This window comes from Microtus pennsylvanicus, chromosome 12 (genome assembly GCF_037038515.1).
Source record: "Microtus pennsylvanicus isolate mMicPen1 chromosome 12, mMicPen1.hap1, whole genome shotgun sequence".
NCBI classification, from domain to species: Eukaryota; Metazoa; Chordata; class Mammalia; order Rodentia; family Cricetidae; genus Microtus; species Microtus pennsylvanicus.
The window spans coordinates 2,237,347-2,381,525 of record NC_134590.1 but is presented as its reverse complement, the minus strand read 5'-3'; the positions used below and the strand labels follow the sequence as shown (position 1 = coordinate 2,381,525).

Genomic DNA, 144,179 nt, shown 5'->3' with positions numbered 1-144,179 from the left:
CTAACATATGGAAAAGCTGTTTACTCTAGCCAATCACAATAAAGTGAAGAAAACCCCATTTTATGGAAAGGTATATATCACTAGTCTGTTGATCATTAAAGATATGATTACCCGTGGAAACCCTCAGAAGGTGGCACATTTATGCTCCCAGGAACAGATGGGGACACGCATTTTCCTTGCAAATACTTTTGAAATTGCTCTACTGGTAGCAGTATAAAAATGATATACAGATGCCAGGGCCGGCATGGCGAGGACGCGTGCACCAGATTTACACAGTAAAGCCTTCACACGAAGGCTGTCAGTTCTGATTGATCTCTACTATACCTTAGGAACTTGTTGACTAGGTAGGGAAACAGTGCGAATAATTCACGGCAGCCAGTCAGATAATTCACACAGCCAATCGGTCTGCCTCCCTTCCTGGCTGTGACATATGAGCCTTCCCTGCAAAGATGTATCATTTTCCAGCTTGAGCAATATTCAATGTCAGAGAGGAAAGGCATTAAAACCACACAAAAGGAGTCAGGCTGCTGCAGGACCACAAGTTGTTTTGGTAATGGGGCCAGATCCTGCTCTCTGATGGCTCCTGCCAGAGTGTTCGGGCCCAATTGTCATTATCATATTGATTAAAAAAAAAGTTCATCATAGTGCAATTTTAGGTTTAATGCCAACAGATCTGGAAAGAGCAAAGAATTATCCCTCAAAAGCACAACATTCTTACCACAGGGACGTTTCCCTGTTCCAGTTCATTGATGGAGTTGATTAAGTTTAAATGAAGCAGACACTGGATGAAAGTAAGGGTATTGACCACTGGGCACCACGATCTGGGCTTGAAAGGACCTGATACATGCAGAAAAGCAAGATTTGCTAAATGCTCTAATCTTCAATCAAATCTTACATCAATACAGACAAAGTTTGGTAATGAGAGATTCAATGAAGCATGCGGGAGAAAGAATTAATCCTCTTGGTCTAAACTGGCTTCAACTTTGAAGCTTGCTCCGAAGGAAAGACAGTTATCTAAATGCTAAATAAGAAACTTATTGTACTTTTCATGGCATGCTAATCTTTTGTCTATTTCATCTCTATTATGTGTATGCTCATGGATTGCAGTTGTCATGGTGATTATATCTAGCCACACTCGAGGGATGGTGGTGAGAAGCCAGGCACTGAGGTGTAAAGGACCCCCACGCAATCCACACTACAAAAGAGAGAGACAGAGAAGGGAGAAGTAGGCAGACACAAGACCTTTTCCAGGCCTTTCTTCCAGGACTAAGAAGACTGGGGTCTGGAACAGCAAGCAGGTGCCACTACGTGGCCAGAAGAATGTGGCAGGGAATGTCAGGCATCTTTCCTACCTTAGTCTGGTGCCCTTTACAGGCTCCTCACTTGTAATTCAGAGCTTGCCTTCCCCCCTTCACAGATTCCCCTCACTACAGCACCTGGGAGGAAAGGGTAACTGGGAACGAGACCAGAGAAACAGGACAGCCACCAGTGGCTCTTCGCTAGTGGCTGTGGAGATGGGGTGGTAGAGGATTAAGTCATCTGAGCCTGACCATCAGGGGAGTGGCCCATGGAGCCCACAGTTCTGGCAGGAGGTGGAAGCTACAGGGTCCCAGGGCCTTAGTGACCAAAGGTGACCCTGAGCCCTTTATGTGTTTTACAAAAGTTGCCAAATTAAGACAGGATTATAACTGCTCGAGTCATTGTCAGGGCTGAAAGGTTGGGAGCCTCAAATATGCCCCAGCAGTATTGATGAAAAGCTTAAAAAGTAATATAAGGGAGAAAGGAGCTCGGAAAGTAACATGTATAACTCTTATTAAAGAGGAGCGCCACGGCGAGGTTGTGAACTTGAATCACTGTTTGAACTTTAATTTGTTCATTAACAGGATTTGCCCCTCACTGCGAATGTTATTACTTCCCTTTGCCGCCCAGCAACAACTCTGGGTATAATGAAAGAGTCTGGCAAAAAGTTAAACGCCTGGTAATTAATTCATTTAATTGAAAGGGGGGCAGGGAGAGAAAAGGGTCCCCCTCAGAAGCAGACGGCAGGGCTGTAGGAAGGAGCAAGGCTGCCTTCTGATGAGGCATGCAGCCAGATGAACTCCACAAGCCCCTGAGGTCCCTCTCCCAGTGCACACGGACTCTTCTGGAGACAGGGTTCTACCCACGGACTCTTCTGGAGACAGGCTTCTACCCACGGACTCTTCTGGAGGGTCTGCTATGGTGGCATGGATGTCAGAAATCCAAAAATCAATGCGGCCTCATAAAATCTTCCATTAAAAAGTAGGGAATTTTTGCTTTTCCCCACTTCCTCCCTCGAGTCAGGCCCCTGATAGCTTTATGTTTCTAGATGAGTGGATGGGGACCGTGAGGACCTAGACACAAGTGTCCTGTTTGCACCTTCCTCTGCCCTGCACCATGTGCCTTCTTTCTTCCTTCCCCTCCTGCAGATGACCTCAGTGAACTCAGAAGATGGGTCCCAAGTCCACCCCATTGCCCTCGCTCAGCAACAGCCGGACCGAACCAGCTTGGTTTGCCTGTGACCTCACAGCCTACGTTTTCTTTGTCACCTGCCTCCTTCCTGCACTTGTCAACCGCGGCACAAAATGCCCTTCTCACACATCTCCCACAGCACAATCAGGCACCTCGGGGCACGACGCTGCCCTGGCGGGTAAACGAGAGGCTAGTAAAGGCCAGGTGATCAGCAGTAGGTCAGGCTATTCTTTCCTATTAACCGCAGTTAGGATTTCCTAATACCTTAAAAACTGGTCTATATAACCAGCACAATTTTTTTTAGAAGTATAATTATCCAACCTTGTATTCTCTCACCACAAAACTAGTATGAACCCAAAACAAAACAGCAGGGAGAGAATACAAAACAATAAACACAAAGTACATTAGAACCCCTATTTCCTCAGCTTGTGTTTTCAAATAATTCATTTCTTAACTCCTGAGAGAAATGGGATTTTATCATCCAATTAAATTAACACCAAATAAAAACATCAAAGTTGCTGGGGTGGGTCCTCTCCCGTTTATCCCAATGTATCTTTTATAACAACACTAACCTTCAACTTCTGACTATTATAGTTGATTTTTCTCATGTCTTCCTTGAAGCTGAGATGTACAGACTCTCAGTCTGAACAGCAGAAAGGGGGAAGGGGCTTATTACATGCTTTTTTAAAAGGTGAAAACTACAGGGTTTATTTAGAATCTATAGCTTTCTACCTGTTGTAGTGCCTAAATACTAAGTAAGCTCAATTTCCCACAGTTACAGAGATATTCTAGTTTTATTCTGAACTGACACTAAATGTAAACAGATCGACCCTACTACCCTACAACACACTGCTGGCCCCTGAACAGCACAGCAGTTTAAGGTGTGGTAACCCTGACCCTAGCCTATCTAGACCCAGACAACACGTGTGCGCAGGAAGAGCTCCTTCCGACTACCGAGGTGAACTGTTCCCAACTTTCTTTATTTGAAAGCACTGACAGTTCTATCTGCAGCTGCTCCCAGCCCTCTCCCACCCCGTAGGCAGCCACTGCTCTGTCTGGTTGATCTTCCACTACATTCCTACAGGAGGCGGTGCAGCTTTTTAAGAGCTGCTCTCCTTGTCCCTTGGGAGCATCACATAGACTAGTTTACTGAAGGTACCGGGCACCATGTCACTATGTCCAAACACTCTCCCCTATAATCCCTTCAGTTCAATGGGACTGGCACAACTATATCCCTAAGGCTACAGGACCTGAATCTCAGGAGTAGGTCTCAGCACTGAGCTAGGCCCCTTTGGATGATGAGCCTGGCTTAAGAGCTGGTACTCTCCACTCTGGCTCTACAGAATACTGTGCTGTGTTCTGGTCACTCCTTCAGGTTGCTAGCTACAGTGCCCCTCACTTCCACGCTGTAAGGCTGAGCTCAAACCTTACACAAACTCAGACAGTCCCGTATCTGCCTTGATACCCTGGACTATCACACAAACTCAGACAGTCCCGTGTCTGCCTTGATACCCTGGACTATCACACAAACTCAGACAGTCCCGTATCTGCCTTGATACCCTGGACTATCACACAAACTCAGACAGTCCCGTATCTGCCTTGATACCCTGGACTATCACACAAACTCAGACAGTCCCGTATCTGCCTTGATACCCTGGACTATCCCTCTGCTCCTTGGCCAACTACTGACCTCTTCGATATCTACAAGGCATCATGTGGCACCACACTTTGCTGCCTGTGTTGTTGATTTTCTTTTAAAGATTCCTCCAACCACAGCATAACCTTTCTGAGGAGGAGACTTGTTTATCTGTGAGATAGCGCCCCACTGTCCAAAGATTATAACAGTTCTTCTGTCAACCATTCACTTGGTGCACACACTTGAAGTACACTCTGTCATTGTTACCAGTTTGTACACAAAATGAGGCTCAAAGAGATTAAGGAATTCACCAAAGGGCTGGAGCGACAGTTCACTGTTAGAAGCACTGGCTCAGTTCCCAGCACCTGCATGCCAGCTCCTCATCTCTCACACCTCCAGCTCCAGGGGACCCCACACCATCTTCTGGCCTCATGGGCTGCAGGCACAGACAGCAAGCAAAGCATCCATACACACAAAACAGGATCCTCTGAAGCCATTCAGCTAGAGAGCAGAACATTTCACATCCAAACAGGAAGCGTCTGATGCTCCCCTGCTGGCTCAAACACACCACAGTGTGAGCTGCTGGAATGTTACTGTCGCAGGGCACTGGCCAACTTTAGAAAATACGCTGCTGGGCAGGACCTCCTACTGACAATGGTGCTGCTCTTATTGTGCAGTGCATCCAATCCTGAAGCTCACGGAGGGTAGGTGTAGACCTGGACATTCCAGGACATTCTGTCCTCTTCGCTTTTCTAGGATCCTCCCCGCATCTGTACTGTGCTTCTATGGGACACTAGAAAGGGACTATTCCCATTGCATCATCGGTGTCTTCTCAGTACCAGGAGGAAAAGAAGAGAAAATGAAAGCAGAAGATAGGACGTTGTGGGGTGGTTGGCTTTGCTTCATTATGGTGTTTGTTTTCTTTTTTGGTTTTTCGAGATGGTTTCTCTGTCGCTTTGGAGCCTGTCCTGGAACTAACTCTGTAGACCAGGCTGTCCTTGAACTCACAGAGATCCACCTGCCTCTGCCTCCCAGAGGCCTCCCAAGTGCTGGGATAAAAGGAATGTGCCACCACCACCTGGTTCATTTTGTTTTTGAGACAAAGTCTCATGTAGCCCCAGGCTTGACTTCAACTTGGCATTTAGCTGTTGTGAAATATTTACTAATACTGTGTGAAGACATGTCACTGTGATTGGTTTAATAAAAAACTGAATGGCCAATAGCTAGGCAGGAGAGATGGTCGGGCTTCCCAGGGAGAGAGAGGAAGAGGAGGTGGAATCTAGGCACACGAATTACACCAAGGAGGCATAGTGAGACTCCTAAGAAGTCAGACAAGGGCACAAAGTGGAGGTAACCGAGCCACATGGCAGAACATACATGAATAGAAACAGGTTAATTAGAGGAGTAAGAGCTAGTTTGGGACACGCCTAAGCTAAAGGCTAAGCTTTCACAATTTAGAGTCTCTGGTAAGTATTTTCAGACCTGCGGTCCAAAGACAGTCCAACAAGAAAGCTTGCTATGTGTAGCCAAGGCTAGCCTTGAACTCCTGATCCTCCTCCTAGATACTAGGATTAGCACTCCAGTCTTGCTAGTCTGTTTGTAAACGGAACTCTCATCTCTGCAGTGGAAACCGAGTGTTGTAGAAAGAATGACAATAAATGTTCACAGGAGTCACCTGAGGCAACCTGTGGGGCGCAAGCCGGCTTCTCTTTCTCTACCTCAGGATGTGGCAGCAGGTCTTAAAAGACTTGCTGAGGAGAATAACCTTCAACAAGAAAAGAACAAGATCTAGACATCTCAACAGCTCTCTCTAGGAGATGGTTCCTTTACTACTGCTACAGATCTGGACTTTAGGTATTAAGGAAGCTATTTGTTTTCCTTTTATGTAGCAGGTCTTTAGAAAATGTGTAAAAAAAAACAAAACAAAACAAACCACCCTCTCAATATGACAAGCTATTGTGAGCCTGAGAAAGGAAGTACAATGACTGTCTTGTGTTAGTCACTTGGCTCTAGAGTCCTTGATAAAATTAGTCTATTCTCCTAAGTTCCTAAGGATGGTTCATCTTCTATATTTTCTTTTGAACACCTGGGTAAACAAACCTTATCTCGACCTACAGTGACTGTGTTTCAGCACACAATTCTGCTGGTCCACAGCACTTAATAAACTAAGTAGTTCTGTTCGCTTCCTCTCACAGGAGGAACAGACGGTGGATATTACTACTATATACATTTTGTCTTTCAGGACAATCAGAATATGCCTCTGGTATTAGAACCGGGACATGATAAGGCCAGTCTTCACTGCTGAACCAGGACTTTCTTACACCTGGGATTTTGCATTTCTTAGGGCTCACTTATTTAGGATCTACATGTGAATTTTGTAAACTTAAAGTCAGTAACTCCTCCATGAGAAAGAGATGGATTTCAAGCTATTCCTACTGAGTTTATTACCTTACCTATAAGTAATAAAAAGTACAACATTTAATATTTAAAAGCATTTGGCTGACTCTTAAATCTTAAAAAAAAAGGCAGACATAATTCTCAGGGTATCTGAGAAGACTAAGGTCTCACACCTCCCAAATGAGGTGCGGATACCAGTTCTTCCCCTTTACTGCTAACAAAGGCTGTTTTGTTTTCTTAGCAGGTAAACAACACACGGAAGTCCCACAGAGAGGAATTGAGAATTGGCCTCTCAGGTACACATTCCTCCTATGTGGACCGGGGTGGTCCATTTCCTAGCAGATACAGAGAAAAGTTCTGACTTTCACATGGAGATGAAATAAGGATATTTCTTTTGTCTAAATCATGTTTGGAGAATCCTCAGCTCCATCTGACTTTGGGCACTTACTTGTCCTTTTTCTGTTGACCAGTCTTCCCAGGGATAGGGCGCCAGCATTTGCAACACTCTGTTTAAGCAGAGAAGTTCCTTCATCTTTGTCCAGTGCCCTCCACCTTCCCTGGTCACTGGATGTGGTAGTTTGAAAAAGAATGACCCCTCATAGGCTCATAGTTTGAATGCTTAGTCCTCAGTTAGTGGAACTGTTTGGAAAGGATTAGGAGGTATGGCTTTGTTGAAGATGTTTCACTGGAGGTGGGCTTTGAGGTTCCAAAAGTCCATACCAGGCCTAATCTCTCTCCCTCCTTCTCTCCCTCAGCCCCACCTGCAACTTGCTGATCATGATCAGATGCAAGCTCTCAGTTACTGCTCCAGTACCACACCTGCTTGCCTGCCTGCCTGCCTGCCTGCCTGCCTGCCTGCCTGCCTGCCTGCCTGCCTGCCTGCCTGCCTGTCTGTCCTGCCTGCCTGCCTGCCTGCCTGCCTGCCTGCCTGCCTGTCTGTCCTGCCTGCCCTGCCTGCCCTGCCTGCCTGCCTGTCTGCCCTGTCTGTCTGCCCTGCCTGTCTGTCTGTCTGCCCTGCCTGCCTGTCTGTCTGCCCTGCCTGCCTGTCTGTCTGCCCTGCCTGCCTGTCTGTCTGCCCTGCCTGCCTGTCTGTCTGCCCTGCCTGTCTGTCTGTCTGCCCTGCCTGCCTGCCTACCATGCTCTTCACCAAGATGATCATGGACAAAACTTCTAAAGCTGCAAGGGAGCCCTGAGTTTGATGTTTCCTTTAATAAGTTGCATTGGTCATGGTATTTCATCACAGCAAAAGAAAAGTAATTAAGGCATTGATATTGGCACTAATCACTCATAAGCTCATAGCCCTCTCTATAATACTAAATAAAAGTACTGGACCTGAACTCATAAATATTCTTACTCAGCTAATTATATTTCTTTCTTCTAATTATATTTGTATGCTTTTTTTGATTTCCCAGTCTCAGCCGGAGTTGAATATGACTTATTTATACAACTTCTAAATTTATCCCTGGGGTTTGGAAGAGCAATTCTAAGCCCTTCCTTCAAAAGAACTAAACTACTTCAAAGCCCTGACCACACACCTCTTTCCCTTTCCCTGATTCTCTTTTCCTGTGCTTCCTCTACCCCATCATCCACACTCTGGTCTTGAAGATCCTCAGGGTTTAAAGTTGCATGCTTCTGTGTTTTTTGTAGTAGGATGCTATTAGTTACAGCAATATATAGTTATTACTACATACATACTTTATGGTTTATATTATTCATAACAAACTTAAAAATTACAAATGGTTTAGTTCACAGTTTAGATCTACTTACAGTCTAAGGATGGCTGGGGATTTTTTTTACTCTTCTTCTTTTATAGTTCAAGGAATGTATAATACCAATTTAATGTGACGTTACAGTGCAACCTTATTTTAGCTAGGAGATCATGATTTAAAAAAAACTCAACCACATATTATAAATAGTTTAAAAAATCATGCCAGAATTATGAACTCTTATAAAAATACAAAATCAATTAACCAGTCTTTTTTTATTTATTTTCTACTTTTTGAAGATAGGTTCTCACTGCATAACCAGGAACTCACTGTGTAGACCAGGCTAGCCCCAAACTCACACAGATCCGCTGTTCTGCTTCCAAAGTGCTAGGGTTAAAGGTGTGTGTCACTGCGTCTGGCCCAACCAAAGTCTTCACAGTAGAGCTGTCTGATGTAATCTGTCTCCACAGTGTATGGCAATGCACTGCTCTACATGTGCGTGACTCATAAATGAACACTTCACTGACACTGAAGACAACTTATATTCCAGGTGAGAGCTTCCCTTCACACTGCCCCTTGGTAATTACTCCCATGCCAAGGATGGCGCCGTTCTTCAAACTGTATTGGTAAACTAACCATAGAGCTAAGTTAAAAGGCACCCAAGACAGCAATCCAATTCTTTCAGTTTGTTTTGGACTCAGATGACCCTACTCTGGTTTGGTTGTACACTTTCTCCTTCAGGCGCTACAGGAAGAAATAAGTGACTTCTCAAAGTCTTTTAAAACAAGATGTGTTCGTGGGTGCCAGTGGAGAGCTGCAGAAGATGTCTGAGTGACAGAAGCATCGTTCTAACAAACACGGTGGCTTCCGGCGCAGTTAGCTGAACAAGAGCACACTAAACTATGCATGCACATTGTAAAAATACAGACAGTTTGCAGTCATACCTTAGTTACAGACTTTCAGCACTGTAGCACAGGATTGGGATAAAATCATCCCTAACTTCTTTCATTATTGAACTTAACAAGATTTTACATTAAGCACATCTTTCCGATTTCACACAAAATGTTTTGATAATCTAGGGTGATGTTACTGCTGAGAATGATTTCGAGCATTATCTAAGGAAAATTATAACTAAAGATCAAAGGAGCAAATATCCTGAGAATGTTTCCTATTTCTGCTAAACCAGTTAATTTTAACCAGGTGTGTGCATGACTAGCTAGGATGTGTTTTGTTTGCGTGACTTAATTGTATACAATTCTTATTTGGAGTTGGGCTTAGAAAACAAAGCTAAGTGGCTTCAATTTTAACTAAAAATTTAGAGCTTTCATTTACATATAGCTAAGCAGTCTAGCATACCATAGAAGAAAACTGCATTCTAAAATAGCTAAAGGAATATTATAAGCCCATAAGTCAGGTACATCTATTAAACTTTGTTTACAAAGTTTGAGAAAACAAAAACCATGATGCTGTGACGAGGACACAGTTGGAGAGAATTTTCTGACTCCTAGTAAGTTTTATTCCCTTAGTGAGCATAAATTTCCCATCGGTATAAATGAGAGATCACAGGGTTTAGTTCTTTAATAATAATGTTCCTTGTTTTTTTGTAACCAGGAAATAATGTTACATTTTAACAACTATTAAACGCTTATAGTGACCCTGCTCTTCTTTGTAAGGACACTTAAAGAATAGCGTAGGGGAGTGTTTGTGGAGTTCACTGCAACAGTAACCCCACCATTGCATTCCCCAGGATTTGGTCCATGGAAATACCACTCTGACATCTTAAATCTGAGTTTAAATGTTCCGGCTTTTCCAGTTTTAGAAAGCATTTGGTATCCTAGAACTCTCTTAACTTCCTGTGGACTGTTCAAGAGGCCACATGACGTTATACCCGCCTGCTCCTTACTTGATATGAATGGAAGAAAGGCTCCTTCCTATGCGGCTGCAGTGAGTACAAACACCTACAAAATGCTAAGTGTTCCTACTTCCTTCAACAACTGGGAAGATGTCAACCAAGCACAAAATATTTTTAGTGTGTGAACTAAAATCTCCTCTGACTGATAGCCTCAGATGTTTCCTTATGAGATTCTGTGTCGAAACTGGTTTATATATTATCGGTCTTTCCAGAACACATTGATATCACATTTCATAATAGCTTGGTATGATGACATCTCTGTCCTAGAGTGACGTATTGTATTAGCATGTCGGTATCTAAAACAACAGAACAAAACCGAGCACCTGGTGAGAGGGCCGATTTGGGGCGCAGGGGTAGACTGAGGGACAGCTAGGGGAGCCTAAGGGACTCCTTGTTTCTTGCAGAGCGCCTCCTGGGAGGTGCCGGGAACCGTCGAGGGTTCGCTACCGGAGGAGGACAGCAGGTTTCCACATTTCCAGCCCCATCCAGCAGTTCTACTCCACCGTCACCACGTAACGGTCCACGTGCGAGCTGGGGTGGTTCAGCGGGCGACCCCGCGGTGGCCGGGGTCAAGCGCCCGAGGCGCAGGGACCGTGGTTCCGGCTGGGCCGACCCGGGTGGGTCCGGAGGCGGCTGAGGGCCCGGCATCCCCGAGGCAGCGCTCGCACCCACGCGCTTTCCCGCCCGCGAGCCCGCGTCCGCGACGCCCTGCTCCCCCGACCGCACGCGGGGCTCAGGGTGGGCGAGCCCCGCGTGCGAGCACCCGCCCCAAGCAGGGCCCCGGGGGCCACGCTCACCTCCGACACCCGGCGCCGCCGCCGCCTGCAGCGGGAGACAGCGGCCGGGGAGCGCCGCGCCCGGCCGGCGGGCCGTGCGGGGACCTCGCCGGGCAGCCGAGCTCAGCCGGCGCCGACTCCCCGGAAGGGAGGCCTCTGCTGTCGAGCCGCGGAGCTGCAGCGGGCGAGCAACGACGCCGTCCAGGCCCCGCCCTCTCGGAGGGCCCGCCCCGGCCCCGCCCCCTCGCTGCCCAGACTCCGCCCACCAGCCGCCTCCACGCGGGTACCGCCCCCTCCCCTCTTCTCAGCCCGCCCGGTGTAATCGGCCCTCTTCCGGAGATGAACGCGAAGCGACGTGGAAAGCCTTCCACCAAAATGAGCTGTGATATCCTTTTGATGGCTATAATTTATTCCAAATCGTCCCTGGACTGAAACGATCAATTAGCAGCCCGAAACGCACTGTGAAGTAAATTGTCACACTCTCTATTACAGGGTGGTTATCATATATTTATAAGGTGTGTTTTCTGCAATCAGAACCAACAAGGTGTTGAGCGATCAGTCATAAACTCACTTCTTAAAAAAAAAAAAGGAGAGAGAGCGAGCGAGAGAGAGGCATTGTGTGGCAGGGGAGAAAAATCCTTATGACAGTTATCCCTCCCTCCCCTCCTGACGCTTCTCTTGGCAACTGGAAAGAGCAGCAAGCACTCTGCACTGACTTCTCTGAGACCCACGCCACCCGGGGAGCAGTGGGGGCTGTGGGCTAGGAGGATGGTATCCCGGACCAGAGGTTTCCGTACTGCGGACACCGAAGGCCAGGCATAAGCATTATTCTTCCCATTCCCTCCCATCCCTAGCCTCTTTCCAAGCGAAGGGCAGAATGGTTGCGTTCCAACCACAAGCCTTCCTTCTTCCTCAGGCCTCCAGGTCCTTTAGGGGTGGTCAGGGCGACGTGGAGTACCCACTATGGGAAACATGATATCCTGAATTGAAGTCATCATCAGCCATGACCAACCATGGCAAACAGTTCTAGGAAAATCATAAGAAATGCTGGTTCCGTCTGGTGGGCTGTTGGCACTGGCCCAAACCATGGAGGCATTGCTATTTTCCTCATCGTCATTCTGACTTGTTAGAACTATACACCCACACATTCTGAATGTCCTTTAGCAAGCTTTCCAGCAGGGGTTCAGGAGCCAACTATAATCCTTTTTGGAAGGATTCTGGTTTGCATCTAAATAATATTCTTTTTTTCTTAAAAAACAACTCTAGGCATTCCTGTTGACAAGGTCCCCATCCCAACACTCTATTCAGTTATGAGACAAACGGCGGCCTCCAACCCTCAGGAGCCAGTCACCTGCTACCATGACTGCAGGGCCCAGCCTTTCAGATAATGCTTTGGGGGTGTCCAAGCCCCGACAGTCTTTTCACCCCAACAACAGACCAAAAACTTAAAATGATAATGATCATTGATTGGTCTTTTCTTTTTTCTTGAGTTCATGTCATCTTCCTGCCTCACCCTTTCCAGTACTGAAATTAAAGGTATGTACTGCCTAGAAAAAAAATTAAAATTTTAATTTAGTGGGGTTTTTTTGTCTGTTTGGTTTTTGTTTTTTACCAAAACTGTTTTAGTGGGCTATGATAAAGAAAGAAAGCTGGGCATGGTAGCTCATACTTATAATCCCAGCACCTTGGGACAGGTAGAGTTAGTAGCCAGTCTGGACAATGTAGTGAGTTCCAGGATAGCCTGAGACGCCTCCCCTTTTTTTTGGAAGGGGGGTGATTTGCAAGAAAAAGCCCCAGTGGGAATTCCCTGATCTGGGAATGTCATCTCCTCTTTCTTCCCAAATCCAGAATCATCTCTTCTTCCTTCCCAAATCCAGAATCTCTTTTTCAGGGTTAGTGCCTAAGGTTCACCCACACTGCTTTAACCAAGGTCAGTGGTGGAGGAGAGATGAGTGGGGAGGGGAAGGGGGTAGTGGTGGGGGAGAAAGAGTAGTGGGGGGAGGGGGTAGTGATAGGGGAGGGAGGATAGTGGGGAGGGAGGAGCAGTGGGAGGAGGGAGTAGTGGAGGGGTAGTGGGGGTGAGGGAGAGTAGTGGGGGAAGGGGGTAGTGTTGAAGAAGGAGGGTAGTGGGAAGGGGGAGCAATGGGAGGAGGGGAATAGTGGGGGGAGGGGAGTAGTGGCAGGGGAGGGGATGTGGTGGTGGTGGGGAATAGTGGGGGGAGGGAAGTAGTGGGGGAGGAGAGTAGTGATGGGGGAGGGAAGAGTAGTGGGGGGAGGGGAAGTAGTGGTGGGGGAGGGGGGAGTAGTGGGGAAAAGGGAGTAATAGGGAAGAGAGGGCAGGAATAGAGAAAAGAGGGAGGAATGGAGGGGGGATGGGGCGGAGAGGGAGAAGAGGGAGGAATGGGGAAGAGAGGGAGGCATGGGAAAGAGTTGGTGTGAATGGGGAGGAAAGGGGAGAGCCTATAAAACTCCAGAACTGCCTTCTTGGGAGAAGCCTTAAGTGGAAGGCAGAGGCCAGAGGCCCTTGTCCCAGACACCCAGCTCTGAGAGTGAAACGTAGCTTCCTAATGAACTTTAAATTACCAACATCGCTAAACTCTCCCTTAATAGACTTGTAAAGATCTGCTTGCTACCTTCCCCCTTCATGTAGAATTTGTAATCAAGAGCCCAATTTTGTCATTTGGAAATACTAATTATCTAATCACGGCATGCCGCATAACGTACTTGTCTGCCCAATTAGCTAGGACAATTATTAAAATTCAGAGGCCTAATTATGTCTCAATTTAATGCTGGCAAACTTGCATACAGAGCAGTAATTAAAATCCTCTCTCTGCCTCTGCCTTTAGGGCACGGGATGATTAGGCCCTGTCAGGGGGTGGACTGAACCAAACCAGTGAAGCGTATTGTGCCGCGTGACCCTGCATTGTTAAGTGTGTCAACATATTAACCTGAATTCCCTTCAGCCCCCACATAATCACATTTGGTGCAGGAAGAAAGGAGCTAAAACATGAAGCATTTTATTAAAAAAACATAAATTCTTTTTAATTAATGCAATGAGGGTTCTAGTGAATTCCATGCTTCCAAGTGCTGGAAGACATAAGACTGGCTCATCTAATTACTGGCAAATTTGCTCTTGTTAAAACTCCTTTTTAAAAAAAAGAAAGAAAAAGAGAAACCTCATTTAATGAAAATGATTTTGGGGTAGAATATATTGGGAGGGGGAACCCAGCTAGTCGGCTTTCAGTAACACAGTTGAATACTAGCTTTGATGGGCGAACACAAGTAAATGTTGACTTCCAAATGGTTCAGCCCAAGACTGCAGGCATCGAGGGGCTATACTTTAATGGTTGAAAGACGTTAATAAGAGTGGAAAATTAAAAATCATAATATTGAAACAAATTCAAAATATTTATCTTTGGGATTCCTAAAGTTTGATATCTGAAAGCCAACCAGCACGAGGGGCCTTCACGCCGAAAATGTCTACGATGCTTTGGAAGCCCCTCAGTGTCTGAATCCCGGACGGCACAGCCTATCCCCTCTGCTGTCTTTATATACCCTCCTCTACAAATTAAGGAGACATGCAAAGCCCACTGAGACTTCTGAGCTGCCTCCTGAATTCTGGGTTTCATTCATGGTGGCTTTTTTTTTTTTAAAGCTCATTTATATATTAAACAAATGAAGGTCAATGATCAATCTAGCCCCAAAATAGCTAATTTACAACAAGGATTTTTTTCCAGTTGCTTCCAAACTTTTCAACACAAGAAAGATAGTTTCTAGAGAATAAGACAGAGAGACAGACAGACTGATACGCACATGCCCCATGGCGGATTGACTGAGAGGTGCCCTCAGTCTTTGGCATTTGAACACTTGGTCCAGAGTTGGTGGCACCATTTGGGAAGTTTAGACGGCGCAGCCTTGATGAAGGAAGCGCCATTGGGAGCAGGCTTTGAGATCACTCCTGATTCGTGCCTGTTAGGATGTGAGCTCTCAGCTTCCTGATCCTTGCTGTCATTCTCCCTTGATTAATGAGATCTTATCCCTCTAGAACTGGAAGCCCAAATAAACCCTTCTTCGTTCTATAGTAGCTGTTGATCATGGTATTTTATCACAGCAACAGAAATGTAAGGAACAGGCAGCCTGACCTAGCCAGAGCTCTCTAACTCGGCCTTACTCTGCATCTTACAACCGTGTGATGCAGGAGGCTTGGCAGGGAAGCCTCTATTTGACTGCATAAGGCAGCTAAGAGACTTGTCCCATGCTTACCACCCTATGTCCCACTTCTGAATTACAGCAAGGCAAGACTAACCTAGCCATCCTGCCTCCTACTGCTTCAGACAGAGGGGTAGAGATTCAGACACCGGGCAGGCCTGTTAGTTTGGTTAACTATCTCCTGTTGAGACTAGAGTATGGATGATGTGAGAGTATCCAATAGATAGAGCAGATGCAGCAGGCTTGAGGCCCCTCTGTCCTCAGTCAATACCCCTTTGCAACATGCTTACTCAGGTTGGCTAAACTGGTCTGTTTTCTCCCTTTTACCTAGTAAAAGCACTTTGTGTACATGTGGATGCATGTGTGCAGATTCGTGTGTGCACGTGTGTGTGCGAGTGTGTGTGCATGTGTGTGCGTGCATACGTGCATGTGTATGTGTGCGAGTGTATGTGAATGTGTGTGCATGTGAGTGTGTGTGCATGTGCGTGTGTGTATGTGTGCATGTGTGTGTGTGTGTGTGTGAGTGTCTTCTATCACTCCCCACCCTACTTTTTGAAACAAGGTTTCCTACTGAACCTGGCATTTATGGAGTCATTAAGAATGGTGTGGGCTGCAGAGATGGCTCAGCAGTTAAGAGCACTGACTGCTCTTGCAGAGGACCCAAGTTCAGTTCCCAGCACCCACGTGACAGCTCACAGCCATCTGAAACTCCAGTTCCAGGGGACTTACCACCATTTTCTGAGCACCTTGGGTATGACACACACATAATATAGTTACATACATGTAGGCAAAACACTCAGGCACATACAAAATTAAACCAGACTTTAACAAGACATACAGACAAAAAAGCTGGCCCATGAGTTTCCATGATCCTCCTGTTTCTGCCACTCCAGCGCTAGGATTTCAGGTGTTCACACCCACACCGGGCTTTTAGCGCCTCATGCTAGCAAGGTAAGCGCCCCCCCCCTTACCCACTGAACATCTCTCCAGCCGTCTTCTTTCAATTTTTGTATTCTGCAACTATGCGCAGCTTCATCAGACTCAGCAACAGAAGGTGCCTTCCCCGGTCTTGCTCTGGATGCTGTGTGGTCTGTCCCGAGACAGTTCTGGATGGTTCCTTCACCTTCTAACAAAGGTACTGACTACAGAGAAGTCATTACAGAAGCCGCATGTCCAGAGCCAGGGCAGGCCCTTAGGTGCTTGTGCTAGCAAACCAGGGGGCTTAGGCTGGCCCCAGACCTCCCAAGGAGTGTGCCCTATGTCTTGACAATGGCCTTGCTCTGAATCTCCTCGGATAGCAGGCTGAAGTGCAAATCTGTGTTCTGACTTGTCCCCGTGCCTGTCAGCATGTTTTCCTCCTGTCAGCAGCAATTGACTGGTCAGGCTCACCCCTGTACAGCAATTGTAGCAGCTCATTGACAGACCAGTGACCCAGCTGGACCTGATAATGGAAAACTATTGATTTTCGTGGGTTCCACGAATCTCAAATGAACGACCGATGTAATGTCATCAATTGTCTCAGACTCTTGATAACCCAGGGGGAAAAGTTTCAGGGCTGCCTGGATTTCCTGACAACAGTGCATTGGGAAGAAGCAGCAGCATCCTGGGTGGTTTCCCTGGATGATCCCCCATTAGTCCATAGGAGCATTGGCCCCAAGGCTTAGACATGTATTGTCAAAAGGGGGGTAGCGGAGAAATAGTGGAACTGAAACCTTACATCTCACCCAGTAGACACCTGTCGAGAGACCAAGGGAGGACTGTGTTTAAAACAGGTGTTTGTTTGGCAGGGCCTCCCAAAGGTAAGCGTCTTACTGATGAACCACCCCACCAGCCCCGCCCACTTGTTACAAACCTGACTGGGCTGTGGTGGGGAGGAGAAGCTGAGGGAAACGGAAACTATATTGCCTCTCCATGGTCCTGATGCCTCCGCTTGCCTTTGCTGATGTGCTTGGGGTAGAAAGGACATCTCGGCAATTGCGCAGCTGTGCATTTACATGCCTTGTGTGGGTGATGGGAAACCATTGTTTCGATTTTCAAAACTTCCTTCTTTTATCATTGTAAACCCATCCAATGGGCTGGAGAGCTGCCTGAGCCATCAAGAGCACCTGTTGTTGTTGCAGAGGATCCCTGTTCAATTCCCAGCATGGTGGCGGCTCACAGCTATCTGTAACTCCAGATCCAGGGAGTCCCACACCCTACTCTGGCCCCTCGGGCACCAGGTGTGCACACAACACACAGACATACATGCAAGCAAAACACACATAAAATAAATCAATTTTTTAAAAAAAGCAAAAATAAAAACTATCAAACATTGCCTTACGCATTTCAAAGAGTTATTTCTTTTAAAGCCAAATTAGCAATTTTTTCCCAGTAGAAAAACGGTGGCAACTCTGTGTTGTATGCTGAGTTCTGATGGACAGAATGTCCATTAGTGGCCTCTGTCAACAGGAACCTCCTTTGAAAAGAAGAAAAGCGGGGAAGCCATTGAAGCCACTGAGCCTCCGCGTTGACCCAATGCACTTATCGTGAGGACATAACCATCTCATGGTCCTGATCAAACTGAGACACCGTAAGAAGCCGGTTCTAGGGGAGCTAGAGGAGCAGATCAGAGGGTGCGGAGATCACAGGCTCGCCTCCCTGGCTGTGGCTCAAAGCCCGTTGGAGAGAGAGACCACAGCAGGGAGGCGGAAGAGACAGACCTCAGGGTGATGAGCCCACGCCTGGCAGGGTCTTGTTCACACTCTGCTGTAACGGTCTCTCTGGTGATTAGCTTCACCCCTAAAACGCCACACCTACCTGGTCTTCCAGCGCCACCGAAGCCAACACTGCTCACTGTCTGTCACTCTGTGAAGGCCTACAGGAGGAGGCCTGGGAAGAAACGAAGGCAGACAAAACAAACTGGCGGCTCTCAGCCACACAGTCACCTGGCCCAAGTGACAGGAGGTCAGAGGTCGAGGCTAGGTGATCCAGGCTCTGGGGCTCTTTAGGGCAGCACCAAGGGTGGACAGTAGGATCAGGAGCCAGAGAGACCTTGCTTTTAAATTGTTTGACTTCTATGCAGTTTGTTCTTTGGCAATTTCATACACAGACAAAATGCATTCAGGGGAATTCTTAGAATGGGCCTTTTTTTTTCTTTTTTAAACATGTCCTGGCAAGTTGTTCTGATTTTACTCCCAGCTTTATCTGGGGCTTGCCCCAAGCCTATTCCTAAAACAGTTGCAGGCAAGAGGAAAAGACTGTATAACTCTGACTTGGTTATTGGATCTCTGCGCATCCTCTGAGAGTAGGAGACACAGGGGCCTTTCCCAGACTACACCACACCTAAAGATCAACCACGGGTCCCCATGTGACAGCGGTTAGAAGCGATGATGAGCACCACACAGGGAAGCATCGATGCGCCAACCACTGCCTTGAGACCTGATTGGACCTTCCATCTCTGCTACAGATGGCAAAGGCCACACCAATGGCCACAATAAAAGACCAGAACTGTTCATCCAAGCCCTGACAACATTTTTTAACCAAAGATTCTTAAGAGATAGTGCTGGGCACAGTGGCTCACAATGCTAATCTCAGCACTTGGGAGGCAGAGGCAGGCAAATCTCTGAATTTGAGAACAATTCCAGGACAGCCAGGGCTATGCAGAGAGACCCCCCCCCATCTCAAAAAAACAAAGAAATACCAACAAAAAGATCTTAAGAGATTGATGGTTGTTTTAAGGTTCTGAGATTTGGAGTAGCTTAGTTATTACAATACCAATATGATGTTGAATTCCCCTCTGAGGGTGTGAATATGCTGTATTACAGTTGGTTAATAAAGAAGCTGATTTGAGTCTATGGCAGGGCAGAATATAGCCAGGCAGGAAATCAGAACCGAGATATATATAGAGAGTAGATGAAGTCAAAGAGACACCATGTAGCTGCCAAAGGACACAGCCGTTGGAACTTTACCAGGTAAGCCAAAGCCTTGTGGCGATACACAGAATAATAGAAATGGGCTAATTTAAGATGTAAGAGTTAGTTAATAAGAATCCTAAGCTAATAGGCCAAGCAATGTTCTAATTAATACAGTTTCTGTGTGATTATTTCGGGCCTGAGTGGCCGGGAAACAAATGTGCAGTCTCTGCCTACACCACAAGCATCCTAAATATACCAAGATGTGGGTCTAGATCAGGACAGTTTCTATATAGAGGCACTACTGGGTTTGGTGTCCAAGCCTTCCTGATGCTGAGACCCTCAATACCTTTTCCTCATATTGTGGTGACCTCTCAACCATAAAACTATTTCTGTTGCTACTTCATAACCACAACTTTGCTACTGTATAAATCATAATGTAAACATCTATGCTTTTGATGATCTTAGGTGACCCCAGTGAAACTGTCATTTGACCCCCCACAGGTTGGGACCCACAGGTTGAGAACTGCTGGTTTGGACGAAAAGGCAGGGGAAGGGAGGTTATACAAGCAGCAAGCATGTGACAAGTAAAATTGGTAGCTTAATATCAGATAGAAATAAATGTTTAGACCAACACCTTAGAAATGTGTCCATAATAATAAAAGGGGTAAATCCAAGAGAGATTTTACAGCTGTGTATCAAAATTAGAGTTTCAAAACACTCCATGCAGTAAGTGCTACAACGGAAGAGAAACAGAACATTTAGATTTTAATGAGAGACTTAGTAACCTCTTACAAGTAGGCCCTGCCCACGTCGTTAAGAATGCGGGAGAAATAGATGGCACCATCAAGCCGTCCAGCCGTGATTGACATCCACACAACACCACGCACAGCAGCAGAGTCTGCGCTGTTTCCAAGGACCATAATGCTCACCGTGAAAGACCATAAAACATATCTCAATAAATGTGAATAGACTGGAGTCATACAAAGTAAGTTTCTTGAGTAAAATTAGAAATCTAAGATCTTTTTCAAAGGTCGCAATATTTGGAAATTAAACGGCCAACAGCTGATCCTTTGTATTAGGGTGTGTGTGTCTCGGAGTCAACCTGCCGAGGTTTAAAAACATTTCAAGGACTTTGCACGTGTGCCGAACACACACCGAGAGAGACTGGGGTGTAGTTCAGCCGCTAGAGTCCTTGCCTAGCATTCATGAAGCCATGGGTTCTGTCCTTAGCACTCCATACACTGGGCGGTGGCATCACAGTACCACACCTGGAGATCTGAGACAGGAGGATCAGAGTCTGAGGCATCTTCGCCTACAGAGCGAGGAAGATGGGTGATGTGCAAATACCACAGCATTCCATATTTTGAGCAAATGATGTAATATGGCTTCCTTTTTTAAGATTTATTTTTGCTTTTATTTATATGTGTGTTTGTATTGTGCCACATCAGTGCAGTATCCTTAGAGGTCATAAGAGGGGATCTGTCCCCTGCAGCTGGAGAAATGGGTAGTTGCGAGTTAGTGCTGCTGGGTGAACTCAGTCCCCAGGAAGACAGTGGGACTCTCAACTGCTGAGACCTCTCTCCAGCCCGTCTGTAATGTGTGTTTTAACAGAGTGACCGGACTGAACTGTTGGGAATAGGCCAAAAGGAAACAAGAAGAAAGAACCACAGCTTATAAAGCCAAGTAGTTCATGACAGTAATTTCCAACAGGAGGTTAAGAGAGAAGGCAGCAAGGAAGAACTGTATTCTAAAGGCTTCCCCCTAGACTTTATGGAGAGGTAATCAAAGGCAGCAAGGAAAAACTGTACTCTAAAGGCTTCCCCCTAGACTTTATGGAGAGGTAATCTGTACACAAAGCAGAGCCGGTTAACCACGTATCTGAGTTTCTGGATGAAGTTGTGCACACCACGCTCAGCACCCGAGAACCTCCCTGGCATCCTTTGCAGTCAGTGAACTCCATTCCCCCCCAGGCTATTACTGGCATGCTTTTGCTCTTGGTTTCTCTCTCTCTCTTCTCACATGTGTTAGTAGCTTACCTTTCCCAAATGCGATTCCATTGTTTGTGTGAGCCACAATGTTTATTTGCAGCTGTTAGTGACTATCTAGGTCATTTTTACAAGTTTGAATTTCTAAGAATAAACCAACTGTGCACATGTGCACAGGTTTTTGTGCAGACACGTTGCTATGAACGTGACGATTATGGGATGTCACGAGTCATGGTAAGATGTTTAAATTAACCTGACAAAATGTTTTAAAGGTGGCTGTGTTATTTAACATTCTTATCAGTAGTGGGAGTTCAACTGTTCCTTATCTTCTTTATTCCAGCCACGGTGATGAGTGTGGTTTGGAACGACATACCCAGGACGTTCCCTAACAGATCCTTCTCTAATTCCCTGTCCTTTCCATACAAGTTGAATACCTCGACTCACTTTTAACTTTATCTCTGCAATCTTGTACATGCCCAGGACTGCTGGATGTTATTTTGGTGTATACACAGATCGCATTTGTCTAGATAACTCATTGGTGTCTCTTAGGTCGCACAAGTTTTGGGCTATTATGAGAAAGGCTATTGTGAAAAATTCATCTACAATGTTCTGTGTGAGTTTGTTTCCAGTTCTTTCTTTTCAAGGAACTAACAACGTGTTTCCTGAAGTGGAATTTTTCCTTTTACTCCTACCACCAATATGTGAGGCTTCCAGGTGTTCCACATCCTTGCCAACACCTTTATTATCTTTTTAAAAAGTTTAATGTTTTTAAATTGTGTGCATGTTCATGTGAGCATATGCCTCACTACACAAATAGAACTTGCTTGCAGGGGACATTTTTAGGGGGAGAGGTTTGAGTCTCTCCTCTACCATTTGGTCCTAGGATCAAACTCAGATGGTCAGGCTTAGCAGCAAGTACCTTTACCCTGAGTCATCTCACATTGGTTTTTAATAATTTTAATCCACTTTCCATTGTGGCGTATAATCTTATATACTGCTCAATTTTTGCAAGTATTTTGCCGAGATGTATAGGAGATATTGGTGGGTGATTTTAATAATGTCTTTAGAATGAGTTATAAAGCGTTACTCCTCTCTTTCTCCTTGTGACGATGGATGATCACCATCAACTATCCTTTAATGTTTGGAAGAATTCACCAGTGAAGCAATCTGGTCCTAGTCTGCCCTTCGTTGAAATTGTTTTGATATTAATAATTCACATAAACAAATATGCTTAATTTCTTCAGGAGCGCGACTAGAAACAGGACTGTGAATGTCATGGTAGATGGTGCTTTCAGGTACACAAAGGGAGAGGGGGGATTTTAGGTAAAAGGAAGGGGTGGCAGGAGCTGTTTGGAGCAGTGATCCATCCAGTAAGGACAGGTGGCATGGATGACATCACTCAAGGACTGACAAGCAGTCTCCAGGCAGATGTCCTCACAGAAGCAACTGTTGTGCAAGGCCAGGCTCTGTCAATCTTGTTATCGCCATGTCTGCTCGTGATGCAGGAAGGTAGCAGTGATCCTTCTCTCATCGCTGATTGTACTGACTGGGCTTTCTCTACTCTCACTACCTACAATTTTGACAGTGTTTTAGATTTAATTTTAGGCGTGTTGATTTTCTTTGAGCCAAGAGTGATTACAGTTGTATTGACTTCCACATATTTGTGAATTTCCCAATTTTCTCCTGTTCTGCTCCTTTGTTGTTGGAGAATAAACTTTGTGTGACCTGTTGAGATATTTTCTGACCCAACACATGGTCTGTGTGTCCTGGGGGAGGTTCTTGTGCACTTAAGAATAACATGTATCCTTTGTTGAGCAAAGGAGCTTTTGGTTTGCCTGTTTTTGTGTTTTGAAAGCTGCTCTTCATAGGTGAAGACTGCTCGTTCATTTTCCAGTCACCCAGACTCAAATAATCTCACAGAAACTATATTAATTGCAACACTGCTTGGCCAACAGTTTAGGCATATGCCTAGCTAGCTCTTACATTTTAAATTGACCCATTTCTATTATTTTGCATTTTACCACGAGGCTTGTGGTTTGTTAACTCTTGCTTCTTGGGCAGCTACATGGTGTCTGTCTCCTTTGGCAGCTACATGGCATCTCTTTAATTCTGCCTACTCTTTCTCTGTATCTCTTCCAACCTGGCTATAGTCTTCCCTGTCATAGGCCAAAGAAGTTTTATATATTAGCCAATAAAAGCAACACATATGCAGAAGGACCTCCCACATCAGCTCTCAGGGCGTAGCTCTGGCTGGCCTAGAACTCACTCTGTAGACCAGATGGCTTCCAAGTCACTGAGATCCACTTGCCTGCCCCTGGATCCTGGAATTACAGGCACGTGTGTCCATGTTTGGCTTTAGTAGAGTATCCTGTAGACCTGTCAATTCAGTGTTGCTCAAATCTCCCATTTCCTTGTCGATGTTCTATCTTGCTGTTCGTTCTGATTTTGGAATGTGATAGCCACTCCACTATTGCTAGGAGTCTTAGCTGGGGACATCCTTGTGGATTCCTGGTGGTTTCTCTGTGTAGCCCTGGCTGTACTGGAACTCACTCTATGGACCTGAATGGTCTTGAACTCACAGAGATCCATCTGCCACTGCCTTCTGAGTGCTGGGGTAAAGTCATACACCACCACTGCCCGAAGGAACACTTTCTAACTAGTTATGACTGTTGGGGTGCCTGACTCTTGGAGCCTAGCAATGTTGGGGGGATTTGGATTCTGGCGAGGTGAGGTGAAAACGGGACCCCAGTTTCAGCTATCCTCCCAGCCAACAGTTACCAGCAACTGCCAAGCAGAGCAAACGGGGCTGCAGACAGTCCCAGCCCTGAGTCCAAGAGATCCAGGCTGGAGCCACGGGGAGCAGAGGTGGGCTATGCCCAAGGCCACCCCAGTTGGCAGAGATACATGAAAACAACATATTGTCATTTTAAGCTGCCACGTTTTGGGCTGGTTTGTCACATAACGCTAGCTAATTGGAATACGATGGTGGCATTAATTTGCATCTCCCTGACGGCTGATGATGCTGCTCCCTCTCATATGCCAACTGGCCCCTTAAATCTTTCCCGGTGAAGCAACTATTCACATTTTTGCACATTTTAATTAAACACTTCGTTTTTTAGTTAGTTGTAAGAATTCTTTATTATTCTGGATTCAAGTCATTTAAAAATGTCTCTAAGACAGTCTGATTTTGTTCCTTCCTACCTGCCTTTTTTCTTTCCTTCTCCTCCTCTTCCTCTTTGAGACAAGTTGTCACTATGTCCCCTCTGCTGACTTCAAATCCCAGTCCTCCTGACCCCACTGTGATGAGATTATGAGAGTATGCCACCAAACTTGGCTTAGAATTTCTATTTATTTATTTACTTATTATCTATCATATATCTATTTAATATTTTATAAGAAAACAGATTTTAATAGTTTTATATATATATTTCATTTTAGTTGATCCTCCTCTCCTCTCCCTGCCCCCTTCCTTGCTTTTTTCTTTTGCCCTAATCCCCTTTTCTACTTGGCCCTGTTGTCTTCTTAACCCCTCCTTTACAGTCTCTTTGCTCCTACCACATGGGCCTCTTCTCATTTCCTGGCTTGTATATGTGTTTATATATATTTACAGCCAGAGGCTGGGATCCACACATGTGACAATTATAGTATTTATACTTCTGAGCACATGTTACCTCACTTAAAATAAGGTTTTGCAGTTCCATATATTAATTTCAAATTTTAATAATTTCATTTTTTACAGCTGAATAAAGGTCCATTGTGTATATGTGCATTTTCATTATCCATTCATCTTTTGTTGGACATCAGGCTTATTTCACTTCCTTGCTATTATGAAAAGAGTCATGTGACATTCAGTTTTTAAAGTTTTGAAAGTGCAAACAATGAAACCACTTGGAAAGAGAATCACCGTGGGGACCTGTCTGGATCAAGTTGGCCTGTGGGCATGTCTGTGAGGGTTATATCGATTATGTTAATGAAAGTAGGAAAGCCGCCCACTGTGGGTGGCTCTATTCCCTAGGCTGCCCACTGTGGGTGGCTCCATTCCTTAGGCTGCCAACTGTGGGTGGCTCTATTCCCTAGGCCGCCCACTGTGGGTGGCTCCATTCCCTAGGCAGACTACAAGTATGCGCATATCACCTTATTCCTGCTTGGGACTGTGGGTGCAATGTTCTCTCACATTCCTGCTGCTGTGAGTTCTCTAACAAGATGAACTGCAACCTGGAATTGCGAGCTAAAATAAACACTTTCTCCCTCAAGTTACTTTTTGCCAGGATGTTTGATCACAGCAATGGGAAATGAAATTGATAAATATGGACATGCAACTGTCTCTACAGTAGGATCCTTCTGATCTATGCCCAGGAGTCATACTGCTGAGGTACATGGTAATTTGACTTGCTGTTTTTTTTTTTTTTGAGAACTTCCCAGACTGATTTCCATAGGTAGCCATAGTATACACACACACACACACACACACACACACACACACACACACTCACACACACACACACACTTTACCCACATCCTTGCCAGCATTTGTTGCCATTTGTTTCCCTAGTGACCATTACTTTGCATTTCTCTGATGAGTAAAGATGTTGAAGACTTCTAAAAACACGTAACGACCCTTTGCATTCCTTCCTCTGAAAGCGGTGCAGATCTCTGAGCCACTTGATGACCAGAAGCTTTGTTTCTTGATTTCTGCAGCTCCTTTATGGATCATGGATACCAATCCGCCTGCAGACTGCCCGCTTATCTGCTTCTGTGCACCAGTTTTCAATTTTATACAGCCCACTTGGGGCTGTTTCCTGTGCTGGCTTTGACTCAGAAACTTGCCTATTCTTACGCATCAAGTATCTGGTTCATTGTGAATTGATGTTTGTGCAGGGTGAGGAAATGGGTGGAACGCCACTCTCCTGCAGGGGGATACCCGGTTTTGCCAGGAGCACTTACTGAAAAGGCCTTTCTCCCCAGTGCTGTTTTTCAGAGCACTTTCTTGACACCGACTTTTGAAGTCTTAATGCTCTTATAAAGTAAAATTCACCAACTTTTAATATCTGTTGGCAAATACAGAAAACTGGTCACATGAGTGCTTCGGGGTTGACGTCACTGGGGTAACAGAGAATGAGGAAACAACAGATACACAGATAAAGCTGGGATCCGGCGGGTTGTGAGCTCTGGTTAGATGCACCGACAGCAGTGGCGATGCAGACACAAGGCACACTTATTGCATGCGTCTGAACCAATGAGGCAGGTTTACTGCACAGACCAGAGTTGGCAGGCAGGTTAGCTGGTCTCAGGAGGCCTCTATGGGGAGCAGCGTCAGGCTGCAGCAATCCGGGAGGGGAAGCCCTGCTTGACAATTTCTGTACACTCACTCATCATTCCTACTGGGACAAGGAAAAGGTCTAACCATGTCCCTGGGTCTGAAGCATTAGTGTCCTTGACAAGCCGTGCCCTGACACACACACATACACTCCATACACACTCACACTCCATACAAACACACATACAACATACATACACACACACATACACTCCATACACACACACATACACTCCATACACACACACACATACACTCCATACACACACACATACACTCCATACACACACACATACACTCCATACACACACATACACTCCATACACACACACATACACTCCTGACACACACACATACACTCCATACACACACACATACACTCCATACACACACATATACACTCCTGACACACACACATACACTCCATACACACACACATACACTCCATACACACACATACACTCCATACATACACCCCATATACACACACACACTCCATACACACACTCCATACATACACACATTCCACACCCATACACACTCCACACACACATACTCTATACACACCCACTCCACACACACATACTCTATACACAATACACACTCCATACACACACACTCCACACACACACACACTCCACACACACACACACACACACACACACACACACACTCCATACACACACTTCACACACAAACTCCACACACGTTATGGCAGAACAAAGTTCCATCACACGCACACAGTTATCTTTGGTACATTGTCTGCTGTGAATTGGTGCTGCCATAAACAAGAATGTTGCAGGAGTGTCTGTGGTGTTCTTAGATTATTTAGACATTATACCGTAGGAGATAAGGTTGACATGGCTTTCTATCTTTAGGGGGTGTGGTGGCATGGCCCCCATAGACTCATGTGGGAGTCTAGATATAGGGAGAGGCATATTAGGAGGTGTGACCTTGTTGGAGGAAGTGTGTCACCGTGGGGGCTGGGTTTGAGGTCCCGCACATGCCCGAGCTATGCCTAGTGCGGGACACAGTTCACTTCTGTTACCTGTGGATCGGGATGAAAAGTCTCAGCTCTTTGCCAGCAGCGTGTCCACCATGACAACAAGGGACTATACCTCTGAAACCATAGGCCAGAACTAATTAGATGTTTTCCTTTATAAGAGCTGCTGTAGTCATGGTGTCTCTTCACAGCAATAGAAACCCTAAGACGGGTGTTTTATTTTTGTGTTTTAGTGTGTGTGTGTGTTTGGAATTTCTATACTTGCTGAAGTAACTTCCACTCGCAGTCTATGAGGGGTCTCCCTATGTTATTGCCAATATTGGTTATTGTTTATTTTCTTAATGACAGTCATTCACTCTAGGGCGAGAAAGAATCTCAAAGTAGTTCTGATTTGCATTTCCATAGTGGCCACACACACACACACACTAAGAGTAAAGAGTAAGTAGTAAGAGAGGGCATTGGATCCCCTGGAACTGGAGCTATGGGTGGTTGTGAGCCACCAAATGAGTGCTACGAACCAAGCCTGGGCCCTCTGCAAGAGCAACAAGAGCTCTCACCTGTGCAGCCATCTCTCGAGCCTCTGGTGGTGGTGGTGGCGGCGGTGTTTTGTTTTGGCCTCAGATCTGCAGGTACCTGCCGGCTTCTGCCCAAGTTCTGGCACTAAAGGAGCACCCACACCCTGCTTTTGTTCGTGAGTTTAATTGGTGCCCTGTACATGGCCTTTTGAGATCTACCCCCTTCTTCACTCACCTGCTGACCTGGTGAAAGCACACAACATCCCCTTCTGCTCCTGCATACCTACCAATGCATTTCTGCCGTCTTCTCGTCCTGGCAGGCTAATCTTCATTACAGCTTGATGGGTTTGGAGTGAGTGTGAAAATGCATCTCCGGATGTGCATATGAGGGTGGGGTCCAGTTCTGAATGGAAAGAAGAAAGCTCATTTCCCATTGCTTCCTGTGGACCCCACATGAGCATCGGAGTTCTGCCACCACACTTTCCCCGTCATGCTGAACTGCATCCTCAAACTGAGACAGAATAAATCCTTCCTTCCTGGAGTTGCTTTTCAGGCAGGGATTTTGTCAAAACAAGGAAATGGTAATTGACAGACCAGCTTAATATTTTTTCATTAAGATTTACCCCAGCCTCTTTCCCCCTGGCAGTTCAATGATTATTTCCATCTCTCTTTGAGATCATTACAACATCTTAAGTTTCTGGAAGATCCAGTCACGTTTCGGATCACACTTGCCAAGCCTACAATGACCGTAACCACCATTCACCCTCAAGCTGTTTAAGGAAGTGGGCTTGGGAGATGGCTCTAGTGCTTGCCTGCAACTGTGAAAAATATGGACTGCTAGAACCCACAGAAAAGTCGGGTGGTGGCCACCTATAAACTCAGGCGGCACAGGCAGCATTCCCAGGGAAAGCCGGCCCGCTAGACTAGCTGGCATTAGCAAGCGCCAGGTTCAATGAGAGACATTACCTCAATAAAGGAGAGACTGAAAAAGACATCTTACATCAGCTTTGAGCTTGAGTACACGTGTGCACACACACAGAGACCAGACAGACGAGAGTGCACACACACATACACAGAGACAAGATAGAGAAATGAGAGCGCATACGCACACACAGAAACAAGAGACAGACAGACACAGAGAAAGCGCACACACATGCCAAACAACAACAAAAAACCTACCCTCTGTGAACTAAGGTAAGGAACACACACCTCGGAAGGGGTAGAAATGCTTTTTTAGTCCACACATACCGCCATCTGGTGGTTCTACACCCAACCACGCCGTTTCCTCTGGCCTCCATTTGTAAAATTTAGGATTTGAGACGGAATGACAGCTCCAGATTTGGCTGCACTGTGTTTGGAGAGAATATACCCACAACAACTTTCCCTGCCAGTGGCCCACCCAACCATGCATTCTAGAATGTGGAACCCTCCAGGGAGGCAATGTCTTTGTGTGATTTAAAAAAAAAATTGTATATGTTTGCCTTTGTGATTTCATGTGCACCACATGTAAGCAGGGGCCCTTGAAGGCCAGAATAGGGCATTGGGTCTGCTAGACATGGAATTACAGGTAGTTGTGAGGCACTGTGTGTGTGAGAACTGATCTCAAGTGCCCTACAGAAGAAGAAAGAACTCTTCCCTGCTGAGCCTTCTCTCCAGCCTGGGACTTAACAGAACTCTTCTTAACAATGTCCACTGAAGATTAAGAGCGGATAAGAACTGAAGACACTGAGGTCGTCAGTACACCCTTGACACCAAGGAGAACCAAAGAATAAAAAACATCACCCTACCCTAACACCAAAATCGTTAATTTTATTTGGGAACAAATCCTTTCTTAGTGGGAAAGAGAATTTCAGGTAGTCTAATGTGTGTATCTAACTCCTGCCCAGCCTAAGTCAAACACCCCTCACCACAGGAAGCACTGATCTACATGAAGACGTCTGGACACTGAGCACTGCGCAGTGCAGTCAGAGAATGCAGAAGAAAATCCAGTATGAGCTGGCACTGGATTCGGACCTCTGTTCTCCTAAGCCTTTCTCCTGATCTCAAAATGTCATCGGAGGATTATTAAAATCAGTGCACAAACGTAGTGATGTGTTATTATCAACACTATTAGTAACTCATCAGTGGGGATACCATGGCGGTCATGTTCTCAAAATTCATTGCTTTCTCCTCTAAAGTTCAGGGGGAGGTTTTGGCAGCCACTGAATTTTTTTTTTTAAATCAAACTACAGAGTTCAAAAGTACATGCATATGCCTGCTAGCTTTCTGTAACTTGACACAGGACAGTCGTTTCAGAAGAACGGACCTCAACTAAGAAAAGTCCTATTAGAGTAGCTTGTGAGCAGCCTGTAATGCGTTTCCTCCACTGAGAATGTGGGCGGGTTCATCCCATAGAGGGTGCCGCTCCTGAGCCCACGGTCCTGGATGGTATGAGAGAGTAGTTAGTTAATCCAGACACGAGCACCAAGCCAGTAAGCAGCGCTCCTTTGTGGCCTCTGCATCGGGTGTTGCCTTGAGTTCCTGCCATGACTTCTCTGGACAAACCACTAGTTATGACGTGAAACATACTCTTTTTCCCCAAGTTGCTTTTGTAGAAGAAAGCAATAGAAAAGATAACTGGGAATTCTCAATCTTACAGGAATGATTTGTAGGTAGGAGCTCAAGCCATTGGGCCTTCCAGCATTAGGGAAATTGCAAGCTATATCTCTGCCAGCCGACAACCAGCTCTGTCATACTTAAAATAGATACATTCCCAACTGGCCACTAAATGTGTTTCCAGATAGGCTTTTAATCAGGGCAGTGTTGATCAGTGTGCTGTGACTCTTTTAAACACCAGCACTTTAAAATAAAAACAAAACATGCTTTCAAACCTTTCTTTTTAAGATGGGGAGGTCTCCCTGTGCTATAATGGGAGGTTACTCTCCCGCCCGCCAGTTCATGAATAACTACTCTGAGGCTTACTAATAGTTACAAACTGTTTAGCCTATTAACTCAGGCTTATTACTAACTAGTTCTTACAACTTAAGTTAACCCATTTCTATTCCGTATTTTACCATCCGGCTCGTGGCTTGTTACGTCACACTTGTTTCTCTGGTGACTGCTGGCATTGTCCAGATTCCAACTTCTTTCGCCTTGTATCTCTGCTTGGATTTCCCAACTGGTTCTATTCTGCCTGGGTATTGGCCAAATCATCTTCTTTACTAACCAATGGTAATAAAGCATATTCACAGCATATAATAAAAACAGTTATCAAGCAGAAATTACAGTTACCATATTTAGTCTATTTGTATTTGATGAAATTAAAGAAAATACTCTGTTCTATCTTTGTGAGTCTAAAGTTTTATATCTAATTATCATTTACTATAATAAAAAGCTACAAATACAACTATCTAGTCTTCAACTCCAGAAGGATATAATATTACCTAAGTAACAAGGAAGTGCATTGTAAGCAATTTCCAAAACTCTAGAAATGGCAGAGACATCTGGCTGCCTAAACAGTCACCCAAAGATCTTCTGTAATATTGGGGTATCCATCCTCAGCCTAGAATCCTGGAGTGTCTGGCAGATTTTTCAGTGAAGCAGGAAATTCAAAGGACTGTCCTGTCTATTTTGGCAAAATCCATCAGTAGCTTTCTTTCCATGAAGCAGGAACCCTGGAGGACTGTTCCATCTTCTTTTAGCAAGTTCAGTAGCCATTTTCCCATGGGTTCCGCATGTTAACTTTATACAGCATATAGTCAAGCAGTACAGGCAGTTTCTTGCCCAAATGGCTAGTCTCATCACATTGAAAACAAATTCCATAAGGAATCACTTCAATGTCCATCATCCTCTGAAGTAATTGGTGCTGCCAGGAGCAGAAATCTCACGTCCAAAGAATAGAAGTTATTAAAACATTTTAAATGTCATATTCTGTAAGTATTTGAGGTGTTTGAAGATTACCTACCCCATTTGAAATATGTATCTGCATATCTAGAAAATCTAACTAACATGACAATAAGACTATTATAGATGACTATTAATTTGTATTTTAACTATATATTACATTTCTAAATAAGCTGCACAAACATAATACCTTAAGCAAGAGTAGAAATAAACATATAGTATAAAATTGTCTTTAAATTTTTATCAGTAAACCAAAATCCATACCAGTGTGATATATTTTGAGATTAAGAGCTGTTTTTGAATTAAAGTAGGTTTAATAATCCACTCTTTATCATTTCTATACCATATCCTTCTTTTTTATTTAGAAAATTGACTATGACCATTAACCATTTTTAACCAACCCCATTTAAATGATAACAAACATTCATAAACAATATTTTGGGAATTTGGGCATAGTTCTCTAGACTACTTCCTGCTGCCTGGGGGTGCTGGTAATCTAATGGGAAACCTGAGAAAATTTGGAATTATGGTTAAATCTTGGCTGTAGTAGTCTGTGAAGCTGCACTGTCTCAGCCAGTTGCCCTGAAGCTGTTCCGGATATTGGGTCATCTGGGACATGGCTCCCATAGGAGACCTCTCAGGGGGTCATACTTGATCAAACCATATTAGCCTGGAAGGAATTCATAGATTCTCATCTTCCTGGAGGCAAAAACAGAACCTCTTTTCCAAAGTAACACATCCTTAGACCCAAATTTTGAACTCAAGACACCTTTGTTGGCTTAGCTTAGCAGCCCCCACAATCAAATGTCTCTCTGCAGTTAGCTCATTAACAGTTAACAAAAAAAAAACCCTTAAAACACAATAACATACATAATCCAGACTCTGAATTTTCCATTTTATGTGGCTAATTATAATTTTTTTACTTTCTTTTTTAAGTACCCCAGTTTATTATCTTTAGTCTGTGATTCCGTCTGTCCTTCATCCTCTCTCCCAAGCTATGCATATTTATCAAACACATTGTGACCAGTTTAGAGCCTTTTTTCCCCCTGAATCTGTTCTTATTGAGCATCTGTAATCCTTTTTTGACCAGAAGAAGTTTTTTAAATGCTAAGCAGTCATGGTTAGAACCAACGCGGAGGCTTTGGTTGTTGGCTCTGCCCTATTTAGAACCAACTCTCAGAGGCTTTGGTTGTTGGCTCTGCCCTATTTAGAACCAACGCGGAGGCTTTGGTTGCTGGCTCTGCCCTGTTTAGAACCAACGCGGAGGCTTTGGTTGTTGGCTCTGCCCTATTTAGAACCAACTCAGAGGCTTTGGTTGTTGGCTCTGCCCTGTTTGGCTTTCTCACCACCAGACCAGCTCTGGGTGCCATGTTTACTGCTTCAGCTCTGGGAAGCAGTGAATCCATGCCACCACCAAGCAGCTTATACTATGCTGCCCATAAACCCTTTTTGTTTATATGAGTAAAAGCTAAATCCACCATGTAGTGCACAAACTGTGTTGTGCTTGCTCTTCAGCACGCTGCTGTGCTCTCAAGCCTGCGGGCAGCAGCCTGTGTAAGAGACTGTGGGAACCACCATGCAGCTCAGCCCATGGAGGTTGGCGGCTGGCTCCATTTCTTGGGCAGTTGTCCAGAGATGCATCTGTGCCATGGCCAGCATGAGAGGCTAGGAAGCACAGTGTGGCTCTGCTTCTCTGTGCTTAAGAACCTTTTTAAAGTTTTTGTTAGGTCTTATGTGGAGCTATACCAGATGGTGGGTACCATTTGTAACTGGAAGATTCTCTCCTTCCCACCAGTTCCCAAATGACCACAACTGCAAACTGTTTGACATATTAGCTCAAGCTTATTGTTAACTAGCTCTTACAACTTAAATTAACCCACTTCTATTATTCTATATTTTGCCCTGAGACTCATGGCTTGTTACCTCACATCTTGCTTCCCCAGTGGCTACTGGTGTCTGGCTTCATCTTCTTTGTCCTAATGTCTCTGTTTGAATTTCCTGTCTGGCTATTGGCCAAATCAGCTTCTTTACTAACCAAAGGTAATAAAGCATATTCATTGCATATGGAGAGACCTAAGCTGACCTCATACTGTGGATTCAAGTAATCCCCCTGCCTCAGCCTAAGTACTTACTGTTCCTAAGCATCAGATCTTTTGATTTGTAAAGTCAAAAGGTTTCATTTTCCTCAGTCAGACATGGTAAGGGCTTAGCTGACATTACTACAAAGGAGTAACATGAAAGACTAGCCCCTCCGTAGAGCTGTTAGGATTTAACAAGCAGACCTCTGAAAGCCACACCCTGCCTTGCATCAGCAGCTCTGTCATAGGATGAAGAAATTTCACCGCTGATGCTGATGCTTCTCAAGTTCGACACTCTGTGTTCATGGGACAAAGGACACCGGGGAACTGCAGCAATGAGCGCTGAACCTGCACAACCCAGAATGAAACCTTGAGAGGTTTCATGTTTGTGTCTTATAATCAGTCGCAGTGAGATTTACACTACTAAAATCGACAAGCTCTACAAACCAGGTACCTGTAACCACATGAGAGCACCAGATGGGAAACCACACATTAAGTATTTACTAGCACACCACTGCACAGGACTGAAGTCTCCTGATACTATTATTATACTGAATTAGTGATTCTGTAGACAGGGTTTCTTTGTGTTGTCCTGGCTACCCTGGAACTTACTCTGTAGACCAGACTGGCTTTGAACATACAAGAGATCCACCTGCCTGAGTGCTGGGATTAAAGCATGCACCACCACTGCCCGACTGAATTAGTGATTTCTAAGTTAGAAAAGGGCATAGATTGCTTGTATGATGCCCCCAAATTCTAACCCAATACACCACAAATATCTCCCTGGGTCCACAGCAGCAGAAACTGCCCCTGTGGGACATTCTAGCTCCCCAGATCCAATGTCCTGAGGACCCAAGCCCTCCAAGTCACATCATGGGCATTGGCTTTAATGCTTGTAGTTCTTCGTCCTGAACACCTGTGGTTCTAACCGAGTGGACATTCTATGAAAAGTACACAGTTTAGGAGGAAATCCAGTAAAGAAAAAATAAAATTTGTAGGTAAGTGCAGTTCTCATCCCTCATCAAAGAAGCTTTTTGTGCAGTTGGTGGAGACCATTACAGAAAGTCACACTGGTCAGAATGTAGAACTGACCACATGGAGCCCATCCCCAGGGGATACATCTACAGCACAAACCCTACACCTAAGGCTCAGGGAATACTGTGGAGGAGGTGGAAGGATGGTTAAGAGCCATCTCATGCCACCGGGAACAGGGAGTCTTCTGCAAGACTGTGTTTTCCGTAAGAGAGCGGCACCCATGAAATCTAACAATATGGCTGCCTTAAACAAAACCTGAACAGTGACGGCATCAGTTGCCATGCCCACATAGATGGAGGAAATCCCACAAGGCCCTGCTCTAAGGGAGCAACAGGCAATGACTGCCGAGAGGGAGAGTCCTGGATGAGACCCTTCTCAGACCGACACCAAGTGGCCACCTCTAAACACATCACACAAGCAGATACAGCAGGTTGTATTTATATCTGTGTGGGTCTGTGTAACAATTATCAATATTAAGAGGCCCTCAATTTGAGAGGGAATGGGGAGAGCACAGGAGTTGGAAGAGGAAGCGAAATAATTCTCAAGAACAACTTCTATTGATGCCGGCGTCTGTTTAGAAACAGTCTGCAGGAGAAAGTTGCCCACAAGCAGTATAGATAGATGCCAATGAGAATGATTTCATTCAAAATTGTGTTAACCAAGAAAGCCAAAAGTGAAGACTCTGATGTTCTGCAGAAGCAGCTTCCCAAGAAGCTGATTAGCTAAATGCCAGTCTTAGGCTAACACCAAATGCTTCTCCTCCCTTCGCTCTTGCTTGGTGTTTGTACTGACTGTCCAGGCTACAAATCTTCTTTCTGTATTACTTACCATCCCTTCCAATAGGGTTCCCCGTGTCAAAATGAGACAGTATGTGTTTTAAGGGAATAGAATGTTCTTTAAAAGATTTTACAGAGACTTACTTCAGTCACTAATATTCTTCCAATTCTTGGCCCAAATCCCTCATACAAAGCACACATTCAGTCTTATTGTTTGGAACTCAGGGGAGATAGAGAACAGCTGGTCACCATCTTCTGCATAATGCCCTTCACATTTCTATCTGAGTGGGGTTTACATTCATGGCAGAAGCCTAGGGGCTAGTGTTCAGCTGGCCAAGGCTCTATTCAAAACTATCACCCAGTCTCTTGCTCTTGAATTTTAAACGTGTTATGAATTTTGCCCCCTACACCAATGTCAGTGGGTCCCACGGCCAAGTGATGTTGCACGAGTCTCTCCTGCCATCTCCACTCACCTCATCAGCTGGTACCTTTTGGCTCGTTATTTGGGTTCTTGCAGCACAGTAAACGAGGAAGCTATCCACACAGTTCCGAAGTGGCCCAGCTTATGAAGTCGTTCTTCAGGATTCTGTCCTATTTGCTTCATTAGTCATGAGCCGCATTGCTGTTTTCTAATCAACAATTCATATAAAGTAAATGGTAGATAACCCAGAAGCTGTTTTCTTATGTTGGTTTCTGCCTCTCGCGGCAGTTTTGAGTCTGCTGCACTTACAGAACGTAGTTTATATTTTCCCGTTTCTGTTAACTGCAGCTCAGCTCCCAAATAAGGCTTCATTCTACTCCAACAAAGGGTCAGATGCATCCAACCTCATACAACAGCATGGTTCTTTCCCTCAGTGTGTATACGCTACTACATCTATGGCATCTATCTTGTCAGGAAGAGCACCACAGACCATGGGTGTCTTTAGGATTAACTAGGGATCTGCAGACTAGGGGGCTTCTTAAATCAAAGATAGATAATATATTCAGTTTCACTCCTTCCAGCAATCAGGAAGTATTTAGTGGTCTGACGGAGGACAGAGACAAAGCTGAAGGAAGAACACTTTCCACGCAGCAAACCATCGCTGCTCCTGACATGCAGTACTTCCAAAACAACCTGAAGGAAGCCCAGAGAATCCACTGAGGGACTGAGTCTGGGCGCGAGAGCCACCCTGCAGAGGACACCGAGACCAGGTCATGGTGCCGCAAGGGAAGCTCAAATGAAGGTGGTGACAGTCTCGGCGCTCCTCTCAGGAAGACGCTGCAGTGAGCCAAACACTGAAACCGCTTTGCCATAAAGTTTCCTTCTATATTTTACCTCACAGAGGACAGGCTTTCCGGCAAATGTAAGAGCGATGAATGTTCACAGGTTGATCACAAGTCTTTTTGGTCACTGTTGTCTTAATCCCCACAACAAAGTTTGCAGAAAATCGGGGCAATGCTCATACTTTGTAGTGGGAAGAAGATGCGCTCATGTTGAAGCGTATTTGGTGCATCCCACTGGGGGTGCGGGCCACTCGGTGAGACGTGTTCTTGAATGGGGACAGATGGTGGCCGTGGTCATCTCGTGCTAGAATACATTTCCATAGAGGATGATGTCGCATTCAGCTCGGGGTCCAGGCTGACGCTGACTGCAACTCAGTCACGGTATTTAAATCACATTAAGACTCTCTTTTGTTTATGGCTTGCCTTGTGATTTTGTCTGGCTTTTTAAAAAATACCTGCCAGCCTCCATGTGGCGATTATGACATGCAAACAGCAAGGCTTTTTATTTTTGCCAAAATGAACTCTGCACCTCTTTCAGAAGTACTGTGTCCAAAAAAGTTACATAAATGAATTATAATTAAATGTGAACAATTTCAATTAGACCTAAGTTTAATGAAAAGATCCCTTTTCATAAGCCATTTTAAATACTCGACACTGTTGCGCTGGCCTAATTTTAGAGGAGGGACGAGAAGACGCGCGGCACACGCCCCAGCTTGAGAAAAACTAACGGCTCCACGTTTGGCCAGCACAGAGACGGCACCAGCTCCCTCTCCTGGAAGCGTTCTCCCAGCAACTCCTGTCTACAGACTTCTGATGCGGTCAGTCCTGCAGTCACGACTACGCTGCCCTTCTACCGCCAGCAGAAGGCAGTGACGCGTATCAACAGTGATGCTACTGACTTCACAAACGCTCCACATGAGGACACAACCAGCTTGGACCCCGTACAGGTGAACTTACTCCAGGGTCCTGCTTCTGCCTCTGGAGCTCCAGGATCCCATGGATAAGATCACGCTCTAGTTAGCTATCTCAAGTTCATGTTTAGATGATATTACTAACATGTAGGACAGCCCAATAAACTACAAAGAAAAACAATGTATCTGAAGCACCCTAGACCCAGAGAAAGAAAATCAACAGAAAATGCCCTCAAGGGCCATAGAGCAGGCTCAGCAATTCAGAGAGCATGCTGCTCTTACAGAGGGCCTGGGCTCAATTCTAGGACCCACAGAGTGGCTCACAACTGCCTAGAGTTCTAGTTCTGCAAGTCTCTCTCCCGGCCTCCACACGATGGCACGCAACATACACATAAAAATTTAAAATGTCCTTAATAAAATGCTAGAAAGAACACAAACGAGAGCATTTCAGAAGTTTGAAGGCCTGCACACACACATAAAACTACTTCTAGAAGCCTAGTGATGCTATTTCTAAGATAGGATTTTGTTACAAAAATTAAGAATCCCCCCTCCCCCCGTGTGTGCACATGCGTAACTTTACGTACACCACATACGTGCAGGGGCACTGGAGACGGGAGACTAGAGGACATGGGATCCCTAGCAGTGGAGTTACAGACCACTGCGAACCACACGGCTGCTAGCGGTAAAGTCTGGGTCCTCTACAAGAGCAGTGAGTGCTCCTAACTCCCTCTCTCCCTCTCTCTCCCCCTCCCCCCCCCACACACACGTGCGCGCGCACACACACGCATCCCCCCATCATGCACTATGCTTAGTAAAGCTCCTGATCAGTGAAACTCCTGCAATCTTGTAAACACCAGGCAGAAAGACGAAATTACTTAAGGAAATAAGTCTAACTGCAGCAAAAGAAAGGCAGAAAGCAGAAATAAAACCTCACACACAGGATGAGACAAGAATGCTGGAGAACTGGACAGAATGAAATCAAATGTTTCATCCAGCTGTGGCCACACACAGCCTGGTTAGCAAAGTCATGGAGTGCATTGAAAACACAGCCAGGAGTCCAATTTTCCAGTTATGAAACTGTAACGATATAAATGCTGTTTTGATTTTACAAAGAGAAAGAAGGTGGTCAGAGCCCGTCTCAGAGGCGGAGCCCAGGGTACTGGAGAACTGGCTGCAGGACCGGAGTGAACGCATGTGCTGCTGCTGACGTCCACTTGGAAGGGGGTTTCTAAATGAGAACCAGCACAAAAGTACCAAAGCCCAGCCATGAATGGGAATGCCATTTGTCTCCAAAGGAGGGGACAGCAAAATTCACTGCATGCCAATGACAAAGACATCCCACAGGAAGGAGAGAAAGACATCTTTTATTTTGGTATCTGAAATACCAAACAATTAGATTAAATAGTTATGAACTTCTGTTCACTGGCACACAAGAGAATCACAGTCTTGCATCCGAACAGCAAAACCATGAGAAAATTTGGGGAGGAACCCTTTATTTACAATAGTAAGAAATCCAAAACAAAGAAAATGGGCCATTCTCTATAAAGAAAATGTAAGACTTTTCCGCAACATCCTAGCAGGCTCCTACTGTGCAGACTGTGACTTCAGCATCCCGGGTTAGTGTCCTTCCAAGTGTCTGACCAGGGAGCTGCACAGCCATTTGTCACGGGCAGAACAAGGAGAAATGGATTTTACAGCTCTTTAAATTTGCCTTTACGTAACTCATTTGCTTTAACGTTGCTCAGGGCTCACTAGGTGTGAACTAAATAACAAAGCTCTTTCAAGAGAATGGAAGTGGAAAAAATACAAAATGCCCACTCAGAAAAATTTTATAAGAATTTCTTAAAATGCTGATCAACAGAGGCTGGAGAGACAGCATCTTAAGAGTGCTTGCTCTTCCATGGGACTTGACTGATTCTCAGAACCTAAAACAACTTATAACTCCAGTTCTAGGGGATCCGATGCCTTCTTCCGGTCTCTAAGGCACCTACTCTCAAGTTAACATAAACAAAAATAAAGCTTTAAAAAATGCTGGATTAGTAAACTAAAACTTAACACAAGCATTAAGAACAAGATAGTGAAGAATTATTGAACCAAAATCTAAAGAAGAGAAAGCAGTTTAGCTACCTCTAGTGAAACCTTTGTGTCTCTCTTAGAAGACCTAGGAGAAGAAAGCTCTGACACTGTATTCCGATGGTCATAGGGGACCGATCAAGACAAAGCTACACAGAACATAAAAACTAGCCTTGCTACAATGGATACCTTAGTGCCTGACATCTTGAATTAAAGTATTCTAAAGCAGCAATACCCTGAACACTTCACGGCAGTGAATAAAAATCCCAGTGGAGGCTAAGATGCTCTTGGGGGGCAGAAAGCCGGCTCAGTGGTCCAGTCTCGTACTGCTCTTGAAGAAGACTCAGGTTTGATTCCCAGTCCCCACACGGTGGTTCACAACCATTCGTAACTCCAGTTTCAGGGTTCTGCCACCCTCTATTAACCTCCACTGGCATATATAAACACATGCAGGCAAGACATGCAACCATAAAAACAAACCTTTCTTTAAACGGTTTATCTTTAAAAATATGCAAGACAAATAGTTTTAAAATATAATGTTCACCATATAGGCAAGCATTCGACATAGAGCAAGACAAGACCACAGCACACGGCACAGCTTGGGACAAGGGACAGAATCTTGTCCATGATCATCTTGGATTCCAGATTTCTCAGTGGTCAAATACACTCTGACCCAAAGGGTCAGTAAAGTGTATCTGAAGAGAGAACCAACAGATGCTCTAGACCTGAAAACTCTACAGAAGCAGGGTGGCAGTGTGTGGCTTTAATAGTCGCTGTGAGCATGAGTATCACAAGAAGCGACGCGAGAGAAAAGACGATGGCGACCTAGGTCCACGTGGTAGGAGAAAACACGCCGTCTTGTGGTTTGAGCACCACACAAGCAACACACACAGAAATATTAAAAATGAGGTTTAAAAAATCCCACAGGACACAATGAGAAGGACTTAGCACATAATTACCTGGAATCTCAAAAGACGGAGAGACAGAAAAAGGTTTAGAGATATAAGAAATTCCCAGAATTCAAAAGAAATCAAGCAAGGTTTAGTGACACACACGGTTACTCCCAGCACTTGAGAGGCAGAGTTTGAGGCCAGTCTGGTCTACAAAGTGAGTTCCAGGACATCTAGGGCTATACAGGAAAGCCTGTCTCAAAAAAATAAAGAAACCCCAAACTTGACAATAGAAAAAAAAATCCCCCCATATATTATATATATTATAGGAAATGAAAAGAATTAGCAGTACATAAGTATCTTAGGAGTGGCCAAGACATTTAGGCCAGTCTGTGTCCCCCACCACACACACACACACACACACACACCAGACAGGGTTTCTCTGTGTAATCCTGGCTCATATAGACTAGGCTGGCCTCGAACTCACAAGAGATCTGCTTGCCTCTGCCTCCTGAGCACTGGGACTGAAAGTCTGCACCACCTTGCCTGGACTATAGCTCATTTTACAATGACCAACAGCTGTCCTGGAAAGAACACATGGAAGATGGTGGCGTAACAGCAAGTTCAAAGTAGAGTACGTGGTAACTGCCAATCTACAGTTCCATACCAGTAAACATATTATTCAAGAATTAAGCTTGGTGGTGGTGGTGGTGCATGCCTTTAAGCCCAGCACTCAGGAGGCAAAGACAGGCAAATCTTTTATACCAGCCTGTACATACTCGGGTCCCAGCAAAGAACTGAGTGAAGGGCCCAGTGGTTAAGTCACACACTGCGCTGGTAGAGAACCAGAGTTTCAGGACAAGCGCCACATCAGGCAGCTTCAGCCAGGGAATCAGAAGCCTCTAGCCTCACCAGACACCTGCATTCATGTGTAAATAGCACAACCCCAACCAAAAAAAAATAATAATAAAAATAAAAATAAACCTTAAACGCGTGTGCCTGCGGAGAACAGAAGAGGTACCAGAGCCCCTGGAAAGGGAGCTGTGGATGGTTATGAGCCAGCATGTGGGTGGGTACCACAAACTGACCTTGGTTCATCTGTGAGCACCAGGTGGTTAACTGAGCTTTCTCTCCTCCGAGAACCCTTTCAGCATTGACAGCATTTCTTTGAACATTCCACATCACAATTAAACAATCTGGGACACACCTTAACATTCTGAACATTTTTCACTATTTACGTCATCTGGCTTATTAGATTTGTATTAGCCTCTACACACAAAATGAGTAGCCACTCCTAAATTATAATTGCAAATATCTTACTAAGTTATCTATGTATGACACATTGAAATCCCTGATAGAATTTAAAGTCAAACGCATTGAGTTGACTATATTTATAAGAGATATTTACGGTCCAGTGGTGGTGGCAGCGCTTGCCTTGAATCCCAGAACCTGGGAGGCAGAGGCGGACGGATCTCTGTGAGTTAGAGGCCAGCCTGGTCTTCAGAGTGAGTTCCAGGACAGCCAGAACACAGAGAATCTGTCTCAAAAAACCACACCCCCCCCAAAAAAAAAGAGGAAAGGAAGGAAGGAGAGGAAGAAAGGAAAAGAAAAGAAGGAAGAAAGAAAAAAGAAAGGGAGAGGGGGAGAGAAAGAGAATGGAAAAAAGAAAAAAAATATGGTTTATATACTTGAGCTGCCCTTAAATCAGGGAGCTGAAGTTCTTAAAAAAGGAATCAAATGCACAGCTTAGAATATCTGTAAACTATTATGTTGTCCCAAGTTCCTTAAAACAATTGCAAAGCGTGACCTTAAAAGCGTAAGAAGGAACTTTTAAATTTATATTTTAAACCATTTATAAAAGAAAAAAAAACCATGGGGGAGAGGTGTTTTGTTTTGAGACAAGGTCTTTCTAGGCAGCCCAGGCAGGCTAGAACTCCCGACTCACACTCCTGAGTAGCTGGGGCAGCAGGTATGTGCCACTGCAAATTTCAAAAACTCGTGATCAGAAGACACAAACAGCTCACAAATAATAAACTTCTATGCTGGATCCTGGTTTAATAATAATCTGTGGGCTTGCTTTTCGTCCTGCGCAGCTCCCACACGGCTAGCTTTACACCGAAATAACAACACACAAATTGTATTCTTTTAAACACTGCTTGGCCCATTAGCTCTAGCCCTTACTGGATAATTCTGATATCCCGATCAACCCATCTCTAATAAACTGTGTAGCACCGGTCTTACGGGAAAAGATTCAGCATGCCTGACCTGGCGGCTTGGTTCATCGTGTCTGCCTGGGAGAGGGGAGCATGGCCTCTGTGCTCACTTCCTTTTCCTCCCAGCACTCTGCTCTGTTTATTCTTCCCACCTATGTTTTAACCTACGAGGCCAAGCATGTGACAAGTTCTATAGAACGCCCAGGAAACCACACACGGACAACACATACAGACTGTTATCAGCCCAAGTGTCAGAAGCTGAATGTCTTGGAGAGGCTAACCCTCAAAGTGCAGCTGACATTTCTCAGACATTTCTCTAGAAAAGCATTAGGTGCATGGTGCGGGAAGTCCCTCTGTATACGTGCTGTTTTTACTGGTTAATGAATAAAGAATCTTCCTTGGCCTGTGATAGGACAGAATACAGCTAGGGGGGAAAACTAAACTGAATGCTGGGAGAAAGAAGGTGGAGTCAGGGAGACACCATATAGCTGCCGCTGGGAACAGACAAGCTGGAAACTTGCGATTAAGCCACATCTATGTGGGAATACACATATTAAAAGAAATGTGTTAAATGAATATGTAAGATCTAGCCAATAAGAAGCTACAACTAATGGGCAAAGCAGCGATTAAATAAATACAGTTTCTGTGTGATTATTTCGGGAGTCTGGGCGGTCAGGAAACAAGCGGCACAACAGCAGGTGACACTGGGATACTGCACACACACACACACACACACACACACACACACACACACCCCACAGCTGCAGCCACCGAGCCGGCAATGCAGGTGACACTGGGATACTGCACACACACACACACGCACACGCACACGCACACACACACACACACACACACAAACACGGCTGCAGCCACCGAGCCGGCACTGCAGGTGACACTGGGATACTGCACACACACACACACACACACACACGGCTGCAGCCACCGAGCCGGCACTGCAGGTGACACTGGGATACTGCACACACACACACGCATGCACACACCACAGCTGCAGCCACCGAGCCGGCACTGCAGGTGACACGGGGATACTGCACACACACACACACACACACACACACACACACACACACAAACACGGCTGCAGCCACCGAGCCGGCACTGCAGGTGACACTGGGGCAAGATGCAGCTGGAGTTAGGGTGGTTGTGAGTTGCCCAGTGTGGGCTGGGAACCCAACACAGGCCTTCTACAGGCGTTTGCCATGCTGCCTCTTTGGCCCTGGAGCGATGCACTCCTGACAGATCAGTGGGTCAACGAAGCAATCAGGAAAGCTGTTTAGAAAATCCCTAGAATCAAATGAATTTGAAAGTACACTCTGCTAGAACTTTTAGGTTATAGCTAGGTCAATTCTAAGAAAAAATTACAACTAAGTGCTTAAATTAAAAAAGTAAGCTGAGAATGAATTCAGTCAAGGTCCTAGAAACAAGACCAGGCCAAATCCCAAAGAAGCAGGTGGCCAGAAAAAAATTAAAGATCAGGCCAGAAATTAATAGAGGCTAAAATGATAACACATATCCCTACCTGAACTAAGGAAGAGAGGAGACCTTGGCAAATGCCAAGGAAAGACTCTGAAAACCTAAAACTGCAAAAGCCTGGAAAAACACAGTAAAAAACAAAACAACAACAAAAATGGATAAACTCCTAGACACTAAGACACCATTAAGTCAGACAATATAAGCAGCATAAATCCATAACAAGCATCAAATTGAAACAGTGACAGCTTCCCTACAAAGAAAAGCCCCAAATCAGATGATGCACTGTTGAATTCTATAGAACTTTTTATTTAATTTACTTATTATGTATAAACACGCCAGAAGAGGGCACCAGATCTCATTACAAATGGCAGTGGGCCACCATGAGGAGGCTGGGAACTGAACTCGGGACGGCCAGGAGCATGAGGAGGCTGGGAACTGAACTCGGGACCGCCGGGAGCATGAGGAGGCTGGGAACTGAACTCGGGACCGCCGGGAGCATGAGGAGGCTGGGAACCGAACCCGGGACCGCCGGGAGCATGAGGAGGCTGGGAACTGAACTCGGGACCACCGGGAGCATGAGGAGGCTGGGAACTGAACTCGGGACCGCCGGGAGCATGAGGCGGCTGGGAACTGAACTCGGGACCGGGAGCACTCTTAAGGAACAGCCGGCACTACTCTGCCTTTCACTTCTGGACTAGCCTACAAAAGGAGGGAGAACCACTCTGAGCTCATTTTATAGAGCCAATCATACCCTGACACTAAAGCAGGTAAAAGCGGTTTGGGGAGGCAACTGCAGAAGAGACCAGGACTGCCTGTCTACAGATGGTACCACCCACAGTGGGCTGGGCTCTGGGACATTAGTCAGCAATCAAGAAAACGTCCCACAGTCGAGCCCACAGGTCAATCAGATGGAGGCGATTCCTCAACAGAAGCTCCCTTTTCACAGGTGTGTCCCGCTGACAACCAAAACAGCCACCACAATGCGGACGTTCTCAATAAAATCAGTGCAAACACATCTAGGAGAACGAACACCCTGACCAATCTGACTTCATCCCAGATAGGCATCAAGACTGGCATAACGTATGTAGATAAATTAATGTAACTGCGACATATACTTACAGGCAGATGCAACACAACTGGAGAAACTCTGATAAACTTCCAGCCAGGACAGAAGGAACGTAACAAAGGGTGCTTACACAAGTCCATCCCCAGCATTATTTAAATACTGGAAACCTCAAAGTTTCTCTTTCTGAACCAGGATCGAAGCAGGTGTGCCCATCCTCATCACTCCTATTCAATCAGTGTTCAAATCTGGGCTCTAGCAACAGGATCCCAGGGCAGGGGTGGGTTTGGTGGGGCGGCAGAGGACACTTGTCTTGTGACTTGTGACGAGGCAGGCCACCTGAGTCTGGAATGGACTCGAGCAAGCATTCTGAATCTCAACAGGGTGTTGTGCCCCCCTCACAAAAATACATGTTGTTTTTAAAGTAAATAATAAAGGGGTAACTAAGGGAGAGATGCCCATGTGTCCATACTCGTGAATGGCAGGATTCTATACTTAGGAAGCCCTGAAATGTGTGTTTACACTAATTCTACTGTCACACGCCTACATTTTGATAGCTGCCATGATTACGAAAAAAAATCTAAATTACATCAAAGAGGCTCTAAAATTCCCAAGTCTTCTCATTTTCCCGCTAAACTTGAGAATTCTACTTGCTTTGTTAGCATATGGTTCGATTTCAAAAACTGTATTGAGCCAGGCACAGTGCCACACTGGTGTGGTCCCAGCCAGGCCAGAAGCTGAGCTGGGAGGGTGCTGAGCTCAAGGCCAGCCCAGGGAAATGAGTGAGATTTTCTCCATCAAGTGAGCAGACAACAGGACAGACCCAGACTGAAATCTCATGGAAACTCAACATGACAGACATCTCTAGGAAGAGGTAATCCATACAAACCCAGACTTGGTATACTTTCAGTCAAAAGTAATGGAATGTGATGTAATTCTAAACATTAAATGGCCCTGAATTAAGAGTTTAATAACATAATAGGCAAATTTTTTTTATATATAACATATTGACCAATGTAGTGTTTCTAGAAAACCAAAGTAACATAGTGAATATAAAAAATCTAAATAATAAAACAACCTCACGGACTACGTCCCATGATAAAAGATGAGAAATGCTTCGTGTCTGAGGCATTATACTTCTTGAAGTCTTTTTATTTAGCGATTTTTGGTAAGGCGATATACCATAGAAAGGCATTTCGCTGGCAGTGACGTATGTATATAGTCTACCCCTTTGTTGGAACTGCTTTAACGTTCTGTACAAATGAAGAAAAGCATCGATGCATATCCTTGGTTGACCGATATTAGCAACTACATGAAATGTCGCCGAATGGGTGCTTGCACACATTAGCTCGTAAGGGATGCTAATTCTCAAACACAGGAACGAAGCTGCTTGTGGAAGGGTTTGCGAGTCATCACGACCAAGACACCTGCACGGTTTCTCCACTCCTCACAGCACATTTATTTCAGTATTCCATGTCGGTCCTTAGCATGAGCATAGTGTTACACAATTTTTATACATATAATCACATCCAAAACAAGCTCTAAGATTGAAATTGTAAACATTCTCATCATATGTAGAAATATTTTGTGTATTAATAGTTCTGCTAACTGATCAAATTTGGAAGATAATATAAATGAGAAAGTCTATTCTAAATTGTGTAGTGAGCCTTGTTTATTAATTACATTTCTACAATGTTAAATAAAGAGACAACCCTGTCCTGTAAGCATGTCAAACTGTACGTAAAACATTACAAAGAAACAAGTCTGTTAACAAAAGTATGTCTTGCAATAAAGAACATTGGATTTGTAAAATCTACTATGATACAAAGATGGAAAGGGTAATAGCATCTTTGTTGACAAAGTAGGAGGTAGCATGGACGCACCACTTCATTGTCTGAGAAAAGCAACTGCAGGAAGACGGCTTCCTCACCGCAGGGAACTTCCAGGACTATGTACAGAGTTCTTTTAGAAATACTTGTTTAAACAAATCTCCCTCCAACTTTTTAGTATAAAAAAAAAAAACAAACCATTCCATGTGATTTAAAAAAAAAAAAAACACTTACACATCCAGACAGATAGTTCTCTGCCCTATCCGGGTGAACAGTCTCAAACTATGAAGTACATGATATTTAATGCCCTAAGTTGAGTAAATTTAGTTAGCAGTTCCTGGTATTATACAAAACACTAAATACATACCAACAAAATATAATATCTTAGTTTTCTATATAAGTGTGGGGAAAAAACAGTCTTGATTCTGGTAACACTGCAGAGAACGTAACTGTCAGTAAGTCTGTCTGTGAATTCATGTGCAACACTTTACAAATGGCTCTCAGATGTAAGACCTTTGAGTAAACTCAGCCAACGAAACTCAGTAACCCTTAAAAACACATTCCACCCTATATAAAATATATATATAGGCTACTCACTGTCTCAAGTATTCAGATGCTCTGATGTCCCGTAATTCACGTCCCCCACTGTTCCTACTTTAGCATTTATAAATGGATGTGGCTTACAAAAAAAAAATTTAAATTTACATCCAATTAAATTTGCTATTGAAAAGGACTCCTGGTTCTATGAAGCTGCTTCTGCCATCAGTAAAGAGAACGAGGCTTCTGTAATGGAGGCAGGCTTTTTAAGTAGTGATGTGACTTCCACCATGCCAGCTCCAGTCCGTGGAATATTAGCGTTTACAATGTGTCGTTGTAAGTGCTTAATCCAGTCTTCCTGAACAGACAATGGTCCCCGAAAGACTAGGCCACAAAACCTACAAAACAAGAAGTGGATAATGGTAGTTCTTTTCATATAACTAATTCTATTTAAAATTAATTCACATAAAGCCCCTAGTGCAGGAAACAAATCTCATCGTACACTAGACAGAGCACTTGTTTAATAAATCAAGGGTTCTCAACCCATGGGTCCCAACCCCTTGACGGTCGGATGGCCCTTTCACAGGGGCCGCCTAAGACTACCCTGTGCATCAGATTTTACAATACAGTTTATAATACTACAATTACAATACTGTCGTTGGGAAGTAGCAATGAAAATAATTGTATGGTAGGGGGAGGGTCAGCACAACATTTAAGTTCTGTTATTAAAGGGCCACAGATTTAGGAAGGTTGAAAACCACTGGTTTGAATTAAGTGGACTCAATTTACACCTTTATTAACAGGTTTAGTAAATGTCCTTAATTTTTGTAGCGGTTGTAATATTATCTGAGTTAAAAGTAAGTAAATAGGTTTCTTAAAAAACCATCTAGGTGCACCGATATTTCGTCGGCCTTAAGGGAGCAGGGCCCTGAGCCTGGAGTGCCATGCCTGACCCATGTGGGTGCTGAGAGCAAAGCATGGGTCCTCTGGAAGAGCAGCCAGCGCTCTTAGCTGTTGAGCCGCTTCTCCTACCCACTAAACTCTTCTATACCATCTACACTCATCCACGGGAATTACTCCCAAGTGTCTCTCCAGTGCAGAAGGGCACTGCATCCACGACGGTGCACGGAGGAAGGAAAAGAAAATGTGTTTTCAACAAGCAGGAACTTAAAGACAGTAGAAACAATCCAAACTAAACTGATCAAATATATAAAGCACAACTAATAGACCACTTCTATAAATTACAGGCATCTGGCTGATATACAAACCCAATCTTACATGTTGTTGAAGCAAACCTAAGTATATGATGAAGTAAGTAAGATTCTGCCTCTGCAAAATCCTAATTTATAATGTTTTGTTCAGTATGCCAAAAAATAAAACTGCCAACTAAAATAGTTACTGTGTCTCAAAGAAAACCTAAAGGGACAATGTCTGGCAACGAGACAAATACCTGCATCGGAGAATGTAGACCTCGTCAGCACCATGAGGCAATGTCAGCATCTTCTTCTTGCTTCCAGATCTTGACCTGGACTTCTTCTGTTTACAATCTAAGGCTAAACAAAAGAAGAGAAACACTTAACATTCCTCGTATGTTTAAAGCACACTTATGCAACAGAGAGACCGCGCCACCTACGCCCCATCAGAGAAGACTGTGCTCCACTTCCCGTTTACGGGGCATGGGCTAACTCGCGGGGCCTCGCCCCCACAGCGGCATCTGATTTGCACATGTGCTCTGTGACGCTTTTTCCAAATACAGCTCTCCACGCACACAGACTGGAGGAAATGTGGCTGAAGAACCGGAAGCTCAGCAGGTCAATAATAGCAATAATGGAAATTTTTACTTTTGATCACACGTAATTTTAAACATCTTTTTTCCAGGAAAATTACAACTTTTTAATGTTAACCGATTAAATTAGCATTTTATTACTAATCGATTAAATAGATCTAGCAAACTGAGCAATGGAATGTCACAGTGTAACAGAAAGCTCAATGAAAAGTCAGTTTCTGTGAAATTCAAGAGCAAACATAGCTCAGTTTTCATCTTTAAACTCAACTTCTATTACATGTACAATCATACAAATGTGGATTTTAGTAGAAAACAGCTACAAACCTGTTGCCTAAGTTCACAGCTGGATCCAGTGTTTGATGCCAACTATTCTTTACAGTTTTCATCCTATATTTTCTCCAGTAGTTTATTTTAAAAATATGATTTAAGAAAATACTTTTTTTAAGGGTAGGCAAAATTTTAGGCTAGTTCTGACATTTTTCCATTGCTTAATCTTTCCCTTTAATTATTTACTTCAAAGGTATGAGTCAATGGAAGAAGAGATTTTCATCAGTTGAACAGATAGGACACATGCTCTACAGTCTTTGGGCAGAGCTACAGCGTTCCTTTGGACAAAGGGATGATGGGAAGTGCGGGTGCTGCTTGTCAATAGCAGGAAGAGAAAGAGTTCATCTCTAGGGTCCAAGCGCAACAGAAGACAGGACCACTCAGATGGCCTTCGTTCTTCTAAGAGAACAGGGCGGGCTGCTCAATGCAAGAGAACAGGTGTTGCCATCACAACACCAGAGACCACAGTTCCTCACGACAGCCGAAATGCACACTGCAAACTGAAAACTGTAGGAACCTAAATCTCAGTCACGATTTCCAACTTTTTGCCTCTTGTCTGCTTAAAAGTAAAATCCAAGACTCATGGTTTTTTTCTATTTATTATTAAAACGAAACGCCAGTAAGCAAAGAACGATTAGAAGTCAGGCACTGAAGAATAGCTAATTCAAAGCTAAATAACCCAGCCCTAGAAAATTCTTTTAAGATTCTCCTCAGTTATTTGAGATGAGAGTCTGATACTCAGCAGGGACTCAAATGCTCTGGACCAAAAACAAAGCAAAGTCCGGCAATTTAACCGCTGGCATCCAGAGGAGGCCACAAAGCAGTCTGGGCAGCACTCCGCTCTGATGCCACCGCACACTCGTTTCACACGGTGGCAACCACGGGCTCTGCACTGGCTTTGGTATTCACCAGAGGTCTTCACCAGACCTAGTAGGAATGAGCCAAACACCACCCACTTCTTTTCCAGAGCTGCGACAGTCATGTGCACTCGGGAAGTAGAGTTCGGAGAACTTCTAGCTGTCAGCTACTCCCTTCACCTACGAGACATGTGACGTCTGCCTCTGTGATGTAGGACATAGGTTTAGCTTTAGTTACAGCCTTTCAAACTTGCTATACTCTGTTTACAAGTCCTTGTAGAACGCAGATAAATGACTGCAGGATACAAACAGGATGTATTATGACCCCCGCAAAACATCCAGGACTGCAAACGGTCAAAAGGAAGTCAAGGGATGTGTCCAAGCTCCCAAACTCAGTTCCTCAGACATGCTGTGACACCCGGAAACTGAACAGCCGGCATCTCTAAGATATTTTACTTAAATGAAGAAGAACAATATTTTCTGAATTTTGATACTGTACATACTCTCAGAAGGTGTTTTATGAATGACAATATCTAAGGTTGTAAATGAAGCCACCAAAGTTCAGCACTGATATTTGGAGGTGGCATGACATCAGAACACTGGGAGACCATCACTGTGCAGCTGGTAATTTCTGATAACTAGTTTTCCAAGTCAGGTTACAGATGTTCTTGTGTTAAGAGTCCTTATAAGCTTAAGATTAAGATATTTTAAATCTCACACCCCTGGCAACAAAACCTGAAAGTCTAAAATGTCTTAACATCTTCATTATTTTAAAATCCCTTGTTTCCCAAAAGCATTGTTTAGTAAGTGAAATGAGCACACTGAGCACACAACCCCCCTGTAATGCAGACCACACATTTATAAAACTCTGTAAACAGCTGAGTAACAGGAACACGGCACCTCTGCATCAAAGACAACTTACAAACAATGTTCCGTGGAAAGCAAAGGACAGCACCCATGCGTGTCTGTCACAGAGCACTGGCCCTCACATGCCTGCTCAGACTGCAGAAAATGTGCAGGGAACCAGACTCATCCAGAAGACTGCTTAGAAATCTTTCTAACTCAGGTTATCTGGGTATATGGAAGACGGACACTTGTTCCTGCAAAATTACTCACAAAGACAGTGAACTGAGCTACAAGGACATATACAAAGGTTCAACAACCTAACTTTTAGTAAAACAGCTATGTTTTTACTAAATATGGAAAAAACCCAAAAGACCCCACAGTGTTATGAAAATACAGTCCAAAGCACAAAACAGATGACAACAAGCACACCATTAGATGACACACAGTCCAGAGACGAGCCTGTTTTCAGAACAATTATTTCATTTTGTACACAGCAGAAAAAGAAGTCACTTTTGGTACTGACGTAATTATATAAAACCTTTTGCTTTTTCCATTGTTCTGTTCATTGTATACAGTAATTTTTCCAAGAAAATTTTCTTTTCTTCATTATACAAATGACTCCAGAGGAGGAGGATTTATTCGGTGTCACCTGAAGCTTCTGTGGCCAAGAAGTACATCATGGCTAAACTAATGTTCACCACTAACATTTCAAGTGCACTCAGTCATCCCTGCCCAATCTGCTCCTTTTCTGACTGACGACTGGTCTGTCTATGTGTCTCAGTGTGCTGTCTGCTGCTGGAACAGAACACCGTAGACCGGGTGAATGGAAGAAGAGAAGCGATTGGCTCACAGTCCTAGAGACAGGAGTGTGGCATCCACTGTGGCGACAATAACTGTTCAACAATAACATGGCAGGCAGATGGGTAGGTGCTCAGAAAACCAAGAGAACACTGGGCAAACTCATTCTTACCATTCCTATGCTAACCAGCCCGTTTGTAAAGTACAGTGTCAGCCCATTCGTGAGGACAGAGACTTGTAGCTTCTGATCATCTCTTAAGCATCTGGTCTTCAATAATAAGACAGACATTCTCATTTCAAAAGACAAGAACAAAGAAAAAACGTATCCTTTGTAACTGTAAAAGCTACTAAGAAAAGCACCAAGAAGGCTCTTGGGCCGCCACACTGGAAGTCGGGGCCGCCCTCCCCTACAGCTTTGCGGCTGGGCAGGGCAGTCTTCTGCTCTCAGGTGCGAGTCCTGTGCCTGTACTTGTCCAGGCTTGTGTCACAGGCTGGGGGCTCCCACTGCAGGGTCCTAGAGGACTCTGACTCCCACAGCCCACAGCTGCCCTGGTGGGGACTCATTCTTCAGCCCCCATGGAAGGAAGCCATGCTCCTGCTCTTCCTAGGTTCTGGGGCTTGGAGGTTTAACATCACCTGGAAACAGCACAGGCTTCCCACTTGTATCTTCTTGAGTGAGTCTGCTAGATCACATGGTCACTTAAGTCAAAGCTGCCACAGTCCTACAAGCCCTCGGTCCTTACCATACTGACTCCTTCACCTTCCTCACCTTGTCCGTCACCAGCCTGACTCCGGCCTCACTTTCGTTACAGTTGTCTTCTGCAGCTGACTGCAGCTAAGGCGAACACTAAGCTACCCAATGCTCTGCTGTCGGGAAATGTTACGCACCAGATAGCCCACTCCTCCATTCCGTGTTCCACACAATTCTGCCCAATTCTTCACAACAATATAACAAGGATGACCTTTACTCTTGTTCCTCATTTTTGTCTGAGCATTAACAGAGTGGCCTTTTCTGTCCACATTGCTACCATATTCCAATCACAACCACTTAAGGAATCTACAGCTTCCTTCCGATCCCACACCAGAATTACTCAATGTTCTGCACACAGCAGCACAAGCTTCTTTTGTAGCACACTCACCTAAATCTTCCTCCTCCGCTGATCCTGTAGCTGCAAAGGTGGTGTTTCTAACAGTCCTACTTCTTGGCAACAACTTAACTCTCCAAGTAAATACACTCATAATTCTGGAGCCTGGTGAGTGAGGGCCTTTGTGTTGGACTGACTGCATTACGGCACCAGAAGAGGGAGGGGATGGGGGAGCAGAGGAAACTGGACAAGCCATTCTTCCTAGAGAAACCAGCCCTTCAGTAGCTAGCCTCCTCCCTACATTAGTAAGGCCTGCATGAGGGGTCAGCCCTGACGGCCTGCTTAGGCTAAAGACCTCTTAAAGCTACTACAAGTTACAACAGTAATTAAATTTTAGCCCAAGTTTTCTGGGGGGGATCTTCAAATGACACAGCCCTGGGCTACGGTGAAGCCTAATGGTCATATTATACAGACACCAGATAGAAACGGTTAACATGTTCAATGTGGGAAGGCAAAAGCAACTACAGGTTTATCTGGAAACAACAGCAGGATTTAAATTGTCGCCCACAGGTAAGCCACCATTCCGGCAGGCACCACTGAAAAGCTGGCGGGGACGGCGCTGGTGGCAGCTGAGGTGGGAAGAGGACCCACGTCCCAAGAATATTCAAGTGTGAGTCTGAGGAACTCAACTCTAAATACGGCCTCTAATCCTCCAAGGCTCATAGACTCAACCATATACAAAATTGTGCACACAAGCATTTTCTCTTTCTCAATTTCAACAGAAAAAGAACTAGGCTTGGGGTTATTTTTGAAGAAATGCTAGCTGGTACAAGACAGGAATTAAGGGAAGCAGGGGATCTTTTGCTTTAAAAACGAATCTGTTTTTTCACTTAAGCTTTCTGTGTGCATAGATGTGCAGCTGCATAGGGCTCCACACTTGGGTTTAATTCTGTTACTACAGTCTTGAAATTTTTAATAATTTTCAAACAAAGGCTACTACATATTTATTTTGCATGGGGCCATACAAATGCACTCAGTGTCGTGTCCTGAATACCTAGTTCCATATGGTGCTGTGACTATGAAATAGTAATTGACCCCAAATCAAAATAAACAATCAGGGAGGGATAAATGTACCTGGAAACATTTTACTATCTCACCTGGAAGAGGGGATATGCAAACAATGTGGAAAAGAGCCTTAATTACACTTGAGTCTATGTGGAGAAGAAAACCCAGCACAGTTGTAGATGCCCCCCCCCCCCACTGCTTCAATGCTCAGCTATACCCAGGCACAGGAGGAAGACCCAGACATAAACACAATAGGACAGCAGATATTACTTCTCTATGGTAACAAGGAAACAAAGTTAAAATTGTCTAAGGTGAGTTGGGTTCCACGCTGTTTTATTCAGCAAAGCAAGTGTTTGTCAAGAAGAGGAGTTACTCCTCTTAAACTCAGACACGCATAAAACACAGAACAAACATTAAAACACACACTAATGAATCTGTGAGTCACTTCAGCATCTGAACCAGACTCCTGCCCTCCATAGGCCTCTGTATTTCTGAGACATCACCTGAGGGATGACTAAACAGACAGACAAGAGAGTCCAATTACCTTCCCCATAGTCACTTTCAACTTCAGGAAGACAGATGAGTCTGGCTTTTAATCATTTTTTAAGACTATATATTCCAACAAAGTTCAGAACTAAAAGCAGACATGGTGCTCACCAGATCATTTTCTTCCAGGGCATCTTCTAGCTGAGATTCTCTGTGTGTGTTACACATACATACAACACTGGACAGCAAGAATTCCTCAAATTATACACAGAACAAGGAAATGTATGTTCTACTTCTGCGCCTCTGAGTAAGCGAGGAAGGAAATCTCCAACAAGCCTCTCTTGGCCTACTCTCACAAGAGGCAGTTAGAGTACATTTGTATTATACCTGTCTTGGGGGTTCTGTTGCTGTGAGGAAACACCACGACAAAAAGCAACTTGGGGAGGAAGGGTTTATTTTGTCTTCCAACACTCAGGTCTTCACTGAAGGCATGTGGGGCAGGAACTGAAGCAGGAGCCTGGAAACTGGCCTGCTCCTCATACCTTCTGCGGCCACAAAGCTAAATATAACAGCTTCTTTATACCATCCCGGACCATGGGCCCAAAGGTAGCACCACCCACAATGGGCTGAGACCCTCCTACATTAACCAAAAAGAAAAACAGAACAAAAAACCCACCATAGGCCAATCTAGGTTCTTAACTGAGGTTCCCTCTTCTCGAATGGTAGTAGCTTGTCTTAAACTGACAAAAAAAGAAAAAAAACTAACCAGGATAATCCCAATACTGCTGTATATACCATATAAGGTCAACTATGGCAGAACGCCTACATTTAGTTCTGGCTAACAACATATTCTGTAACCATAATCTAGACCATAAACATTCAAAAATTCATGTTAGACGAGAAATCACAGCAGGCTCAGAGAACACAACTGAAGATATTTTGGACACATTAAAAATTATTAACATAAAAAGCAAATCCTAAAAAATTAGTAAGTAGGGATAGCAGGATACTAGAAACTGACAAGGCTGGCAAAACACAATCAACAGAATTAAACTTTGTAACCAAGGACAAGCAAAACAAAACAAAACCTAATAAACTCAGGCGTTTCATCTGCAGAGATGTCACCTAGACAGCTAGGTGAGGAGGAATTGCTGGACGAGTGACCGAGGGTAGCCGTCCAGGGGGCATCTATAGACCCCTGCCCTCAAGCCACCTGCCTCTTGCCCCTTGTAACAAATCTGCCAGGTGTTCTCCTTGGCTCCCCCCCACACTGGCTGTCTGTCTGTGTCCCCACCTCACCTTCCTGTGTCATTCATTTCTCTAGCATATGACTTGTAAAATGAATTTCTCCTCTCCCTAACCAAATCTTTTATTTAAAAAGTGTTTTCCAAAGCATCAGATAAATGCTTTTAAAAAGTATCTATAAAAGGGATTTTAAACCCAACCTTTAATCCCAGTACTCAGAGGCAGAGGCAGGCAGATCTCAGTTACATGTTGTCTAATCTACAAAATGTGTGCCAGGAGAGCAAGACCTACATAGAGACCCTGTCTCAACACACAGAGAAGGGTTAGCCTCACTAGTCCGCCCCAGCACTCACTAGCTTCCGATGTCCTCTACTGATCTCAACCATCCAGATCAGTACTAGATCTAACTCCCTACCTCCCAGGACTTCTAGGAACTACCTACCTCACACTTCCCACATTACCCCTCCTTTTCCAAGTATGGCTCCTTTCCTCTCCAGACCCTACCTTTCCTTTTACACTTGCTCTCCGTGAGGCTCACACCAAACCGACACATGCTGGGATGGGGTGTGGCTCCTTTTTGGTACATGTTCTTAGCATGCAAAAAACACTGGATTCCAATGCCAGCACCTAATGAGCCAAACCTGGAACCAATTCTGTCAGAGGCTCGCGGGTGGTTCCTAGTAAACTCGCTACAGCGCGTTCTTGCCTCTGCGCTTGCCCAGTGCTTCACAGCTCATCCGCCTCGCCTCACCTGCCTATCTTAGGGTCAGGTGCGCATGGACATGTTTCTGACTCTTGACTCTGTAGTGCCTAGCACAAAGCTTAGACCACAGCAGAAATTGAGGGGATGCTTGCCGAATCAGTGAGGAATCAGCCAGCATCTTTGGGTGTAGCGGGCAAACTGCCCACGCCTTTCCTTGCACAATAGAACTGTTTCTCGGTCCCTTTATAGGTTATGCTAAATGGGCACAAGGCTACATTTCTCCATCTGTTTCACAAGGTGAAAATAACAACCAAATGGCTGGGGGAAGACAAGTCAAGTTAGGCACTAAGGAAGTAATCTCAGAAAAATGTACTCAACCAGAACCATTCATTTTCTTGTTTGAGTAAATAACACATTACAGCCACATAAACACAGATACGTTTTTTTATCCCATCTACCTCATAACTGAGGCCAGTTACAGCTAAGAAAATATGGAAACTGTCTTGTGGACAAGTCAGAATATCCCCTGTGCTCCTTTCGTGTTCATGGGAGTCCATGCATGCAGGGACGTAGGAATCAAACCAGTCCCCTTCCTTCCTAGGTCTGCTCAAAAGGTGACCTGCGCTAGGCAAACCACCTGAACGCTGGCCCCCTGTGCCCCCATGGCAGGCTCTATCACCTGAACGCTGGCGCTATCACCTGAACGGCAGGCTCTACCACCTGAACGCTGGCCCCCTGTGCCCCTACGGCAGGCTCTATCACCTGAACGCTGGCTCTATCACCTGAACGGCAGGCTCTACCACCTGAACGCTGGCCCCCTGTGCCCCTACGGCAGGCTCTATCACCTGAACGCTGGCGCTATCACCTGAACGGCAAGCTCTACCACCTGAACGCTGGCCCCCTGTGCCCCTACGGCAGGCGCTATGCTGTGCACACTGTTCTCCAAGGGCTGCTGTCGCCAAGGACGCACCCCAAAACTCATTTCAAAGCCAATCCCGTCGAGAGAATTACCAAGGTTTCTGCTTTTGAGTGAGAGTTGCTTTAAACAGTTTGAAGATCACGCTCTGCTTCTACTCGTCAGGACTGAATGACAGTGCCAAAGGAGCAAGCACTCCGCCAGCACAGGAGTGACTTTCCCAACGGTTTAGGAGCCCGTTCAGCACCTGGCTGAGTTCACTGGCACTTATAAGAGTACTGTTTCACTAAAGCTGAAAACAGGCAAAATACTCATTTATAACATGCAACCTACAATTGCACTCTAAAAATAGATCATTTTAAAAGTAAAGTGTTTATTTTTTGAAAAGCAGGTACTGACAATGATGTTGAAAATCCTTTTCTCATTTCTTAATTATGGTGGGCTGGTCACTTTAGAAAACTGGGTCCTTGTTTCTAATTAGACTCATATCTAGACTCCACTAAAATGTTCTCCACTTTAAATCCGCTTTCATTTTGGAATTATCCAACAGAAAGACTTCTTGTATATAGCAGAGAATAGCGCCTGGGGACAGCCTATGTAGGGCAGTCTTGGTCTGAACCCCAGTTGTGCTATGAGTAACTCTCCAAGTGTAGACAGATAACTCCGGCTACAACAGGAAGAAAGCCTAGACCATCAAACAGGCTGTCCCTATGTGCCATGCTTGGGAGGGCACAGCAGGGATACTGGCAGTGACTTTCCACTCTGACCGCCTCCCGTCTTCAGTGTCTACAACTGCATGATCAAAGTGCAGCTGTGTGAGAACTGAACCCTCACAGCCAAGCTCTCAACAGTAAACTAAAGCCGGCAGTTCTTCTCCTTTTCAGACAGACAGTGCTCCGCCGTCTGCAGATAAAGTCAAGAAATAGAGTGAAGAAGCAGAAGACACAGCATAGACCAAGCATAGACACAGCACACAGCAAGGCCATAGATGTAACTTGTAGAACATGAGGAGGAACAAGAAGCTGGGCAAACAACTACTCAGGGAAGCAGAAGAGCAAGAGAACTTAGAAAAGATTAGAAAAAGGATCTTAATAGAAAAAAAGTATATTTTAAGACTTGAGAGAAATGATAATTGCTAAAGCGGGCAGTTTGAAGGAGCGCAAAGCGACGAGCAAAGCATTCCCAAGGTGTGGGAAGTGCACTCTGAGCAGGTAAGCCGACATGCTCACAAGCATGAGTACAGAGACTGCTGGCAAAGCTGGACCAGCCAACCAAAACCAGCACAGAAATGTGAACCTTAACACTTCTATTTGCATCTAGGTTTAGGAACCCTAAATGAAGGTGAGGGGCACTAAAGGGAAAATATTCTTAAGACTTTCCCCCTTGAAGATTCAATCTATACACTAATGAATTATTCTACATATTTGAAATTTCACTGTGAATTCCTTTCCTAATAAAGCATCGTTTCCAAAGTAGCACTATTGTCTTTTTCATGCTTTTTAACCAAAGAGGTGTCTTCATTAAAATCTATTAATAAAAAAATAAATTTGGAAATAAAAAATAGTATAGTTTTAAAAGAACAGAATTAATACAGACAAAGTTCACCTCCGATGGGTTATTTTCTCCTAACCAATCAGCATGAGTCAGATGAAAACTCATCACTTCAGTGCGTGTTCAAGCGTTGCTTACCGGGGGGCTCCAGCTACCGTCTAACACTGGCACCAGAGCACTGCACCAGGCAGACGTGGTGATGTCTGTTCGCACATACCTGTGCCCGTCACAAGGGCAGCACTCTTCCTTCGTGCACAAGCGCGGAAGTGGCTGGACAGGCTAACAGCACTTGTAGACGTCGTATTGCAATGCACACATGTTCTAAGCTTCACAGGCACACCTATCCTTCAAAAAAAAACACTATAATCCAGTTCTCACTTCAAAAAGGGAAATTCTCTTAGCTTAATGTGTGTAGAAAAGCACCACAATAAAGATGATTTTTAAAGCGCTCGTTGAGTTGGCTTAGCTTGAATTTAAGGAAGGGAGTTAAGGGCTAGCAGTTGGCAGTTAGTATTCAGAGTCACTTTCTGGCAGATGTCTGTGTTATGCAGATCATTTCTGAAGCCTACGGTAATGATGTGAACAGCACAGCTCTGCTGGGAAAGTTCAAAGCTTACAACACAGCAATAGAGAATGACAAAGTCTAGTGGACAAAGTGGTAATCAAAGTGTTGTGCCCACAAAACCGTACAAGGCACGACTAAATTTGGCTTTCCAATGAAGGCTGGAGAGGAGGTGGTAGACACAACATTTTATTCAGGGCATTTTATGTTCATTAATCTGAATGCTCAATCAATAATGCCAAGTCAATGATTTGAAGTTTTTTGCTAAAATCTTTGTGCTAAATAAATGATCAACAAGCCAATACCACCACAGGAAAGGAAACGTTGAAAAAATAGAAACTCTAAACTTTTCAGACAACCCTCACTTCAGTAGGTGTCCCCAACACTATCATGGCGGTCACAAAAAATTCTGTATCATGGTGAACACAACTAACACGCTCTCTGTGCTTCATCCTTCTTAAAAGGAGAAAACTACGGCCTTTGAAAGACTCTTTACTTGGAATAAAGCAGTCTACTATCCAGAATCCTGCATCAGAGAAAGCATTGTTTCAGGCTATTAATATTCCCCTAAATCAAAATTACAATACAAATATTAGAGATATTTAGTGCTTGCCAAGAGGTGAATCAGAATTACAGTAATTTGATTCTTTACTAATCCATGGGCCAATTTCTATTAGCTAAGACACGTCAACTGGGGCTCACATACACAAACCTTTCAACACTCTTAACCTCAAAACAAATAAACCCAAAACACCCTTCTAGTGTTTGAGTATAAACCAGACAGATCCTTTCCCAATACATTCGAAATATCCCTTCAACAGAAACTTGGCACACCAGCACTGACAGAGGCACCTGCTCTGCTGCAGAAAAACACAACTGTAAAATCCAAAGGCCACGCAAATTTTGTTCATATTGACTACAGTTCTCAAAAGTCACACCATCCCATAATACAGTGAGCTTCCGAGAGGAGACGCTTGTTTGGGTTAATGGCATCGGGCACCAGTCCTTTGGTCTAAGAAGTTGTTCTGGACTGCCTTGCCTAAGCAGCAGACACCAGCAGCTCAGTTCTGAAAACAGCTCTCTGCAGCACTGGCAGAGGCGTGCCAGGTCTTCCCTTTCAACAGTGCAGTGCTGATACACGTCAGCCTCCCATATTACAGCAGCCGCTTTTCCCAGGTCAGCTGGTCTGGTGTAGGGGTGTGTGTGCGTGTGCATGTGTGTGTGTGCACTTTGCTTTGTTTCTCGACTTACATTCAGACCAAGACATGAGGCAGAGACTCAGTGCTGCCGGGCATCCACCTGGGCCACAGCAGAATAACAAGTGTGCGCTGCGAATGTGCAAACGGAAGATGCTCAGGAGGCACTGCCCAGAGGCTCCAGCTCACAAAGCCCTCAACTGTGTTCAAATAACAGTCACAAGCGTCCTCTTACCTGAGTGCACAGTCAAGTCCATTTTTTGTGGTTGATACATCAACGGACTGTCGTCGTTTAGTGGAAGAACACATTTCTGAACAAATCTCTTCCTTGCCGTCTGGTTATGAATCTTCTGAGGAGAAAGAGCAGAATTCCTTTCGTCCCCCATCCTTTTGTTTCTAAGAAGTTCTATCAGTGTAAGAGACTGGTTCTTTCTTCCACTGGGCAGTTCGGGTTTTGTTTCGTCACATTCGTTTAGGAAACTCAGGCGTTCTTCCTCTGAAGCAGACACTGACAGAGCCTCTGTCTTTAGGCCGTTACGGTATTCGTCGAGAGGTAGAACATCCTGAGACAGGAAGTCGTCCCCTGACGTGAGTTTCTGAGCTACGAAGGGTCTGGGAATGACGCGACGATTGTTCAGGGCCTTTAAAATCTTCTCGTACTTCTCTTCGTTCTGCATCATCTCGTTCAGAACACAGATCGGAGACTTGTGAGCATCCCACTTAGTTTTCCCAAGTCTTTTCAGATGGCCTCTGACATGATTTGATAACCCAATCTTTGTGTCAAACCAACCACCACAGAGCTGACAAGTGTGTTCAGAAGTAGTCTCAGCCTTCTCTACAGCTAAAAGAGACGGTTAGAGTGGCATCAGGCTCTTTCACAAATCCCCATCAATGAATTAACTCTGAAATATGAAATTCTGGGATTTCTAAGAAGGACCAAACTCAAACACAATTTTCAACTCCTCCGAATGTCAACACATTTATTAGGCCCCAACTGTCTCCACACGGGAACTTACCTTTTCTAACGCGCTTCACAGGCGTCCCTGCGCCAGCCCTTTTGAAATGCTGCATTTTGTCGCTTGTGGCTATTTGTTCTGGCGACACGACATGGCGGGCTTCATAGCTCAATCCTGCTCTATGAAGATGCCCTCGGACGTGATTTGACAGCCCAACACCTGTTTCAAAAGTGGCTGGGCAGTAAGGACATGACTTCTTCTCAAGGGACAGATCAGTCCAGTGAAAAACGGAGCCATGCTTTGACAAAGGTGTTTCTGCATTTTCCAAAGGCTGAGGGTCATGTATCTCACGCAAAAAGCTGTCAGTGCCACCATCTTCATAATACTCAAAATAAAAGCCCTCGTCCTGATTGTAACTGAGGGCAGCACTGTCCTCAGGACCTTGGCTTTCCATCTTGCTTTTAAATAGAGGCAGTAAGTTTACATGTTCTGGACTAAGACCACTGTAGGTTTCTTCTTCCACGGCCTGTGTAGTGTAGTCACCTAGCTCAACATTATCCCAGGAACTGTCATCTTCTGTCTCGTAACTGTCTTTTTTTTCAGCAGAATTAAGCTTTTGCAAAACAACAACAGTCATTTTATGCAGAAAGTCAGGATAGCTATCCAAGTCTTCTCCACCAGAACTTTCCTTCCTGGAACCCTTAACTACTCTTTTGACAGCCACACGCCTGTGATCTGGTCTTTTGGTATCTGGGCAATGAGGGTCTGAAATAAAATTATTATGAGAATTATTTGATGATGAAAACAGATGTAAAGAGTTTAATGAACTAACCTCTTTTTTGAAAGGAAGTGGGTATGATTCACCTGATTTTTTGATCATCCTGTAGTTTTCATACTTGTTTCTATATAAATAACTGTTTGCCTTGGCATTAGACTTTTCTTTTGCTACTTGGTGGAGATACTTTGGCTTTTGGTCAGTGCTGCTTTTAACCGTAACATCCTTGTGGGGAGAGCTGTTTGGATTGCACGCGTTTGCACCAGACTGGGCAATACTTTTCCGGGCTTTTTGTATTCTGTGTGGCCGCTTATGAAATTTTGAAAAATGACTTGATTGTGAGCTTGATGCAAATGTCCGTTTGACGTCTTGTTTTAAAGCAGAGTTCTTTGGAAACGTGGCTGACTGTTGTCTTACTAATGGCTTAGTGCAATTGAGATCTACAGACTCCTCAAGGACGTCATTTTTTCTTTTGTCAAGTCCAGGAGGATTACCAAATGAGTCAACACATGACGGGGAATGCAAATACTCCATGTGCTTTTTCAGAATACTTCTGGCTGAAGTAGTAAAGGGGCACATTTTACACAGGTACGTAGCTGGTTTTCTGGATGAACCTGTAACAGAGTCTTTGATCAAAGTCTTTTTCTGTGTTTTCCTCTGAGTTGCATCTGAACTGACGACAGGACATTTCACTGCGGCTCCGTGGGCGATGCCCCGATGGCACTCCAGTTCGTTCTCCGTGACAGCCATGAAATTACACTCCTCACAGCAATAGTACCTTTTGTCCTTCTCATGGGTCTTAGCATGCTGCACGAACGTCTTGGGGCAATTGGTACCAAACACACACTGAGGGCACTGCAATCGTGCGCTTCGTCCTTCATCTTGAAGTTCTTTCAATTCCCGGATTTCTTCCATCAGCTTCTGTCTCCTCTCCTGATGAATGATCATATGCTTCAGCAGTGAATTGCGGTCCCGAAACGTCCGTCCACATTCTCTACAAGCATACGGTCTTGGGACGTTGAGGTGGCGGAAGTGACTGTTGCCGTCTAGATGGTACATCATATGCCTGTGGAGGTGCTTTTTCTCCCTGAAGTTCACATTGCACTTTGTGCAGGGGTAGAAGGATGGCTCCTCAGCACTGAAGGTGGCAGGTGACTCACAATCACGCGCTTCACATTTCTTTTTCAAGGTATCTGATATAAAAGTGCGAGTGTGAACAGGCGAACTATCTTCTCCACATTTATCTGAGTTATAAACTAGATGCTGGAAAGTGTCCACAGACTCCAGGTCATCAGCAGATTCGGACTTCACTTTTGATAAAGCGTATTTCTGTGCGTCTGTTGCTTGGACCTCCTCCTTTTGCCCTACAAAGTCAACCTGTGGCATCTTTGACTTACTGGGTACACGATTTGCATCACTGAAACAGTCCTCTGTGTAGCGAGTGATTCTGCTGACGTCCATTTTCCGCTTTCTCTTCTTCTCTACACCTGCCACTTTAGGATGGACCGGGGCTTTATCCACCGCTTCTTCATTCGTCATAAGAAACTGAATAAACTCTTTCTGGGGATCCCAGTTTGTATCATTTTCTGGCCTAAATCCATCTGTACCTGAGGAAATCCCTGCCAATGCACCGGCACAATCACCTTTGGCCAATGCACCCTCACTACCCTCCCCCACCTCTACTTGGTTTAGTAAAGTGCTCTCTGACTTCACACTATTCCCTACTGAACTCGGAACATCACAGCCAACTAAAGCAGAGGTAGGTAGTTTTTTAATGGAATGGGCTGTATTCTTAGTATGTGCTACATCTGATAACAAAAACACAACTTGGTGCTGACTTGGTTTTTGTGGTGCAGACAGCTGAAGATCAGCTGCCACCTTCAAAGCTGAACAAGATTCTGTTGCTGGCTGATCCACAGGCTGCCCAGTGGTTAAAGAGACACTACCGTCATTCATACTGGAAGTCTTTGTTACAGAGGAGTGTGAAACTGGTCCATTACTTGCTCCGGTAGGCAAGGTCAAGTTTTCACTAGAGGCAGCAGGAGCGCCGGCAGGAATAAACAAAGCAGACTGGCCTCCACTTAAGGCTTTTTCTGATTTATCCTCCGGCGATTCTTCAGACAGAGTCAATGAGTTGTTTCTCTGAAATGATGCCTGACAGTCTTTTGGTTTATGAACTCCACTGTCTTTCTCTGAGATAAAACTGCTGTCATCTTGGAGTTCTTCTTTAGCACCATGAATATCGGTGTTTATCTTCAAATCATCCATATTGTTGGCAAGATCATTTAACACATTTAGTCTAGAAAATGGAAAACAAAAATTTAGATTTGCATGGAAGACAAGCTAGTGGCATGAATGGAGAGCTGGACGTGCACATTCTCATTGGCTTTTCTTTATATTGAAGACACTGATAATTTTCTAGGAATCAAAAGCATTTCAAAGAAAATGGAACCACTTTAAAAACTTTTCAAAGCAAATGTTGCTGTTCGAGCTCTCTAGGAATTCTGTGTTCCGCACACAGATCACCTCGGGAAATGCAGCATGCACTCACACAGCATCAACGAATGCATTACACACTGAAACAGTTTTAAAAATCATGCATAACTTTATAATAAAAACAATTCTCTGGCTTGAACAGACTCACTAAGGACAGTTTCTCTACACAATAGAACTGGAGTTATCAACTATTGTAAAGAACTGTCTTGTCACCTGGCAAGGCATTCCTGGAGCAAAGTAACAATTATTACACTTTAATAACTTTATTTAAGTCAAATATATTATTTGCAATCAATATAAATGGCTTACCTATGTATAAAATAATAATTTTTACTTCTAAAAAACTTAAAACTGTTTTGCTGTAAAGAAAGTGTTCTGTCAAAATTCTACCAACTAGAAAACTGCTTTATTCATAAGATTCTAGTCATTCTTTATTCAAGTTATCATTAATTATAAGTTACTAATGTTAAAATTAATCAAGTTTTATGCTAAAATTTCATTCAGTGAGATCTCAAATTAGAGACATTCCCTAAAAGCAAAGCAGTTACAGCATTTATAATCTGACAAAGTGCAGAGACCTAAAGCTTTGTTACAATGACTCGTCATAAATACTTAGTTATTTCATTCATAATGCGGACTGACATGGCAGAGTTGTTCTAAGAATGAACAGAGTCTGAAGAGGAGGTGGCTGTGAGACGATCACATGCGGCCATCTACTGCCCACGTCACAGGGCTCTGAGGAGTGGACACAGTGGACGGCAAGGACACAACCTGGCCACCAACATGTTTCACAGAACCACGTGGCAAAGGTGCAAGGCGGAGTCTGTTAAATAAAGGACTAAGTGTTGAGTAAGTAGAAATGCAACTGTAAAATCAAAACTGAAACAAAAATGGCTTTTTCCTAGGAAACCTAGACATACAATTTCAATACAAGTCCTACCACGGCAGCAGCCGGGACGCGGGCGCTACCTCTCACTCAGCGCCCGCTATGTGCCCGGCACAGCTGCAGTTCTGACACACAGTAAACAAGACAGACTTCGTTTTGATTTGCAGATAAAAATAAATCCTTCACAATATCTTTGCGGTATTTAAAACTGGACAGTGAACAATACTATTTTAAGTCAGCAGGGCTCTAAAATTCAATCAGAAACTAAGATATTTTACATAACTTTCAGTTGGAGTGTAAATTTCATGCTTTATAGAACATTAACTCTAGCACAAGAATAAAAATCTGTAATAACTGTCTCATTTCATAACTTACAAAACATTATTCTTTCGACAAAATACTTAATACATCAAAGATTACAAACAAATATCATAAAAGATCTCTTTGGCATTATTTATACCAACAATCATTATTCCTTCTCTCACACATTTTAGAATTCTGCTTTGAAACTGGCAAACTTCCACAGTAATAAAAATAGACTTCCAATAAGATCATATTCAATGATATCACCCCAAAACGGTGCTAATGCAGCACCCAGCGGGAGGCCGCAGCACAACAACACGTGCGGGAGGCGGGCGTGGGGCTGGTGTCCTCGTGCCGAGATCAGGACGGAAGGAAAAGCCTCACTATTAAATCTGCGGAGAGTGACAGTTCTTAACCAGCCTGGAAGACACTCTGTGTTTCTATTTGGTGTAACCACAGAAGTAGACAAATATATGCTCAGTCAGTCTGAAGCCTGTATTAGCTTCTCTCAACAGGAAGCAGCGTCGCTAACGAAGTGGTGGATTCAGTGTTAATGAGTGGTACAGCCTTCCCCGTTCCGTGCCCACCCATCTGCTGTGGTGTTAGAGGTGACGGATGGAGCAGCCGCTTTCCATTTAAAGCAGCCTCACTGGTGCCCTGCACAGCAGGGGAACAAACCACGAGGATGTCATGTCCTGTCGGAGGCTTAATAAGAGCCTCTAACTTCATATTTGGAAGATACCAAACCAAAGATGTATGAAAAGTACATGTGTAAAACATAACTGGTCCACACAACATAGCTAGTTAAAAAAAAAAGAGAGAGAACTGAATTACACTGCTAAAACCTTTACCAGTCAGTGTTTCCTTATGTACGCACAGTGAAATGTGGCAAACAGTTGTGTTTACGAACAACTAACATTTGCCTAGTTGATCCTCACACTCTATTCTGACTATAAAATGCTCAAGTATTGTACATGACTTCCAGGGCATAGCGAGCAACACTGCATCATTCCTCAGTCCCATGGGTCATCTGCAGGAGTGACGTCAGAAGTACTGGACTATAAACCATGCCTGCACTTTTCCAGACAGTTCTCCAGCCCTCTATATGGACACATGCAGCTGCGCCGCCGCCGCAGTTTGTCACTGGAACACGGAAGAAACCGATCTGGAGATAAGCCATACTTATTCAATTTAAGGAAGTTAATCAGTGCTAGAGACGGCTCAGTGGGTAAGAGCACCGATTGCTCTTCCAGAGGACCTGAGTTCAAGTCCCAGAACCCACAGAGCAGCTTATACCTGTCAGTGTCCAGTTCTAGGGGATCCAACACCCTCACACAGAGAAACATGCAAACAAAAACCAATTCATTAAAAAGTCATATATATAATTATATAACTATACATAATATATTATAGTATATATTATAATATAAGATATATGTAATATATAATACATTAAAAATAAAGGAAGCTAACATTTAAAACATACTATAATGGTATAATATTTAAAAGATTTCAATGTATAAGAAAACTTGAATTTGATTAAATCAAAGTACACCTTAAGATTCTTTAAAATAATGTTTAGATCGCACTATTAAAATCCTTCTATAATCATAGAATCACAGACTCTTCCTCTTAACTGAACTTAAGCGTGTTCTTTAAACAATTCATCCACTCTTCTTCCAGCTGCAAATGGGGATTAGAATCTCCATGAAGCGCGTTTCAGCGTCTAGAGCGCATAATGAGCTCTGCAGCTGTACCCGCCTCCAGTTACACTGCGAGCACCAGCAGTGCAGAGGTCAGAGCTGTCTTCAGGATGACAGATCATCACTTATGTGCCTCCAGCTAGGCTTATTGTCTCAGAAATCTCAAACATCAGTATTTTTGCAAACTATCAGCACTTGCTATAACACCCTCGCTACACTCCATCTTGAGGTTACTCCAGAAGAAACGAGGTGATAATTGCATATTAACATAATTATTCTGTAATCCCTCTGAGCAAGCTTCCTAGGTCACTCAGTGATTCAGATTAGATACAACCTTCCTGTCATCAGATCTATGCTGTCCACTTTCTGTTCATGAATAATTCTTTTTAGATAAAAATTAGCTTAATTTCATTCTCTTATGTACATTATTAATTGTATTTATTGCAAGTAGGTTAACATTCTGTGGTTACTTTTTACATAATGCCAACCTTTGTCATATAGCATAATTTCACATAAAATGTAGTATAATTCTGTCCTCATTCTAAGTTAGTTCATTAGTAATTGTACTACACGGCTATAAATAAATTATAATGCTGCCCACTAGCTGAGCTCCAGCCAGGCTTTCTCAAACCCTATGTTCATTTATATTAGCCCTCGAATACATGACAACTTCAGCCAGCAATCTATGAGACTGGGTCCAGAAGAGAAGACCATTCACAAACTGTCATCTTAACTACAAAAAAAATTCCAATTAACTATATTTAAATCACTATAGTAGTTAAGTCTATTACAAACCTAATTCTCACCCAGATTCTACTAAAGACAAAGTATAATACATATATTACAAAGTATATCACAGAGACAAAGTGTATTACATATCACCCAGGTAGTATCTTAACGTGAGTGTCACACTGAATGGAAATACTATAAAAAGTGAATAACACTTATACAAACAGAGGTTAACTCTAACCACAGTGCTATATAACAACAAAGAGGCAAGTTAATATGTTTAGCCTCACAACCCACCCGGTTTATAATCTACACTACCTGCCAAAAACACCGAAGAACAGAACCCAAGGTTGAAGATCAGGAAGACAATTTCTAAGGTCCTCTCTTACATGTACAACACAATTTAATTTAATTTAATTACATTACTAAAGTGCAACACTATTTGGAAATAGAATGAAAATTTAACTACTGGACTCCAAACACTCTAATTTCACAGTTACTTGGAATAATCTTTTAAGAATCACTTGTAACATGTTGACACAATGACCCTGGGTTCTAGGTGACTAACACATTGAAACTACAGAGCTAGCACGAAACCTTTCAAGAATCCTAAGGCCAAATGGCAAAGACACAAAGATAACTACAAAAATATGATTGGGTACAGGCATGAAACTAAAGCAAATCATGTAAAAAGGTAAATTTGTAGTCTTTGTTTTCTGTTAGTAACAGCCCAAGGCCCAATTTAGAGCATGTTTCTCTGTGTGTGTGCTGTGTTGCACATGGCACAGATGTGCAGGTCAAAGATGGCGTACAAGAGTTATTTCTCTCTTCCCACCATGTGGGCTTGGGGGAAGGAACTCAGATCTTCAAGCTGATAGCAGACACCTTAACTCTGAGCCGTATCACCAGCTCTCTTTTCCTCATCTAAGAACTAAGTAAGACTCATCAGGATTATATGTTGGTATCTGAGGAAATGTGCATCTGGTTCTGCAAATGTGACAAGACCCAGTTAGAAAGCTCACAGGCCCCAGGCCCCTGAACTCACTGTTATTATTCTGCTAAACAGACATAGTATCAGGCTGTCCTCTAAAATTTATCTCTGTACTCAGAGATTAGAGCAGCTCTCCAAGTAGATGGGGCTGACAGAGAAGCTTGCAACTGCTCAGAGTGTGAGAATCAGCGTCTGTGAGCTCAGCCACAGACAGAACACCCACATCATCACCACCACTTAACGTCGCCACGAGTCAGGGAGAGAGGACCACTGCACTCATGCACTGCCTGCACGAGACCTGTACAGAGACAAGCGAGTCAGCACTTACGCTGATGAGTCTTGACAGATGGCGGCTTCTGTGAGAAGAGTCAATTCTCTTTAAATAGGTGGGCCCTGGCAGGTGGATCATGGTAAATGGATGACCTCACACTCTTAAACCAGATTCAGTGGGGGTGGATCTAGGAGTTATGAGGAGGAGGAGAGTATTATGATCAAAATACCTCTCTGGCAGAAATGTTCTCATCTCAGCTGGTCTTCAATTCATACAAAACTGCAAAGTAGCAGGGCGGTGGTGGTGCACACCTTTAATCCCAGCACTCAAGAGGCAGAGGCAGGCAGATCTCTGTGAGTTTGAGGCCAGTCTGGTCTACAAGAGCTAGTTCCAGGACAGGCACCAAAAACTACAGAAAAACCCTGTCTCGAAAGTCCAAAAAAAAAAAAAAAACTGCAAAGTACCCTGAATAGTAAAACTAGTAGAAAAAGACATGTGAGGTGCTTCCTGATTTCAACCTACTATAAAATTATAGTAGCAAGTGGCAGAAAGGCCGATGGGATGTATTTCAGAGTCCACCAATCAATCAATCATCTACGACAAGCCAACTGTCAACACGGTATAAAGATTACTCCACAGGGAAAGAACTGTCTTTTGAACCAGGTCAGAAACCAGAAATTAAAACAAAAACAATCAACAATCTGAAAACCCAGTACTCGAAGGTAGAGGCAGGTGGATCTCTATGAGTCCAAGGCCAGCCTGGTATACACAGTGAGCTTTAGGCCAACAGGGCTGTACAGTAAGACCCTATCTCTAAAAACAAACAAACAAACAAACAAAAAGCCAAAAAAAAAAAAAAAGCTCAATGTTTAAAGGTTCCAGAAGACGGCATGAAATATGGATTCTTTGGCATCAAAATCATGGGGACGACAACAATATGGACTTTATCAAAATAAAAGATCTGTGCAGGGCACCCACCTGCAGTCCCACACTCACGAGGCAGAGGCAGGCCTGAGATCTCTGAATTTGAGGCTAGCTTGGTCTACAGAGTGAGTTCCAAAACAGCCAAGGCCAGGGAGAAGAGCCCTGTCTTGAAAATAAATGGATGAATGACTGAATGGCCTGTATATCAAACAGTGTTATCTAAATGTTTTAAATAAATATTAAATATTCAATCATGATATAGAAACAGGTCAACAAGAAAGATAACCAACGACCTGGTCAAACTGTCTTTAAAGAAGATCTACAAATAGGCAAACCTCAATGGAAAAATGTTTCACTTTATGGTCATTAACGAAATAAAAATCAAAGCCTCAAAAAGATAATTCTTCATACCCATAAGATCCTTAGCTTTCACGACGCACTAGCAACAGCCAGCACAGACTCAAACACTGATGATAAGAAAGTGAAGCGCCCATCTGCAGTTCTGAAAGGACTAAACAGACCCGTGCGATCCAGTTCAACACCTAGATAATACATTCAGCAAAAATGAAAACTTACCTCCAAAGAGATTATGTTTTTTTAATGTTGGCAACCGAACCCGGAGCTTAATACATATTAGGCAAATACTATATGCTGAACTAGATAACATCCCCAGCCTCTTGTCTTTACTCAGTGAGAAAAGGGACCCACAGAGTTGCATGGGCTGGCCCCCAGCTCACTTGGCAGTCCAGAAGTCCTTTAACTTACAATCCTCTTGTTCTAGCTTCCAAAGTAGCTAGTATGACGAGTTGTACCACCAGACCTGGCTCCCAGAGCAACTTCTATTGAAACATTTACAGATGGGTTTTCCACGGGCCGGCGAGTGATACACAGAGATGTGCCGTGTCCAGACAATGGAAGGTTCCTCAACCTCAGAGAGAAACAAATGCAAACTACAATCTGGATCCATATGCCAATGAAAAGTACCGAATCACAAAAGGTCATTAACTCTGACTTTATAAAATATTCAGAAAAGGCAAATTTATCCTGAGACAGAGTAAATATAGCACGTAATGAAGGAAGAGAAGACAAGTATACATTTTACGGATACTATAAGCTAATGGCTGCCCCACTGTGAAGGCACCACACAAAGAATCATACACTAAAAATGGTTAAATATATGTTTGTGAATTTCATTTCAATTTTTAAAGAAAAGAGCAATCATAAAATATGATTTATCTGTCAATACCAATGAAGAAGAAATTTTTACTTCCTAAATCTCTCCAAAATCACCTAGCAAACAGCAAGCCACATAATGGGTTCTTTGTAATGTCAAATTAACAAGGTGACCCAGGGGTCCCCAAAATGCATGGTCTTTCTCACTGACACAGCAAAAACTATTTTCAGTTGGGTTTTGCCTCTCTTTCTGGCTAGAAAGTTCTCAACAGAAACAACAGGACAAAGGACTAATATCCTAGTTAAAATAAATGCTAGGAACAGTCAGACAAGGGGATAGAGCTTAGAGGCAAGTGTCTGCCTGGTGTGCACAGGACCCTAGGGTCCAGCCTCCAGCACAAAGAGAAGAAAAAGAAACCTGGAATTGGGACAGGAGAGAAGAGGAATGGAAGAACTTCTCCGCGCTACACTAAGGGGTGTTCCTCCAAACAGAAAGACTTGCAGGCAGAGAACTGAATACACAGGACTACATTTTAAACAGGGATTTGAAACCGTTAGATATGTGGGTGGCTTGAGTGTATCCCCTCAGCTCTTGTGTCAGAAACTCGATTTCTCACACAAAAGCATTGGGAGGTGGGCAAGAAGAGAGAGGATTAAGCATGAGGACCAGATGCATGATGGCATCAACACCACGTTATCCTGGGAGTGGGTGGATTCTAAGGCAGAGGTCAGGGCACTGTTTTCCCTTTCCCCATGTGAGCGTCAGTCACACCATAAGAAAGGCGCTCAACAGAAGAAAGCAACCTAAGTTCTGGCATTCCTAGTCTCTGTTGCCAAATAGATCTCTGTTTATCAGCTAACCTGGGATTCTGAGAGAGAGAGAGAGAGAGAGAGAGAGAGAGAGAGAGAGAGAGAGAGAGAGAGATCGAGATCCTAATATTTCCTTGATGACTAAACATATCAAGTTAAAACAGGACCACAATGCAAATGCTGAGTAAGGAAGGAGGAATAGAAATGCTAGGAAAGTCTTTTAGATCCTTGTGTTTTCTAAAAACATTAAAGTAATTTAATTAAATAAAACCTTACAGAGAAGAATGTACTTGTAATCCTCAAGGGTAAGTTTCAAAAGTGTGCTCTGAGTTCCACTGGGGATCGCAAGGCTCTGTAGAGTCCTCAAATTAAAGCAGTTTTCATACTAACGCCTTCCTCGCCTCTCCCACTCTCACTCTCTCCTGAGTGTCTAAGGGAATTTCACAAAGGCTGTACGACTTGTGATAACCCAACACAGTAAAATAAAAAGCAGGTATAAGAATACATAAAGCTTCAATTAAGACATTTAAAAGATTTTTCAAAATGTAAAATAATGCTACTCTTTTTACTAAATTACAATCTAGAAAGTATATTTTATAAAACTGCGCCATTTATGCTAATATGTTTCAAAATACTATCTTAAAAGAAAGAAGAATGTGGTTTCTGCTCACATTCTAATACAACAGCCATCAGTTTCAACCACGCGGGGACACCTTGGCTGTCGCACTGGGTGAGCACAAGAAGCCAGGCTAGAAAGCAGAGCGAAGACCGCCCGGACTCCACTGAGGTTAAGGCCTATGTTTCACAATGAGAGCAGACCATGGCTCTGTTTGTAGGAAATGTACGAGCAGTTCAATCTAGAAGTAAGCTTAGGAAAGGGGCAGAAGACTGACAAAGAAAAGGGAAGATTAATTGCAACTAAAGCAGAAGCAAAGGGACTGGAGGAACGGCTCAACAGTTCCACGCACACAGGGCTCCTAATGAGCCTGAGTTTAGTTCCCAGTACCCACACAGGACAGCTCACAACTGTCTATTAACTAACTCCAACTCCAAGGGATCCAATCACCTCTTCTGACTTCCCTGGGTACTTGTACAGTATACACATGCACACACACATACACACAATTTTTTTAAATACACACACAATAGGAAGGTTTCATAAAAAGAGAATAGCTAATTGAGCAAGTAATCCACTCAGGCAGGGTGCCCAGTCAGGAGACAAGACCTCCAGGAGAACCAGAATTAAAGAGGTCAGCAGACCAAGCAGTGGCTGGGAAACAGGAACCACTACAGGCAGCTGGAGAGGGCACACTTGGAAACAATTCTGGTGTTAGCTTCTAACTCCAGCCGAAACACACCAGCAAAACTTAGTCCCAAAGTCCTGTAGTAAAAGACAAACCAGTATACTAACTCCAGGTGAAGCTGCTACACCTGACAAATCCACAGACCTCCCCCACACACTGTTGATGAAAGGAATCCAGGGATAGGAGAGTGTGTGACTCTACGCCCAGGAACGCTGTGCACCAGACATAAAGAGCTGTCTTCTCTCAAGTACTCTGAAAGAAAGGCCTAGGGACTGGGAGAGGAACAAACACAGGGTGCTCCGGGCTGTGGTGTCCTGTCCTGTGGCCTGTGTGTGCTGAACAATACACAACAACACTTTCTTATAGCTATCTATGTCTTTGTTGGGAGTAAAAGTATGTCTGGAAATACAATTCACTTCTCACACTTCAACTACACTTTGTCTAAATACAGAAAATAAAAGATTTTAGAGATCATTACTGGAGCCTTTAATATTCTGTAAGACTTCATCAAGAATATTTAGTTCTCTTTGTTTTCTAAATATGCTTAACCTAAAAAATAAGTGTTTCTTAGCTTCATAAAAAAAATAAAATGCTCACTTTAAAAAATATTACTAATAAAAAACTGAAATATTTTGTAATATAAAAATTACTAAGGCTGAAGGATAAATAGTATCTAAACTAATGGAGGTTTCTTGCAAAAAAAAAAAAAACCCTGCATACTTCCCTACCCACTTAGATTTTTTATGGAATTTTAGTAAAACCCTATTCTAGAATGCCAGTAATTATCATATTTAAAAACAAGAACCAAAACAACATCAAGTTTCTCATCATAAGCAGTTTCTTCCCTGAATGTAATCATGTGTAACCATGTACAGCTAACATCACAATCTAAATTCATTTGTAAGCCATGTAGTGCCACCAAGTGGCAACAATTATTTTTTTCTAAAATACCTCAAGTAATTGAAAGATAGATTGCAATATTTTATCAAAATGGGGGAATCAATCTTATAATTCTAGTCTAAGTTTAGAAATCAAGCAGCATCTTCTGTTTCTGAAAAGGTGTGCGCACCTTCTGAGAGCTATAAAGTTACAGCTTGTCTCTCAGCTCCAGCGTCTGCTCTCCTCCCCTAGGCCTGGATGACCCAGCTCACTGAGCCCCTCTCATTCCAGGGTCTCCTTGGTCTGGAATCCTCTACTCTCCTCTCTTCGGCTCTCACTCATACAAATCTAGCTACTGTTATCCTTAACTCGTGGAGTCCCTCAGATCAGCTCAGGCCTGGCTGCCCTCCGAGCCGTCTTTGTCACATGTCCATGTACAACAGTGTCTCTCAGAACGGTCTTCGTCCCACTCATGGCTACTGACCTAACTTCGCTATAAAATCCAAGAAAAGACTTCCCTCAGGAGGACACAAGACAGCCTGCTGTATTCACTGCACTTTGAGCCATCAAATGATACGTTAGACAGCATAATGGACACAGGAAATGAAGTAGGCTAAGTATAAATAAGCAGTAACGGCCTATGATCGATCAGGAACTAAAGTTTTCTTTGCTAATGTCAGATATGCTGAGTGTTTCTAAGAACCCTCTAGCTCCCAGTGTGCACACAAGCTCCAGCTTATCTGACAGTAAGGAAAACAGGATAGAACAGTGCACACAGTACACTCCACACCATGTACAGGAGAGGACAGTGCACACAGTACACTCCACACCATGTACAGGAGAGGACAGTGCACACAGTACACTCCATACACACAAAACACTCCATACAATGTACAAAGTCAGGACTTTACCCTGACATGTCCTAACCAGACTTTATCAACATGTGATTTACCAAATTCATAAAACTATACGAAATGAGCTTTACATGTACTCAAAACTTTGAAGGCTATGTAATATAATTTAAAACACTATAAAATAAAGACAAAAGACTATGTTGAGCAAAAAAAGCAATTTACTCTAAGCTCCTAAATTAAAACTATATTAACGGTCTAATTTCTCTTCAGACAAGAATGCTCTCTAGTGTAATTCAGTTGCGGTTGAGTTGTTTAATGTAAGTTATGAGAAACAAGTGGACTTTAGACAATGGTTCTAATATTAACCATTACTATTTCTTGAGAAATAATTTAAATCTTTGTAGTATTCATGTTCTATCGATAGCCTTATAAAATAATCTTATGACTGTCTCCAGTTCAAATTTTATAATCTTGACAAATAGTGTGTTTTTCTCTTACATCAGCATCATAAGAATTGAAGAGGCTCAGGATGAATGTGTCGGCTAGGGAGGTAGCTCAGTGACCAGAGGACATACTAAGCATCCTCAAAACCCTGAGCCCAATCCCACACCAACGCCTCCAAAAATTATCACAGATGGTATAAAGTGAGGTCATACTAGGACTGCCTCAAATGGATGACGCTTCTAAACTCTTTAGTACACCTCCAGACACGGAGATGCAGACACATTTTACTTCTAAACTCTTTAGTACGCCTCCAGACACGGAGATGCAGACACATTTTACTTCTAAACTCTTTAGTGCACCTCCAGACACGGAGATGCAGACACATTTTACTTCTAAACTCTTTAGTGCACCTCCAGACACGGAGATGCAGACACATATTTTACTTCTAAACTCTTTAGTACGCCTCCAGACACGGAGATGCAGACACATATTTTACTGAGCACAGTGAACCAAAGGTCACAAATCTGACCATGGCATTACAACTGTCATCACATCTAAAGGTTAAACACATATTCATTACAAAAATCTAACCTCTTTGGCAGACATTTTTAGTAAGCAGTATCTATATCTAATAAACAATCCCGAATAGTTACTTCAGCACATATAATCATTCAGTTACAGAGGAGAATATTTTGAACATACTTAATCTGTGTCAACCCCAAATTTACATGCTGAAACCCTGACCTCCAACACCTCAATGAGACAGCTTCCGGAAAAGGCCTTCAACAACTGAAGGTAAAATAAACTGAAGGACAGGCCCTAATCCGGGTTGAAATATCTCTTTAAGAGCAGATGAGCACACAAAAAGGGACATCAAAGGATGGTCCAAAACAGACCAAAACAAAAAAGAAAAGTCCAAAAACAGAGCTGGACAGCGACTATCTTCAAGTCAAGGCAACAGGACCCAGGGGAAACTACACAGCAACGAATGTCTTGATCTCAGAAATGAGAGAAGCACACTTCTGCTGCTGAGGTCGCCATGCTTGTGGCGTGTTCTCACAGCAACACAACTGTACAATCACACTTAACATGTTTGCATCCTGACTTTATATGCATGTTCAATTGTAACGTAAACATGTTAGACATTTCTCTTCTTTTCTCTCTTTTTCCCCGAGGCAGGGCTTCTCTGTGTAGTCCTGGCTGCCCTAAAACTCACTATATAGGCCAGGCTGCCTTGAACATAGTTTCCTTGCTCTGTTTCCTGAGTGCTGGGATTAAGGACAAGTGCCAACACACCAGGCCCAATACATCAGTGCTTTCCACCCTCTGAAACACCACTAAAGTCACTTCTACCACACTAAATGTCAATATAAACAAGTACTATTAAAACATATCAACTGATTTGACCAAGGGAAGTGGTGGTCCCTGCCTACAGGTATCCCTACAAACCCAAACAACATGAAATAGATCCCAACTTGGATAGGCAACCATGTCAATTTCCTTAATCATAACGAATAGCTTAACTTTTAAACATCTGATATAAAAACCTACGAACATTCTCTTGCCCACAGAACAGAAAACTTAGATCTGGACTCCACACTAAAGGTCATTTCTATGCTGAGACAACTGGACATCAGTATTACAATCTCCAGGTGTGCCTCAGAGAGAACTTCAGTTCCCCTGCTAGGAGATTAGAGTCTATGCCATTAGGGCCTCAGACAGCCAACTGACCTCCAACTCTTGGGCCTCTAGCTTCTGCTCCAGAGTGCTGATACTTAGTCCTTCTCTGAAAAAAAAAAATACAATCTAAATCACTCTCAAAATGGTGTGTATGCATACAAGTGTTTTTGTGTAATCTCCTGTCATGGCAGCTCCGACACCTGAAATCTCGGGAGGAAGTAATTGTGACTAATGTGAAGGACGCCAGGTAAGGGGGTATTTATTTATCAGAAAATGCCTTTTCTTTCTTTCTTTACTTGCTTTTCAAGACAGGGTTTCTCCGTGTAGCTCTGGCTGTCCTGGAACTCACTCTGTAGAGCAGGCTTATCCTTGAACTCATAAGAGATCCGCCTGCCTCTGCCTCCTGGAGTGCTGGGATTAAAGGTGTGCACTGGAAAATATCTTACATCCTGGCAAATGTATTTCCCTACCAGTAAAGACCAGAGTAAAAGAGTCTATGGCACAGCCTGGCGTCACTGCTAAGGTTAGCTGTGAACCTCGCTCAGGAGACCTGAGACGAGTTATCAGCAAAGGTGGGGGTAGCAGCTGATTAAAGTGATTACACATCGTGACCAACTGAAATTAATTGTTAAAATTTAAAAATAGTTTAATATAAAAATTAATGTAGCTCAACATGTCTACTTAAAAAGAGCACACAACAACATTTAACAGTCTCCTTCATGATAAACACACTCACCAAACCAGAAATGAAAGAAATCTATGACAAGATTACAGCTAACTTCACACTCAACTGTGACAAAGCTTTTCCTCAAAGACCAGGCACTGAGCAAACACGCCATCTGTCATTCTGACGTAACTAGAAAACAAAGGAGTAGACGAGGGAGCGCAGGAAGGCACAGGGACACAGAAGGAAAGGTGAAGGCAGAAGCAGAATTATGTTTACACGTGATGTGGTCTTCCATGTAGAAAACTCTAAAACATACCCAAAACTTGCTAAAATAAAAGATTTTACCAAAGCCCTACTACACAAAAATCAATACACAAAGACAAGCTGTTTCTATCAGAAACTAACCATGAGCAAACCAAAAAGGAAATGAACACAATTCTACTTCCTGTAGTATCTCAGAGACAAAAACACTCAGGAATAAACTCAACCAGCTCACAAGCTGAAAACTGCACAACAGCGCTAAAGGAAATTAAAGATGATAATGAAAACAGAGGTTGTGTGACTGATTATTAAGAAACTGTATTAGTCAGGGTTCTCTAGAGGAACAGAACTGATAAAGTGAATATATAAATATATGAGATTTTGATTATAGCGGCTCACAAACTGTGGTCCAAATAACGGAACAATGGCTGTCTACCAACGGAAGAGGCAAGAATCCAGTTGTTCAATCTGCAAGGCTCTGTGTCTCAGCTGGTCTCCAGCATACGCTGGAATTCCAAAGTAAACTCCAATGCCAATGAATAAGTGGACTTGCCAGTGCCAGGAGGACCAATTGGAAAGAAAAGGAGCCACCTTCTTCCACATCCTGATACAGGCTGCAAGGAAGTGTGACCTAGATTAAAGCAAGTTGACGGCCAAGAACAGCCATCACAGAAGTCAACACTATACAAATAAATCTTCCAATTCAATGCAATTCCCCATCAGAATCCCAATGACACTTTTGTCAGAATAGAGAAACTCATCCTAAAATACATATAAAAATCTCAACAAACACCAAACAACTGAAACAAGCTTAAAATGGACAAGGTTAAATATACAAAAACTAAAAATGGGGCTGAGGACTTAGGTTAGGTGGTGGAATGCCTACCTAGCAGGATCAAAGTCTATTAACTGGATCAATCCCAATTACTGCATAAACCAAGCATGGTATAACAGGTGAGAGGCAGCAGAAGTCAAAGTGAACTTCACTACACAGCAAGTTCAAGACTGGCCTACAAGAAAACTGTGACTCCAAAACAGACAGATGAGAAAAACTGTTCAACAACAGAAACAGTGAACAGTGAGGGAACCCTTGCAATGAAAGAATTTTCAAATCATGTATGTGACAGGAGGTTCATATCCAGAATATATAAAGAAATAAAATAATCTGTTTATTTAATAAGCAAGGGATCTGACATTTCTCCAACACTAATCCACAAATGTCAAGAAGCACATGGAGACACTTAACATCCTGATCACCAACCAAGCCTCCACGAGACACAGGCACGGCAGCTCAACACTACAGAGGCCACAACAGAACCTCTTGACACTACAGCAAGACTCCATCTCAAACAAACAAAACTGCACTGAGCCATCACCTCATTACCGTCAGGACAGCTGCTAAAAGGTAACAACACATACCACCATACACAGACACAGAAAAGAAGCCTCAGTGAGAAGTTAGGGGCAGCGTCACAGGTTGTAACGGCTACAGAAAACAATATGGTTGCTTTCAGAACACTGAAACTACATTCACCATGTAACCCAAAATACCCAGAGATATTCCCAAAGAACAGAAAGTAGGGTACCAAAAGAAATTATAAACCTGGTATGGAGGTCCTTCTGTCTATGTGTTGCTTTTATTAGTTAATGAATAAAGAAACTGACTTGGCCTGTGATAGGGCAGAACTGGACTGAAAGCTGACAGAAGGAAGGCAGAGAGACCCATGGACCCACCGCCAGAGATAGACATGCCAAAACTTTGCTGGTAGGCCACGACCTCGTGGTGATACACAGATTAATGGAGATGGGTTAAATTAAAATGTAAAAATGCAGTGATTTAATTAATATAGCTTCTGTGTGATTATTTCAGGGCTAGGAGGCCAGGAATGAACAAGCAGCTCTCCCTCCTGCAACGTAAACCTATGCTCACTGGAACATACGTCCTCCCATGGAAAAGCTGATAAAATGTGGTACATACACACAACAGCCTTAAAAGGAAGTTTGGCAAAACACCACAATATGGATAAACCTTACGTACAAAGTAAGAAAACCAGTTATAAATAGGCAAAAACTTAATGATACTATTTAATTAATATCAGTAAAAAAAAAAAGTCACCAGTTCATGTGTATAGAAACCAGTAACATAGTTTTCCAAAATAACCAGGGGCACGTGCATAAGCATTTAAACGAGATTAGCAGAAGAGTTTACTTGTGTAAGATTCTTGTGGTTTTTGTTGAGACAGGGTCTCACTATGCAGCCCAGGCTGTCCTTGAACTCAAAGAGAGATCCACCTGCCTCTGCTTCTCAAGTACTGGTATTAAAGGCCTGCACCACACCTTCCCCATTTTAAACATTTTATCTCACATCTCTTTTACTGCTATAAGCGTGGTATAACATTTTCTATCTCAAAAGAATGTCTACTAAAGCAAGGAGTTGTATCAGATGCTTGAGCATAGATTAATGTATATAAAGAAGAGCTAGGACAAGGGCTGCATCGCACACGACTATAATCACACATCCGGTCATCGTCCTCCCTGACTCTAACATCTACTACCAAGAATGGACTAAAAGTAATTTAACTACAATAATACATTCAGATAACATCAGTCAACTGATATTTAAAAACATTTTAAAGATCAATAGTCAAGGGGTAGAGAGGACCACAATCCTCAAGACTTACTAGATGTCAAATATTAGCTTTCCTGGTCTTCTCAAAAGAATACTATGAAGAGGTCATAAGACCTAGGTTCTAGCTTTGAGATTACTCACCTAGCCTTAAGCCAGTCACTTACTATTTCTGAACCTCATGATGATTATCTATACAACTGAAATATCTGAATGAAGACTTTCACCACATTATTTTTGGTGAGTTCAAAATCAGACTTGTCTAAACAATTTGAAAAAGACAGCAAACAAACATTCACTGAGTGCATGCGTATTTCAAGGGTCATATGAGATAAATGAGACATGGATGGTATCTACCTTCTACAGGGTCATGGGTAGGAGGACAACACTGAATGAGAATGGCCCCCACAGGTCTGTAGTTGGTACAACTGTTTGGGAAGGATCAGGTGTGGCCTTGTTGGAGGTTTTAAAAGCCAGTACCATTCCCTATTAGCTCCTTCTCTGTCTCAACATGTGAGCTCTCAGCCACTATTCCAGCAACATGCCTGCCCTGTCTCACGCCATGCTCCCCACCATGATGGCTGCGGATTAACCCTCTGGAACCGTGTGCTCCAAATTAAATGCTTTCTTTTATAAGTTGCTTTTATCAAGGTGTCACTTCACAGCAAAAGAATCAATCCCACACAGCACCTACTACAAAATGCCAGGCCTGGCTCCAAGTTTATGAGACAGTCCATGAAACAATGACTATTTCTGAAAAAAGACTGCACCTAGTGGGAAGAATATTGGCAACGTCTCCTAACTGTGGCAGGCGGGCACAGACTAGTCATCATGTATGGCACAGAGAGCTCACACTCTCTGAACGAGTAGAAGTAGAGGGGTAACAACTGGCAACTGAATGCAAAAGCTTATGAACAGCACACAAACAATGTGTCACATTCATACAGGAGAATATTCCTCAATAATAAAAATAATAAATAATGGTATTTTCACAATATAAAAAAACAAAAACACCAAAATAAAACTTTTTTTAAAAAGGTACAAACTATAATTTTATGTACATGAAGCTCAAAATTAAATTGAAACCAGGTTAATGAAATGTAAGGAGGCTTACTCAGCAGAAAGCCATCACACTGAAATGAATTAAGGAACTTTTGGGAATAATCTAGAGGAGTGGTTCAATGTCAATTACAATACAGTCATCAATTCTGTACTTTAGGTTCACACACCACTGAAGGTTAATTATAACGTGACAAAAGGAAAGTACATATCCGACTTCAGCAGAATTTCAAATAAAACAACCCTGTGACACTACAAACATGCAACCAAAAAGAGGGTTCTAACACACTGCAGACTTAGTGAGCCACCAAGATACCGACAGGACCTTAAAGTACAGTGTAAGCTTCTCTGCGTCAAGACAGTCCACAACTTGACAGATGAGCTGTTCTTTTTCACTCTGTATTTTAAGGCCATGTTTACTGATAATGTGTTTTTATCATTTCAAAAGCTTACAATTTAAAAAGCATTTTTTCACACATCAAACACAAAATAACATCAAAATTAAGCTTTTTAAAAGTCAAGCATCTTTAGAAGGCCAGTCAGAATGGAGTACATGAGAAAGCCATCCGTGGGGAGCCCTCAGGAGACAGAACGCTTGCCATGCAAGTCTGGGCTCGGAGGGCAGGCAGCTGGCCGGCTGGGTGAGCCCTCAGGGAAGGAGGACACCTGCTGTAGCCTCTGGCCTCCACACACAAGCACGTGTGACCAAAACATACAGGCTCTCAACATCACAGTAAGAGAGAAGTCATGGCTTACAAATTCTGTTAAAGGAAATAAAACAAAAGCCACAGAAGAGAACTATGTTCTCTAAACCACAGAGAAGACAAAGCGGCCAACACAGCTTGCACTAACTAGTGAAAGATCAGCAACCGTACTTAGCGCGACACTAATCTGAGTTTCCAACATGGTCCAAAAATATTGGGACAATTCCAACAATGTTAGCTTTTTGTTTCATGTTGTAGAATTAGTTTAAATGTGTTACATTCGTTTATGCACGGCATATTTGTTTAATGACACAACGATGTGCTGCATTAACGCTGCATTTGTCTAACTCTGTGAAGCTGTGTGACTTTGCCTGCCTAAAACACCGACTGGTCTAATAAAGAGCGGAACGGCCAGTATCTAGGCCAAGGATAGGCAGAGCTGTCAGGGAAAGAGAATAAACAGGAGGAGATATCAGTGAAGAAAAGATCGAGGAGTGAGAAAAAAAAGGAGAGGAGGAGACGACACAGGAGCCAACCTCCCAGCCATACAGCCAGCCACGGAGCTAAGAAGGAAAGAAAGATATACAGAATAAAGGTAAAAAAAAAAAAACCAGAGGCAAAAGGTAGTTAAAGAGAAACAGGGTAAGTTGAATTACAAAAGCTGACTAGAAAAAAGCCAAGCTAAGGCCAGGCATTCATAAGTAAGAAGCAGCCTCCGTGTTTTCATTTGGGAGCTGGGTGGTGGCCTCCAAAGTACCAACTATAACGTCACCATTTTATAGCTACTTCTTTACTCCTACTAACTGGTCAAAACGTTAATACAGCATATTGCAAAATTTTATTAAAACTCGTTAATTCTAGATTTGTAGGCATGCTTTCAAAATATAAACTATTTTTTACTATTCCTACTTTAATATGTGACATTTAATAAAGTGGTCTACTTACCTAAATTTTGGCTTATTAACATCTCGATGCAAGAATAATCTCATCCAAAATTAAATCAATCCTAAAAGAACACATGTAAAAACCATCGTTTAGTTTTGTGATTCATTCAGATAGGACAAACTGTATGCACAATACACTATTTTAAATTAAAAACTATAAACTTATTTTATTCATAAACAACATCTAAGTGTTCAACATCTAAACTAATTAAATGCTCAATAAACTATTAAGTACCTTTCGAGGGGAGCGATAATCTATCCCAGCAAGAAACTTAACATTGTAGGTGGCTGGAGAAATGGCTCAGTGGTTCCAGACACTTGCTGCTCTTACAGGGGACCCAGGCTGTGTTTCCAGCACCAACAGGGCAGCAACAACTGTCTGTGACTCCAGAATTTCTGATGCCCTCTTCTGACCTCTAGACACTGCACACACAGTACACACACATTCAGGAAAAGCACTCACACACCTAAAAAAATATTTTAAAGAAATATAATTTGTAGTTTTAAAATTTTTTATGTAACTTGCTTTCATCAATTTTAATAACAGCAATGTTAATTCTGTCTATAATCCTTCAAGATAGGAACATCTGCACTTGGTCAGATCCCTTATATAAAATGGCATGATCTTTGTGTGCGACCTATGTCCATTCTCACATGTAGTCTAGATCACTGTTACAATACTTCTGATACAGTGCAAATGCTGTGGGCACACATGTTACACTGACAGACAAAGGCAGATCTGGAGACACCTGTACAAACACAATTTCCCCCAAACAATTTTAACACAGGGCTTTAAATATTCATTCATTCATTCCATTCATTCATTCATGTTTTTCGAAACAGGGTTTCTCTGAAGCTTTTGGAGTCTGTCCTGGAACTCACTCTGTAGACAAGGCTGGCCTCAAACCCACAGAGATTCGCCTGCCTCTGCCTCCTGAGTGCTGGGATTAAAGGCATGTGCCACCACCACCTGGTTAGGGCTCTAACCATTTTAATAACAGTGCTTATTAAATTCATTTATGCAGAACCAGGTATGAGAAGGTTATAGGTCAGGTCCCTGTTTATCTAATAATGTATCCATACCACGTAATAAAGGATACAGTGATAGAATGACATACAACACATCAATGATAAATGGTAACAGCTAACAGAGACGAAGCATAAAGACTATGTTAAGCACCATTAGAGACTTAGGAATCAGTTTAATATATAACACTTTTTATTACAAATTATCCACTAAAAAGAGACTCACCAAAAATCCATTTCTACCAATTCTGAAACTCAGTATTGCCTTACCCAAAATCGATATCTTCCCCTACCAAAGGGATCTATTATTTTAATTTATTATTCTCAAGGTGGAAGCACCATACTTACTCCAATTTCCAACCCAGATTACTCCCGCTATTCCACTTCCAGACCTACCAGCATCTAATCCTGCCCTCCCACAACTACCCCGTCAGTGACTTCTACCATGGTGGTCATATCCTAGTAGACTGGTTTTTTAATCCCATCGGCTGTGTCAAATAGGGTTCTACCAGTTATTTCACTGAATTATAAAACCTGTATAATTCTAAACTAATGAGTGCTTTTTGTGTGCTTGTGTATTTTCTGACCTACAGTGTAAACAAATTAGAGACATAAACTCACTTATTTCAGTTGAGGACATCAGTTGGTTGGCACAGTCTTTGGCTTTTTATTTTTGTGTTTTTTGTTTTGTTTTGTTTTTTCGAGTCAGGGTTTCTCTAGTGCAGTGCTGACTGTCCTGGAACTCACTCTGTAGACTCAGCTGGCCTTGAACTCACAGAGATCCATCTGGCTCGGCTTCTCAAGTGCTGGGTCACCATCGCCCAACTGGCAGTTTTTAAAACCCTAATAATGCAGACTGAATAAGATTCAAATTTTGGAATCCCAACTGTTATTGGATATTTATACACTATGTGAAAATGTATTCTGTAATTAATGTAATTAAAAAAAACTGAATGGCCAATAGCTAGGCAGGGGAGATGGGCTGGAATGAGAGCAGAGAGGGTCAAGGGAGAATGCTGGGAAGAAGGCAGAAGAGTCAGCTGAATGCAGTGGGAACAGACATGCAGGAGGATGGCAGCATGTAGGTGAATAGAAACGGGTTAAACTAAGTTACAAGAGCTAATGGGACAAGCCTAAGCTAAGGCTGAGCTTTCATAACTAGTAAGTCTCCATGTTGTTTTTTGTGAGCTGGTGGTCCAAAGAAAAACCTGACTAGACCCTGCGTGTGTCTGAAATAAAACAACCAAGTAAAACTTCAGTTCACACTTCAAGAACTAAAGAAAAACTGACTTGTGTTTCTAGACACATTAGCATAAGAAATTGGTGCAGGAGAATTGTCTGTAATCTGTCAATCATGTTTTAAATAAATGCTGATTGGCCAGGCAGGAAGTATACGCAGGAAAACCAGACAGCGAGTAGAAATGATGTAATGAGAACAGGAGAATTCTGGGAAGGAGGAAGTTGATTCCTCCCACTCCTGTCCAGACCAAGGAAGCAGCAGGATGTGATCTGCCCCACTGAAAAAAAGGTACTGAGCCACATGGCTAACATAGATCAGAAAAATGGGTTAATCAAGATGTGAGAGTTAGCCAGTGAGAGGCTAGAGCTAATGGGCCAATCAGCTTATAATTTATAGAGATATCTGTGTGATTTTTCTCTGGGACTGAACAGCTGGGGTACCAGGCAGGACAGAAAACATAAACAAGCTGGCCCTCCATGTAACAAGAAATAACCAAAACTACTCAAAAGGAGAGCTGACAGCCTCACCCCAGGGGTGTTAAGGGTGCAGTCCATACAGAAAGCCTGTGAGCAGAGATCTGACCTGACATTAGTCCTAAGCAGGAAATACTGGTTGCCAACTGCTGCGACTCAGGATGCTGGTCTCACGGCGACACTTTCATAGCTCCAGATGCACAGGGTTATGGAATGACTTCTACACCATGTGGTGCATTCTTACAACCATTCGACTTTGTGTGTGTGTGAGGGGGTGGGCAGACTGGATCATCTGAGTAGGTCCTAAAGTACATAAAACTGTGTAAGGAGGCAGGAGAAAATCAGAATACACACAGAAGACGAGAATACACGGCATAGAAATTTGTAAATGCTGGCCTTGACAATAGCCACAAGCAGGGACATCACCAGCAGTCTCATGAAAGGCAAGAGACGGAAAGTCGCTGAGAACCTCCACAATGAGGAGAGCTGGACCCGTAACAATGACTGCAGACCTCTTCTCCCTCCACATCCCTAGGCACTGAACAACCCCCCACCCATGCACACGCCCATGTGCGTGCGCACACAAACACACTGCACTGGACCTAGGACCTCATGTTCTAGCACTAGGCACTAACTTACCTCACACTCACGCACTGGGCACCGAGCCGCCCGCCACACGCTCACGTGCCAGGCACCGAACCCACCGCACGCTCAAGCACCGGGCACCGAACCCACCACACGCTCAAGCACCGGGCACCGAACCCACCACACGCTCAAGCACCGGGCACCGAACCCACCACACGCTCAAGCACCGGGCACCGAACCCACCGCACGCTCAAGCACCGGGCACCGAACCCACCGCACGCTCAAGCACCGGGCACCGAACCCACCGCACGCTCAAGCACTGGGCATTGAACTCACAACCTCACACATACAGCAAGTGTTTTGAGCTAGAGCCCTAGGTGGTGTGAGTTTGGTTGTTTTATTTTTTTTTTTCCTCCAGCTTTTCAAACAAGACACTAAGTTCCTTAGGCTGGAGTCAGACTTGCTCAGCCAGTTCTTACACCTTACCATCTTGACCCCAGCCTCCCAGCCTCCAGAGCTGGCATCTATCTTTCCCCAAACGTGACTGTGTGAAGGAAGAGCACTTCAGGAAGCAAAGGGATGACATGGGTGCTGAGGTCGGGAAGCCACAACCCAGTGGATGAGCTTCCTGACACAAAAGACAGGCCGGCTGTCCCTACAAGGGTGAAAGACTACCTGAAAGGAAGGAAAAAAAAGCCTGCACATTCGTCATGACCTTCCAGTCTCTGTCACTGTGAACAAATGTGTCTCTGTTGCTTAGAAGACCCACTGTGGAGTATTTTACTACAGTAGTCCAAGTAGATTAATACACATAAAAGGGTACATATGCTTTACAATTACCATACTGTAAACTTGCTTAACTACACATTAAAAATTCTTAAAATATTAAATTCTGCTATATACTTGTACCATAATAAAAAATAAAAGGATTCAAACACCATAACACAAATAACTCCTGAATTTTTTTTATCTTGTTCTGCTCAAAATCAGAAAAGAAAACATTTTCCAGATCACACAAAATAATCACACCAATATATTTTAGAAATACTAAAATTTTTTGTTTTTTAATTAAAAAATAATTGTACATATTATTGCTAGGCAGTTGATATGGGATTCCCCTCTGGATAATACAGAACTGCTCTGAGCCCACAGCAGAGCAGGGCAGAACAGAGGTAGGGGAAGGTTGGACTGAATGCTGGGAGGAAGAAGGCCGAGCAGACAGAAGCCATGAAGCCGCTGACAGAGACAGATGCCAGAACTTTAGCCAGTAAGCCATGTGGCAATACAGATTAATAGAAATGGGCTAAATTAATATGTAAGAGTTAGCCAATAAGAGCTAGAGCTAATGGGCCAAGCAGTGATTTAATTCATACAGTTTCTGTGTGATTATTTCAGGGCTGTGCAGCCAGGAACCAACAAACGGCCTCCTCCAACATAAAAGAATCTGCTTCAGCCCACGGCAGGGCAGAATAGTCAGGCTGGAAGGGATACAGCAAGAGAGTAGGCGGAGCTAGAAAGAAGCCATGCAGCCACTGCAGGAGACAGGTGTTGGAGGCCAAATGGAACTTACAGGTAGGCCACAACCACATGGTGATACACAGATTAATAGAAATGGGTTAATTTAAGATATAAAGAGCTAGCCAATAAGAAATGTGAGCTAATAGGCCAAGCAGTGTTTAATAATACAGTTTCTGTGTCATTATTTCGGGTCTGGGCGGCTGGAAACGAACGAGCAGCCTCAGCCAACAGGTAGTGGTGGCTCACACCTTTAATCCCAGATACAGACACTGGATCAGAGTTCAAGGCCAGACTCCTCTACAGAGTGAATTCTAGGATAGCTAGGGTTACACAGAGAAATCCTGTCTCAAAAAACCAAACAAACAAAAAATTGTGCATATTACTTCAGGGTACATGTCTTGTTTTAATTTGGGTTTACACTGTCAGATGATTAAGCTATAATAAGTCAGCACAAACTTAGGTTTTAGTGGTGAAACATTTAAATCTACTCTTAGAACTTTTAAACATACAAGGTGTTGCTAATATTCACTGTGCTGTATAATACATTGTATTTCTTATTCCAACAAAATGATCAATATTCAATGCTATCACCATCTCATCTATACTCAGCCCAAGGTAAGCCCTATTCTGTGAGTTCAACTTCCCACAACTCCTCATTATGCAAGGTCACATGGTGCTATCCTTTCATTGGCTGAAGTCCTCCACGTTCATCCGCACTGCCCTGGGAGACATGACTTTCTTGCCAGAGGCTGAAGAGCAGTTCACCCCGCATGTATGCACTTCGTACTTAGCCATCTAACTGATGACAGACGACCGGCTTTCAGTTAGATGTCTTTTTGGTTTGGTTTGGTTTTTCGAGACGGTTTCTTTGTAGCTTTGGAGCCTGTCCTGGAACTCAATCTGTAAACCAGGCTGGCCTCGAACTCACAGAGATCACCTGCTTCTGCCTCCTGATGGCTGGGATTAAAGGCGTGCACCACCACCCAGCTTCCATGGTGATCAGGACAGCTCTCTGCACTCTGCTTCATTCCTGTGGACATACACCCAACAGTGGGGACACAGGACTGCACTGATAACCCTGCTCCTGTCCCCTACTCTGTGCTCTTCTCCATAAAGGCTCTATTAAATTACATTCCCCACCACAGTCCACAAGCATCCACTTTTCTCTGTACCCTTACAAAAGTCAACAGCCCCTACTTTCAACACTTCCTGTTTTGAAAGGACCTTGTAAGAAAGTTTGATAGACAGTACTTCCAATATCACACCTAACTGGATATAGAAGGAGAATTCTAGATGAGCACTAGGAAGGGGACATAGGAATGAGGAAAGCAAGAGAGGGCGGGACAGTTCATTCACCTTAGCAGGGTTTGGGAGGAGACTAAACTGTCAAATACATCTCCCTAGTGCCTCCTATACCCCACTGCCCCCTGCATCTCTAATGCCACCTACATCCCGCTGCCCTACTACGTCCTAACCCTGAGAAAACACATTCCAACAGATCTTCTAATGCAGTCAACCAATACTCAAAACTGAAGTCATTGAAAACGTCATGAGCATCTACAGAAAATGGCAACTAAACGTGAAGTGCTGCAATGAACAAGAAAGAAATTTGGGGGGTAAAATTGAGGAAATGGGGGGTATCTTTAGTTAATATTATATGACAATATTGGCTCCGTAATTATAATAACGTCTGGTATGAAAAGGGAAAATATGCTGAGGAAACATTTTAGAAAATGACATATTTCAGAACAGTAATCAGACATTCAGATCCACACAGCTACAAGTGTCAAGAATTCCAGAGCCTAAAAGCATCTGTCTGACTTTAATACAATGAAACCAAAAGCCAGCAGCAGAGGGAAGCAGGGAATTTACACACCAGTGGGAAGTTAGCGTCTTGCTCTCTCAGAAAATTCTTTGAAGGATACTTTCAGGATAATACCTTGATGTGCAGTCTAAGCTACCTCAAATGCTACAATTACAGGCATTTGCTGTACCATGGAACCAATGCTCACTCCCAATCAATCAAACCATCAAAACATATCACTGGGAATTTAGAAACCATGCCTCAACAAACTAGAAAAGAACTAAGCTAAAACAAGTTAGAAAAACGGGAATGACAAATATTAAGACATAAGTATTAAAAAGATCCACAAAACTGAGAACCAAAAGAAGACCACTGGAAACAGAAATGAAGAGTATCCTGCAAAGGAAGTCATGTCAGGAATCAGAAGGGAACACTAGGAACCACAATGGCCAACAAATGAGAAAACCCAGAATTGAATAGATACTTAAAAACATAATCACTTCGATGAGAGCAGTTAACAAAACTTGCTGCTTTTCCAGAGGACCAAAGTTCAGTTCCTGGCACCCAGTCTGGGTGACTCAAAACCACCTGTAACTCCAGCTCCAAGGGATACAATGCCCTCTTCTGGACTCTGCGGGCACCTATACCACCTGTAACTCCAGCTCTAGGGGACACAATGCCCTCTTCTGGACTCTGCGGGCACCTATACCCAAAAATGCAGATGTGCACACACACAGAATATATATGCATAATTAAAAATAAACCTCTGTGTGCCACAAGACAAGTAAAACCTCTGAATAATTCGTAACTAATAAAGGAGATTAAATGCTATTATGGTTGAATCTGAACTGTCTCCCAAATGCTTGAGGCTGTGGTCCAGCAGTGATGCTGTTTTCAAAGGCTGTGGACCATTATTACGTGGAGCCTGACTGGCAGGAGTAGCTCACGTGAGGTGGGCCTTTGAAAACTACAGGCCTCAAGTTCCTGCCACAAACTACTGCCATCAACTGGGTGGGCTAAATCTCTAAAATCATTGGGCCATCATATTTTTGTCAAGTACTTTAGTCCAGAGACACAAATAACACAGATGCAGCCATTAAAAGTTTTCAACTAGAGATAGTTTAGTGAGTCAAAGCACTGAACACTCTTGCAGAGGACCCAGGTTCAACTCCCAGCACACACAGTGGCTCACACTGTCTACCTCCAGTCCAGGGGATCTGACATACTCTCTTCTGGCCTCCACGATACACACATATACATGCAGGCAAAATACCTAAACTTATTAATAATTTTTTAAGTCTCTAAATTTTTTTCGAACTAAGAAAAGCCCAAGACCAGATACCTCCTCTGGAAAATTCTACCAAACACTCAAGAGTCAAAGAACTGAATACTTCAAACTCATTCTATGAGGTCAATTATCTTGAAACCGAATCAAGACAAAGGCACAAGAAGAAAACTAATCTAGTATCTCTAATGAAGGATGTAAATAATGAGTAATATTACCAAAACAAATCCAACAGTATAATAAAGAACTACGTACTGCAACAAGTGAGTCATAGCCTGGACAGCACACATAGCTCAACACAAGAGCAACTACTGTAATCGACAGTAATCGGGGAAGGGTCAGAACTTCATCTCCGTTGATGTACAAGACCCACACAACCAAACTCAGCACTACTTTATTATAGAACTAAATATAGAAACCACTTCAACCTGATAAAAACTATACAACTAAGGGGCATCCACCTTTAGACACCACTGTCATCAACAAACACCCTGGCATTCACAGCTGTCCTGGGCACTTGCTGCCCACTGAACTCAGACTGGAATGCTCACACATGTCCTCAGTCTACAGTAAACACAGGAGTAAAGACTGAGTGTTCTCTTAAGTCCGGAAACAAGACAGTGCTCCCTTTTCTTACCACTTCCATCCACTGCATCACCAGAAATGTGTGCGTAGAAATTTGACAGGTAATAAAAGTGCACTCAATTCAGAAAGAAACAAGAAAATGATCTTTGCCTATGGATGATAGGTTGATCCTAAATGAAGAATACAGAATTCAAAATAAAATCCTATGACTGCTAACTGACAAACTGAGCAACGTAGCAGAAAACAAAGTCAACACATTAAAAACACTTGCTATTCATATACACAAAAAATAAAAAAACTGAGGAAACAATTTTATCTGTAATAGCATTAAAAATTATTTAGGAGTTAACAAAAAAGAAATTGTACTATGAAAATAAGAAAGGACTAGCGACATTAAAGACATAAATGAACACATGGTTAAAATGGCAAAGTCAGCTAATGCAGTTTTGTAGAAAAGGAAACAGCCACTTGAATTGTCAAGACAATTGTCAACAAGACTTGACACTTCCTGATTTCAGAACATACTAAAAATCAGTATAATCAACAAAATGCTATGACTTACTGACAAACCCATGAAAACCAATGGAACAAGACAACCCAGAAAGAAACCGCAGCATAAGGTTAAATGGTTTTTCATAATGGGACCAAGAATATAGAGTGGGGAAAACATCTCTTCAAGAAAAGATCTTGGTAAAGCCCAATATCCACACACAAAACAAAAAGACAATTCATACCACATACAAAAATTAACTAAAAATGGACTAAAAATCAGGACATAAAATGTAAAAACATGAAACTCCTAGAAGAAAACTAGAGAAAAAGTTCCAGGTTGTTGGCCGAATAGGGCTTCATCACTGCAGAACTTCTGCACCCGGCTGGGCATAAGATGTCATGAGAGAGCAAGGAGCAACTCTCAAACTACAGCAAGTAAAAACGGCCTAACTCTTTCAAGGGCTAAGGACTTGAAAATCAATTCTCTAAAATCAAACAGAACATGAGCCTACGAAAAGATGATCAATATCACTTATTACAGAGAATTAGAGGTCAAACCCATGTTGAGATGTTACCCCAATCAGAAGGATGATCACTATAAAGATAAACAGAGAGCAGCACTGTGGGGACACAGAGAAGCGGGGACCACTGCTGCACTGTCAGCAACAGAAAAAGGTGTGGCCATTCTGGCCAACAAAAGCAGTACCTCAAAAAACTTAATAAAATTAGCATATGCCTAGCAAATGCATTTGCATGTCCATATCTAGAGCAGTATCCACAGTACTCATACCAGGGAAGCAACTCAGCTATCCACTAATGGAGAAATGAAAAGAGAGTGTATTACATATAGTGAAATACTATAGAGCATATAACAACATGGACAAAACTTGAGGGCATTATTCTAACTGAAATTAGTACAAAAGTTAATACAATATAATTCTCCTCCCATGAAATATCTAGTCAAGGGGGGTGGAGAGATGGCTCAGTGGTTAAGAGCATTGCCTGCTCTTCCAAAGGTCCTGAGTTCAATTCCCGGCAACCACATGGTGGCTCACAACCATCTGTAATGAGGTCTGGTGCCCTCTTCTGGCCTGCAGACATACACACAGACAGAATATTATATGCATAATAAATAAATAAAATATATTTTAAAAAAAGAAATATCTAGTCAAAACCACAGTAAAGAAAAATGGTTATCAAAATCCAAATGGAGAATGGACATAAAAAACAAGAACTTAATGGGCACGGAGTTTCAGTTTTCTAGTACTAAAAGTTCAAGAGATCTGCTTTATAAGGTAACCAATCCTAGTGAACTTCAACCATGAGAACATTTAGGATGGATTTGCCTCGCCGTTGTGTGTTCCTGGAGCCGGAGAGATGGCTCTGTAGTTAAGAGTGCTTGTTCTTGCAGAGGACTCAGGTTTGAGCTCCAGAATCAGCATGGTGGCTCACAACCACCTGTAAATCCAGTTCCATAGGATTCAATACCTTCTTCTGGTCTCCTTGGACACCAAACACATACATGGTGCAGACAGACACTCAGGCAAAACACTGATACACAAAGAATAAGTCTTAAAAAAAATTAATATGTTGCATGTTCCCTAATGCAAAAAAGAAAACATACAGGGGAAAGAATACATATAATGGCCTAGGTGGAGTAACGGAGATGAACTTTATTCTTCTGCAAGAATAGCCTAAAAACCAAATATATTCAAATGCAGCACAACCGTCTTCAGGGTGAGCATAAAAGGGAAATAAATGAAGCAACAATCTAATGCCTGAGGAAAAGACATACCCCATCACACAAAAGACTGAGCAGCGAGCCCAAAACACATAACCAACAACTTCAAGGCAAAGTGTACAGGAACTGCAAAGAGACAGAACACCTACCTGGAAGTGTCTAGCCATAAGTTATGCAACCCTACACAGAAACCAGTCAAAACTACATCATCCCGAAGGGTGATAAAGAAGACTGCCCCTGACTCAACAAGAATCAGAGATCATGCCCATGCCATTCAGACAGAGCAGAAAACACCACTGACTAGCTAACCATCAGTACAGAACAGAAAACACCACCGACTAGCTAACCATCAGTACAGAACAGAAAACACCACCGACTAGCTAACCATCAGTACAGAACAGAAAACACCACCGACTAGCTAACCATCAGTACAGAACAGAAAACACCACCGACTAGCTAACCATCAGGACAGAACAGAAAACACCACCGACTAGCTAACCATCAGGACAGAACAGAAAACACCACCGACTAGCTAACCATCAGGACAGAACAGAAAACACCACCGACTAGCTAACCATCAGGACAGAACAGAAAACACCACCGACTAGCTAACCACCAGGACAGAACAGAAAACACCACCGACTAGCTAACCATCAGTACAGAACAGAAAACACCACCGACTAGCTAACCACCAGGACAGAACAGAAAACACCACCGACTAGCTAACCATCAGGACAGAACAGAAAACACCCCCGATAGCTAACCACCAGGACAGAAAGGGTCCTGACTCAGTAGAGAAAGAAAGCAATGCTGAAGGGCAGGCTGTGTAAAAATAGGGAAAAGTGGGGAGGGTGCTAGAGAACGGAAGAGTTTCAAAGAATTTACAGGGCACAAACTTTGAGGGCACTCAGCTGGCACTGGGTACTCAGTCACCAAGAGATTAAACCGTAGAGCAGGATGTGCATACGTTAAATGCTAATACTGTGGCATTGCATGTAAGACACCTGAACAGCACATGTTCCAGAAACTTACAAGGGCTTATCACGAAGACTACAAGTAAGTGTGTGCTTCGTCGCCTGTTTCTACACTTTCAACAGAACAGGCAGGAGATTTGGAGTGTCCTTTATTTCACCCGAATGACTGAATATATGAGGATATACGGCACCCTTTGTCGCTAGCTGCAATAAGACACCACTACACAACTTTAAAACCAATCATACTGAGTGCTGGTGACGTGCATGTCTGAATCTCAGTATGCTGTGTGAAAAACTCCATGCAAAAGAATTCTCATTTCATTTAATACAACTGCAGGGTATGCAAACTATCCCATACTGACAATGCAATCCATCATTTCCAGGACAGAAGGGACGGACAATAGGAAAGGATCACAGCCATGGGATATAAAAAGAATCCTGAAAGTAATGGGCATGCTCATTTGCATGACATAAGGACAAGTTCATGTGTCTACAGTTACCGAATCTGTCCACACTTTACGTTTAAACATGAGACTTGACAGCTATTTGTCCATAACTTAAAATAACCACAACATGCCAATTTGATTTTAGGGAAAAAAGATTCCAATTTCAAATTACAAACGTTATAATGGCAACAAATTCTCAAAAATAATGTAACTGACAACAAAGATGAAGTACAAATGAACTACCAACATCTACACAACTGGTAACTCAATATATAAACAATGCTTCCAAAATCTCATAGTGTACTTCTATGAAACAAACAGCAGAACCACAACACTATGAAATGGACAGTGCAGTTTCTGTTAAAGTAATAAACAACCCGCTTCTACAGGCTGACTCAAGTCACAATTCAGGAGCTAGAGAAATGGTTTGCCAACTAAGAAGACCAGACTGGCTACCCCAAAGGCTCTAGAAAATGACCTGAGCATGCCCTCTTTGAGGACTAGAAGGCACCATGCAAGCTTCCAAGGCGTGGGGGGGTGGGAGGAGTACCCAACAGTCCTACACAGCTACGATGCCTACAAACTATATCAACAACCAGCAGGGTACCAGAACCCTAAGGGAACAGTAAAGGGGCACATACTCTGACGGTGACCATCAACTCTCCAATAGGACTGAAGACACATTCAACAAGAGGGGAATTATGCTTTGTAGTGTTGGAAACCTAGCTAATCACCCTCACCGTTATGGAAGACAAACTATAACCACTAATTTATTAGGCACCATAATACTAACTACTTTCTAAATATTTGTCCTTATACCTACAGGTAAGGGTAGTCCTCAACCCCTCATCAGGGAACTTCTCTTTGAAACAGATAGAGAGACCTGTAGTAGGAGCCGCGGGCTGCGTTCCTGCCACCCAGCTCCCGGCCGCCAAGTATGTCCACAGACAACACTTAAGTCCTCTCTCTGTAGCCGGCCCTCCTGCCTCAAACAGTCAAAGTTTGCCCTGGCAGGATGGCCCAGAAAGCCGGAATTTTAAAACAACTCAGCTTTTTTCCTGCTACTGCTGAAAACAAACAAGCATTCAGTCAGCTTTTATCAACACCATTTAAGTGTTTCGTAGCAGGACCTCTTAAGAGCTGCAGGGTTTTGCAGCTAAAGCTGAGTCAGGAAGCCTCTTAGATGAGAGCGCTTGCTTGCCTCTAGCAAGCAGAGCAGACCCAAGAAATTGCTACTACCAAGAAAACATGCTTTACTCTATTCTTTCCCAAGCTTTCTCAGGCTTTCTGTGGATCCAGTTATCCACGTCTGGGCCATCCTGCCAGGGCAAACTCTTACGTTAACATGACCTCTGTACAAGGACGACATGCACATTTGTGAGACTTTCCTACTAACAACTGCCCAAACTGACTCAAGATATGAGAAATCTTAGCAGACCTTCCAGAAAGGAGTTAGCGTCACTCCTCACACTTCCTAACTCTTCCAGCATGAGACTTACCATTCCAGAGCACACAGCCATTAAAGAAATTCAACTACCCCTACAAATACAGGTCGCAAAGCTTCTACAAACAGCCCTAGTCCAACACTCTGAAATCTAGAACCTCTAAATCCAAAACTTTGGGGGCGTCTGATGCTCTTGGTAAATTCCACTTAAATATTCAAAACAAAAAAGCAAACAAACGCTCTTCCGGTCGCAGGCGCTTCGGGAGCCGCCGATTACCGCCCAGCCATGGCCAAGTCCAAGAACCACACCACACACAACCAGTCCCGGAAATGGCACAGAAACGGCATCAAGAAACCCCGGTCACAAAGATACGAATCTCTCAAGGGGGTTGACCCCAAGTTCCTGAGGAACATGCGCTTTGCCAAGAAGCACAACAAGAAAGGCCTGAAGAAGATGCAGGCAAATAATGCAAAGGCCATGAGCGCACGTGCGGAGGCCATCAAGGCCCTGGTGAAGCCCCAGGTGGTGAAGCCCAAGGTGCCAAAGGGCCCCAGCCGCAAACTCACCCGTCTGGCTTTAATTGCTCACCCCAAGCTTGGGAAGCGGATTAGAAGCTACATGGCCAGGGGCGGTAGGCTCCAAAAAACAAAGCCCAAGGTTCAAGCCAAGGCAGAGGCCTCAGCTGCAGCTCAGGCTCCCAAAGGTGCCCAGGCCCCTGTGAAGGCCCCATAAAAAAGGTCGCAGTCTGCCAGTGTGAAGACAGGTGGACTGGTGTGAACACCTACACAGTATTTGCAGATGTTCAGGACCTTATGCTGTTTTTACAAATAAACTTGAGGCAAGTTCTGTTAAAAAAAAAAAAAGCAAACAAACAAAACCCTCTGAAATCTGAAAAACTTCTGGTTCCAGAGGCTTGACAGAGGCTCAGCAGATGAGAACACTTGCTGCTCTTCCAGAAAACCCAAGTTCAACTCCCAACATCTACACTGTGTGACTCATAAGCATCTCTAATTCCAGCTCTAGAAGTATCAAAGGTCACACACACACACACTTAAAAATAAGACTTGAAATAATTTAAGTTCTGGTTGGAAGCATTACGGCTTTTGGTTTTACCTGATGACCACCTCCTGCCCCAAATTCAACTGGTTACTCTCCAAACCCTTGCATTCTTGGTTCTCCCTCTACAGTCTCTGGAGTTTACCCCAGCGTCTTTTGTGCAGCACACGCCTTTCAGGAACTCCCTAGAGCATCTGAAGGAGACTCTAAGCAGTTCTGGGACTTTATGGCTGCTCGCACACGTGACAAGGTGCTGGAGTGCAAACAAGTCACACACAGCAGCGGTTTTCCTTCAGAACTGTGAAAGCATCATCTCGCCATCAATTGTTCCCAATGTTGATTCACAACCTTTTCATCAACACTGATCACCTTCCCTTATCCCTGGTGTCTAGAACTGCAACACGGACGTTTCCAAACACTACGCTGAGCATTCTCTAAGTGGTGTGTGTGTGTTTTCCTGGGGATTGAAACCAGAGCCTCGGGCATGCTAGGCAAGTGCTCTATCATCAAGCTACAGTCCAGCTCCTCACCCCTCCATCCTCCCCTTCCCCCTTTTCAATTTCCGAGACATTGTCTTGCTACACCACCCAGGCTGAACTTGAGCTAGCCCCGGCAAGTCTCAAATTGGCAATCCTGCTTCAGTCACACTAAAGCACAGGTGTGCACTCGGCAGGTGTGCGCCTCTGCCAGGTTTCCCTTTTTACATAGAATTCAACTGGGGTTCAACCACTAACTTCTTCCATTCATTCTCTAGTCTGTAACTATCTTTCCTGTGCTGAGCCTCCACACACGATCTGATTCGATTTTCTCTACGTTACATCCCTGACCACCCAACTTTCTATTAAGACTCTGAACTAACTTTTCTACTAAATGTTCAGGGCTCTGGACTTCCCACCCTATGACTTCTATTCTAACTCCCAAGCTCTCCCTTGTTCTCTGCAGATTTCAAAGGCCCCCTGATAGCCTTTCCTGCAGCACCGCTCCTTTCTCCTCCAGCAGTTTCTGTTATTCTCAGCATCTGGGGGTCCTCAGGCCTAGGATCATGTATTTAAAGACAAGCAGGAATTGTCTGTGGGCAGGTGCCACTATAATAAACCAATGTGAGTCGTTTACCTGGGTCGTCTTCTGTTATCAACTGAGCTTTTGTTTTTCCTTTCTCACACCAGCTTGCTGTAAAGGGATGAATTTTCCAATCTTGCTTCTGGGAATAGGATCCTGACAGAACTGAGGAGAAAACAGGCTGGTGTTGGTTTCTAGTTCAAAATGCAGTTATCCTCCCTGAGTTTAGGTCCGTACCTTTACCCTGAGCTCTGCCTGGTTATTCTCATCTACACAGATCTTCCAGTTCAGTGTAAGAAAAGAAAATTGGAGGGAAAAGATCCCAAATGGTACTTGCTTTACAGGTTTTTACAAGTTTCTTTCAAAGGGACCGGCAGCCACCAACTCAGGACCAGGCGCAGGCCCCTCACTGGGTGAGTAGTCGCTGCTTGTCGCCAGGCTTTTTACCTCATGGCCACTCTCCTGCTCCTCTGAAGTCCCAGAGGGATGTTGACAGCGGGTGGCTGTTTAGCCCACGATGCTCACATAAAGGTTGATCATCTTTCCTTTTTCTGCTCCAAGTCTGAGCAAAGCACAGCAGTGAAGTCTCAGTGGCTACTCTAGTTTCTTGTGACCTAACATCAAGTTTTACTGCGCACTATAGCTAAACATGACCTAGGGGATTTTTCTTGTATAAAATTGAAACCCCTTTTGAGGCCAATATATAACCTTTTAAAAAGGATTTATATGCAAGATCAATATGTGCTCTTAACCCATGAGTCATCTCTCCAGCCTCCAATATACTTATAAAAACATTTTTTAATAAAAAGAATCACAGGAATTTGAGAAAATAAGTACTCTATTGGAAATATTAGGAATAACCTATCACATAAAGCACTGCCATTCAACTCTAACCAGTCTTTAGTTGGTGTTTGACTTATAAAATTCTAAAAGGTGAGTTAAGATCCAAACTAGTGTTACCAGCTTCTTGAGGAAGCTGTTTGCATCTCGAAGCTATTTGTCAGTCACACAAATTTAAGCCTAACGTTGTGTTTAGTACACCGAGCTTTTTAATGAAACAATCCTTTCTTCAACTCTTTTGGCACACAAGTATCACTCACTTTAGTGTTTTTTTTTACATTTTTTGTTTTCATCGTTTGTTATCACTGTCTAAAAACACAGCAAGGCCAGGCAGAGTGGAGCAGCCAGGCAAATTACAGCTTCGGGGGCGAGTGGATCTCTAGAGTTTGCAGCCAGGCCGGCCTGGTTTTTATAGAGTAAACCCAAAGAGCAAAACAAAACCCAGCAAATGTTTAATGAAGATGAGCAGAAATCAATACTGAGTAAGTTTCCAGGTAACTACAATCCAAAGGAAAACTAGCAAGTCAAAGTCAGGTTTGGAAAGCAAGGCAAGCTGAAGGCAGCCCGACAATTCCCTACCAGGCGCGTCTACAGTTTCTAACTCTACTACGGCACTGCTACCCTAAGGGCATCACACACTTCTCCACCTTCTAGCTCTCCTGTGTGGAAGGCTAGACGGGAACCTTTACAGCAATCAGCTCAGGGCCCTGGTGTCTGTCCCTGCAGGCAGCCACTTCATTACCCATGGCCAGAGACAGCACCCCACACTACAGGAGTCCTTTCTGGGGTCTCCGCTTCTCGCCATCCTAGCTACATCAACTCCCAGGCCCTACTTGACAGCAAAGGAAACATTTTTTTGCTTTAGCTGATTTGAGGGATGATCAGCCACCAAGATAAAAGTCAAATGTAACTATTCTCCCAAGTTTCCAAAAACTCTGAGCTGTGAGCTAATATTAACTATCAGAATGGCTAAAATGTAAATTTCACACTAACTTAAAACTGTAAAATTCCATATGCCCCAAATGTTGTTTAATTCTCTAAAAAGCAGGAAATATTTAAATTTTATTTCTGCTGTAATTTTCATGTTTTTCCCAATTCCACTTCAAGAATGGCCTACACATTACATACTTCCAGGTGTCACCAAACACAGTTACATCCAATTAAGGGGCCTTAGACATTCTAGTAAAGATAAATCATATAAACTATAAAAACATGAAAGCCAGGGAATTGAGTCTTTAGGTGTATCCCCCTCATGTTGAGCACAAACTCTCTCTTGAAGGCGGAGCTCCTGTCTGCCAAGCAGGAGGGCCTGCTTTCTTCCCTAGTTCAGGGGAGTGTCTATAAGTGTCCCAAGTTTTTAAAACAAATACCTATTTAATAACAGAAACCCACAGTCCAGATAATTAACTTTAATTACTGCCTGGTTTTCTATCAGTTCTTACACTATGACTAATACGCACTGTTTTCATTCCAATTCAGCGTTGCCCTCACTGAACTCAAACATGTCATTCAGCATCCATCCATTCCATCACAGCATAACTTTCTTGGGTTTCAGTGGTTTTTGTTTTGGATTTTGAGAAAGGGCTCTCCGTGGCCTTGACTGTTCTGGAATTCACTATGCAGGTCTGGCTGACCGCCAATGTTCTTACAACAAACTTAACAATAACTCAAATCACCAAGTTTCTCATGGAAAAAAGATTCATGTGTCATAAGATCTGTAACTTGCATGTAAACTTTACCAACTAAATTGTTGGATAGCAGGAAACAGTAACATCGTTCCACTGTGTGTTGTATGTGTGAGTGTGTGTGCTCGCGTGTTTATCCCGTGAGGTGTGCCTCACTGGAGGCTGGAGATGTCCTGGAGCTGGCCCGTGAAGGACCTCCAAAGACCAACCTGTCCCCTCCACATCCCCACCCGACTAAGTGCCCACGCTTGTACACCCACCAACCATTTCTCAGCACCATGTGCCCTTCTACTGGGCTCTGTACAACACGGGCAGCGGTCTCAATAGTCCATGTCATCAGTTTCTCTTTCTGGATGTGGCCCAGCACCCTTTAAGCCCAGCCCTTGGGAAGCAGAGGCAGGCAGATCTCTGTGAGTGTGTCATACTGTCCCCCACCAAGCAGACAAGCTCTGCCTGACTCAGGTCAGTCACTGCCCCAAGCACACCATAGCTAGATTTTTTCCTACCTTTTTCATGGAATTCTGGCGAATCAATGATCAGTGAAACTTTTACTTCAAATTTCCAAGGCAAACTTCAGATCCTTCCAGTTCTTACGATCTTAAGTTTATTTGAGCTTCCTTTACTTTAAAATTGATTAATCAAGGATAACGCTGGCATCCTATAATTCCCACCAGTGTGGTTTTCTTTTAACATCAATTTCTCCCTGATAAGTCTATTTATATCTATCTATAGCATTTCTTCAAAATTTAGGTAACTGCTGTTTTTACGAAGCAGCTCCCTGACCAGCCCAGTGTGCACTCCAGTGGCCTCCAAATCACCAGCTCTTTGGAGCGTTCCTACGGATGCTGAGACACTAAGCCAACCATACAACCAGCCCAGGTAAAGCAGGTGAAGGGCAACTGTGGTGTGCATTATCTTCTCGTTTTGTTAATTACTTCAAGGTTTTTAACAATTAGTTATTGAAAGAAGTTGTTGGATTTACTCTAGAGAAAAATTACCTTTAGCCTGGACTTCCACCCTGCTTAAATTTTTGAAAAGTATAAGCATAGACTGCAAATTCCACTTGATGTAAAAAAAATGTATATATAATACACACACATAAAATAGCTTACTGAATCACTCCAGATTCAAACCACTGCACCACTTCCACTGACACTGTCATTTCAGCTCTATCATGTTTACAGCCTGCTATCTTCATTATGTTGTTGAGCCTCCTGCCTGCCTGTCAGGGTCGGCTGCTCAGACCCACGCACAGTTCATGGTGTGACACACTGGAGCTCTAAAGCAGTGGCCAGACTGGAAAATGCAACACACCACATACTGCAGTGAAAAACATTTGTTTGTGATATTTTTTAAATAAAGTTTCAAAAGGTTAAAAAAAAGACATAAAAAGTGATGCATGCAAACAACAAAATGTTTCTAAAAACGAAAGCAAATTCAGTTATCAAACTCAGCACCATAAACATGTCCAAGTTTACAAAGTGAGTTCCAAAAACTTAAATAACATAATACTTTGTGAATTCCTAAATCCAGGTTTTTTTTATAAAGTCTTAACATTTAAGTCTTTTTTCAATGACTAATCTCCCCAATTGTGCACTTCACCTGTCCTACCGACCTAAGACAATCCTGCAGATACAACTGCTATCTCAAGAGAGCATATCCCATATTAAACACTTATTTAAAACAAAAAACAATATTTTTCACATGGAATACAAGTTTTTATTTATTAGCTCAAACACATTCATTATCTAAATGTTAATAAAATCTTTTCATGGCAATTTTTACAGAACATGCAAAACATATCCATTCTTCAAAACTAGATATAATAAAGTGTAAGCTACATTATTTCTTTACTATACACCTTTACAACTCTAAGTTCTTAGGTTTCACGGAAAAAGAAACTCTCCGATTTAACATTATACAAAAAGGCTTCCACTGCTTAGCAGTAATGCCTAACAGTGATGAAATTACTGGTTCTAACAGAAGGAGAAAAATTCAAACATTCTAAGTAAATTTCATGATCAGCAAATACATTTCTCCGTTTCTTCTTTTTGTGGAGATGAGGGGCGGGGAGGAGGGTTGAGGCAGGCTCTCACACAGCCCAGGCTGACCTCATTAACCTTGTAGCCAGAAGATGACCTTCAACTCTCCCAAGTGCTAGCCAGCATTCCCACTGCAATTCCCAGTTGGTAAAGCCTCCCCTGTAGGTTTTAACCATTCAGAATCTTCCGGTAAGGTAATACTCATAGGTTAACAAATGCCAGAATCTTTTAACTTAAAAGGTGGATGCTGAACTGTAAAAACAAGTATAATTTATTACTACCTCCACAATTACAGTACGACATCCTCAAATACCTCGTTAAGCAGCCTGAAAAACCTGAACATTAATCTAGAAGCTACTATTAAGTCTCCAAAAGGCATCTGTGTAAGGGGACAATCCCATACTTCTTGGCCATATGCATAAGAATACTATACTGAAAGCAGACAGTTGTTCTCTGTGGAGTCATTCAAATCTCTATATTCTAAAACTTCCAGATCCTAACACTAACCACTACACAGCTGCTATCAGTAAAAACCAAGGAGCCGCTCTCCAGTCTGGGCACAAATCACCGCATCAACTCCCATCCCATCTGACTCCTCCAAACTCATGCAAGGGCAGAAACAGGCTCACTCGCTCCTCCCACCCCTGGAAAGAACATGTATGCCATCACCAAGTCCAGAAACAAAACTAACCCAGCACTGATACATCTGACAGGGAATCACTACAAAGCACCTTTTTCAGTGCAGAAACCGCTCTGCACTACTTCTTGAAAGACGGGGTTCCATTGTGTAGCTCAGTCAGCCTTGAACCCAGAGATCTGCCTGCCCATAGAGCGGTGCTCAAACTGGGGTGGAGGCTTAAAGACTGTATTGGTGTGTGTTCAGTGTATGCACAAGCACATGTGAGTGCAGTGACCAGAGTCCAGAGGAGGGCACCTGAGTTACAGGCAGTTGTGAACCTCCTAGTGTGGGTGCTGGGAACTGAACCCAGGTCCTCTGGAAGAGCAGCAAGTGCTCTTAACCATCGTGCCACCTCCTCAGCCCCAAAAACGTTCATTTTCATGATCTAGATTCTAGCGAAAAGGACCTGTGTACATTATTTGGCACTGGATAGACTTGTGGTATTTCCATGTGTTTAAGCTTTGCCTAAATAAAACATTTAAAAACAAGTCACTATTAGCTAAATCTAAAATCCATTCCTCAGTTTCCAGTCTTCCTGACCAATCACCATATGCTGCAAATCAAACAATAATATCCCAACATGGGAAATCTCAGAAGGTCCACAAAACTTCAGTATTTTTCCAGCATTTTTCTTACTATGCATAGTATTAATTTTCCTAAATATCAGTTCACTGTTCATAAAGTACTAACAGATTATGCACACACACTCCACCATATAGTTATCGGTCTGTGTTTCTACCTCTCTCAACCCAACCCCCAATTCCAATCCATCAGTTGGGTTCAATGTATAGCTGCTTCAATTTCCATCAATTTTTAAAGGAATATTCTTCTCACACGTTCCTTTTTCTCAAGCATTCTCTAGTTAAATACTTTCTCCAGCACCCTAAAAAGGACGTTCCCTACGTGCACTGTCCAATACAGTAACTGTGTCTACTCTGAACTCAAGTGTGCTTTATGTCTACAGTAGCACGGGATTTTACAGATTTGTTAGAGATAGCAAATGTAAGCACTTCAGTTATATTCACACATTAAAATAGCATTTTGGATATGCTGAGCTGAACTATATTTAGATTTTTGACCTATTTCTTCTTTCAGTGTGGCTACAATTTTAAACTGAGCCTTGCAGCTCAACCCAAATGTCTGCTATGCAGTGCTGACCTCCAAAACCACTAGAAATAACGGACAAGTCAATTCTTCTGTGTCTCTCCTCTCTAGCTAGCATCAAGACGCACCGAGCTCAACGCGGATCTGTTCACTATAACGCTGTAACTCTGAGGTGCTTCCTTATATGTAAAACGGGACATATGGCTCATTAGCATTACAAAACACACAATAGACAATTTAACTTTATATTAACTATAACTGTGTTATAGTACTAGGATCAAGTCAGAAATGATGATGCAAGCCTGTATTCCCAGCACTTGGGAGGTGGCAGGAAGATCAAGATCACCTTCAGCTATATAATGAATTAGGAGCCAGCACGGACTACATGAGACCCTGTCTCAAAAAAAAAAAAAAAGGGGATGGGGACTTTCCCTTACTTTTTATATTGCTGAAACAACTCTTAAACATAAATGAAACAGTATTTCATTCATGTCAACATACCTCCTTGTGTGAAATAAAGATTTCACCAGCCTGTACAATTTTGTTTAAGAATTTGTGTTTGTGATAAGGAAAGAACAGAATATCAAGTGGGAAGTTACCATTACATCAAACACATGCATGTGGGCACACAGGACGAAAGGAAAACAGGCAAAGGAAATGCTCCATGTAGAGAAATTAAAAAGCCCCAATGAAAAGATCCCAATTCCTGGGATCAGACGGGGTGTATCTGCACATGTATATGGAGCCTGAGGTCAGCATCTCCCACTGAACCTGAGCTCCAGGGTTATAAATCTTTACCAGCCCAGGACTGGGGTTGACTAGTGGGCTCACGCCTCGGCTGGCTTTACATGCATACTGACAGTCTAACTTGGGGTCCCCACGCTTGCACAGCAGGCACCAACTGAGCCATCTGTCTAGCTCCCCTCGCTGTTACCTAGGATATATATATTACACTCAAGCACACAGAACCAATCCACCTTCTCTCCTCTCAAGACCGCAGTGAACCAGGCCGTCAGCACTGAGAAGCACTTCTCCCAAGTACATCTGCTCACCCACTTCCAGGAACAACAATGGAGCGCAGTGAACGGCACACTTCTGTGCCTGCTCCAACATTCTTTAACTCTCAGTTTTAGATAGAGCCTAAGACGGGGCACTTACACAGAAACAATTCTAAAGCCAGCACAGGAGAAAAGCTGATTTACTGTCGGAAGACTAAACCATGACAATAACCACTGTTTATTGGGCACCATTTACTCAGAATTACGGTCCAGAGAGCTAACTTGATGTGAATTCTAGACTTCTAAGAGGGCACTGCTATTATATCCACTCAGTGCACACTGCTAAATCTAAACATTACCAGTGTCACCTGAGAGCTCCCGTTTCTCAGCTTTGCCCTTTCCTGCCTCCACTGTGGTTCGTATGCGTGCTGACACGCACACTCTCTACCTGTTGGTATTAGCAAGTGAAATCATGTCCAACTCCAGCAAGGCTTTCCTCTACCTTCATACCATTTGCAAACAAATTCGGAATCGCCCTCCTCCTCTCCAGTGAACGGTGATCTAAAGGTGCCAATTATAGCTAACATGGTCAGGAAACGGATAAAATGCATCAATGTGCACATTTGCAATAAACACTCTGGAAGAAGATTAAGACAGTAACCTTTAAAAAAGTAAAGCAACTGAGCCAGGACTGGTATTGTAGGCCTTGAATCCCAGCACTTGGGAGGCAGATGGATCTCTGTGAGTTCTAGACCAGTCTGGTATATACAACGAGTTCCAGGACAGCTAATGCAAGAGGGAGAGACAAGAAAAACAAAAAACAAAAAGCCCACAAAAATGTAAAAATTCAGTAACTGACAGAATAGAGGACGCCATGTTTGGCAAACGGTGCTTTAATTGCAAAATTCACCCACCTTGGTCTCCCTATCACTGCACATTATGGATATGTATGTGCTGAGACACACACAATACATAAAACCTGTATGCACCATTCCAATCAACTTCGGTTCTACCACAGCCTGCATGAAGAGAACTGAATTTCATGGAATAAATCACTTATCTGCACTGTTATTCACAAAGCCACAGACCGAGAATCCTAAATGATTCCCTACTGACAGGAGTCAAAGATTAGCACAAAGGTGATTTCTCAAGACAAACTCATCCAGCCTCCCTCCCCAACCTCAGCTACGTCCTTCTTTTTCCTCTTGAAATCTCCATATTCCTCCTCCTGGAGAGAGCAGCGGTCACCTCACCGGAGTGCTGTTTTTCTTGTTAACACCTCTCAACTGGAGGATTTTGGAGGGTGGAGGGGCTGAGGGTCTTACTGTATCTGTAACCCAGGTGGCCTCAACTTCACCATCCTTCCTCAGCTACAGCAACGAGAGAGCCTGGCAAGTCTCTCATCTTGGAGATCTTCAATTAAAAAACACAGACACATACAACCCCATAATCACACAAGAGTCAGGTTAAGTTCAAGCAAGAAGCAACCCCACAGGTCAGCTTTGGAGGGCTGAGAAAAATCTAAGAAGCAGAGAAATTGAGACCTTAAAAGACAAGAAAACACCCTTTCACGTGGACTTGTTCCTAATGGAAGACTCAACTGAACATGGTGGCATTCCACCCGCGGTCTGGGAGAGGGAAGGAGACTGCAGCCCACCAGCAGGGTGAGCTACTGCTGGAAGCAGTCTTTAAACCCCAAACTGAAAGGCCTAAGTGGCGCTATTAAAAGAAGCTATCTCCTTCTACTTAGCCCTAATCGCAAACAGCACTTTCAGGACAACACCTCATAAACTGTTCAATGTTTACAATTTCCCATGTACCAAACACATCTCTACACCAGATAAACGCAGAAAAACATGAAGACCTATGAATATCCAAATTACGACATCCACCATTCACTCCAATGTTTGATTTTACAAAGACACCAATTTAATTTTTTACTTTTTAATTTTCTATAAGGACTGCTAAAAACTCTGTGCTCTGCAGATTCGGACTGACAACTAGACAAGCCGATTTCTACAAGTACTACGGCCGAGTCCTCGTGTGCACAGACTAGGAGCACTGGTCCTCCCAGAGTCACGTGGCAACAACAGTCCAAAACACTGATCTGCACAGCCAGCAGAGCCTTTGGCATGGCAGACACACCACCATTTTCTCTGCTTCCCTTCACTCCTTCTGCTACCCATTGGTCTTTAACTCCAACGCTCTCCTAGAACTTGAACAAACCAAAAACCCTGGAAAGCATTCAAGATGCGCAAGTGACACTCACTTTATAATCACAGCTCACAGTGCCGGAACCCTAATTACCACAAGACCAAGTGTGATTACATCTACTCAGTGTTCAACGCTCTGAGGGGGAAAGGGTCATTTAAAAAGCACTTGATATGACCCCTAAGAGGCTTCTGCCAATTTCAACTGTTTCTGCGCAGCTGACAAACTCGGATGGCTGCAGCACTTGTGCATCCCCAGACCTGTGCTAGCAGTAGCTGGTCTGAAAAGATCATTCTGAATAGCAGCCTAAGAGGCTGTCTGTTTACCCAACCAGACAACTTGACAAAATGAAGGGCACTAGGATGGTTTCCAGCACCTATTTCATTTCTTGGCAATTTCTAGCAATAATGGCAGTTATCTCCAACTTTCCAAGATTTATCAAGCACGTGGTTTTGGTTTTTTGTTTTGTTTTATAATTTTTACATTTCTGGGTCAAGTCTTCTTTGAAAAAAGTCATATATTTTGACTTTGGAAATGACTTAACAGTACATTTATTGTCACAGGTGGTCTCACTAATGGCACTACTTAACCAGGCCTCCCCAGTGATAGCCTTTGTTTTTAGAACCACTAGCAGTGGCTAAAAACGAGGACTAGGGTAGGCATTGAAGACCATCTTCTTACAGCACGCACTCATACTCAATACACTGCTAAGAGGATGAGAAAGGGTAGCAGCTCTCTTACAGTTCCTCCTCTGGTAAAACTGTCTGATCCAGGAATACAGCTGATGTTAGCTGCTCTCTATGAGAAAGAAACTAAGGAAGGGAAAATACAAAGAAACAAGGAAAAACCAAAGTTTTAAGTAATGTTGAAAAGTTCAGATTTAAATGATCTAAATGTGTTTGAACATTCCTTCAGGTAATCACATCAACAGCAAACACGAGGCACCAGCTCTTTTGAGATTCACATCATTTCTTCCAACACAATGCATGACGTAAAAAACTTACAGCCATACTTTTAGCAGTAATATACAAACCACTGCATTAGTACCAGTCAGGCACCCATGTTTCACTAATCGAAATGTCTACGCTGAGTTATAACTTCATTATAGCAGCTCAGCTTCTTTCTTACCAAGCCTACCCGAAATACAGTATAAGTGATATAAATTCCCTGGGCACAGACACATGGCACTGACGCAAGTTTCCTTGCTCTGGGGAACTTTCGTTGTTTAGGTTCTGAAATGCTTTCCAAAAACTAACTAAACTACCTACGACACGTTTAAGACAAATCCAGTACATCCCCCCACCACCCTCATGCAGTAAGCTTGGCATCCATCAGTACTTGCCCATACAGAAGACGGTGTTATGGAAATTAACTTGTACACAGAACAAGACCATCATTTCGGGGCCCCCAGCTGTGAGTATCCCCTCATTGAGTTTATCACATAAAATTTGAAATCTACCATGAAAGTTTTATAACAACTATATTTAAGTCAGTATTACTTCAACAGTTGAAGAAAACTTTTCCACTAATGTCGCTAAACCATGGATGGATCCCGACACGTGAGTCGTCTGTGGCAGTCTCGAGACAAGAAACCACCTAAGTTTCCAATCCCGGGGAAGGGTCTGGGACAACTCATCTTCATGTTCTCGGGAGAGGTGGATGGTGCACACCTGCTTTCCTCGGGCAGAGATTAAGCTCCCAGGGACACAAAGGCCAGGGAATCAGACCTGGAGAGGCAAAAAGCTTTAGCTGGATACCCACCAATCATCTCCTGGCAACCCAAACACTTCGTGTGATTTTTTTTTTTTTTTTTTTTTTTTTTTTACCTCTTGGAGTTACTTCCCAGGCACTTAGCGGCACAAGATGTTGCGGACCAGTGGGAAGAAGGGGAGGGCTATGTGGTCTGGTCCCAAAGTCAGGGGAGGGGTGTGGACAGTTAACGCCAGAGCCGGAGCTCCACAGCCCGGACGCAGCAGCCCCGCACCGAGCTAGCTCTGGCTGAGGCGCTCTCGGCCCGCCCCCGTTACTCGGGGCATTACAATGGCGACCGCCAGGCTCCCCCCACGGGGCCTCACCGATCTCGGCCCCCTTCCCCCTACCGCTCACTGGCTGCTCCGCTGCATGTGACTAAACAAAACCCCCCAAGTCTAGAGCCCGGCTCAGCCCCTTTGTGTCCGCCACCGGATCCTCCGCCGCCCGAGCGGAAAGGACCCCCCCACACACACCCGCCCGCCGCCGAATCCCGCCCCGCGGCGGCCGCCGCCGCTCACCTAAGGTTCCGCGGCCCCCCGCGGCCGCCGCCTCCCGGACCCCGCGGCCCGGGCTCCTTGTGCAGCAGCAACTCCGCCTCCTCGGCCGCCGCCGCCATCTTAGCCTGTGCGGCAAAACGCGTCCTTTTGGATGGTTGGGAGCCAGCCTAGGGCGTAGCTCCCCGGGCCCGAGCGCCGCGGGCCGGGTCCCCCCACAACTTCTTCCGCCACCCTCGGTCCCGCCACCGCCTGAGCCCGGACGCCCGACACCCGGCCGGGAGGGGAGGGGAGGGGGGGGCTCGGCTGAACCCGACCAGAGAAGACCCCCCGAAACTCACAGTTTGGTGCCGTGTGCGTCAAACCGGGGCGACGTTGGGAGCGCGCGGCGTCCCCGCGTCACACGCCGCTCTGTACGCTGCTACTCGGCTCCAACGGCCCCCCCCCTCCGCTCCCCGCTTTTCGCCTCCGGCCTCGGTTCCCACGGCGCAGGCGCGCGTCTTTCCCGCCTCTGCCTGGCCGCGGGCCGCCGGGGGAGGCCGGCGAGGAGCACCCGGGCGGTCGGGGCTGCGGGGTAGGGGAGGGTGGGGGGCGGCAGGAACAGTGCACCGCTGTTCTCGGGTGCCAAAGAAACCAAACAAGGTCACCTCCCCCAGCGGTGACCTAATCACTCCCAAGGAGGTTCCCGCCCCAAAGTAGGCATGCTCCAAATATGGTGGCGACCAAACTCTGCAAGACCCAAGGACTAGGCATGCCTGGGCCCTTTAAGGTGGAACAGGCCCGTCTTTGGTTCCTACAATCACTAGTTGGCCAAGATTCCGTTTCTCTTCTTATCTATTGAAGGAACCAGCTAAAGAACGCAACATATGCCAGCTCTGACCGTGAAGCCCTGGCAAGGAGAGGTTTTAAACGGCGCCACTCAGAAGATGCCTGGTGGGCAGGCGTCAGGTGTAGCCACTCAACTTTACCCAGTCAAAACACCCTAAAAGAAGCCGAGGATTGGGGCGACTTGGACGCTGCGGAGATAGTTTCTGCCTTGTGGAGCAAGCCTGGATTGTTCAAATTGGAGTCACACAAAGAAACATCTGATACGCTGGTTACCTCTTCAGATAATCAATAGATTCCCCAGAGGGTCTTCCAAATCTCCCTTTTAACAAGCATTCAGCCATAGGCTTCTGGGGGAAGCAGAGCACTAATTAGACTTTGCTTCTGAACTGAGCCAACAAGTCCCTAACCTGTTGAAGGTGAGCTAACCGTCCTAGAGCAATCTATTAGGCCTGCCCTACTAAGTGCTTTGGTTTCTCTGAACTGTTTCCTCGTGGAAAAACTTGAAAAGTTTTCATTAGTTAAGCAATAATCATGAACTGTGCACCTCCAAGCTTCAAGATATGATTGACGTTCAGAGGAATATTCTGTAATTGCATTCATTTGGCAAGAATGAGAGTCTAGTGGTATATTATCTGTGTTTTAATAAAGTTTGCCTGAAGATCAGAGGGCAAAGCAGCCACACTAGCTAGTCACATAGGCCAGGGAGAGGTCGCACACACCTTTAATCTTAGGGTTCAGGAGATAGAGGCAGAAGGAGCTCTGTGAGTTCAAGGCTATCCTGGGCTGCACAAAATCGATCCAGAAACAGATCCAGGTGGTGGTGGCTCACACCTTTAATCCCAGTGTTTGGGGGGGGGGGGATGTCACACACCTTTAATCCCAGCACTAGGGAGTGGAGACAGGAGCGGTATTGCTGGGCAGAGAGAGGAATATAAAGGGGAAGAGACAGGAACTCAGTGGAATCTGAGGATTTGTGGAGACAGGACCTTGCCCCTTCGGTTTGAAGATTTCGTAGAGGTGAACGGTCTCTCTAATGACTGGCTTCTTTACTTTTCTGATCTTCAGGTTGAACCCCAATATATGTCCCTGGGTTTTTATTACTCATGCAAGATGAGAGTATCTTTCCCCCCCAAAAAAATGGTACCTTCAGCAGCAGCAAACATATTTCAAATAACAGATATTTTACTGTCCACACTAATTGTTTCACTAGCTAGTGACGCCAACACTTGGATGCTTGCCGTGTGTGCATCAGGCATTATTCTAACCTGTTCAAGTCAACTACAACCTCAAGGGGCGAAGAGAAATTAGACTGGCTTCTCAAAGTCATGTGACTTTTGGGCCGTTTCAAAACGGGCTTTCCCGTACATGAATGGATAATCAGAATATAAATGTGCATATATTTCAGTCAACTGGTTAGGGTGAAACACTTTAAAGATTTACTTATTTTTATCTCATGAATGTGGATCTTGATTTTTGTCTGCATCTATGGCCGTGGACCATGCATCATGCCTGGTGTCCAGGAGGCCTATGGGGGCGAAGGGGAGCCACTAACACAAGCTACAGATGGTTATAAGTGGCCACGTGGAAGATGGGACCTAAGCCTGGGTTCTCTACGACACTATCAAGTGCTTTTAACCAAGAGCCATCTCTCTAGTCCCAAGTGATTTACTTTAGATTAGATCCATTAACCTGCAAAATTCAAAGGCCCATTGACTGCAACTAAGCTTTTTATACATGAGTCTTCAGGGCACATTTCAGATATATCTATATATAGATAGATAGAGATATATGTGGAGAGCGCCTATAAATACATTCCCTATATCTTAACAGCTATATATCTTTAAGTTCTATATAAACATTCACATTATATAAACAGTGTTGAATATATGAGTTTCTGTAGTTCAACAAAAGTTGACTCTTAAAATACCAACTCTCAATTTATTAGGGATTGGGGGTGAAACAATAAGAATTTTAAAATTACAAACAAAACCTCGTGAGAGCTAGGCATGATGGTGAACACCTTTAATCGTATCACCCAGGAAGCAGAGGCAGACATAAGAGCCAGAGGCATAATGGTGAACACCTTTAATCCTAACACCCAGGAAGCAGAGGCAGATGAATCTTTTAATTCAATACCAGCCTAATCTATAAAGAAAGTTCCAGGACAGCCAGGACTACACAGAGAAGTTCTGCCAAGAAAAATAATAAATGAATTAATAACCTCATGAAACACAGAAGAAAATAGATTCAGTATACAGATATTATATTGATTATTAATTCTATTAATTCTACTAATATTATAGTATAATGAATGTATTAATTATATTAATATTATATATAGTTGGGTGGTGGTGGCACATGCCTTTAATCCCAGCACTCAGGAGGCAGAGACAGGTGTATCACTGTGAGTTTGAGGCCAGCCTGGTCTACAGATTAAGTTCCAGGACAGGCTCCAGAGCCACAGAGAAACTCAGTCTCGAAAACAACAACAACAACAACAACAACAACTATATATATATTCTAAAATTTAACCTGAGCTGGAGTTGGAAAGAGCACAAGCTGTGCAAGGTGCAAACGTGAAGACTGGATGGAGTTCAGATCCCAGAGCACATGGAGAAGCTGGAGAGACGTGACATCCATAACCCCAGCCCGCAAGAGGCCAAGACAGGGGACCCCTAGGCTCCAGGTTCAGCAAGAGACACTGCTGAAAATGAGGTAGAAAGCAACGGAGGAGACAGCAGCACCAACGTCAGGTCTCCACAGGCATGCGCATGTGCAGATGCGCACCTCACACACGTGCAATCACTCAGACACCGCGGAGAAAAGAAATACATCCGCTGTTCTACTCCGTGAGATTATAGGAGCCTGCCAAGAAAGAAAACAGTGGACCATGCAAACTTAATGTCAGATATTTAAGGACTGTGTAGAGAAGCACAGGTTAGCTTTGAATCCCTTAATGTACCTTAGAGAAACAACTTAAGTCACAATCTTCCTCCACGGCTCTCCGGCCCCACTGCCAGATCAGAGAAAGGCAGAAACATGGTGGGATGTCACATGAGGGAAAACCACCTTACCTCATCACAGCCAGAAAGCAGACAGAATGAAAACACGGGGTGGCCAAGACACACCTCAGCGCCTATCAATAACACCTTCAAATCGTGAATCCACCAACGGGCTGACCCACTGATGGAATTAATCCTCATAATCCAGCCATGTCCCAAAGGCCTCTCCATTGTCGAGCAAGCCTCTGATACCTGAGCAGTCGAGGGACAGTTCAGTTCCAAAGAGTAGCAAAGCACAAGAAAATAAACGAAAGGACACAGAAATAAGACAGAGAGACAATAGCTCCAGAGGGGCAAAGGAGCCCTGGTAGCGCGGCTTCCTGTTATGACCAACAGTCCCAAATGTCTGTCGGGAGAACAGGGCAGGCCTCGGAGTAATTGTTCAGGGAACTGCAGTCTCTGCAGCAGACACTGGCAGGAAACACGTCCAGGCATGTGGTCAGACTAGAGAATGTGGTTTATTGTATGCCATGGAGGTGAGACTTCTGGGGAACTAGAGACTCTACTTTCCCCATTGTTGGTGACTCTAGTAAGTGCCCTGTGAATGACTCTTTCCAGGGCAGCGGTTTTGGTAATAAGTAAATAAACGGGGGGGGGGGGGGGACCACCAATTATAGAAAGTTGATGTGCTGGCTTGAATAAAAAAAGTCCCTATAAGCACATAAATTTAAATGTTTGGCCATCAGAAAGTGGCAGTACTTGAGAAGGATTAGGAGGTATGGCCTTGTTGAAGTAGGTATGGCTTTGTTGGAGGAAGTGGGTCGCTGGATGTGGGCTTTGGGGTTTCAAAAGCCAAAGCCAGCTGCAGTGTCTCTCACTTCCTGTTGCCTGTGAATCTGGATGTAGAACTCTCAGCTCCTTCTCCAGCACCATGTCTACCTGTTTGCTGCCATGCTTCCTGCCATGATGACAATGGACCAATCTTCTGAAACTGTAAGCCAGCCCCAATTAAATGTTTTCTTTTGTAAGAGTTGCCATGATCGTGTGTCCCTTCACAGCAGAACACTGCCTAAGACAGTTGATGAGATCAAGCTGTTGACTCACGCAACTGAGACTCAGCTACAAAGTTATAGGTAAATACTTCTGCCCAGAGATTCTCTGCAGCTAACCAGCCAGCCCTCTCCTGGTAAAAAGCTGCCTTTGGTACACTTTCATCAAATTTCCACACACACAAAGCTTGACATACTCCTTGGTTATTCCTTTTTTTTCCAGTCTAAGATTCCAACTACTCTGTAATATTTTCTTGACATCCATAAAGGAAAGAAGGCATCTGTAATTTCAGCTATTCCATCTGCTTTATTTATAAAGAGAAAGAATGTAAAAGAGTAAGCCAGTGAATTAGATCACATGTACTGATTTTTCTTGTAATCAAAAATGGGGAGATACCATAGAACAAATACATTCACTCCTTTGACCCCACAACAATAACCTGAGGTTGGCGGTGTAAATATAGATGAACTTAAATCCCTTCCAAAGGAACACGAACTCTCCAAACATCATTTATACTTATTTCTTTATTTATATTTGCCACAGGGTCTTTATAAGTCCAGACTGGCCTCAAAATCCCTTTGCAGTCAAGGATGACCTCACAGTTCAGACCCTCCTGCCTCACCGTCCTAAGGGCTGGAATCATTTCATTACTACCACATCCTGCTTAGACAGTGCTGGGAATTGAACCAAGGCTTTGCGCATGCCAGGCTAGCACTCAATAAGCTGACCTATATTTCCAGGCCTCTACCAAATATCATTTAGTTAAAATTCTATAACCATGTTGAAAGAAAGAGTGATAGTTGTAACCTTTTGTCCGCGTTAGAGTGACTATTACTGTAATAAAACATCACGACCAAAGCAACTTGGGGAGGAGAGGGTTTATTTGGCTTGTACTTCCTTATCTCAGCCCATCAGTACAGAAACCCAAACTGGGCAGAAATGCAGAGGCAAGAGCTGATGCAGAGGGGTGCTGCCTACTGGCTTACACTCCCCGGCTCGCTCATCCTGCTTGCTATAGAACCAAAACCCACCAGCCCTGGCCAGACACCACCCACAATGGACTGGGCCCTCCGCAGTCTTCAATTAAGAAAATGTTCTGCAGTCTTGCCCACATTGCGTCTTTACAGAGGCATTTTCTTAATGAAGTTCCATCCTCTCGGATGACTTTGACCGTATCACGTTGACATAAAACTAGTTAGCACAACCTATCCCTTGTCAGCTTGACACACAAATACATCACTGTTAAGCCACAACCTTTCTTCTTCATCCCGATAGTCACTCATTAATAAAGACATAATAGACATGACGATATAAAACACTTACAAACTTAAAAAGTCCCATGGTCTTTAAAAAAAATCAAACACTTAAAAATTCAGTCTCTTTTAAAAACCCAAAGTCTTTTAAAATATAACGTCTCTCAACTGTGGGTTCCTATAAAATAAAAAGTAAATTAAATATTTTCTTACTTCAAGATGGAAGAATCAGGGCACAGTTACAATTAAATCAAAGCAAACCCAAGCTCCAACTGTGTAAGTAACACGACGCCCTGTGTCTGGGACTTATGATTTTGGGGGGCTGTCCTCAGTTTGGGTCACTTCTCTGGCTCTGCAGTACACTTGTCTTCTAGGCCCAGCACGCTCCACTCCACAGCTGCTGCTGTCCTGGTGGCGACTCCAGAATGCTAGATCCCTTCTTACAATGGGGCATACTTTCACCGAAAGCCTCTGCTAGGGTTTCCTTGGGACCTTCAGTCCTGCTACACAGCACAAGGCTTCCACTGCTCCCATGACCTCTTCGTGCCTTTAAGACCAGCACCACCTGAGCGACTCTGACACTACCAAGTTTGGCTGAGCTGTGGCCACCTCTGGAGCACAGCTTCTGCATAGCCTTGGAAGAAACTCTTCCCAGAAGATTTCGCCTCAGTGATGCTCCAGCTGAGCAGCCGTCTATTGTCCCAGGAATTCAAAGGTTTTACCTCAGTGGTTCTGGTCTCTTGTAATCACAGCTGATTCTTCAGCCTGAGCTAACCAGAGCCACAAATTCCTCACTCAAAATAACAAATGGTCCTGGTAGCTTAAACTTCCCTCTGAAATGTCACAAGCCAGGGGCCTCCATCATCCGCACTGCTCTCTGTAGTCTTAACTCTCAAGCTCCCACGGAAGAGCCAACTACACTCCCAATACTCAAGGGCTTTTCTGGCCCAAAGGTCTAAAGTCCTTCCACAACCCTCCCGAAACCATGGTCAGGTCTGCCAATCAATAACCCACTTCTGGTGCCAAAATCTGTATTAGTTAGGGTTCTCTAGAATAACAGAACTTGTAGAATGAATATCTATCTATCTAATTTAGTATCATTTATTTTTTATATATTTACTTATCATATATTTGTGATATATTATATGTTATATATTAATTACACGTACTTATTAAAATGACCTACAAGCTGTGGTCCAGCTAACCCAACAATGGCTGCCTATGAACGAAGGTCCAAGAATCCAATAGTTGTCCAGTCCATGAGGCTGGGTGCCTCGGTACACTGGAATCCCAAAGAAGCAGGCTCTAATGCCAGCGAAGGAATGAACCTGCCAGCAAGAGCAATAAAAAGCAGGCAAAGATCAAAAGCTTCCTTCTTCCGTGCCCTTTATATAGGCTCTCAGAAGAAGGTGTGGCCCAGCTTAGAGATGGGTATTAGTGCCTCAAAAGATCTGGATTAGAGGTGTGTCTTCCCACCTCAATGCTCCAGATTAGAAGTAGATCTTCTACTTCAAATGATTTTAACTGAGCAAAATTTCCTCTTGTGTGTGCAACTGTTTTGGAGTTTTAATTAATTCCAGATGTGGTCAAGTTGAAAACCACAATAGCCATCACATCTTTGAAGAATAAATTTAGTAACTGTAGTCAGAAATAGAAAAATAGGTCTAACATGCTATTGTGATTTTTTTTTCACATCCATGTCTCTTTTTATTTCAGAATGATAAATTTATCTTACAAAATATCAGATATCTTTCTGGTTGCCTCTTTAGCTTTACGGCATGGTCTCCATGCAGCTAATAGTGGATTCCCATTTCACCCACTCCTTTGTCTAGTGCTCGGTGCCTATAAAGATGCACACATCTCTGCTCTCCAACACTAGGGAAGAATAGATCAAAAGCCTTATGCTTAAAGACCAGGTCAGCTTGCCATGTATAGCTAATGTCTCACCTGTCGCTACAGTTTGGATCCGGAATGTTTTGCAAAGTCTCATGTGTTGGAAGCTTAGTCAAATTTAGTGATGTTGAGAACCGGTCCAAACGGCACAAATGACCCTTGGTGAGAACTCTTCCCAGTCTTAGGGTTGTGTCCTTAAACGTCATAGTGGAGTTATTGACTGTCCTCCTCTTCTCTTTGCTCCCCAGGCATAGAGTGAGAGCTTCATCTCTCAACATGCTCCATACAACCCACAGCGGCAGAACCAACCCATGAAACTGTGAGCAAAAATAAGTGTCTTGCCGTGTGGTAGCACACCAGAGCTTCTTACTCCTAAGTTAGTGTCTATCCATCAGCCTTCCCCCATGGCTTCTTTCCTTGCTTCTCTATCTCAGATAACCACCGTGACCACCATTCAGTGGCATCTGCTCACTTATAGTGCCCGTGTCAGCAAGAATGTGCAATGTGTGTCTTTCTGAGCCTGGCTGGAATGTGGGGTGCAGAAGTGTGCATCACGTGTCTGTCTGAGCCTGGCTGGAATGTGGGGTGCAGATGTCTCTTCCATGTTTTGAACTCTTTTTTTTTTTTTGTCGTAGTTCAGATCTGAGAGGTCATGAAAACTTAGGAGATGTGGGGGCAGCACACAGGGGCTCTCTGGGGCCCCAGGTCAAGCCTTTGCCTCCCATCACCAGAGGACAGGCTGTACTTCCACTTCTTCTGTGACGTGCTGACACAGCTGAACCAAACCATGTGGACTGGAAACTTGGAAGCCATCAGCCAAAATAAATCTTCCTTTCTCCTCTTTGTGAATCTTTGTTGCTTTGTTTACTGAGAGTTTGCTGAATTGCACTGTAAAAGGGCAGTGGGCTAGGCAGTAACTAGGACCCTCTCTGCAGCCAGTCCTTTCCCTTCTAAAGATGATTTCCGTGGGTGTTGTGTCTCGACAGGAACCTGACACCGTTTCCTTGGCTATATAACCGGTAGACACTGGAATTTTCTGTTTCTATATAAATGTTAGGACCTTTTTCTAGTTCTTGTGAGGGATTGGTGTTTTAGTGGGGACTGCATAGTCAGTGTTGGGATTGCTGGGTCATCCCATCTTCCTCTCCCAAGAACATGGTCTACCACGCCTGTTTCGTTGTTGTTCTTTTGTTTTGTGTTTTGTTTTAAGATACACACATGTAAGATACACACATGTAAGATACACACAATGTAACCCTGGCTGGCCTGAAAATCACAGTGATTCCTCCACCTTTACCTCCTGAGTCCTGGGATTAAAGGTGTGCGCTCCTATGCCCAGGTGTGTGCTCCCATGCCCAGGTGTGTGCTTACAAGCCCAGGTGTGTGCTCCCATGCCCAGGTGTGTGCTCCCATGCCCAGGTGTGTACTCCAATGCCCAGGTGTGTGCTCCCATGACCAAGTGTGTGCTCCCATGACCAAGTGTGTGCTCCCATGACCAAGTGTGTGCTCCCATGACCAAGTGTGTGCTCCCATGACCAAGTGTGTGCTCCCATGCCCAGGTGTGTCTTACAAGCCCAGGTGTGTGCTGCCATGACCAAGTGTGTGCTCCCATGACCAAGTGTGTGCTCCCATGCCCAGGTGTGCGCTCACAAGCCCAGGTGTGTGCTCACAAGCCCAGGTGTGTGCTCCCATGCCCAGGTGTGTGCTTACAAGCCCAGGTGTGTGCTCCCATGCCCAGGTGTGCGCTTACAAGTTCAGCTTCTATTGCTTTGTTGTTATTGTTTGTTTGTTTGTTTTTTGGGGACAGGGTTGCTCTGTGTAGCTCTGGCTGTCCTGGAACTCATTCTGTAGATCAGGCTGGCTTTGAACTCAGAGACCCACCTACCTCTGATTCCCGTCTGTGTGCTGGGATTAAAAGTGTGCACTGCCATGCCTGGATTCCTTACTCTCCATTTTTTAACTTCAGGCACTTAAAACCCCTTTGAGTCTCTTGAGTCACAGCAGAAACAGGTCTTGTTAATCACCCAGCCCCTATGCTCAGCCCCCATTCGGCAGGCTCTGTACAGTGGCCTCTGTGAGCCTTCTGCTGGCTCTCCTACCATCACATGCCAGGAACCTGCGCAGCTGCAACTCAGAACCTGAAGTAAACTTGCCCACAGGCAGTGCTGAGCTCCCGAGGCTGAGCATTTATTTTCATACATTAGTCTATCGATAATTGACTATTCTATAGAGGTCTTAGGTCCACCATTCCAACTAAGTATCCCTTCCCCCAGGGGCCTTCCCTCCGCCTCACACTCCTGCAGCACTCTGTGCTTCTGTTACACTTTACTTACTTACGTTGTGTGACATTAAATCCCACCATACTTAAAATATGGGCTCCATGGGGCAGCACAACCCAGCCAGTCCTGTTGGCAGAGCTGCGGTGCACCAGCTCTGAAGTTGTGAGCAGGGGAGAGCTGCCCCCATTGTTCATCTGTGACTTGGTGGCCTAGGCAGAGAAGTGAGCCTCCCTCCCTGCCCCCACCCAACAATGCCTGAGGCAAGAGGGAGAGCTGTCCCTGGGGTCGAAAGGTCAGGAGAGTTGTCCTGGTCCTCCACCACCTGCAGCACTTGGGAGAACAGGTTCTGCTCCACGCCTGAGCGGTCCAACAGAGGCAGCCCTCTGGGCGGCAGTGTGGGCAGGTCAGTCCCAATACTGTGAGCATGGAAGAGCTGCCGTGTGGCAGAATGAGAGGGGGGTCCCCCATTGGCTGCAGCACTTGGGAGAGTGACCCCCACCTGGTTCTGAAGCTGCAGGTGTGGGAGATCTGCCCTGAGGACCTGAAAGCAGGAGAGCTGGCCCCGCCCTCACCAAAGCCAAGCCAGAGTTCACCCTGGAGCTGAAGACAGGGAAAGCTGGTGGGTTGACCAATGCTTCAACTCCCCAGGCCTAGAACCAGGGTTATGGGTTGGCTAACACCAATATCCACCCCATCTGTGTGTGATCTGCTGGGGCACAGGAAGGGCTGGTCCTGCAGACCCAAAGCTGCAGGATCTCCATGACACAGGGAAACGGCAGGATAACCAGGAGGAGTCCCAGTGGGCCCAGCACTGGTAGCTTAGCAGAAGCTAGAGGCTGCAAACCAGACCAACGTCTTGGGCAAGGAGAGATAGATGGACAAAAGGATTTACTGTGTGACTCTCTGTGTCACATTGCAGCTTCCAGACCGAGATTCCCACATCTGTCTTTTCTGTTTTCTTTCTTCTCTCACATTTTATCTGGGGGTGGGGATTTCTGCAAGGCCAGAGAGTGGTTAAGCAGGGACAGGAAATGAATGGAATCGAGACGCATGATGCGAAAGACACAATAAATAAAAAGAAAGTTTTTAAAAAAAATGAGCTCCAAAAATTCAGTTTCAAAATGTACAAAGTTATTTCATTGTGAGATTAAGGAAGTATTTGAAGTAAGTCTGCCTAGCAGCAAACTGTCTTCTAAATACTAAGCTTATACAAACAGACAAAAGCAGTTCCGGTCTCAATCAGAGAAGCCTCTTCTAACAGACACAGCGGCAAACACAGAGACTCAGGGCTGCGTAAGACACAGAAGATAACAAGTCACTCACACCAGCTCCTCACACACTTGGGCACACGGTGGAAGAGGGGGTGGGAAGACAGGCCGAAGGCTTTGGAATATTGTTGTCTAGATTCCAAGCGAGTGTCGGAATCATCAACTCCCATCAGCTGTAGCTCTCTGCCCTGCACCCACACAAGACAATCAAGGAAGGGGGAGGGGGACTATCAGCAAAGGAGAGGTTCTAGGAGAGGGAGAATCCATATCTTTAGCTGGGTGCCCTTTGATGGACCCCACCAGGCTCTAGCAGATAGTTCCGAAACCCACAATTATAGAGACGGGCCTGATTACTCTTAGTGGGGAGGGTGTGGGTGTACGGCCACAGACTGAAAGAAGTAGACAAGGGTGTGTTTGAGTGCTTTGGGAGGGAGAGGGTGGGTAAGGTTGACAGGGAGGTGGGAAGTGAAAGGGTCAATATGGAAGGTGTGCAAACGTGAGATTGTAAACACTTAGAAGTGGCTCTCAGAATTAAAGTGAAGCCTAAGGGTTTGGTTTTGTTTTGCTTTTGTTTTTTGGTTTTGTTTTAGAAAAACAGTTTATTTTCAGACAGACTGTCCTGTTTCTCAGGCTGGCCTTGACTCCCAAGCCCAGCATGCCTGTACTGAATGGAATCCAGGGCTCTGTGCACACCAGACAAGCATTCTCCCAACCAAGTACATCCCTAACCTTTGTTAAAAATGGAGGTTGGGGCTGGAGAGATGGCTCAGTGGTTAGGAGCTCACTCTGCTCTTGCAGAGGACCAGAGTTCAATTCCCAGCACCCAGGTCAGGTGACTCATAGCCACCGGCAACTCCAGCACCGAGGGTCCAGCCCCATCTTCTGGCTTCTGTAGGCACTGCACTCACTCAGACAAACATAGATGCAAATAATTTAAGTGTTAGATTTTTATCTCACCCACAGTTTGGGTAACAGATTGTTAGAAAGTTCCTGCATATCGCATACCTCATTATTATGCATCAAATGGGAGCCACAGGTTAAATTACCCATTTGTCCTCTCAAAAGAGGGATGTTAGGGGCTGAAGAGCTGTTTTATGTACTCAGCCTACTAGAGTTTCTGGGTTCTACCCCAGTGATAGAGACAGAACAAATACAAGAGCATTTGGAACCTGGTAGGAAATCCCACGTGAGATGGTAATTCTGGGTAGGAATCTAGTGTCTTGTGGCCAGCTAGTTGGCTGTCCGGTTACTGCCTACCGAGGTAACCAGAAGTGAATTAGAAGCAATCAGAAAAAAAAAAAAGGATGTTCATATCTGTTGGACACTCCTGTCCTCCAGCAGGGCTACCTGCGTCTACATGAGTTCAGCTGTGCTTGCATGCAAAGATCCCACAGCTGGGCTTGTTGACTGAGCCCTCACAGCGGCAGAGCCAGGAAAGGTCCTGGGACCCCAGCCCGCCGCCGGAGTATCCAGCCGGCTGTAATTAATTCCGCCCTAATTGCAGTGTGGCACGGGTCTGAGGCAGCCTAGAGTGTTGCCTGTGGGGAAGCCATGGTCCGTGCAGGGTGAAGACTTCCCAGCACAGCTTCTTGGACATCCCCATCTTCCAGTCGTAACCCCTCACCCATGCGCTGTAAGCCCAGTAAACTCACTGATTCCCTAATGCGGAACTCTGGTGAATCGAGCATTGGTTAGGATCTTACAGAAGGGAGATAGTCATTGCTTAGTCTCCTCCAACCCCACCCCATTCTGAGAGAAAATTCTAGAAACAATATTCTTTCTTCTTCAGTTGTTAGTCAAAAAAATTAAACTATGCACAAACACATAAGGGATAATTCTTTTTGTAAGGAGGAGAATAAGGCATATCCCCAAGGGTTGGGACCAGAAATTGATGAGTTTGGCAGGAGGCTTTGGAAGTGAGCAGCAAGAGCCGATCTGACTAATAGGAGAAGAATGTTGCACGGAACCAAGAAAAGCAACACAGTTTTTGAATTGCTCAAAAGCGAAGCAGTCTGTGACAGCTTCTGCAGCAGTCCTCTCGCGGGGACAGATTTTCCTGGGAGGGGGCACAGCAGCAAGAGAGTTAAGGACGGTCTCAGGGTCTGGAGACAAGATAGAACAGCCTTCCGACATTGCAACCCCTCAGTGCAGTTCCTCTTGTCGGGCCGACCCCAACCATAAAACTATTTCCGTTACTACTTCATAACTGTAATTTTGTTACTGTTAAAAGAGTCATAAAGTAAATATCTGTGTTTTCCAATGGTTTTAGGTGATCCCTATGAAAGGGTCGTTCAGAACCCCCCCCCCCAACGGAGTCGTGACCCACAGGTTGAGAACAGCCGAGATAAAAACTTTCTGGGGGTTACTGATTGTTGTTTAGTAGTGAAAGTAGCCATGGATCAGATAGATAGCTGCTTGAGGCAGGCCAATTCACAGATTCTCCATTTGGTCATGAAAAGCCACCTGGCCAGAGCATCCAGGCTCCTCACCCTCCAGGACCAAGTGTGAGTGTGAAATCTAACCCAGGCAGCACTGCCTGGCTGGCAGGTAGACGTGTGCCAGGAGAAATAGCTGAAATCGGGAGAGAAAATAAGCAGGGTCCTGTGCGCAAATCGGCCCTTTGAAAGTGAAGAAAGGCCCGCTGGGATTCACACTCTCCTCCGGCTATTTGGAACGTTCGCTTATTTTTCTTAGAGATGAGATCTAGGACTTGGCTGAAGCTCAGTGTCAGAGAGCTCGCATACCACGCCTGAGGCCCTGGGTTCATCCCTGGCCCAGGAGGAAGTGGGGAGAAAGGAAAGGGGGAGGGGAGGAACGGGGTGAGGGGAAGGAGTGAGGGAGCGGGAGGGGAGAGCCTCACCTTGCAAGACCCTTTTCCACTGACTCCTCTGCAGCTAGGCCTGCAGGCTTTTGCTATACCCAGCTTGAGACCGCAACTGTGGAGATAGGAGATCTTTCCGCATTCAAAGCGTGCTCAGTGGTTTTTCTGTTTAGATAATGGAATACATACTTACAGAAACGACTCAGTTCCTCAAGAGTTTGTTTTGTGATTTATCTGTGATGTCCCGTGAAGAGTGCCTCCCCCCTCCCGCGGCACCTTGGCTCCCTCCCTCTCTTCACCGAGGCTGGGTTGGTTGATTGACGGTCTTGAAAGACTGGCCTACCAGGTATTTCAGGCTAACCTTCGTGGAAACGGAGTTTCTCTGCTCCCAGCTTTTGGTATGGATCTGGTTACTAATTCAGCACCCAGCTCTAAAGCAGACCCACACGATCCCCGATGGACCCCACAGTTCAGATCGCTGACGGGACACCACACTAGGTGTTGGTAATCCTCTATGGGACTTCCAATTAAGGAGCCAGAATCCGCTGGGGCAGGCAGGCTGAGGCGAGGGGCTGAGCGGGAAGCTGGGCAGGCAGCGCAGGAGGGGCCCCGCCAGAACAAAGCATTCTTGGAATGAGAGCAGGCAGCAGCCACGAGAGCTATAATTTGAGATAAGTTGGGAAAGCAGCCAGTTTAAAAAAAAAAGTCTCCACAGATGTCTGGAAAAGTGTGAGCGGTTACTTCTTCGGGGAGAGGTGGTGGTTAAAAGCCTGGGTTTCGGGATCAGCAGGCCTGTCTGCCAATCACTCCCCGCAGTTTACCCTGTGTCTTTCTTAGGAAGACTGGCTCTGTTCTATTAGCTTCAGTTTCATCGTCCTTGGGAGTAACTATGCCCCTCGGTGTTTGGTTTTGTTTTAAAGATTTATGTCAGGCTGGAGAGAAGGCTCAGCAGCTCTTCAGAGGGCAAGAGTTCAATTCCCAGCACCCATTTGGTGGCTAACAACCAACTCTAACGCCGGTTCCTGAAGATCCAGCGCCCTCTTCCGGCCTCCTCGGGAAATGTACACACCTGGTCTATGGATATACATGTGGGCAGAACATTCACTAACACAAAGTAGAAATAAGGAAGAAGAGGGAGAGGAGGAGGGAGAGAAGGAGGAAGAGAAGGGGAGGAAGAGGAGGAGGAAGACTACTTCTATCAGGGACTGAGGAGATGGCTCAGTGGATAAAGTATTTGCACTCACGGGAAAGCCTGTGGTAGCAACAGCACACATCAGCAGCTCCAAGGCTGGAAAGTGGAGACAGGCGGTCTCCAGGGCTCATGGGCCAGCCCAGCTGAAACCTCAGTCCTGGGTTCAGTGAGGAGATTTTGCCTCAAAAAATAAAGCAACCAAGCCAGGCGGTGGCGGTGCACGCTTTCAATCCCAGCACTCAGGGAGGCAGAGGCAGGCGGATCTCTGTGAGTCTGAGGCCAACTTGGTCTACAAAGCAAGTTCCAGGACAGCCAGAGAAACACAGAGAAACCCTGTCACGAAAAACTAAAACAAACAAACAAACAAACCAAAACAAAAACAAAGTGTGGAGAGCAGTGAGATGGCTGGGCAGGTAAAGCCCTCGCCACCAAGCCTGGTGTAAAGCCCTCGCCACCAAGCCTGGTGTAAAGCCCTCGCCACCAAGCCTGGTGTAAAGCCCTCGCCACCAAGCCTGGTGTAAAGCCCTCACCACAAGCCTGGTGTAAAACCCTCGCCACCAAGCCTGGTGTAAAACCCTCGCCACAAGCCTGGTGTAAAGCCCTCACCACAAGCCTGGTGTAAAACCCTCGCCACCAAGTCTGGTGTAAAACCCTCGCCACAAGCCTGGTGTAAAACCCTCGTCACCAAGCCTGGTGTAAAGCCCTCGCCACAAGCCTGGTGCTGCAGTTCAATTCCAGGACCTGCGCAGCAGAGAGGAGAGCACCTGAAAGTTGTCCTCTGACCTCCACGTGTATTCAGTGTGTGTACATGTATGTCAGTTCCCAGCACCCATACGGAAGACGGAAGCTCACAACCATCTATAAGTCCCGTTTGGGGGACCTGAGGCGCACCATAAGAGGACGCAGTGTCCTGACTGCATGGGTGCCTCCTGAACGCTAGTGGGCAGCACTGTCATGTCCTCCTCAGTGTCCCGCATAGGGTCCTATCTATCGGTGTATGTGGGATCCCGGGACCACCTGAGGGGCTTTTTCCCTCATTGTCCTCCTTCAGGCTCTCATCCAGTGCCTATCATTTCCTGGGGGTGGCAAGGGCTATTTATATGGTGTCAAAATTTTTATCCACTTGGCAGATCTCCTGTATGAATGATCTCTGCCTTCAACTGACTCGTATTTTCAGTTGTATAGGGGCAAACTTCTCTCTAAATCTCTTAACGAATGCCTCAAGATTAGGATTTTTAAACGCCACATTTCATAGTCCCTTGAAAGCTCCTTGTGGTGCTCACAGTCGCAGTGAAGTCACCACTGTCCACCCAAGTGCTGATCTGTCCGGGACTGTTCCTTGTACCTCTTTGGTTACGGATAACCAGAGTCCCTTCCTTTCTCTACCCTTGCTGCCCCCACCAGGCTCTACCTAGACCACTGTGGTGCCTGCCTTTAAACCTCCTCTACCAGCAGGCAGGAAATGCGGATCTGAGCGTGCCTTTGTAAAAACTCTTAAAAGAGTGCCAGGAGTATATTAACGGGTGGAGGGTTTGTCTAGGATAAGTGAAGCCCTCCAAGGGATTTCCAATACCACATTAAAAACAAAGGAAACAAGCAAAAATCCCAAGGGCTCTTCCACCATTGCCCTTAACATAAATTCCAAACCCTGTAAGGAACTGCGGCCATCGCTCTCCTGGCTCCTGTCACCGTCGTGCTCGGCTCCGCAAGGCGCGCTGTGCGGCTCCATGTTCATGTATCTGTTCCCATGTATCTGTTGTTCCTCCTGTGGAGAATGCTTTCCTCACATCTGAACCTAACCCCGAATCTTGGCTCTCCTTTAAAAGTCATCGCTTCTGTTTACTCTTTGGCACCCCTCAGTCCAGTACCAACGCCTCCACCTGTCCCTGGCATGTCAATATTACAGACCAGGAACCTGCAGCCAGCTGTGACGTCTGGGAACAGAGATCTGCCTTCATCACACAGCTCAGAGCCTAATAAACAGAGGCTGCCAAATGATCATACATAAAAATGAACTTTAGGGTCGATAAGATTGCTAGGTAAAGGTACCGGCTGCCAAGCCTGATCGCCTAAGACCTTATCCTGGGAAACAGACTCCTGCCAGTTGTCCTCTGACAGCTACGTGCGCGCACACACATAAATAAGGACATTATTTTTATTTTTAAAATGTGAACTTAAGAAAACTACCATGAAACGGAAATGCATGCTGCTCTGAGAGGCTTGAGTGGTACATCATTCCTGAGGAGAACATTAGCCTAGACCTGGAGATTGAGTAGGAATTAATGCTAAGAATTGCAAGCTGGGTCCAGTAGTCCACACCTTTAAACCCAACCCTCGGGAAGCAGAGGCAGGCAGATCTCTGTGATTATGGGGCCAGCCTGGTCTGTATAGTGAGTTTCAGGACACTAGAGCTACGTAATGAGACCTTGTTGAGAAAAATCAAAAAACAACAACAACAAGAGTTTCAAAGCTTTGGGAATGTGACCCAATGCTTGGCTAGACCCTGGTTTGATCCCCAGCACATACAAATTGAGTGTGGTGTTATAATCAGCACTTAAGAGGGGGAGGCAGGACGAGGAGTAGAAATTTAAGGTCATCTTCAGTTATATAAAGAGTCTAAGGCCAACCTGGGCTACGTGAAACCCTGTCTCAAGAGCTGGAAGTAGAAAATGAGGCCCTGTCGAGACACAGGTCATAGCTCTTCGACAGGAGAGATTCAGTGAGATTAAGAACTGAAAGAGCCCGTGGAATAGTAGCTCATGAACAAGGGCAGATATGGCCAGGATTTACAAAGAGTCTGAGTCTTAGTGCCCAAAGCCATGGCTAATCAGGAGGAGAAAGGTATAGAAGCCATGATAACCAGGAAGGAGAAAGCTATAGAAACTATATAACCAGAAAAGAGAAGGTAGAGAAGCCATGGCTAACCAGGAAGGAGAAGGTATAAAAGTCGTGGCTAACCAGGAAAGAGAAGGTAGAGAAGCCACGGCTAACCAGGAAGGAGAAAGGTGGGAGGAAAGATGCCATCAAGTTTGCACCGTGATAGCTCCGTGGGGAGGGTACATGGATGGGTGGCTTAGAGGAGGTGAGGATGGTGTTTCCAGTAGCTGAGCAGGTGAGAGGTGCTGTGAGCATGTATCAGGGGACTGTACAGAAACAAGGCAAAGCCATGATGTCCAAGAGATCAATTGTCTTTGATATGGTACTATCTTTAGGGGGGAACAATTCTCTTCTCTTGTTTTCTTAAAAATCTTTTCTTTGCCTTTCCCTGACTTTGCTAGACATGGTATCACACTTGTACTAGAGGCAGAGGCAGGATGGTTACTCTGAGTTGGAGGCTAGCCTGAGCTACAAATGCAGTCCCATGCTGGCCAAGGATGTAGAGTGAGACTGTCTCAAACAACAAACAGTGTTCCTCGCTTCATCCCTCATTCCTTCTTCCTCCCGTTTGGCAGATGAGTTTGGGAGGGATCTGGAGTTGGAAGGGTTAACCTTCCTGCCTCCTCTTTAAGTGATGTGTCTGCAAGGAGGGCAGGCATATTCTTGGCTGCAAGGGGCCAAGTTGGTTCTTTTCTTTCTTTTTATTTATTCAGTGTGTTTGTCACATCCTACATCCTGATCTCATTCACTTCCCCATTGCTTCGAACCCACCCTCTGCTCCTGCAATGCCCCTCAAATAAAATAAAATTTAGGAGAAAAAAAAAAAGGAAAAAATAAAGGATCTCGTCATGGAAGCTGCAGTGTGACACAGTGAGTCACGCAGTAAACCCCTTGGTCATTGCAGGGAGTCATTGGTCTGGTTCTAGGCCTCTGGTTTCTTCCACACCATTGATGCTGGGCCCTCCCTGTGCTTAGAAAGGAAATCTTGAGCTTCGGGGGCTTTGTGCCTGACCAAGCTGCATGCCCACCATGGGTAGGAAAATCTTCCAAAAGCTGAGGTTCAAAGTTTGGACACTGATATTCCCCACACATCTCATTAATCTGGATTTCATCAGGAGCAAGTCTGACATATTGATCCCTGTTGTCACAGTGAGGGTTTCTATTGCTGTGAAGAGACACCATGACCAGGGCAATTCTTATAAAGGAAAACATTTCATGGTGGCTCAGTTACAGTTCAGAGGTGAGAAACATGGCAGCATGCAGGCAGACATGGTGCTGTGATGGAGGAAGGTCATTGGTTAAAATAAAGAAACTGCTAGGCCCATTGGATAGGCCCACCCATAGGTGGGAGGAGTAAACAGAACAGAATGCCGGGAGGAAGAGGAAGTGAGGTCAGACTCCACAGCTCTCCTCTCCGGAGCAGACGCAAGAGAGACGCCATGCTACCTGCTCCAGGGAAGACGCACGCTATGAAGCTCTGACCCAAGATGGACTTAGGCAGAATCTTCCCGGTAAGCGCACCTAGGGGCGCTACACAGATGATAAGAAATGGGCTAGTCCAGGTGCGAGAGTTAGCCTAGAAGAGGCTAGATAGAGATGGGCCAGAGCAGTGTTTAAAAGAATACAGTGTTCCGTGTAATTATTTCGGGCCATAAGCTAGCCGGAGCCAGGTGGCTGGGGTGTTTGGGGACGCAGCCTCGCCGCGCTCCCCCTATTACTACAAATGACGCCCAGACGTGTGGCTAACTAACCCCACTTACAAAACCTGAGAAGGCTTAAAAATAAGGGAGAGAGCATCTAACACAGATTTTTGCTGTTTGTTGGTGGCGTGCTGTAGAGAGATTTCCTGATTCGGCAACAGCAGCAGAAAAAACGCTGTGTCATTTCAAAGCGTGGCTTCCTGGGGCTGTGCCGCCAGTGCAAACTCTGGCTTTATGTTTGTGTTCCCGCTTGGGATCGGAAGGAGAGTGCTCTGAGACCGTGCGATGACTCAAAGCTCCCCGCCTGCTCCTGGGCAGAAGGCAGAATCAGGCTTAGGCAGGCGGAAGAGCATGGCAGATTCCTGCTGCCATACAGAGACGTGTTTTCAGACTGCGTAGTGCTCTGCGTGTCAGATTTGGATGTTACTTGGATGAAAAGAATTTCTGTGCTGCACGCTCAGTCTCAGAATTAAAGTGCTGAGTGCCGCTCCTACCTGGTGGCCCCAGAGCTAGCACAAAATGGTATGTCCTCCATTTTGAAATTTTCCTGACTCAGCAGCAGGAACAAACCTGTGTTGTTTAAAAATGCCGGCTTTCTGGGCCATCCTGCCAGGGCAAACTCTGACTGTTTGAGGCAGGAGGGCCAGCTACTGAGAGAGGACTTGAGTGTTGTCTGTTGTAGCTCGCTGGCTGGCAGGGACCTTGAAATGCTATAAACATGGCTGCAGCCTGTATTTCCGCCATGAGGCTGGAAAGCTAAGGAATGGACTGGATCTAGCTGGCAAAGCCACGCCTTTAGTCCTACTGATATTGCTTGGCAAATTAAAGGCTCTTGTGGTCAGAAAAAGAGAGATATACAGTAAAGAGAGATTCAAAGACAGAGAAAACTTCTGAATGGTTTAAAGTGTGTTAAAAATATATGCAAGCTGAAAGTTGAAGTTCTTAAAGCAAAAAACAAAAAAAGGAAGAGTTGTTGTGTGTACACACCTTTAATCCCAACACTTGGGAGGCAGAGGGAGATAGACCTCTGTGACTTCAAGGTGTGGCAGCACACGCCTTTAATCCCAGTGCCTAGAAGGCAGAGATGAACAGATCTCTGTGAGTTCAAGGTGTGGTAGCACACGCCTTTAATCCCAATGCCTGGGAGGCAGAGACAGGCGGATCTCTGAGAGTTCAAAGACAGCCTGGTCTACAGGGTTATTACAGGTCAAAGATATACGCTCAAAAAGCAAAAAGTTAACCTAGGAATGTCACAGCTGAGATTCTTAAGCGCCTAGTGATTTAAAGGCGCAAATCAAAAGTGCTCCTGGATAGTAAAAAATTGCAGATTCACAATAGGACAGATTCAGACCACTAAACGAGTCACACTGTTGGATGAATGTACGTTGGCTTGGGAGAGAGAAGAAAAAGAATATAGAGAATAAAGTTAATGGTTTAAAAAGAAAAAAGTAAAAGTAAAGTCTTTAAAGAGACAGAGTACAGATAGTTATAGATATAAATAAAAATAAGCCGCGTAAAGATGGAAAATTCACAGAGAGTCTGGATTATGTACATTGTGTTTTCTTTAAAATTTTTGACTGTGAAGGAGCTAAGTACAGAGAGACATTTCATTATATGGGCTGCCAAGTGGAACCAGAACGGATATCATGAGGGTATGATTTCAGAATTTGGGTCTAAGGATATGATGCTTTGGAGAGAGTCTTCTTTTGTTTTCACAGAGGATGAGACCCTGTTCATTTCTTCTATTCCGATTTGGTATGATGGACCACGTCCTCCTGAAGGGTTGCTGTGAACATCTTCAGAAAATTGCCTTGCTCAACTGCCAACTGAGATAAACCTGGCACACAGGTTACACCCTAAAATCATTAACGACGCCCCCATTCAGCAGGAAGCAGTTTGGAGAGAAAAAACTGCGCCCATGTTCCCAAATATAGTTTATAAATGTTCTTTTACATTTAAAGGGGGATATGATATAGATATGAATAATTTGCATTAGTATAGATTTTGCTTTATTGATAGAGATTTACGGTCAATTTTGTTATATGTATAAATGTTTCTGATGTAACTTTTACTTGATAACTGTTTTGTTATATGTAATTTTGCTAGGTTGAAGTTAAAGCCTTTCTTTTTTGTTTAAACCGAAAAAGGGGAAATGATGGAGGAAGGTCATTGGTTAAAATAAAGAAACTGCTAGGCCCATTGGATAGGCCCACCCATAGGTGGGAGGAGTAAACAGAACAGAATGCCGGGAGGAAGAGGAAGTGAGGTCAGACTCCACAGCTCTCCTCTCCGGAGCAGACGCAAGAGAGACGCCATGCTACCTGCTCCAGGGAAGACGCACGCTATGAAGCTCTGACCCAAGATGGACTTAGGCAGAATCTTCCCGGTAAGCGCACCTAGGGGCGCTACACAGATGATAAGAAATGGGCTAGTCCAGGTGCGAGAGTTAGCCTAGAAGAGGCTAGATAGAGATGGGCCAGAGCAGTGTTTAAAAGAATACAGTGTTCCGTGTAATTATTTCGGGCCATAAGCTAGCCGGAGCCAGGTGGCTGGGGTGTTTGGGGACGCAGCCTCGCCGCGATCCCCATATTACAACAGTGCTGGAGAAGGAGCCGAGAGTTCTACATCTTGATCCACTGGTGGCAGAAATAACTGTGTGCTGCACTGGGTGGAACTTGAGCGTAGAAGACCTCAAAGTCCGCCCCCACAGTGACATACTTCCTCCAAGAAGACCACAGCTACTCCAACAAGGCCATACAGCTTTTAATGCCACTCCCTATGGATGGAGCATTCAAACACACGAGTCTACGGGGGCATTTCTATTCAAACCACAACACCTATTTTCCTGGTGACTCATCCACTCCTCAGTTTATTTAGATCTCAGGTGGGGGCCGAGGGGAAAGAAATTAGTAAGAGAGCTCCTGGGTGGTTTTCCCCTCTGGGTGGATGTGGAGGTCTTCTCTTCTTCCTTTCCTTTTTCAGATGGGTCAACTGGATGTCACACCTTCAGTTCGGGGCAAGCTGAATTTGAGATAATGTTGAGGTTGGATATGGAAATGCCAAGCAGGCAATTGCGTGTGCAGGTCTGGGGCTCTAGGGATGGAGAAAGACATCTGGGAGCTGTCAGCGTGTGGATCACACCCACAGCCATGGCCGATGGCACCCAGAAGGGGCTGTGGGGAAATGCAAGGAGCTAGATCTGACCTCCGACAAACTACACCATTTGTCAGGAGAGTGAGTCTGTGAACGAAGGCCAATTGCTGTTGGAGAAGGCGTTCTAGAGGTCAAAGAGCGAGGGTTTAGAAGATGGATGGCAGGAGAGGGGGGAATACAGCGTGGTAAGGAGGGTGGGGACAGCAGGGCCCATGTCAAGAGTGGGCTAGACTGACTAGCGAAAACACATTTAGATAAGGTCCCAATGCTTTAACTATTCAATAATTTGTCGTAAGTATAAGTAACATCTCTTTTCCTTTCAGAAAAAAACCTATGTAAGGGCTACTTTTTGGTCATACTAACCCCCTGATCATACCAAAAAAATTTCTTTTTTTCCTTTCTTCTTCTTCTTCTTCTTCTTCTTCTTCTTCTTCTTCTTCTTCTTCTTCTTCTTCTTCTTCTTCTTCTTCTTCTTCTTCTCCTCCTCCTCCTCCTCCTCCTCCTCCTCCTCCTCCTCCTCCTCCTCCTCCTCCTTCTCCTTCTTCTTCGCAGGGTGGTTCAAGACAGGGTTTCTCTGTGTAGTCCTGGTTGTCCTGGGACTCCCTCTCTAGATTAGGCTGGCTTCAAACTCACACTAATCTACCTGCCTTTACCTCCTGATTGCTAGGATTAAAGGCATGCAGGACCACTGCCCAGCAGCACAATTTCTTAAACAAAGTAGAGACAGCTCCACTGTGTTTGGACACAGTCTCTGTATCTCAGGCTGGCTTCCGATTGATTCAGCAGCTGAGGGTAGCCTTGAACCCCTGATCCTCTTGCCTCCAGCTCCGGAGTGCTAGGGCAACAGACAAGTGCAGCTACATCAGCTTCACGCGGTGCTGGTGAGTGTAGCCAACCCTTGAGCACACTACCAACCTACATCCCAGCCAAGACTCATCTTTCGGGACTCCATCTCTCACTGAACTGTAAAGAGACCCGAGAGAAAAGAAGCCTCACAGCATTTTTTAGGTTAGTACCAATTATATACTCAAAGAGAGGAACGTGGCGGTGAGGAGACACGTTGTTTATCGAAGCAGGAGCCTCAGTCGCTCTTCAAGCTTGAGTTCTTGTTTGGTGTTGTAGTTAAAAACCTGATTCCACAGACCTCTTTATCAAATAATTCAAAATATTCCCCAGCTCCCTAAAACACATCTGACTTAAAAAAAAATCAGCGTTTCAACTTTGCTAAAATCTCCGTTAAATCAAGTGTGCATGCTCACAGCAGCCTGAAGGAAGGTTCCCCTTTTACCGAATTTCTAAACATCTCAGCTATTCTGCTTGTTTTAGAGGAGTTTATATGTTTAAGGGATATTAATCTTTTGTTGATAGTATATTGTAAACATCTTCTCATTTTTAAAAGCTAGGGTAATGTTACTGCAGTATTACTAATGAGCCATATGAGAACTGGAATATTTCTACAAGAAAAAACACAAGGAAAATATTCCATATATTTAATATTTTTATGAAAAGGCTTTGATAATAACCAAGTGATAATTAATAATTGTAACAGAAAAGGAAATTTTATAAGAAGAGAGAAGATAATGGGTAGATAACGAGGTGATACAGGTACAACATCCCATAGCAGTGAAAATACAGGTACAACGTCCCATAGCTCTGTGCCTTTGTCTGTTGCCAAACTAACTATGGATCATACATTAGGAACATAAAAATGTCTCTGAATTTGTCAATGAATTATGGAGGGAAGCACAGAGGGAGAAAGAGAGACCAGAAGTGACAGAAAGCCACAATATATCCATTGCAATGCCCTACTTACCTGTGTATGGTCAGAACACATAATCCAATAAAACAATGGAGTACAGACCTAAGCAGAGAACTCCCAACAGAGGAATCTAAAATGGCTGAAAGATACTGAAGGAAGTGTTAAACATCCTTAGTCATCAGAGAAATGCAAATCAAAACAACTCCGAGATTCCATCTTACACCTGTAAGAATGGCCAAGATCAAAAACACTGATGACAACGTATACTGGAGAGGTTGTGGGGAAAAGGGAACACTTCTGCATTGCTGGTGGGAGTGCAAGCTGATACAGCCCCTTTGGATGTCAGTAAAACCACTTTTGGGTATATATCCAAAGGATGCTCAATTGTGCCACAAGGATATGTGCTCAACTATGTTCATAGCAGCATTGTTTATCATAGCCAGAACCTGGAAACAACCTAAATGCCCTTTGACTGAAGAATGGATAAGGAAAATGTGGTATATTTACACAATGGAGTACTACACAGCAGAAAAAAATAATGACATTTTGAATTTTGCAAGAAAATGGATGGAGCTAGAAAACATTATTTTGAGTGAGGTAACCCAGACACAGAAAGACAATTATCACATGTACTTACTCATAGGTGGTTTTAAAACATAAAGCAAAGAAAACCAGCTTACAAACCACAATCCTAGAGAACTTAGACAACAATGAGGACCTTAAGAGAGACTTACATAGATCTAATCTACATGGAAAGTAGAAAAAGATCTCCTGAGTAAATTGGGAGCATGGGGTCCTTGGGGGAAGGGTTGAAAGGGAGAAGGGGAGAGGCAGGGAGGGGAGCAAAGAAAAATGTAGAGCTCAATAAAAATCAATTAAAAAAGAATATAATGTATAATTAAGAAATAGATTCATAGGTAGTCATCTATAATAGTCATATTAGTTAGGTTTTCTATATGTACAGATATATTTCAGTTAGATAATCTTCAGCACTTCAAAGACCTGTGGAATATGGTATTTTAAACTTTAGACTCACAAAAATATGGTAACTGTAATTCTTGCTTGATACCTATTTTGTTATATGTAATTTTACTATGTTAAAGTCAAAACTTTACTTTTTATTTAGACAGAAAAGGGGAGATGATGTGGGATGTCCTCTGTATATGTGATGCTTTTATTGGTTAATAAATAAAGCTGTTTGACCAATGGCTTAGCAGAGTAAAGCCTTGGTCTCTTCATTCCTGGCTTCCGTTCCTTGGAAATGGCTACAGGTTTGAGCTTGACCTACTGTGTAGATGGTACTGTTTACTAAGACAGGTGAGTCACAGTGGGCAACAGGCTCAGTGTAAAACTCGACAGCCCCTTTCATATTGTTTGACGTAAGGGAGGTATCAGGCCCTTTTCTGTGCTTTCACGGTGGCTTCATCATCTTGTCTGTCACGTGCCTCCTTTACAGGCTTCTTCCCTCTTGGTGTGTGAGCTCATGAGGCAGGAATTGTGCTGTTTGTGATCCAGTACTGTGGTGGTTTGAACAAGCATGGCCCCCATAGGCTCATATATTTGATGTTTAGTCACCAGGGAATGGAACTATTTGAAAGGATTAGAAGGATTAGGGGGTGTGGCCTTGTTGGAGGAAGTGTGTCACTGGGGCTCAAAGTCCATGCCAGGCACAGTGCCCTTACTTCAGTCTCTCTGTCTGCTGCTTGTGGTGGGTCAGAGATAATATTCTCAGGCATTGCTCTAGCACCGTGAGTTCCACTAGGCTGCTGCCATGATTATCATGGATTAACCCTCCTCCAAAAATGTAAACAAACCCTCAATAACCCTCTGAAACTATCAATAAGCCCCAATTAAACACTTTCCTTTGTAAGAGTCACTTTGGTTATGGTGTCTCCTCACAGCAATAGAACAGTGACTAAGGCAATTATCTATCCCCAGTGGCGTTTGTGTGTGTGCATGCATGCAAGCACGTGTGTGTGCATGTACATGTGTGTACATGCATGTGTGTATGTAAGCATGTGTGTGCATGCATGATATGTGTTTGCACGTGTACATGTATGTGCATGCATGCATGTGCAGTACAGGCTGGCTTTGAACCCATTATGTATTGAAAGATAACCTTTGGTCTCCCTCCTTTGCCTCCTGAGTGATGGGATCACAGGCATGCGTCACCATGCTCTGTTTGTGTGGCCCTGGAGCTTTACCTGGCCTTGTGCATGGCAAGCTAGCACTCTAACAATCAAGCTACATTCCCAACCATCCTTTTGTGAAACATTTGTAACTTTTTCACCCAGCTAAAGTAAATAAAAGGAAATTAAGAACAACTGAAGCATCCCTCCCTGTCAAAGAACTCCAATGTTCTACTCCTACAGCACTGAGAACAATCAGACGTCCTTCCTTCACACGGAGAAGCAACACTAGAGCAGCTTACACCGTCTTTCAGAACTGAATGTACAGGAGCAATTGGGCCACCCTTGGCTCTAAAAATCCATGGGCAATGTAAAGGAGTAGCAGATTTTTGTTTTGCCACCATAAACCAAAAAAGACACCTGCTAGCCATGAGGACTTTGCCAAACAGAAATTGTCCAAGAAAGTATACAACAATGGGGTGTTTTCTCTCAAGCAGAGCAAAATAGAGCAAGTCTGTGGTCGAAGCAAGGAAACTATTCGGCTGAATGACACCGAAGTTCCATTCATCATAGAACAAGATGAGCGTGAAGTCAATAAACCCACGTGATTTGACCAAATAGGTGAGAGTTTCCGGACTGAACCCTGGAAAAGCAGCACATACATGGGCCAAGTTTGTTTGTTGTTTCTGAACTCTTTGTAAGACAAACCCAAGACCTTGCTCTGCTTTCCAGACAGGGAAGCTTAAATCATAACAAAGAACACATGAAGGCTGACAATTGAAACAACAGAAAACCTTCCACGAAACATTGATATTCAAACAGTGAAACTATAAACTTTAGAGAAAGCTTCTCAACTGGTTCCTATGTCTTAAACAACCTTTAAATTTGAAAAAGCACCAAAATTTAGATGGTTTCCAATCTAAATTCATTTAAACTTTTAAAAATTTTATTTGTACAAGTATTTTCCCTGTGTATATGTGTGTGCATAGTATAGGTGTTTGGTACTCATGGAGGTCAGGAGAGGACATCAGATCCCATGTGGGCACTGGGAACCAAGCCCTGGTCCTCTGCCAGAGCAATGAGCTCTCTTAAGCACTGAGCTGTCTCTCCTGCCCACAAATCCAGTTTTAACAGCAAAGGGAAAGAGAGACTTACTGAGTTGTGGGTAAATGGACAGAGTTTTAACAACTTATAGACAATTGGTTTAAACTGACACATTTGCACACACAAGAGAAGGGAAATCTCACTATTGGTGGTAATGTAAATGAGTACAGCTAGGGAGAATGTTGTAGACTTTCCGTAAACAGAAAACAGGGCCTGGTTATCCTACTACCAGTTATATGTACAACGGAAATGAAATCGGAGAGACATACATGCCCATGTTTGCTGCTGTAGTATCTACACCAGCTAAGACACAAACCTAGTGCAGATGCCCATCAACAGAAGAGTGATAAAGAAAATGTGATATACGTACACAGAGGAGTATTATTCACACCCACAAAGGACGGTGCGAAGGATGAACGTCAAGAACTTCACATTACGTAAGTCAGAAATAGAAACCCCACATTTCTCCTTCACACACAGATGGATCTGAGTGTACAATGGTGAATCCCAGTGGTTGGAATAGTGGTAGAAAAGGGGGATGGACAGGGTGTTAATAAAAAGTATCAACACACAGATACACACAAGTAATGTGATGTCTTCTAGAATACTTTGTAATAAACCCTTATATTTCAGGAGTAACTAAAGAGAGGCGCTTCAAGGCACTAAGCCAAAGTACTGATCAGGAGAAGGAAATATTAATTGCCTGTGATTCAATAAATACATTTATATAAATGCTAACATTCTGTACTATACCTCATAAAACTGCCATTCCAGTATCGGAATACATTATTTTTTATTGTTTTTATCAAGCTATACATTTTTGTCCTCTCCCCTCCCTTCCTCCCTCTCCCCACCTTCCCTCACAGAGCACATTATTTTTTAGAACAAAGACTCTATCCTGTGTTAGAGGATTTGCTTCTCATTATAAAAAACATATATAATTAAATTGGTGGGCAGAAGAAGAAGGAAGACATGGTTAATAGAAAGGGAAAAGTGAGGGACGGAGAGCAAGAGAGAGGGGAGGAGGGAGGGAGGGACGGAGGGAGGGAGGGACGGAGGGAGGGAAGAAGGGAGGGAGGGAGAAAGAGGAAGGAGAGAGGGAGGGAGTTATCCGGACACCACAGGTATAATTCCGACTGCTGAGTAGAACGGACCCCTGACCGTCAAGGGGAGTTAGAACCTGCCAACGTTTCCCCATTTGTTCTTGGCTGTGAAATGACAGACACGTCTTCTCATCCCTTCTCTACACACGTCTTTTGTTCTCTCAGCAGATAATTTTTCTCTGTTTTTCCAAATACAGGGAGGAGAAATCACTACCTGAGCTCAGATTTTAGACAAGAACCAGAACTTACTGTCAAGCACTTACGTCTCTGAATATAAAGTTCCAAATCCCTGGGAAGGAAGAATCCGATTAGTTTAGCTTGATGTGTCTAGTTTTCATCCCATCTACTACGCATAAAACCCATAGAGTAAACACGGCCCTAAGAGTTTTATGCCAACTTGGCACAAGCTAGAGTCAGCTGAGACTAAAGAGCCCTGACTGAGAAACGGCCTCCCTAAGTTCTGGCTGCAGGCAAACCTGTAGAACATTTTCTTAACTTGTGATATATGTGGGAGGGCCCAGCCCATTGTGGATAGGGACATTCCTGGGTGGTGATCCTGGGTTCTATAAGAAAGCAGGCTGAGCAAGTCAAAGGGAGCAAGCCAATAAGCAACACCCCCTTCATGGCCTCTACATCAGCTCCCAGCTCCAGGTTCCTGTCCTGACTTCCTTCAGTGATGGCCTTTGATGTGGAAGTGTGAGCCAAACAAACTTTTCCTCCCCAAGTTGCTTTGGTCATGTTGTTCATCACAGCAATAGTGACCCTGACAAGGCCAAGTGTGTTCCTGTGAGGCGAGCGGGATAGCTCACTGGAGAGACACTGCCATTCTCTACAGCTTGGGTTTGACCCCCAGGACCTGCATGGTAGAACCTTCGTCTACAAGCTGTCTGTCCTCTGAACTGCTCACGGGTGTAGAGCAATACATGTAGCTCCCAATGAATAAGTAAAATTTCCTTTAAATGTTCCAAAAAAGAAGAGTTTGCCTTTGTTCATGAAAGGACAGTAGTTGTGTGTGCATAGGTGTGGTGTGTGTGCTGTGTGTGTATGTGTGGTGTGTTTTTGCGGGGAGGGGCATATTCAATGACTCTACAAACAATCTCTAAACTATCTAATATATACCATAATCCTGTCTGGTTTTAGTTCCATCTACAAAACATTCTCAAATGTATTGTTCCAATCCAGATTTTGGAGTGACTGTTACTACATATCATAAATACATATTTTGCATACACAGAGACAAGTTAAAAGAAAATTACCAAAAACTAATAACGTTATAAACTTCAGGAATATATGGACAATGTCTAAATTTTTTGTTTTTACGAAATATCTGTGTGTCCTGTAAGTTAGGCTCATCCTAAGTTAACATCCTCAACCTGTGAAGTCCACCTCAGCTGACGCATTGCAGACATTAACTAATAGTCTTGGAAGGGAAGATTATCCCTTTAACGTCACCATCCTGTGTCCCCATGGGGGAGGAGCAGGAGATCGTGCTGCATGGGGGAAGGTCACGGCATGGTGGGAGCAGGGGCTGGCATGATCTCCAGATAGACTTAGAACAGGCTCAGAACCCACGTGGTGCAGGAGTCACTAAGGCTGCGGAAGGAAACAGGCTATTGCTGGAGCCTCCAGGTGGAACCAGCCATGCCAAAGCCTTGGTAAGACTTGGACTGATTTTAACTTCCGACTGCCGAAACAGAGCTGTAGAAGACACACGTTTTGCTTTAGGCCACTGTGGATGCGGTATTATCTACAGCAGACTTGGGGCACTAACATATATACAAGCGAAATCCTGGCTTTGGGACTCAAGCTTCCTTTGTAGGGCTCGTATCAAAACTAGCGCAGAGCTTTCTCCTGCTAGTCATGCTTGTGGTGATATTGCGTTTGTGATCTAACAATAGAGCTTGCCTGAAGATGAGAGTGCAGAGTTAAGCCGCTAGTTAGCCACAGAGGCCAGGCAGTGGTGGCACACATCTTTAATCCCAGCACTAGGGAGGTGGAGACAGGAGTGATATGCCTGGGTGGAGAAGAATATAAGGTGGGAGGAGACAGGAGCTTGGAGCAGTCTGAGGTTTCAGAGAGGCAGGTTCACCCCTTTGGACTGAGCATTGGTAGAGGTAAGAACTCTCCAGCAGTTGGCTGGTCTGCTTCTCTGATCTTTCACCACTAACTCCTGTATCTGACTCCGGGCTTTTAGTATTAAAATCAATTAGAGTTTGTGCTACCCATGCTTATGAATGTGGCCTTCCAAGTCTGTGACAGTCTTTGACACCGCACTACCATGCCTGGGGGAGGAAGGACTCACGTCTAACGACTTCCTTCAGATCATCTAGCTTTAGGATGTTTTCCCAAGAGCTTTGTTGTGCGAGAAGATAAGGTAGACTCTAAGCAGGCGTGGCAGATCTGTGCGCTCCTCTAAGAGGAGGGTGTGGTGCTGCTGTGCTAGGAAACCAATGTTGAAGGGCATCTGGAAAACAACCCAGCTCTGGAGAAGC

General features: G+C 44.1%; 1 protein-coding gene across 28 annotated transcripts; it reads right to left on the bottom strand.

Moving 5' to 3' along the window:
* Positions 1 to 46,944: 46,944 nt before the first annotated feature.
* On the bottom strand, positions 46,945 to 112,921 carry Znf644 (zinc finger protein 644). 28 transcript variants are annotated; one of them, XM_075943906.1, is made up of 9 exons: positions 112,618 to 112,920; positions 112,301 to 112,404; positions 111,530 to 111,757; positions 100,526 to 100,636; positions 84,744 to 84,804; positions 62,320 to 65,333; positions 61,539 to 62,144; positions 49,331 to 49,433; positions 46,945 to 48,278 (listed from the first exon to the last, which is right to left on the bottom strand). In XM_075943906.1, exons 5-9 carry the CDS (start codon positions 84,785 to 84,787, stop codon positions 48,086 to 48,088), a joined length of 3,960 nt encoding a protein of 1,319 aa, XP_075800021.1. In that variant the 5' UTR covers positions 84,788 to 84,804; positions 100,526 to 100,636; positions 111,530 to 111,757; positions 112,301 to 112,404; positions 112,618 to 112,920; the 3' UTR covers positions 46,945 to 48,085. The 28 variants fall into 28 exon arrangements, with proteins under 28 accessions (XP_075800021.1, XP_075800036.1, XP_075800027.1 ...); XM_075943921.1 differs by lacking the exon at positions 112,301 to 112,404 and having other exon boundaries at positions 62,320 to 63,024; positions 63,124 to 65,333; positions 111,701 to 111,757; positions 112,618 to 112,919; XM_075943912.1 differs by lacking the exon at positions 112,618 to 112,920 and adding an exon at positions 78,533 to 78,587 and having other exon boundaries at positions 112,301 to 112,611.
* Between the last annotated feature and the right edge of the window lie 31,258 nt (positions 112,922 to 144,179).

Coding starts and splice junctions, on each gene's coding strand:
- Znf644 (XM_075943906.1), bottom strand. CDS start 84,787: ATGAGATTATTCTTGCATCGAGATGTTAATAAGCCAAAATTTAG. Junction 65,334..84,743: donor GTTAATAAGCCAAAATTTAG/GTAAGTAGACCA, acceptor TCCATTTTCTAG/ACTAAATGTGTTAAATGATC. Junction 62,145..62,319: donor TGTGAAGCGCGTTAGAAAAG/GTAAGTTCCCGT, acceptor CGTCTCTTTTAG/CTGTAGAGAAGGCTGAGACT.